This window comes from Erythrolamprus reginae, chromosome 7 (assembly GCF_031021105.1).
Source record: "Erythrolamprus reginae isolate rEryReg1 chromosome 7, rEryReg1.hap1, whole genome shotgun sequence".
Classification (NCBI taxonomy): Eukaryota; Metazoa; Chordata; class Lepidosauria; order Squamata; family Dipsadidae; genus Erythrolamprus; species Erythrolamprus reginae.
The window spans coordinates 74,748,551-74,892,729 of record NC_091956.1 but is presented as its reverse complement, the minus strand read 5'-3'; the positions used below and the strand labels follow the sequence as shown (position 1 = coordinate 74,892,729).

Genomic DNA, 144,179 nt, shown 5'->3' with positions numbered 1-144,179 from the left:
TTTAACCCTTTAACATATTTAAATGTTTCAATCATGTCCCCCCTTTTCCTTCTGTCCTCCAGACTATACAGATTGAGTTCATGAAGTCTTTCCTGATACGTTTTATGCGTAAGACCTTCCACCATTCTTGTAGCCCATCTTTGGACCCGTTCAATTTTGTCAATATCTTTTTGTAGGTGAGGCCTTCATAACTGGGCACAGTCTTCCAAATGTGGTCAGAGCTAGTTAATTACATCAAAAATATTTCATATTATTACCCTTTAAGGAAAAAAACTTTTTTTGCCATACAAGGTTGCATTTTTAAAAGCAGGAATAATATCGCATGGCTTTGTTGATATAGATTAGTAATCTATCCTCTTTTCATTCTAGGTCCTACAAGCAGAAAAGGAAAATAATACAGAATCAATTACTGATGACTATAAAAAGATGGGAACTCTCTTTGGTGAACTCAATAAAAGCCTTATAAGAATAGGATTCACAAGGATGTATTTTGGAGAAAGAATTGTAGAACCTGTAATAATACTGTTCTTCTGGGTTATGCTCTGGTTTCTTGGACTACAAGCCCTTGGATTGGTGGCTGTCCTGTGCCTTGTTATTATATATGTTCAGCAGTAAAATACACTGGATAAGACTATTTTATATCTTTACATATTAAGCTGAACAAGAGTGGTATTACTACAAACCATTGTGCTGAATATTATGTAGCCGTTAAATGTTTGCATGGATTTTCTTTTTCTTCCAATCTTTGTAATTTTACAAGAAAAAAATCATCTTTATCTGTCATGAATAGATGAGTAAAAGATTTTCAGTATGAGGCAGTGTAGTCAAATCCTTCACTTAGTAAATCCTATTTACTAAGTGGAAGAATTCAAATTTTAAGCAGTTTGGAGGTTCAAACACTTTTCATTGTATGGATGGTGCTTTTATATTCATGTCATGAATATGTACCAACTGTATGTATGTACCAAATATGTACCAAATGTAACAACTGTTTTCAAAAAAATACCTTTTATATTAAAATTAAATGTTAAAAAGCCAATTTTATGAGCTCTGGTGTTACATGATTTTTTTTTTAGCACCATGTAAATCTCCCTGCAAATTTCTTTACTTATGTGAATGCATAGGAAGTCATCTTAAACAAATCAGTTTTTGTATAACTAGTGCCATTAATGATTTTTAAGTGTATTAGAAAAATGTTTCTGGAAATAAATTAGGATTCTTCCTTTCCTAATTTATCTCAGTTTAATTATTTTATTGCAGTCTCAGTAGACAGATTATAAGAGCAAGCTACATAAAGTATTTGTGCTGAAATTGCCAATGTTTTAAATGAGTATTTTGAGGAGAAGAAATAAATACATATCAAGGACTGATATGTATTGAGCCAAAATATTATTATCATTCTTTATTAAATTTGCTTTACAATTTACAATGTAAATATTTACGACAGATACAAAACCATGAAGAACATAGTTGACAAAAACAGCTTGCGGTTCCTCCTCAAAGCCACGTGTCCTGTTACTTTTTAAAGTATCTATTGTGCAGCTCTAGAACCCCACTGATTTTTTTAGTGAAACTTTTTGTGTCTCTTGAAAGGATGATGGTTATGATTACACTGATTTACCAAGTGAAAATTGGGATAATAGGTTTATCCATGATAACTATAGAAATACACTGCCAAACAAATTCAATCCACAAATGAGAAGTCCTTTCTGCCATGTTCAAGAATCCAATGCAGAAGTAAAATTTGGAGATTCCTTTTTATCTGCAAGACTATTGTGTCATTCTTATATTGTTCCAAGTATGGTACAGATTTCTGAAGAAATACGTAAAAAAATATCGGCTTAACAATCTCCTATACTAGATCAATGGTTTGTAGACAAAAGGAAGATCATGGCTAGATTAAAAACTAGCTTTCATGAAATTTGTTATTTATGGTAATATAAATTTATCTTTATTCTTTAGCTGTTCTAGGTAGGACATTTTAAAAATTTGTAGCTGAAATTGGTTTTTGTTATTTAAATTTAAGAGAAATTCCAGCATCTATTTTAATAGTTAATTTTTATTTTGAGTCACCAGTTTTTATTTTTTACTCATCTAGTTCATGCAAAGATTTTTTTTAATTAAAATTTGCTAATTTATTTTGTTGTAAACTTTAAAAAATATCACTGTTCTGTTGATGTGACCTTATCTAAATCTACAAAATCAAGATTATTGATTCTGTAATAAAGAATACTGAATTGTTATGTATGTTGGGTGGATGTCACTGCTCTCTAATGGACATCAAACGGTTCTCATTTTGTGAGCCGAAGCAGGCTTATGTGTTTCAATAAAATGTTGGAATATATACAAAAAACCAACAACTTCTCTTTGCAATCAGTATAGCTGGGTATTAAATTCTACACCCTTTTTTGGGGACAAGAGTAGACTCGAATTTAGAACCTGAAAAATGCCTTTATAGGTATTCGGAAGACTAATTTTTTTAAAAGCGTATTGCTGGTGAATTAAGCGCAAGTACCCTAAGAATGATTTTCAAATTATTTTCAAACCTGTACTGTGTGTATATAATATATACTGTAGGTGTGTGATTAATTAATTGTTTTTAAGGCCCATCATTTTGTCCTTTACAATGATTTTGAAATGATTTTTCAAAATATATGACTGCATTTTGGGGGATGTTTTGATCTTAAATGAAACTTCTAACATTTTGATATTTAATTATTAACCATTGTACTATTTATAACTCTAACATGTCTTGGAAAGGAATGGAGCAAATATGGACTTCTTTTATATGAACTCTTGACTACTTGACGGACTAAAGAGCCACGCACTATGGTTTAATTGATAATGTTCCTTGCCGAAACTCTTCACATCTGAAAATATGCTACTAGATTCGGGAGAGGGAAATCAGTATTATACTGTTCAGAGTGATGCAATCAGACACGGAAACTAACCTCACAAATTCTTTTGAAGGTATTTTCTGATCACATATAAGGATTTGCTCTGAAAAATGTAACACCCAGAATGGTTTTAATATTCAATTATTTCCTCAGAAATGTTTGTATGAAATTATGCTTCTACAAATTGAGATTTTGTTTTCAATAAAATTTCTTTTGGTTTAAAAATTGCTTTTGCCTGATTTTTTAAAATAAATTAATGGAAACTTATTTCATTAATTTACAGTGAAATGCCTTTAAATAAAACAGGAGCTTCAAAATCCATAGTGGTATTCTGAAGGGTTTTTTTAATGTTTGTTTGTTTATTTATTCAATTTTTATGCCGCCCTTCTTCTTAGACTCAAGGTGGCTTACAACATGTTAGCAGTAGCACTTTTTAACAGAGCCAGCATATTGCCCCCACAATCTGGGTCCTCATTTTACCCACCTCATAAGGATGGAAGGCTGAGTCAACCTTGAGCCGGTGATGAGATTTGAACCACTGACCTACAGATCTACAGTCAGCTTCAGTGGCCTGCAGTATAGCACTCTACCTGCTGCACCACCCCGGCTGTTATCTCCAATAATGAATCCTCATGAATCCCAGCGACCAGTTAGGTCTCACAGAGTTGGCCTTCTCCAGGTCTCATAAACTAGACTATGTCAGTTGGCAGGGCCTAGAGGAAGAACCTTCTCTGTGGAGGCCCCGGCCCTCTGGAATCAGCTCCCCCTGGAGATTCGTACTGCCCCCACCCTCCTTGCATTCCGCAAGAGTCTTAAGACTCATTTAAGCCACCAGGCTTGGGGCCGTTAGATTCTTGCCCCCCGGCCGATGAATGGGCTGAGGAAAAGCTGATTGAATGGGAATTTATTTATTTATTTATTTATTTATTTATTTATTTATTTATTTATTTATTTATTTATTTATTTATTTATTTATTTATTTATTTATTAGATTTGTATGCCGCCCCTCTCTGAAGACTCGGAGCGGCTAACAACAATATAAAAAGACAATGTAAACAAATCTAATATTTAAAACAATCTAAAAAACCCCAATTTAAAGAACCACTCATACATACAAGCATACCATGTATAAATTCTATAAGCCTAGGGGGAAGGGAAATTTCAATTCCCCCATGCCTGATGACAGAGGTGGGTTTTAAGGAGCTTGCGAAAGGCAAGGAGGGTGGGGGCAACTCTGATATCTGGGGGGAGCTGGTTCCAGAGGTTCGGGGCCGCCACAGAGAAGGCTCTTCTCCTGGGTCCCGCCAAACGACATTGCTTAGTCGATGGGACCCGGAGAAGGCCAACTCTGTGGGACCTAACCGATCGCTGGGATTCGTGCGGAATGACTGTTTTTTTTAAATGAATTTTAGTTTTTAGATTTTATATTTAATTGGACCTAAAGTATTATATATTGTTTTATTATATGTATTATATGTTGTGAACCATCCCGAGTCCATTTAATATATAAATAAATTAGAAATTACAGGTTCATTTAATGATTTTTAAAAGTGTCAATGGCAACAAAAATGGGTTTTATGGTTGTTTTTCACACTTAACAGCTGCTGTAGCATCCTCATGATATGTGATTAAAATTTGAATGTTTGGCCATTGATTCATATTTATGACATTTGCAGTGTCCAAGGGTCACCTTTTGTAACTTGTCATGCAAACTCAAAGTCAGATTCACTCTACAACTAAGTTAACAATCGCTACACGGCAAATTCTATAATGAAATGAATAATAAAGCTCTGCTTGTGTACAGGTAGTCCTCTGTTAGCGATTGCCTCATTTAGTGACTATTTGTGCTTATGACAGTGATGAAAAAGTAACTGATCAATCCTAGCATGACTATAAAGTCTATAAAGCAAAGGTAAACTGATGTAAAATCAAAGAACAGATTAGATTAGATTAGATTAGATTTATTGGATTTATATGCCGCCCCTCTCCGCAGACTCAGGGCGGCTCACAACAATGGTTAAAACAGTACATAGTAACAAATCTAATATTTAGCAATCTAAATTACAGTTTTGGGTTAAAAAGTGCAAAAAAGAACCCCCAATATATAAAAAACAAGCACACAATCAATCATACACCCAAACTACATGGGCAAGGGGGAGATATTTCAATTCCCCCATGCCTGACGGCAGAGGTGGGTTTTAAGGAGTTTACGAAAGGCAAGGAGGGTGGGGGCAATCCTAATCTCTGGGGGGAGCTGGTTCCAGAGGGTCGGAGCCACCACAGAGAAGGCTCTTCCCCTTGTTTAGTCGACGGGACCCAGAGAAGGCCAACTCTGTGGGACCTAACCGGTCGCTGGGATTCGTTCGAGTTCTACTTAGCAACCACTTCACTTAACAAACTAAATTGCCTGTCACAATGTGGTTGCTAAATGAGGACTAGATGTAGAAATATTTCAATGTATATCTTCTCAATATGTTATCAAATGGTCACACTGGAAAATCAGGTATACAGTGTTTGTAGTCCTATGCACTTTTCATCCCATTAAGTGCAGTGGAATAGTAGAATTTCCAGTATGTGATTAATATGACACATTTTTAATTTTTATTATTTGAGTGACTATGTGCAGCTTCACTCAATCTGTTGAGCTGTTGAAACCTAATTTCTCTGAATAAAATGCACAATCAGCAAATTCCTTAAATTCATATCCTGCCCAAAGACAATTTATATACCAAGTTGAAAGATATTGCTATAATCATATATTACACACTCAAAATATTTTGCTTCCCAAGTCCAGTATATGAATATTTTAAACTCCTAAATCAAAAAACACCCAAGAAGCATTCAAGACAGCCAAGATGATTTTACCTATTCAAGGCATTTATAGTTGTTTTAACTGGACATTTGTAAAAATTGATAAGTGGTTCAGTGGGTTTTTTTTAAGAAAGTTTATTTCAAAATGAGTTTTTGTCCTAGTAACTTCATGACAATATTCATATACTTTTCTTGGGAACAATACAGTAATGACTTATCATTTTTTCCTTTTTCCTGGAGGATTTTTTCCACTTCCTGACTACAGTTAGATAAAGTATCTATTTAACCAATCTCATGGCTACGACATTCTAATATTTTTCAATAATTTTATGAGAGCTTACAAAAACAAAGATAAAAATATATAAAAAGTGAAGAAAAAAGAAGTACAAAGAGAGAGAGAAAAAATAAAAAAAAATATATAAAGATGATTTCCTCCTACTTCCAGAAATGTAAAAACAACCAGTATTTTAACACCTTCTCTAATTTTAACCATAACTCATCCTATATTAGTATCAACGTATAAAGACATTATTCATTTCTAATCAGCAAAAGTCTATTAAGAGATGCCAGAAATAATAAAATATTATATTTTAACCCTAATTTAATAAATCCATTTTTATTCCAATTTATCACTTTTTGTAAGAAACAGAGCAAAAGGAATCTCTCCTTATAACTAGTTCTTTGATGCTTCATTGTTATTCTGGTCAAAAATAATCCCCTAATAGCTATCAAAAACCACTAACCCTGATCAAATAAGTCTACTTCAAATTCAGTTTACTTGTCTTGGTCTTTAATCCTGCCAAATAATATTCCACAAGCTATCATTATCATGTTCTCTTTCTCTCCTCTCGGGAAGGCAATATAAATACAGTGATCCCTCGATTATCGCGAGGGTTCCGTTCCAAGACCCTTCGCGATAATCGATTTTTCGCGATGTAGGGTTGCGGAAGTAAAAACACCATCTGCGCATGCGCGCCCTTTTTTTCATGGCCGCGCATGCGCAGATGGTGGAGTTTGCGTGGGCGGCAGGGAACACCCAGGGAAGGTTCCTTCGGCCGCCCAGCAGCTGATCTGCTCGGTAGCGCAGCAGCAGCGAGCAGACGAAGATCGGGGTTTCCCCTTTGCGTGGGCGGCGGGGAAACCCCGATCTTCGTCTGCTCGCTGCTGCTGCGGCCGCCCAGCAGCTGATCTGCTCGGTAGCGCAGCAGCAGCGAGCAGACGAAGATCGGGGTTTCCCCGCCGCCCACGCAAAGGGGAAAACCCGATTCGGCTCCTCGCTGCTGCTGCGCTACCGAGCAGATCAGCTGCTGGGCGGCCGAAGGAACCTTCCCTGGGTCTTCCTCGCTGATGCCCCCGCTCGCCCGCCCGCCGCCCGCCGCCCGCCAGCAAGAGGGGGAGAGATAGAGAAAGAGAGAGAAGGAAAGAAAGAGATGAGAGAGGGAGGAAGAGAGTGTGAGAGAGGAAGAAGCAAGATAGAGAAAGAGAGAGAGAAAGAAAGATGAGAAAGGAAGGAAGAGAGTGACGTCATCGGGTGGGAAAAATCGCGATATAGCGTTTCGCGAAGAACGAGATCGTGAAAATCGAGGGATCACTGTATTTAACTTAATTTCCACAATGTATAATTTTTAATTAGATATATGGACAAAAAAGGGGAAAGATGTCCGGACGAGGAACAATGGTTGGAAGCTGACCAAGGAGAGATTCAACCTGGAAATAAGGAAGAACTTCCTGACGGTCAGAGCGATCAACCAATGGAACTGCCTGCCAGGGGAGGTGGTGAACTCCCCAACTCTGGACACCTTCAAGAGGAGATTGGACTTCCATTTGGCTGGGGTGCTGTAGGGTTTCCTGCTCAGGCAGGGGGTTGGACTGGATGACCTAACGGTCCCTTTCAACTCTATTAATAAATAAAAATAAATAAAATAAAATGTAACATTAATTGAAGAAAAATTCCAAAATCTATATCGGAGCACAATTTAAGTCAATTTAAGGCTAGAAATAATAAGAGAAAACAAGAACAAGCCATGAGTCTGCAACTTGTGACAGTGAAAAACAGCTATAAATGGTAAAATTTGATTTGATTGGATTGGATTGGATTTGTATGCCGCCCCTCTCCATAGAATCGGGGCAGCTAACAACAGTAGTAAACAGCATATGACAATCCAATATAAACAGTTAAAAACCCCTATTGTAAAACCAACATACATACAGACATACCATGCATAAAATTGTAAAGGCCTGGGGGGAAAGAGTATCTCAAAAATGGTTATAGTGAAGAACTATAAATGTTGATCATATTTCATATTTCCACAAACATTTTTGCATTCACTTTCCATGAGGACAGTTTGATTCTAGTCAATTTTAAGCCCAGTTATTTTAGTCCCTTCAACTATTTTTCCATTTGGGGATGCACATTTCAAGTTCATATATTTTCACATCCAAAACTAACAAATATTTTTACAAGAAAAACAGATTTAGGTAAAGTAGCCTCTGGCAATGATCAGCATTAAAAGAAACTATTGTCCAAAAATAAAATAAGGTTTATAAGGTTTAATTTCTCCTGTCAATGTGCATGAAATGGTTCTGCTAGTCTGGTGAGGATTGATTCTAGATAGAGATGCACAGCTTAAGTGCTTTCTCCAAAGATCCCAAAAGTTACCAAATTGTCACATTTATCGCACTCATGATGGCAGAATACTAACATTTTTATAATTAAGTAGCAGCATGAAATAGAATCTAATTTGTGTCCTAAGGCAAAAAGTGTATGCCATCTTAAGCAGAATATGATTCGAGGAGGAGGAAATTGAATTTATTTAGTCCAGTCTTAACAATTGCATTGTCTGGATTATTCAATCTTATGTCATCGCCAAATTTTTGTCCGCCTTTAATAAAAAAAAATTTTTATTAAACTTTAATAAATCAACATGGTGAGTGATAATCTAAATGGTTGCTAAGGGAATGAGAAATTGCAATTTAGGGGTTTAAAGTGTTAAGGGAAGGCTTGTGATACTGTTCATAGCCAAAAATAGTGTATTTACTTCTGCATCTCTACTTCGCGGAAATTCGACTTTCGCGGGCGGTCTCAGAACGCATCCCCCATGAAAGTCGAGGGAACACTGTGTATATATATATATATATATATATATATATATATATATATATATATATATATATATATATGTTAAATGTTTATAGCTGGAATTTTAAAATTAAGGGAGACCAGGATAGATCTATTTCGGCCTTATTAGGCCTCATCAGCTGGCCACACCCATTCTTTTACTGGGATTCGATCTGGGAAGCTTCTGCATTGTAAAGCAGAGAGCTAGCAATTAGACCCATCCGATCTGAATCCATCCAGCTTTGTACCAGGGAGGGGTATATGTTTTTTCTTATGTCGGATGACCCTGGTATATTTTTAAGGAACGTCACAGCTCCTCTTTTTTTGCCTATAGGCCCAGCCTAGGGCCACTGCAAGGCAGTAATATATTTATAGCCGACAAACTATATTTTGTATGTGTTAAATGTTTATAGCTGGAATTTTAAAATTAAGGGAGACCAGGATAGATCTATTTCGGCCTTATTAGGCCTCATCAGCTGGCCACACCCATTCTTTTACTGGGATTCGATCTGGGAAGCTTCTGCATTGTAAAGCAGAGAGCTAGCAATTAGACCCATCCGATCTGAATCCATCCAGCTTTGTACCAGGGAGGGGTATATGTTTTTTTTTTTTTTTTTTTTTATGTCGGATGACCCTGGTATATTTTTAAGGAACGTCACAGCTCCTCTTTTTTTGCCTATAGGCCCAGCCTAGGGCCACTGCAAGGCAGTAATATATTTATAGCCGACAAACTATATTTTGTATGTGTTAAATGTTTATAGCTGGAATTTTAAAATTAAGGGAGACCAGGATAGATCTATTTCGGCCTTATTAGGCCTCATCAGCTGGCCACACCCATTCTTTTACTGGGATTCGATCTGGGAAGCTTCTGCATTGTAAAGCAGAGAGCTAGCAATTAGACCCATCCGATCTGAATCCATCCAGCTTTGTACCAGGGAGGGGTATATGTTTTTTCTTATGTCGGATGACCCTGGTATATTTTTAAGGAACGTCACAGCTCCTCTTTTTTTGCCTATAGGCCCAGCCTAGGGCCACTGCAAGGCAGTAATATATTTATAGCCGACAAACTATATTTTGTATGTGTTAAATGTTTATAGCTGGAATTTTAAAATTAAGGGAGACCAGGATAGATCTATTTCGGCCTTATTAGGCCTCATCAGCTGGCCACACCCATTCTTTTACTGGGATTCGATCTGGGAAGCTTCTGCATTGTAAAGCAGAGAGCTAGCAATTAGACCCATCCGATCTGAATCCATCCAGCTTTGTACCAGGGAGGGGTATATGTTTTTTCTTATGTCCGCCTTTAATAAAAAAATTTTTTTATTAAACTTTAATAAATCAACATGGTGAGTGATAATCTAAATGGTTGCTAAGGGAATGAGAAATTGCAATTTAGGGGTTTAAAGTGTTAAGGGAAGGCTTGTGATACTGTTCATAGCCAAAAATAGTGTATTTACTTCTGCATCTCTACTTCGCGGAAATTCGACTTTCGCGGGCGGTCTCAGAACGCATCCCCCATGAAAGTCGAGGGAACACTGTATATATATATATATATATATATATATATATATATATATATATATATATATATATATACAGTATATATATATATATATGTAGATTGTTCTGAGTTCGGGTTTTGCCCTGTGTAATGTTTTGCATGTCTATGCGACGTTTCGGTGAAATCACATTCACCATCTTCAGGCTGGAGTTCCAATCTTTGTGTTGTTGTATATATATATATATATATATATATATATGTTTTCGTAGATTTTCATGGGTACAGGTATGACGGTCTTGGTATATCTCGAGATAGAAAAACATCCCCAAAATATGAACAAGCGGGATGATACCTCCCGCCTAGCAGACATCTGGAAACCAGCCCTCAAATGTAACCCAGCCATAAAATCTGAAACCAAACTCAGAACACACATTACAAAACAATCAAGTAGCCTGCAAGCTCCAACTACTCAGGATATCACGCCTAATGAGCAACCATTAATTAATCAGCATACCTCAGCTACATCAATGACCCCAGGTGTTACCCCACTGACTCACCAGGAAGTTTCTACACAGCAGGCAATTGCTGAACCATCAAACCACACCCAGCCACCAGTATTTATAGAAGGAAGGCAGCTCAGGTCTCGCTGTGTTCGCCCTAGAACAAGGACAGAAACACCAGCCTGAAGATGACGAGTGGGACCTCGTTGAAACGTTGCCAAAAATTTCCAAATCCTACACTGGAAGAAACCCGAATATACCAAGACCGTCATATATATATATATGTGTGTGTGTGTGTGTGTGTGTGTGTGTGTGTGTGTGTGTAGATTGTTCTGAGTTCGGGTTTTGCCCCATGTAATATTTTGAGTGTCTATGCGACGTTTCGGTGAAATCACATTCACCATCATCAGGCTGAAGTTTTAAGCTTCGTGTTGCTGTAAATATGAAATGTTTGTAACTGCCATTTCTTCCATATATATAGTGTTGGGGGTGGAGATTTGGTTTGAATGTAGCAAATAGATTATATACCCACTAAAACTCTCATTATGTATTGGACAAAATAAATAAATAAACAAAAAGATGCACAAAACTGATGGGAGGTTACAAAATCCCATCATGAATTTTGCTGCAGCAAGTTCTCTTATACTTTTGTGGTGAGCAAGCTTTTCGTATTGTTCCTCCATGTTATGAAGGCAACTCCCTTTATTTCTTGCAGCATTTATTGTGCATATAACATAAAATGAAAAGGGATAAGTTCAAATAGGTACTCACAGAATTAAATGTTTTTACTGCATTTCATTTGAAAGTATAGCCTAACAATATTATCCACATTGAGAGCAGCCCTAAACGTAGAATTCATTTATTTTCTGATTGTCATTTTAAAACAAAAATGGATGTTTTTTGTCTGCAGCTCCTTGTAATTATGAACTCCTTGCATTAGCTTTCCTGTAAAATGCATTAGAGTGTCCCTGTGGAAAATAAAACATTATGTGCTTAGGGGTTGTAAAGCTACTAGTGGAAACCTGGACCGTGAATTACTCTCATTATCCCTGGACAATTTTGGTTTATAGGTTTTATTATGGCTGGAGATTTACTGAAAGAAAAATAAAGTTGGTACATGAAGAATCTTATAAAGCTGGAAAATGCTTCTGCTGTCCACGCATATTTTTATATATTCTTTGTTTGAGGTTTATATATATATATATTACATTTTTTATTTTGTAAAAATATAAAAAGGAAAAGTAAAAAATAGGGCAAAAATAAAATAAAAATGATAGGAAACAATATAAGTAGGAAGAGATAAAGAAGCAACTTGCTAGCTTCCCTCTGGCAATTATGAACTTAATATCCCTCCCTCTCTCTTTAAGATTACATTTTCCTTTTTTCCATATTTAATATTTTTTAACCAGCAAAGCCATGAAACACTAAATCACTTCTCCATTTTTTTGCAAAAGCCCATAGGAGTTTTTCAGTTCTGTGGGTGTGGCTTGGTGGGCGTGGCAAGGGAAAGATACTGCAAATTCTGGTTTATTTGTTTTTTTAAAAAATATATTTTTATTGTTTTTTGCACATACATAATACAATACAAACAACATACAACGGTGGACATGCAAAGAGCACCGTTGTACCATTGTAAGATACTGCAAATTCTAAATTTGCACCCCACTCCATTTCCATCCCACTCCAGCGCCAGCCATTTGCTGGTGCTCCAAACTACTCAAAATTTCCACCGGTTCTCCAGAACCTTTCAGAACCTGCTGAATTCTTGGTCAATTTTTCTGTCTATGCAAATTCTGCTATATTTACAATCTACTCCTCTATTATGATATTTCAGGTTTTCTCCATCTTTGTGAACATAATAACCTCCTGCATTTACCATACACAAAACTAAATTTCCATAAGTCTTTTTTTTAAATTGGCTATTGTTCTGTCTGGGTCACTCCAGAAGCCAATACCAACCCAAAAAGAGAAGCAGACACACTGGTAAAAGGCAAAGGCAGTTTTATAAAATTCAAGAAAAACACAAGTAACAGAAAATGTCCTGACAAACAGGAAAATGCTGTATCTTCAGATATATCCACGAAGACAAAAGTCCATGCAGCAATACAGGATTCTTGCTGCCAAGCCGAGGCTGTAGATAACAGACCTACACCTCCCACGGATCTTCCAAAGCTGCTGGGCCACAAGCCAGGAACAGAGACGCCGAGAAACAAGACAGGATAACACAACTCCAAACTGATAACACTCCACATGGCTTCAAGGGCTTGCCTGCCTTTTAAACACTGCTAAGGAGGACCACACCCAAACCCAGCTGTTCCTAATTCAGTGCTGATAATACTTCTTTAATTGCTCCTTTCTTTGATCTGACCGTCTCTGTCGCATGTCAATGACAGCTTGAGCTTCATCACCTAATGACTCCAAGCTACTGGCTGGGGAGAGGGCCCCCCCGGGGGCTGTCATGCTGTTCTCCTTCATCCCATTCCTGATTTTCCTCTCCCCCGTCCAACTGTTCAGCCCCCTCCTCTTCGCTGTCATCCTCCTCCGGGCATTGAGCCAGCAGAGACACAGCCGGTCCCTGAGCAGCCTCAGGCTGAACCACAACAGCTATCAATTTAAAAGTTCAGATTTCATCAGAATATGATTTTTTCAAAAATGATTTACAGCACCATGTGCGTTTACATCCAGGTTGTGTTTTGTTTGAGATGTTTTTTGCTTCCGCTCCACCCCCATTTCTACCAGGCGTGGTAAAATGTCGCCTTTGTGTCTTTCACATTTTGAACATTGATTAGAAATACTTTTATACATCTTAGATAATCTCTGGGTCCCGTCGACTAAACAATGTCGTCTGGCGGGACCCAGGGGAAGAGCCTTCTCTGTGGTGGCCCCAACCCTCTGGAACCAGCTCCCCCCAGAGATTAGGATTGCCCCCACCCTCCTTGCCTTTCGTAAACTCCTTAAAACCCACCTCTGCCGTCAGGCATGGGGGAACTGAGATAGCTCCCCTTGCCTATGCAGTTTTATGTATGGTATGTTATATGTATGGTTTTTAAACAATGGGATTTTTTAGACTTTTAACGTTAGATTTATTATTATAGACTTTTAATATTAAATTTGTCATTGTATACTGTTTTTATCACTGTTGTGAGCCACCCCGAGTCTGAGGAGAGGGGCGGCATACAAATCTAATAAATAATAATAATAATAATATTAATAATAATAATAATAATAATAATAATAATAATAATAATAATAATCATCATCATCATCATCATCATCATCATCATCTGTCTGGTAGCAACAGCACATCTATGTGCTGCTAAATCTTTCATGTCTGTTTGCAACCTTCAATTGGGGCGAATTGTTTGTAACTTTCAGTTAGGGCTAAATGCTGCATTATATGACAAATGTTTGTCAACAAGATACCTCAAATGAGGTAAATTACAACTACCAGGCTCCATTATTCCTGAGGTGATGACATTTGGGGATTTTCCCCCCTACTTCAACTCCGTTGTTCTGCTGCTGTTCAATACCATTGCACTGACCCGGTGACCCGCAATTACATGGTCTTCATTTTCAATATTTCCTGACAGCTTCCCATAAGTTGATGGTGAAACCAGAAGGAACTGATATTCTATTTATTTTATTTATTCATTTGTCCAATACTCAAATACATAGGAAGAAAAATAGACATGTGATAATATAAGACATGTGCAGTCAGGCGGTAGGGAAAGCAAGTAGGATGCTTGGCTGCATAGCTAGAGGTATAACAAGCAGGAAGAGGGAGATTATGATCCCACTATATAGAATGCTGGTGAGACCACATTTGGAATACTGTGTTCAGTTCTGGAGACCTCACCTACAAAAAGATATTGACAAAATTGAACGGGTCCAAAGACGGGCTACAAGAATGGTGGAAGGTCTTAAGCATAAAACGTATCAGGAAAGACTTCATGAACTCAATCTGTATAGCCTGGAGGACAGAAGGAAAAGGGGGGACATGATCGAAACATTTAAATATATTAAAGGGTTAAATAAGGTCCAGGAGGGAAGTGTTTTTAATAGGAAAGTGAACACAAGAACAAGGGGACACAATCTGAAGTTAGTTGGGGGAAAGATCAAAAGCAACATGAGAAAATATTATTTTACTGAAAGAGTAGTAGATCCTTGGAACAAACTTCCAGCAGACGTGGTAGATAAATCCACAGTAACTGAATTTAAACATGCCTGGGATAAACATATATCCATCCTAAGATAAAATACAGAAAATAGTATAAGGGCAGACTAGATGGACCATGAGGTCTTTTTCTGCCGTCAGACTTCTATGTTTCTATGTTTCTATGTTTCTATAAAAGAGGGTGAAAGTGAACTTAGAGGAGAGGATATATGAAAGGAAGAGAATATATATGATAGGTGAAAGAAAGGAAAGACAATTGGATAGGGGACGAAAGGCACACCAGTGCACTTATGTACGCCCCTTACTGGCCTCTTAGGAACCTGGAGAGGTCAATCGTGGAGAGTCTAAGGGAGAAGTGTTGGGGGTTAGGGGTTGACACAATTGAGTCCGGCAATGAGTTCATGACATGATTGACAACATCCTTTGCTTCCCCCTTCCTTATGGAAAGTTGTAAGGCAGGGCAATGGAGAAATGATGTACCCTCCACAAGTCCCTCTGCACTCGTATCTTTATTTATTTTATTTTTTATTTTATTTATTTGTCAAACAATTATAGGGTGATAATTTGTACAAATTAAACATTAGATAAGTAGTGAAAAAAAGTAACAAAAGAAGACAATAGGACAGGGACGGTAGGCACAATGGTGCGCTTATGCATGCCCCTTACAGACCTCTTAGAAAGGGGGAGAGATCAATTGTAGATTGTTTAAGGCTAAAGGTTTTTGGGTTAGGAGTAGAAACCACAGAATCAGGTAGTGCATTCCAGGCGTTGCTGAAGTCATATTTTTTGCAGTCAAGTTTGGAGCGGTTGACATTTAGTTTAAATCGATTTTGTGCTGTGTGTTGTTGCGGTTGAAGGTGAAGTAGTCGTTAGCAGGTAGGACATTTTGTGTATGATTTTATGAGCTATAAGTCGGAACGGAGACGACGGAGTTGTAAGTTGTCTAAACCAAGAATTTCAAGTCTGCAGGAGTAAGTTATTTTGTTGTGAGAAGAGGAATGAAGGACTCTTGTGAAATATTTCTGGACTCTCTCAATTGTGTTGATGTCAGATAGGCAGTGTGGGTTCCATACAGGCGAGCTGTATTCTAGGATTGGTCTGACAAATGTTTTGTAAGCGCTTGTTAGCAGTTCAAAATTACCAGAGAAGAAGCTGCGAAAGATTAGGTTAACAACTGTTAAAGCCTTTTTGGCAATGTTGTTGCAGTGGGCTCTAGGACTTAGGTCATTGGATATGAGTATGCCAAGGTCTTTGACAGATGGAGGGTTATCAATAAGTTCAATTCCTCCAAGTTCATATTTAGTATTATGATTCTTTTTACCAATGTGTAAGACAGAGCATTTAGTGGTGGAGATTTGAAATTGCCAGGTTTTAGACCATTCTGCTACATGGTCAAGGTCTTTTTGAAGGGTAGCAGCATTGTCGGTGGTATTCAATAGTTTGACATCATCTGCAAAGAGAACGCAATGGCTAGATCATTGGGTCCTAAAACACTACCTTGAGGGACGCCACTGTTAACAGGAGCAGGAAGAGAAGTGGCACTTCCTATTTTGACCACTTGTTGTGTGTTAGATAGGAATTCCTGAGCTAGCATGATTGCCTCAGGAATTCTGGGAGTTGAAGTCCACAAGTCATAGAAGACCCAACTTTGCCTACCCCGGCATTAGATGTCAAGGTTGTTTACATTGTCTTTTTTATTGTTGTTAGCTGCCCCGAGTCTGCGAAGAGGGGCGGCATACAAATCTAATAAATGAATGAATGAATGAATGAATGAATGAATGAATGAATGAATGAATGAATGAATGAATGAATGAATAGTGGGCCTTCTCCGGGTCCCGTCAATTAAACAATGTCGGTTGGCGGGCCCCAGGGGAAGAGCCTTCTCTGTGGTGGCCCCGGCCCTCTGGAACCAACTCCCCCCGGAGATTAGAACTGCCCCTACTCTCCTTGCCTTTCGTAAGCTCATTAAGACCCACCTGTGTCGTCAGGCATGGGGGAACTGAGACATCTCCCCCGGGCATATACAATTTATGAATGGTATGTGTGTATGTATGTGTGTTTAGAAAATGGGGTTTTTTAAATGTTTTTAGTAGAAATTTAGATTTGTTGTAAACTGTTTTTTTTTTCACTTTGTTGTGAGCCGGCCCGAGTCTGCGGAGAGGGGCAGCATACAAATCTAAATAAACATAAACATAAACAAACAAACAAACAAATATGAGTACTCCAAGGTTTTTGACAGATTGGGGGTTATCAATAAGTTCAATTCCTCCAAGTTTATGTTTTATATTCTGATTCTTTTTATCGTACCCACCACTCTCACACATCCTCCCTGCCTCTCTCCCCCACTAGCAGCAACGACTTAGCTACTTGCTGGAAAAGGAAAGTTTCTGATGCTCACAGCGAGCTTCCCACAAAGGGGAAACTGACAGGAAGTCAGAAGCCACTTCCCTCCCACTGATATATACGGTTATATATTGTATATTATAAGAGATAACTGTTATGAAATGCCCTGACAACTCAAAACAATAAAGGGAACACTCAAAGAACACATCCTAGATCTGAATGAATGAAATATTCTCATTGAATACAAAGTTGGATGTGCACAACAGCATGTGAAATGGATTGTCAATCAGTGTTGCTACTGATACTGGTACTGGTACTGGTATTGGTATATGGTGGACCACATCCACTTCGAAATTATGGAAATAAGATTAAATAACTTTGATGAAAAAAAATTGGAGAAGCTGATGGCACGATCGAATAAGGTGAAAAATTATATCTTAAGTAGAATTTATGACGACAATGTGAAAAATAAACTCCAATCACTTTTTGTATGTAAAGAAATGTAAACCGGAGCTAAGGAAGAAATTGAAACTTATTGCAAATAATTTAACCCCCTAAATGGTGGTGGGGTTTTATTGGTGTTGGGCACTTTTTCTTTAAGTCTTTTTTTTGTTTGTTGTAATAAAATTTAATAAATATTTTTTTTTAAAAAAAAATCAGTGTTGCTTCCTAAGTGGACAGTTTGATTTCACAGAAGTATATTGTGTTGTTTAAGTGTTAGCAGTGTAGTTTCTCTATTTCGATAAGAAAATACCTCTGGAGCAGGGGTCTCCAACCTTGGCAAGTTTAAGACTTCTGGACTTCAACTCATAAGTGTGCTAGTGTTCGCCCTAGCACAAGGACAAAAGAACCAGCCAGAAGGTGACAAGTAGGACCTCGTCAAAACGTCGCCAGAAATCTTTGAAACTTACACAGGAAGAAACCCGAATATGCCAAGACCTTCATACCTATACCCGTGAAAATTTACGAAAACATATATATATGTATCACAGGTTTTTGCTGAATTTTTAAAGTTAAGGGAGACTAGGATAGCACTATTTCGGCCTTGCTTTGGCCTCATCAGCTAAACATACGCTTACTGGGATTTGATCCTGCAGCTTCTGCCTTGCAAGGCAGAGAATTAACCTCTAGGCCACAGGATCTGATCCCTTCAGCTTTGTACCAGGGACGGACTATATGTTTTTTTCTGTCAGATCACTTGACAGAAAAAAATACATAAGTCACAGAATATGTACAGCATATATATATAGGCCGAAATAGACCTATCCTAGTCTCCCTTAATTTTCAAATTCAGCAAAAAAAACCATGTGAGATATATATATATATATATATATATATATATATATATATATATATATATATATATATATATATATATATGTAGATTGTTCTGAGTTCGGGTTTTGCCCTGTGTAATGTTTTGCATGTCTATGCGACGTTTCGGCGAAATCACATTCCCCATCTTCAGGCTGAGGTTCCAATCTTTGTGTTGTTGTAATAAACGTCGCATAGATATGCAAAACATTACACAGGGCAAAACCCGAACTCAGAACAATCTACATACATATACCCGTGAAAATTTACGAATATATATATATATATATATATATATATATATATATATATATATATATATATATATATATATATATATATATATAGGCTACAGTATCCAATCCCTTCAGCTCTGTACAAGGGAAGGGTTACATATTTTTGTGTCGAATCACCCTGGTGTATTGAAGGAACATCACAGCTCCTTATTTGCCTCTCGGCCCAACCCAGGGCCATTTCCAAGGCAGTTAATTTTATTGATAGTCTACAATTCTATATATATATGTGTCACATGTTTTTTTGCTGAATTTGAAAATTAAGGGAGACTAGGATAGATCTATTTTGGCTTTATTTTGGCCTCATCAGCTAGCCATACCCACTGGGACTTGAACCTGCAACCTTTGCCTTGTAAGGCATATATATATATAATATAATTGAGTTAATAAACAAATCAAGAAGTACACAAAGTAAATGCAATGGTTAAAAACAACTGATTAACCAAATACATTTTTTAGAAAAATTGGGCTATTCTTTATATGATAGACTGTTTATACAATGATACTGATCATTTCAAATTCCAGTCCCGATATTAATTAAACTGTAACAGTTGGGACCGATGACTGATAGCATTCAGACTGCTGACTAATATTTATATGAAATTATTTCAAATTGTCTCTACAGTCCATTGCTTCTGGGGAATGTCTGCACCCAAACGAGGTCAAAAAACTGGTACAAGTAACACATCATTAATTTGGTGTCTTTATGTATACCACAAGGAAACCTTCCAGTTACTTTTAGCATTCCATTGCTTTGATAGTTACATGATTTCGCTATTAATTTTTCTTGCTTCTGGTTTCAAATATGGCCATGGTTAATGAGGCAACAGCATTTCAAAAAGAACAGAAAAATGGATGTGTTATATTTAAATTGCATCAACCTTCTGTAAAAGATTGTTATTTTACGTAAAAATTAATATTCTGAAATGCAGACACTTGAAAGATCAAGTTTTTAACTTTTGGATCAAATAAGTACAAGGTGTACTAACAAAGCCTGTAATAAAGGCAGGGTAGATAAAATAAATAAAATAGCTGTTCCACATTATATTATACACCAAACACCATCATTTATAATCCAAAATGTCTGATTTTGTACAACACATTTGGCTTATGCTTAATTTGATGTATGAAACTAGTCATTATTTTTTTCTCCTTAAATGTATTTTCAGTGGGTTAAAAGTACTTTTGGGAGGGAGTCACATAATCTGACATGTGTGAATTCTGTAAATAAAAGATAGAATGTTGGGAAATTAAATCTATCACCAACTCACTTTCATTTGTTGTGACAATGTCTCCCTAGGATTTATTTATGTAAAGTTATCATTTAATATTGTTTAGCCAAAAATGCTCCTACTGTGCATTCTATCAGCAAAATCTGCTTTCATGTTTATATTCTGAAAAACTACCACCAAATGGCGAAAGGAGATGGAGTCAACGAGGAAATAAGCACAAGATATTAAATTTAAATAGCAATTCTGATGACCATTGGAAGCAGAAAAGTCACAAGAGAATAGAATAGAATAGAATAGAATTTTTATTGGCCAAGTGTGATTGGACACACAAGGAATTTGTCTTGGTGTATATGCTCTCAGCATACATAAAATAAAATATACATTTGTCAAGAATCATGTGGTACAACACTTAATGATTGTCATAGGGGTCAAATAAGCAATGAAGAAGCAATATTAATAAAAATCTTAGAATATAAGCAACAAGTTACAGTCATACAGTCAACATGGGAGGAAATGGGTGAAAGGAATGATGAGAAAAACTAGTAGAATAGAAGTGAAGATTTAGTAAAAAGTCTGACAGTGTTGAGGGAATTATTTGTTTAGCAGAGTAATGGCGTTCGGAAAAAAACTGTTCTTGTGTCTAGTTGTCTTGGTGTGCAGTGCTCTGTAGCGACGTTTTGAGGGTAGGAGTTGAAACAATTTGTGTCCAGGATGTGAGGGGTCAGTAAATATTTTCCACGCCCTCTTTTTGACTCGTGCAGTGTACAGGTCCTAAATGGAAGGCAGGTTGGCAGCAATTGTTTTTTCTGCAGTTCTGATTATCCTCTGAAGTCTGTGTCGGTCCTGTTGGGTTGCAGCACCAAACCAGACAGTTATAGAGGTGCAGATGACAGGCAGTGGAATGAGCCAATTTTCCAATTCTCCTTTGGTTGCAGTTAACAGAATGAGATTTAACACTGCGTCCTGATAGGCAGCAACTGAACTCTCAAGTTTCTTTCAAACAGTAATTTCTCCAGGTATCAGAATTCTCTGTATTTTGAGCCTTCCGGTGGTGATGTCATTGTGTAGAGAAATGAGGGAACAGGGCTCTGTTCCTGTTGTATTTCCTAATCAGGGGGCCTGATCCGGCACGTTCGGTCTCGGAGGGATCGACCGGAGGAGAGGGGAAGATCCAGAGGGGAACTTGCAATTGCCTCCAAAATGATAGAAACAATATATTCAAAACAAAAGGCTAGAGTTATAGTGAATGGGGACTGTACTGAAAAAATTGATATTGAAAAGGATGTAAGACAGGGATGTCCACTATCTAATAATTTTGATGTAATTTGTGAGCTCTAAAATCATTGCTAAGATGCACTGGTGGAAGAAATGAGATCATCCTCATGTTCATATTTATAAACACCTCGATGCATCTTGGTGTCTACTTTGGAATAGAATACGGAAAAGTGAATTTGATGGGTCAACGGCTAAACCAACAGGGCTCTTCATATCTTCTTAGAAGGGACTGCTTGGTTTTATTTTATTTTATTTTTGTGCCTATGTTCTGCTGTTCTTTTGTTCCCTCTGTTGTTATTTTGTTCCCTCTGTTTCTGTTAGTACTGCATCATTTGGCAGACAATAAACTTTCTCTGTATTGTTTTGGTGCCATCCAGGGGACGTTTATGATTTGCAGGGAAATAAAGTGAGAATCTTTTTTTAATTTTTTTTATAAAGTTTATTTGACATACCAACATACAAACAACATACAAACAACGTTAAGCATTAACCATTCCCTATATGCATGGGGAATTACGAGAATTTAAAGAAATCAAAACAGCAGCTTTGGAAAGCGCTCAAGCAGTAGTGGTACTAGGGTGGACGGATAGTAATAAATGGACAATCCAGAATTGATACTGGTATATGGTGGGCCACATCCACTTCGAAATTATGGAAATAAGATTAAATAACTTTGATGAAAATATATTGGAGAAGCTGATGGCATGATGGAACAAGGTGAAAAATTATATCTTAAGTAGAATTTATGACGACAATGTGAAAAATAAATTCCAATCACTTTTTGTATGTAAAGAAATGTAAACCGGAGCTAAGGAAGAAATTGAAATTTATTGTAAATAATTTAACCCCCTAAATGGTGGTGGGGTTTATTGATGTTGGGCACTTTTTCTTTAAGATTTTTTGTTTGTTTGTTTGTTGTAATAAAAATTTTATAAAAATATTTTTAAAAAAACACCATTCCCTATATGCATGAAAATTAATCTTTTACAATTCTATTTACTCTACATTATATTCCTTTACTGCTAGTTTCCCTTTTTTCCCCCCAATCCAATTGTACAATTTCTCCCACACTCTGTAGTAGTCCTTATTTTGTTGATTTTGTATTTCATACGTTAATTTACTTAATTTGGCGCAGTCTAACATTTTTTTAATCACCATCTCTTCATTTGGAGTCTTTTTTTGCTTCCATACTTGTGCGAATGCCAATCTTGCTGATGTTTATTAAATAATAGTTTTCTTTACTGTGTTGGCCTCTAATTATTCCTAATAAATACATTTCTGGTTTCGTCTCTAATTTGTAATCCAATATTTCTTCCAGCCAGGTCTGAATTTGGATCCAAAATTTTCTTGCTTCCGTACATAGCCACCAAATATGATAATATGTTCCTACGTCTTTTTTGCCCTTCGAGCATTTGTTACTTACATTCCCATTTATTTTAGCTAAACGTGCTGGAGCGTAGTGCCATTGGAAAAATATTTTATATAGATTTTCTTTGTAGGGTATTGATAGTGTCATCTTATAATTTACTGAGGATCTTTGTCATGCATAGAACAAGAGAAAACAAGTGCTAGAAACAACAACACGACAGTAAAAAATATTGCTAGGCCATGTTTATGTCATGAGTGCATACATCTATAATGTATATACTATAATGTCTATCATGCCTCTGAACACTATTATTTCATTATTATACTGTTGCTTTTAGCAATATGTGAAGTGAGTAAGAAGCAACTAAACTGATTCCAGCTGGAAGAGGCCTGGAAATAATTTGTTCTGTTATTATTATTAAAATATAAAGTGGAATGTCTACAGAAAGCTACAGTGGTACCTCGGTACTCGAACGCTTTGGTTCTCGTACATTTCGGATAACGAACAAAATTTTCGGCAAAAATTTGCTTCGGTATCTGAACAAAAATTCGGATACCGAACAGCCAGAGAAAATTTTGTTCATTATCAGAAATGTTACCGCCGGGGGCTGCTGCAATCCCAGCAGCTTCAGGGGGCTGAGGAGTTCTATAAGAGCTCCAAGCTGCAGGAAGGGTGGGGGCTGCTGCAATCCCAGAAGCTTCAGGGGGCTCCTTTCCTCATTGCTTCCTCTTATTACCTGTAAGCAGCTGCAAAAACTTTCTCCTTCCAGGCGGCGGCAACGGCGGCGGCTTCCCTTCGAGTAGCAACAGCGCCGGGAACGTCACGTGATGAAGGGAAGCTGCCGGAGCCATCTCAGCAGTTGCCGCCGCTCCAGCAGCTTCCCTTCATTACGTGACGTTCCCGGCGCTGTTGCTCCTCGACGGGAAGCCGCCGCCGTTGCAGCCGCTGGGAAGGAGAAAGTTTTTGCAGCTGCTTACAGGTAATAAGAGGAAGCAATGAGGAAAGGAGCCCCCCGAAGCTGCCGGGATTGCAGCAGCCGCCACCCTTCCTGCAGCTTGGAGTAGCGAATTTATTTATCCCATTGGAATAAAGAAAATAGATTTAATTGGTTCCCAGCGAGTTAACAGGGGCTGGGAACCAATTAAATCCATTTCCATTATTTCCTATGAGATAGATAAATTCGGTACTCGACCAAATCGGTTCTCGACCACACTTCTGGAACGAATTGTGGTCGAGTACCGAGGTACCACTGTGTTAGCAAAGAAGTTACCACCATATAGGGTCCTTAAGAATTCTAAAAACACACTTTTATCCATCGTCCCAAGCAGTGATGAAATCCATTTTTTTTTTCATTATTGTTTGGTGGGCGTGGCAGTGTAAGGATATTGCAAAATCTCCATTCCCACCCCACTCTATGGTCAGCCAGAGCTGGTATTTGCCGGCTCTCTCAACTACTCAAAATTTCTGCTACCGGTTCTCCAGAACCTTTCAGAAACTACTGGATTTCACCCCTGATCACGAGCTCCTTTTTGCATTAATTAATCCCAGAGTTATACTCGCACTTAACAATGAACTAAAGGGTCACCATCAGTGAGCTGTTGGACAGTATTACTTGGTCTGTTGTGTAGATGTTTGGGTAGTTCAGGGGAATTTGTGGTGGGTGGGGCATTTTTGTATTTTTTATTTTGGGATTGTTCTGTGTGTTGCTATTGGTCTCTGGGCATCACATGACTGGTTGTCAACGACAATGTCGTTGTATTGACAGTGACAATAAAATACAGTGATACTTCATCTTACAAACGCCTCGTCATACAAACTTTTCAAGATACAAACCCGTAGTTTAAGATTTTTTTTGCCTCTTCTTACAAACTATTTTCACCTTACAAACCCACCGCTGCCACTGGGATGCCCCGCCTCCAGACTTCCGTTGCCAGCGAAGCACCTATTTTTGCGATGCTGGGATTCCCCTGCAGCATCGCAAAAACACAGAAGTCCAGAGGTGGGGCTTCCCATGGAGGGGAGCCTTAGGGAAATCCTAGCAGCGCAAAAACGAGCGCTTCGGCTGGCAAAAGGGGTGAATTTGGGGCTTGCACGCATTAATCGCTTTTCCATTGATTCCTATGGGAAACATTGTTTCATCTTACAAACTTTTCACCTTAAGAACCTCATCCCAGAACCAATTAAGTTTATAAGACAAGGTATCACTGTATTTATATAATTTCTGCCATTCTACAATGCTTATTCCTCCTTCGCTCATTACTACATTGTGGATTGCATTGTGGTTTAAACAACATTGTTCCAAACTTAGTTTCAAAGAAGGAGAGAGAAAGCTGAGCTATTAAAATAAGTCTTTTGAATCTAATAAGTACTTGTCAATCTTTTGTTACTCGCTTCATTTTTATTTTATTTTTATTTATTTATTTTGTCAAGTGTGAATTGGTAATATACAAAGATATAACAATGTTTATATATATGATACTAGTTAGGAGAGAAACATTAGCATAGGGGATGTATTACGTGCTTTTGTTGTTGAAGGTGAAGTAGAAACTAACATTTATTTTATTTTATTTATTTTATTGATTGATTTTGTCCAATACGCAATGAGGGTTTTAGTGGGTATAAACATAGTAAAATACATATATGAAGGTTATAGAGGAGATACTCATAATAAAATATATCTAAGAAAGAAGAGAAGAGAAGTTATAGGAATAGAACATATCAATGAAAGAATAGAAGAAGAGATATGGGAATAGAAGAAAGGTATAGAAGATATAGGAGAGCAATAGGACAGGGGATGGAAGGCATTCTAGTGCACTTGTACTCGCCCCTTACTGACCTCTTAGAATCTGGATAGGTCAACTGTGGATAATCCAAGGGTAAAGTGTTGGGGGCTTGGGGATGACACTATGAAGTCCTGTAATGAGTTCCATGCTTCGACAACTCGGTTACTAAAGTCATATTTTTTACAGTCAAGTGTGGAGCGGTTAATATTAAGTTTAAATCTGGTGTTTGCTCTTGTGTTGTTCTGGTTGAATGAAGGACGTTATGGTGTATGATCTTATGAACAACAGTTGAATGAGTTCAGAGGCAACGTAGTTGTAGATTGTCTAACCATAGTACTTGAAGTATGGAGGAGTAAGGTAGTTTGTTTTTTGAGAGGAGGAGTGAAGGACTCTTCTTGTGAAGTATTTCTGGACTCTCTCAATTGTGTCAATGTCACTTATACAACGTGGGTTCCATACAGGCAAACTGTATTCGAGTATTGAGCTGATGAATGTTTTGTAAGCTCTGGTTAGTAGATCAGTGTTTCGGGAGAAGAAGCTATGTAAAATTAGGTTTGTAACTCTTAGTGCTTTTTTAGCAATGTTGATACAGTGAGCTCTGGCACTTGGGTCATTGGATATGAGTACTCCACGGTCTTTGACAGGGTGAGGGTTAGCTATTATTGTGTTGTGAGCCGCCCCGAGTCTACGGAGAGGGGCGGCATACAAATCTAATAAATAAATAAATGAATGAATGAATGAATGAATAAAACATAAATACATAAATACACAAATAAATAAATAAATAAATAAATAAATAAATAAATAAATAAACAAACAAATAAATAAATAAATAAATAAATAAATATGAGTTCATTATGCCAAACGAACTAGGAATTTGGGAGAAAGCAGCGAAAACAAACAAAACTAAGCCACAGCAACAGTCAAGATTAAACTTGGGCGGCTTATAAACTTAATAAATTAAATTAACTGCATCATCAATAAACCATTTCAAGTCTGAAACCAAAAGACAAGAGGGCAGAACTTGCCTCAAAATATACCCAGCTGTAAAAAAGCAGATCAGCAAACTTTCTTTAAGGCTCCTGAGAATATCCTGAGCAGTACAGTAGATCTATTGACCGCTCCCCGTATATGATCAACAAATGGAAGAGGATTTTTAGATTTAAAAGCAATCAATATGGATTGAATGTATTGTAGAGTCTCGGAAGCAGAACAAGTTTTTGGGACTCCGCCAAGGGAATCCTGGCATCCTCTGTGGCTATTTGGAGCAATTATTTTATTCAACCAATTCCCGGTATCTGATAGCCGCTGACCCCCTTCACCACAAAAACACACAGAATACCATTAACTGAAAGACTTTGCCCTTGCAGTTCTTCCCCTTGTAAATTTCAGAAATTTCTGGTGATTCTTGCAGGGGGGTGGAGGCCCAAGTGTGCCAAGACCTTCATACTTGTACCTGTGAAAATCTACGAAAATAAATATGTATATATGTGTATGCATGTATGTCTATATATGTATGTGTATATGTGTGTGTGTGTATACCATTTGTGGCCAGCTTTTAAGTGCCTAATATACGTTAGCTAATTTATACGACAAATGTGGCAACCTTGTGTTTATTCCTTTCCCTAATAGTATCAAACTAAATATAGAATATATGAATATATGAATCCAGGTTCCTAAGAGGTCAGTAAGAGACGTACATAAGTGCACTAGTGTGCCTTCCGTCCCGTCCAATTGTCTCTCCTTTATCTCATATATCTTTTCTTCCTTTCATATATCTTCTCCCCTATTTTTATATCTTTTCTTCTATCCTTTTCTTTATTTATATATATATATATATTATTACTTGTCTATTCTCTTCAATGTGTATTGTGTATTGGACAAAATAAATAAACAAATAAACAAACAAATAAACAAACAAACAAACCTCAGTTTATGGATTGTAATTTTAGTAATACTGTATTGAAGTGTTTCCAAACCTTGGCAACTTGAAGAAATTTGGACTTCAACTCCCAGAATTCCCCAGCCAGCGAGCTGGATGGAGAATTCTGGGAGTTGAAGTCCAAATTTCTTCAAGTTGCCAAGGTTGGGAAACACTGCAATGTGTAATTGACAGACTAGATTTTATCATGGATTTTATCTGCTATTTGGATTGTTTATTTACTAAGTGTTTTCATTTGTTTTGGCTGTAACAATAAATTTGATTTGATTTGAAAAACACACCTACAAATCCACCAGCCTTCACACTCTTGCCATCGGGTAGGTAGATCACACACTCGAATCTAATCTAAAAGTTAAGGGAGGAGCCAGAACGTCTCGATCCACGCATGCGCTTCCCTGCCATCTCGGGCCCAGCCCAGGGCGATGAATGAGGCGAGGGCGTGGCCGACGGCCGCACGCGACTGCCGAGCTCGCCGTCACAACGTGAGGGGGGAGGGCCTATTGGTGGGTGGAGGAGGAGCGGAGCCGCCGTAACGGCCGCTCGTCGCCGCGTGTCCCTTTTCTCCTCCATGCCCGGGAGCCGCAGCTGTCGCCCCGCCGTCTCTTTCTTCCGCTCCGCCGCCGTCGAGGGACCGTGGTGGGAATCGATTCCGGCGGGTGACAGAGCGCCCCCCGGCCGCCCCTCTCCCAGCATGCCATTATGGGCAACAGCTGGGCGGCGCAGTGGTGTTGCTGGGTCTTCCCGAGACGGGAAGCGGGACGCCTCCAACGAGGAGGAGGGTAAGCGCGGTAGGACGGTTTGACTTCCATTCCCCGGAGGGGGGGGGGGAGAATTCAGGACAGGCCGGCCTGGGACTAGAAAGGCGGAGATCCCTTCGCCTCTGCTTTGGTGGGGCCTCGGCGGATTCCGCTAGAAAGTCCAGCCCGCGCTGTGTTAAACCGGAAGGGTGGAATAAAGCCTCCACGTTCACCGGCAGTCTACCTGGATCCGAGTGAACAGCGGGGGCAGGCGTGTCTCCAGGCGCTGGCCTTGGAGCCATGCTTCCGGAAGTAGCAGCTTGGCCTCTGCGGTGTACAGTTAAGTGACCTCAGCCTGGTGGAGCTGCAATGGGCTGCCAGTCAGGTGCGGATCGAAGGTTTACCCCACCCATTCCCAAGAGCCAGCCAGCATCTATCTATCTATCTATCTATCTATCTATCTATCTATCTATCTATCTATCTATCTATCTATCTATCTCCCTATCTATCTAATTTATTTTATGTGCAAAGGTTTCCCCCACCCCACCCTAAGAGCCATCTATCTATCTATCTATCTATCTATCTATCTATCTATCTATCTATCTATCTATCTATCTCCCTATCTATCTAATTTATTTTATTTGCGAAGGTTTCCCCCACCCCACCCCAAGAGCCATCTATCTATCTATCTATCTATCTATCTATCTATCTATCTATCTATCTATCTATCTATCTCCCTATCTATCTAATTTATTTTATTTGCGAAGGTTCCCCCCCCACCACTCCAAGAGCCAGCCAGCCACCATCTATCTATCTATCTATCTATCTATCTATCTATCTATCTATCTATCTATCTATCTATCTATCTATCTATCTATCTATCTATCTAATTTATTTTATTTGCAAAGGTTTCCCCCACCCCAACAGCCAGCCAACCACCAGCTATCTATCTATCTATCTATCTATCTATCTATCTATCTATCTATCTATCTATCTATCTATTTTATTTTACTTGTCCAACATGTATAGGATAGTAGTAGTTTGTATAAACATAAGTAAAAAAATAACAATAAAAGAGGACAGTAGGACATGGAGGGTAGGCACAGTGGTGCACTTATGCCATCATTTCTTAACGAAACAATGGGGATCCAGGAGAGGCTCTCATGACTTGCCCCTGGGGCTTTCTAATAAAGTCTGGTGGTGGTGTAGGGTGAATAAATGATTTTAGTCTCATTTGCTATACTTACAGGCCAATAATTGTGTTCACAGCAAACGAATCATCGATAATGCATAAGTGCACTGTTGTGCCTAACGTCCCTGTCTTACTGTCCTATTTTCCAAATTGACCTGTACCTACTTCGCTTTTGTTTATGTTTATGCCAATACCTTCCATCACATGCAAATATACCTTATATGCAAATATACTTTATATTAATAATAACAATTTCATTTTATATTTTTATCAGTTATTCCAAAGATCCATATCTATTCTATCCAAACATCAGTCTACTCCTCTTTTGCCTTGTTCCTTACACTCTACTCCCTCTTACTCTATCTCCTTCTCCTACCTACTTGCACCCTCACTCCCCCTCTTACTCTCTCTCCTTCTTTTCCTCCCCCTCCTACTTCCTCTACCACCATCTATATCTCTCCTTGAGTATTATCCTAACTCACCTCAAGTTTGGCAGACCGGTAGCATGCTTTCCAATTTAACAGTATCTCTTCCAAGAGCATACTTATTTATTGTAATGTTTACTTATATACCTGCTATCTTGTACATGTTTTGACCAATAAATAAATAAAACAAAACAAATGTGACAGCCTTTCCTATTTGCCTCTGCTAGAATAGAATAAATAGAACAGAACAGAACAATAACTTTATTGTCACTTTGAATTCATTGGCACACATTAAAATGAAATTTCATTGCATACAGCTTTCAAAGGCTGCAGTGTTATTTGAGAATAGCTTCTTTGAGAAGAATGAAGGGATTGGGGAGGTATAAAGCATGTTTTTACTTATTTCCACATTTTTGCAGGCCTCGTTTGGATAAATAATTCAGACTATAGCCCTGCTGACAATTGCTGTTAACTTTTTTTTAAAAACATGCAATTTAGGTTGTCTTCAGCCTCCCAATATACTTTCACTTTACATTTGTTTGTAAGATTATTTTTTAAAAACACCCTCTCATAGTACATGAGGCTGGAATGGTGCCACGTAACCTCAGTACTTTATAAGAGAGCAGATGGGTGGCTCTCTTCTTCTTGGAGGCAATCGCCATCTGTATTATATTAATCACTATATAGTCTCACTATACAACATTCTCCCCTTGATTAGTTTCCACCCATTGCTTCTTGTTCTATTCTCAGGTGCTGTGGAGAATAGCTTGACTCCCCTCTTCTTTGTGGCAACCCCTGAGATATTGGAACACTGCTATCATGTCTCTCCTAGTCCTTCTTTTTATTAAACTAGACACATCATCATTTGTTGTGATTCAGCCTGAGGCTGCTCAGGGACCAGCTGTGTCTCTGCTGGCTCCATGCCCGGAGGAGGATGACACGCAGAGGAGGGGGCTGAACAGTCGGACGGGGGAGAGGAGAGTCAGGAATGGGATGAAGGAGAACAGCATGAGAGCCCCTGGGGGGGGGGGCTCTCCCCAGCCAGTAGCTTGGAGTCATTAGGTGATGACGCACAAGCTGTCATTGACATGAGACAGAGACGTTAGACGTTCACAGCAACCAAAGGAGCAGTTAAAGAAATATTTTCACCATTGAATTAGAAACAGCTGGGTTTGGGTGTGGTCCTCATCAGCAGGGTTTAAAAGGCCGGCAAGGCCTTGAAGCCATGTGGAGTGTTATCAATTGGAGTTGCGGTGACCTGTTTTGATTCTCAGCGTCTCTGATCTTGGCTTGTGGCCTCGCAGTCTGGAAGACTCGTGGGAGGCGTCTGTTTGCTATCTACAGCTTCGTCTTGGCAGCAAGAATCTGGTATTGCTTCATGGACTATTCCCTTTGTGTATATATTTGAAGTTCCAGCGTTTTTCCTGTTTGTAAGGACATTTTCTGTTACCTGTGTTTTCCTTGAATTATATAAACTGCCTTTGCCTTTTACCAGTGTGTCTGGCTTCTCTTTTTGGGTTGGTATTGGCTTCTGGAGTGACCCAGACAGAACAACATTATTGCTTTTTGTTTAAAAAAATTTGGTTTAATATATTTCTGTATATAGATTATATTAATGTACTACCATGAGGTATCAAAATACATTTTAAGGAGAAAAGTACCTTAAAAATATTGGAGGGGATATAGAATTATTATTATTATTATTATTATTATTATTATTATTATTATTATTATTTCATTGCTTTCATGTCGCTCATTGTGACTGCCAGGATGAAAGAGACTGGCCCCAAATCATCCATCTCCATTTTCTAGTCTGATGCTTTAACACTACTGTAGTTCTCTTAAATATCTCGAAAGGTTTCACACAGAACATGGGTGTCAAACTCGACGCCTTCACATGACGTTTCTCCACATTTTTCCCTTTCATGCAGCTGGAATGAGGGTGGGCTTTGCATGGCACTTTCAGCCCATGGGCTGCCAGTTTAGCACCCCTGAAGAAGCCTGTTATCCTTGGTTCCAGGTAACAGAACACTGGAAAATATAGATAAATTGCAGGAAGACGGGTTCTTGAGTGGTGTTAAAAAAATTGTAAATTTTGGAACAATTTAGCAATGGAACAAATTACACCAGTTTCAAAAATATTTTAATTTGGATTCTAGCACAGAACAAGTGATTGGATTTATTGGTTTAATAGATACCTTCTATTATAAAGCCAAGATGAATAGTTTATTTAGCAGTAAAGATATATCGAAAATTTATATGAGACCAAACTGTTGCATTTTTTGTATCAACATATGATCCTTTGTGCCTGAATATTTTCCAGTATTCTGTATATTAATCTAAACTGAAATACACCCATAGGAATCTGGAAGCTGTGAGAACTATAAAACAAATCTGGTAGGCTATAGTTTAAAAAAAATATAAATAGCTTTCTTTGACTGTCTATTGCTCCCAGGATCTTTTTGTTTTCCAAAGTTGATGATTAATTTTTCTAGTGCCAAAGGGTTCACAAGTTTCTTTTGAAACTTTCACTCTACTTATTTCATGATTAATGCTATAGAAAACAAATCTCGCCTTGCTGTTTATTTTGAACATACAACATTTGAAATACAAATAGCTTCTCAAGATAAGCCCTGTTTAATCATAGATGTCTTCAAGGGTATAAATGACAACTTGTACACCATGATGTCCATAAGTAAATACTTTGGATCTCATAACATATGTCCTTTGTATATTATCATGACATGTATTTCATTTTGACATAATTGTGGCTTACACAGCTGCCTTTGGCTTAAATTGTTTGTTGTAAAGGAGTCTTCTTTATGCTGCAGATGTAATTAGAAACTCAATTGTGTGTAATTTCAGCTTCTTCATTGTCAACTTTCAATTTACTCCTAGAGGAATCGCAACATTATTCTTTAAGTGCTTATGGGAATAAATATAATTAGAGCTTTGGGATTACTTTTATTATCCTATTTGGAGAATGATTAAATTTATAATACAGTACTCCTTTATTTTGTAGAAAGTAATAGGCATCATGCACTTTCTTTAAAACAATCTAGGATCTCATTTTACTGACTTCGTAAGAATGGAAGGCTGAGTCAACCTTGAGCCTGACAGGATCGAACTCAGCTTGTGGTCAGTGTTAGCCAGCAGTACTGCATTGTAAACACTGGTTCACCGGGGCTCCCAGTAGAACTTCCTTTGAAAGGAGAGTGGCTTTTTCAATTCACCAATCACCCTACCCGTTCCAGATGATCATTTTTTTTCCAGGAAGGAGTAAGAGATAAAAGAATACTTACCTTTTTCATAGCTGATACATATTTTTACTGTCTTTAATAATTTATTTCATAGTATAATATTGAATGCATCCAAAATAGAAACATAGAAGTCTGACGGCAGAAAAAGACCTCATGGTCCATCTAGTCTGCCCTTATACTATTTCCTGTATTTTATCTTACAATGGATATATGTTTATCCCAGGCATGTTTAAATTCAGTTACTGTAGATTTACCAACCACGTCTGCTGGAAGTTTGTTCCAAGGATCTACTACTCTTTCAGTAAAATAATATTTTCTCATGTTGCCTTTGATCATTCCCCCAACTAACTTCAAATTGTGTCCCCTTGTTCTTGTGTTCACTTTCCTATTAAAAACACTTCCCTCCTGAACCTTATTTAACCCTTTAACATATTTAAATGTTTCGATCATGTCCCCCCTTTTCCTTCTGTCCTCCAGACTATACAGATTGAGTCCATTAAGTCTTTCCTGATACGTTTTACGCTTGAGACCTTCCACCATTCTTGTAGCCCGTCTTTGGACCCGTTCAATTTTGTCAATATCTTTTTGTAGGTGAGGTCTCCAGAACTGAACACAGTACTCCAAATGTGGTCTCACCAGCGCTCTATATAATGGGATCACAATCTCCCTCTTCCTGCTTGTTATACCTCTAGCTATGCAGCCAAGCATCCTACCCCTAAATCCTAGTACACACATTGGAATTCAGCTGTGTTCAGTACATGGGCCAACCCCTTATTTACAGGGTCTTATTCACTTGAGAACATAGCATTTAGAAGGCTAGATGGATAAATGAATGTTTTGCAGAATAACAGGGCTAGGTGTTTCTTTCCAATTATTCAGATAATTAGGTTTGTGTATGGTTGTTTGGCTCATCCTTTGCTTTACACTGCCACGAGGTCCAAATGGTTTTGTAATAAATTATGAAACAGTCATTTTACTTCCAAACTTTGATGCTAGCAACTCAGATAGGTTCTACCGTATTTTTCTAAGATGCACCTTTTTCCTCCCTAAAACAGGCTGAAAATTTGGGTGTGTTATATAATATGAGTGTAGCTTTTTTGAAGCTTTTTTTCCAGCCCTAACATGGTGCTAACAATCTTCCCGGCTCTTACCTTGCAGGCTTTTTCATTGTTACTCTCGCAGAAGAATGTTTTTCCAGCCCTAAATCTCTGCAGACTTTTTTTTCATTGCTCTACTCCTCCAAATAAGTTTCTTTCTAGCCCTAATGAGGTGCTAACGTCTTTCCAGCTTGCTGGCTCTTTCATTGTTACTCTCTTCAAATAAGGTTTTTTTAAGCCCTAATCAGGGGATAAAATAATGACCAGACTAAGGACGCTAGCCAGATGAATATCTGATAGGCAGATTTTTCCCCTTATTTTCCTCCCCAAAACCTAAGGTGTTGCAGTATAGCAAATTATGTTAGGATAGGAAATACAGTAATTTCATGCCTGTCTTTGCTAAATATGGTCAAGACTGTGATCAAGCTTTTATTAAAAGAGTATTGTTTTAAAATGGCATGTAACTATGTGCAGTCTTCTTATGACAAAGTTTTGAAAAGCACAGGATAGAATATTATACCTGGATGTTATTAAACAGATTCTAATGAGGGGGAAATTCTGATATTTTTGAAATATAGCAGTAATTCTGCTATGATACTGTTTATATTCTAGATCAAAGTACTTCAGGACATGCTCAACAGGAGAACATTTCACTATAGAGGTAAGTAAAGGTTTTAAATACTCCTATTGTCACATTATAAAACTTAGCACAATGTTTTTCTTATTGCATATTTGCTGGCTGAAACATTATGCAATAAATAAATAATTTTGAATTATTAAAATTATTTGTTGTTAATTTCAATCACACCAATTTGGAAGAGTCTTTTCTTAATAATAGAAATCTAATTAAAACCACTAAATGCTATGTTTTTTCTTTGTTAAAATGCAAATAAGACATAAAAATACTGTAATCTTGGGATAAAATAAATTTAATAAGGTTAATGCAGTAATGAACTGTTTATATTCAATTATGTGACTTGGTAAAAGTTATGACTTCTTTGAGCTCTTTAGTTCCTTAATATTTGTGTCCTACTTTTGCTCATAAACAACATTTTCCTAGGATTGCCCTAGGAACAGTGATGGGCTCCTACCGGAATGGCCAGAAACGCAGTTCCGGTAGCAAAATTTGGAGCTCCACCCCAGAGCACCCAATTTGCACTGAAAGATGTTGAAACAAAATGCACAAGCCACGCCCACATCATATGGTGGTCTAATATAAAATTTGAAAGGTTTTGGCAAATAGTTTGTATTCAAATAAAGAAAATAAATAAGCGAAAGAATGTCCTAGATCAGGGTTGTCAAACTCAAGGCCCGTGGGTAGGATCTGATCTGCAAGGTGTTTAGATCTGGCCCACAGTGCTGGCCTGGAAGCAGTGAAGGACCAGCCCGCGGTGCCTCTGTCAGCAAAAACGGACCTTGAGAGGGCTGCATGTGATCCTCCCAAACTCCATTTTCACTGGCAGAGGGTTGCATAAGACCGTTGCAGCCGAAAATGGAGTTCAGGAGATCATTTTGGCTGATTGAGCATTCGGGCTACCACAAACGCCCTTACACGAATGACATCGAGCTGGCCAGGCCCATTGGTCATGCCCATCCTGACCCTCCAAGGTCAAACAACTGTGATGCAGCCCCCAATGAAATCAAAAACACCCCTGCCCTAGATCCTATATTAGTCTTATTACCTTTATTTAAATTCAAAGTGTTGGTAATGACCTTTAAAGCCCTACATGGCATTGGACCAGAATACGTTCCACCGCATGAATCCCAGCGGCCGATAAGGTCCCACAGAATTGGCCTTCTCTGGGTCCCGTTGACCAAACAATGTTGTTTGGCGGGCCCCAGGGGAAGAGCCTTCTCTGTGGAGGCCCTGGCCCTGTGGAATCAACTCCCCCCGGAGATTAGAACGGCCCCCATCCTCCTTGTCTTTCGCAAATTACTCAAGACCCACCTACATCGCCAGGCATGGGGGAACTGAGACACCTTCCCCAGGCTTTTATATTTTATGTTTGGTATGTATGTGTTGTATGGTTTTAATTACTGGGGTTTTATATATCTTTTTCTTTTAATATTAGATTTATTCACTGTTATATTGGTTTTTTTTAAAATTGTTGTGAGCCACCCCGAGTCTTCAGAGAGGGGCGGCATACAAATCTAATATATTATTATTATTATTATTATTATTATTATTATTATTATTAATGAAGAAAATGAAAACTCTTTGATATACATTTATTATCTGTATACAAAGTGGAATCAATTTATATACTCCTAATACATATACTAATGCATACTCAGATATTCATTCATTTAAAGGTAAAACTGAGCAATATATTCTTCCCCATTGTTTATACTGTATCTAAATTATATATAATATATATTAAGAAAATTATATATTTGTACCATATACTTTAAAATGATAATTTACGGTTTTATTTAAAAAATAGCTACTAAGCTCTACTACACATGGCAGTTTATTTTGTCTGAAATAGATATGTATTTGGTATTTCATTAAACAGATTACTTATGCTTGATTAATTGAAATATTCTATCTATTTTCAGTTTGAAAACCTAGTGGAAAGTGATGAAGTAAGTTCTTCATACTGACCTTATTACGCTCAATAGATGTATTATATATACAAATTAGATGATAAGGTATTTGAAATTAGAGCAACGAAGCATGTAGTGAATTGAAAAACTGTTTAGAAGAGGTGGCACTTAAGATTTATTTAACTCTTAGAATTTATGTATTGTACTACTACCTTTAATTTCCAGCATCTGTGCAAAATGATGGGGAAATGTTATATGCCATGCTTTGAGAATAATCAAAATTCTGTGTCATTTAAATTACGTTCTCTTTAGACAAATTATATAATGGTCATAGTATTATGTAATAATTATTTGGGGCTAATTTAGCTCTTTGATTAGGGAAAATAATAATGTTGGCTTTTTCAAAAGGATGCTAATAGAGATCCAATCCTTTTATATACTTCAGTGTATACAGTACATATACAGTGATCCCTCGAGTTTCGCGAGGGTTCCGTTCCAAGACCCCTCGCGAAACTCGATTTTTCGCGATATAGCGGTGCGGAAGTAAAAACACCATCTGCGCATGTGCGGCCATTTTTTCATGGCCGCACATGCGCAGATGGTGAAGTTTGCGTGTGGGCGGTGGGGAAGACCAAGGGAAGGTTACTTCAGCCGCCCAACAGCTGATCTGCTCGGTAGCGCGGCAGCAGCGAGGAGCCGAAGATGGGGTTTCCCCTTTGCCTGGGCAACGGGGAAACCTCATCTTCGGCTCCTCGCTGCTGCCGCGCTACCGAGCAGATCAGCTGTTGGGCGGCCGAAGGAACGTTCCCTGGGTCTTCCCCGCCGCCTCGGATCCTCGCTGATGCCCGCCCGCCGTTTGCCGCTCGCCCCGTTCGGCGGCCGCACATCCCGTTCGCCCGCCGCTCGCCCCGTTCGCCCGCCGCTCGCCCCGTTCGCCCGCCGCTCCCCTCGTTCTCCCCCCATTCCCCTCGTTCGCCCCGCCGCTCCCCTCGTTCGCCCCCCACTCCCCTCGTTCGCCCGCCGCTCGCCTCGTTCGCCCGCCGCTATCGAACTTGCTATCGAGCCTGCTAATGAAATCCAACCCGCAGCGGCCCTTTCCCTCTCCAGGCTGCGGGAGGGGTCCGGAGAACAATGCCTGGCGCCGCGCTCCCGGCTGGGCTTTTTTCCCCCATTTCCCCTCGGGTGGAATTTCAGACCCTCCGCCGGTTGGATTTCATTAGCAGGCTCGATAGCAAGTTCTTCCTCCCTTTAGAAAGCCCCGCAGCCTCCTCCGCCCGGCGAGGCCGCCAGCGAGGACCCGCAAAGCCGCCGCCGCCGCAGCGAGGCCAAGCCGCCCGCTCCCACGGCACGGGCTCCCAACACAGCGCCGCTCAGCCCGCCCTCGGCGATGCCTCCGCGGATCTGCAAACCCAGCCGAGCGATGCCTCTGGTCTGGGCGAAGGCAGTGGGCAGTCCCCGCCGCAGCAGTCCCCGCGGGCACCGCGCGCCAAGGGCCGGCCAGGCCGCCGGCCAACAAAGGGGCTCCCTCGCCTCCCTCGGGCAGGTTTACAAAGGCAGCGCGGCAACTTGGAGCCCGGCACGCCCCGCAGCCCTCGCCTCGCCCGCCCCCGCCTGGCCGGCGCTCCGGCTACCCCCGGCTGAGGAAGAACCGAGTAGCCCCCGCCCTCCCCCGCCTGGCTCCCTTCAGCCCCCCGGGGCCAAGCGGGCGGGGGGCGGGCGGGACTTCGCCTGTCTCCGCCGCCAGCATCGCCCCTCCGGCGGGCCGGCCTCCCCCGCCCGCCTCTGCTGCAGCCGCCGCCGCCTCCCCGACTGGCACAAAAGGGCCCCGCCCGCCCCGCCCCGAACCTTACCTTGCGAGTTTTTGGCTGCGGGGGGAGAAGTAGGATTTTCCTAACTCCCTCCCCCTGCAGCCAAAAACTCAAAGCCTGTATCCTGCCGCCCGGTTTACCCAGGACACGAGCGGCGAAGTGACTTGGAGGAATGGAAAGTCCAAACCGCCCGGTTTCAGTGGGGTTTCCCCGTTGCCCAGGGATTCCTTCGCCCGAACGGAGGTGGCTGTGGTGTGTTCAGGAATCCCTGGGCAACGGGGAAACCCCACTGAAACCGGGCGGGTTAAGCCTCCTTCGGCGACTGCGGAACTGCTTGCTGTCAACTTTGCACTGGGCAAAGAACTCTTCACCTCCCGCCAGGCACGGACGAAAGGCGTGGAAGTCTATTGTAGCAGCTGCTACAGCGGAGACATTTGGGGGGGGGGGGGAGGCAGGAGGCAGGAGATCCGGCCCTTCACTTGCCCTCCCAGCAAAAGGCAAAGCCGCGCAGCTCCCCAGCCGCCAAAGGAGGCTTAACCCCACCCCTCTGTCCCACTCATCGCCCGTGGTCGGCATAACCTCCTCCTGCCTATCCCCGCTTTTCTGCCGGCCACGGGCGATGGGTGGGACAGAGGGGTGGGGTTAAGCCTCCTTTGGCGGCTGGGGAGCTGCGCGGCTTTGCCTTTTGCTGGGAGGGCAAGTGAAGGGCCAGATCTCCTGCCTCCTGCCTCCCCCCCAAAATGTCTCCGCTGTAGCAGCTGCTACAATAGACTTCCACGCCTTTCGTCCGTGCCTGGCGGGAGGTGAAGAGTTCTTTGCCCAGTGCAAAGTTGACAGCAAGCAGTTCCGCAGTCGCCGAAGGAGGCTTAACCCGCCCGGTTTCAGTGGGGTTTCCCCGTTGCCCAGGGATTCTTTCGCCCGAACGGAGGTGGCTGTGGTGTGTTCAGGAATCCCTGGGCAACGGGGAAACCCCACTGAAACCGGGCGGGTTAAGCCTCCTTCGGCGACTGCGGAACTGCTTGCTGTCAACTTTGCACTGGGCAAAGAACTCTTCACCTCCCGCCAGGCACGGACGAAAGGCGTGGAAGTCTATTGTAGCAGCTGCTACAGCGGAGACATTGGGGGGGGGAGGCAGGAGGCAGGAGATCTGGCCCTTCACTTGCCCTCCCAGCAAAAGGCAAAGCCGCGCAGCTCCCCAGCCGCCAAAGGAGGCTTTACCCCACCCCTCTGTCCCACTCATCGCCCGTGGTCGGCATAACCTCCTCCTGCCTATCCCCGCTTTTCTGCCGGCCACGGGCGATGGGTGGGACAGAGGGGTGGGGTTAAGCCTCCTTTGGCGGCTGGGGAGCTGCGCGGCTTTGCCTTTTGCTGGGAGGGCAAGTGAAGGGCCAGATCTCCTGCCTCCTGCCTCCCCCCCAAAATGTCTCCGCTGTAGCAGCTGCTACAATAGACTTCCACGCCTTTCGTCCGTGCCTGGCGGGAGGTGAAGAGTTCTTTGCCCAGTGCAAAGTTGACAGCAAGCAGTTCCGCAGTCGCCGAAGGAGGCTTAACCCGCCCGGTTTCAGTGGGGTTTCCCCGTTGCCCAGGGATTCCTTCGCCCGAACGGAGGTGGCTGTGGTGTGTTCAGGAATCCCTGGGCAACGGGGAAACCCCACTGAAACCGGGCGGGTTAAGCCTCCTTCGGCGACTGCGGAACTGCTTGCTGTCAACTTTGCACTGGGCAAAGAACTCTTCACCTCCCGCCAGGCACGGACGAAAGGCGTGGAAGTCTATTGTAGCAGCTGCTACAGCGGAGACATTGGGGGGGGGAGGCAGGAGGCAGGAGATCTGGCCCTTCACTTGCCCTCCCAGCAAAAGGCAAAGCCGCGCAGCTCCCCAGCCGCCAAAGGAGGCTTTACCCCACCCCTCTGTCCCACTCATCGCCCGTGGTCGGCATAACCTCCTCCTGCCTATCCCCGCTTTTCTGCCGGCCACGGGCGATGGGTGGGACAGAGGGGTGGGGTTAAGCCTCCTTTGGCGGCTGGGGAGCTGCGCGGCTTTGCCTTTTGCTGGGAGGGCAAGTGAAGGGCCAGATCTCCTGCCTCCTGCCTCCCCCCCAAAATGTCTCCGCTGTAGCAGCTGCTACAATAGACTTCCACGCCTTTCGTCCGTGCCTGGCGGGAGGTGAAGAGTTCTTTGCCCAGTGCAAAGTTGACAGCAAGCAGTTCCGCAGTCGCCGAAGGAGGCTTAACCCGCCCGGTTTCAGTGGGGTTTCCCCGTTGCCCAGGGATTCCTTCGCCCGAACGGAGGTGGCTGTGGTGTGTTCAGGAATCCCTGGGCAACGGGGAAACCCCACTGAAACTGCAGAGCCGAAGGGTGGCCTTTTTGTCTGGGAGGGAAGATGACGCGCGGGCGGCACAGGGGGGGGGGAGGCAAAGCTCTGCGGCTCCAGCCACTTTCAGCCAAGCCTCCCCGGCCACGCAGCCAGGGAAGCCGAGCCGGGCGTGGCGGCGGCGGCGCTGCTGCTCCGGTCGCCCGATCGTCTCCTGCCTCCCGCGCCGATGTTCCACGCCCGGCTCGGCTTCCCTGGCTGCTTGGCGGGGGGGGGAGGCTTGGCCGAAAGGGGCTGTACCCGCAGAGCTTTGCCTCCCACCCCTCGCCCCTGTGCTGCCGGCGCGTCATCTTCCCTCCCAGACTCCCCCGGCAAAGTGACGTGGAGGAATGGAAAGCTGAAACCGGGCGGTTTGAGTTTCCCATTCCTTCAAGTCACTTCGCCGCTGCTCTCCTGGCTAAACTGTGTGGCAGGAGACAGGCTTTGAGTTTTTGGCTGGGGGGGAGAAGTAGAACCTTCCTAACTCCCCCCCCCCCACCAGCCAGAAGGAGCGGCGAAGTGACGTGGAGGAATGGAAAGCTGAAACTGGGCGGTTTGAGTTTCCCATTCCTCCAAGTCACTTTGCCGCTCCTCTCCTGGCTAAACCGGCGGCAGGAGACAGGGTTGGGGGGGGGTACTGGGAAGCCCCCCAGGCCGACTGCCACCTTTTCAAACAGCCGCGCCCTTCCCAGCTGAGTCCTGAAGCCAAGCGCCAAAGGCGAACTTCTGCGCTTGGCTTCAGGACTCAGCTGGGAAGCGGCACGGGTGTTTTAAAAGGTCTCCCCCGGCATGGGGGGCTTCCTAGCACCCCCCCAAACCCGGGTTGGGGGTTCGGGGGGTGCTAGGAAGCCCCCCATGCCGGCGGGAAGACCCAGGGAAGGTTCCTTTGGCCGCCTAGCAGCTGATCTGCCCGGCGGTAATGCAAACTCCACCATCTACGCATGCGTGCAGATGGTGGTGTTACTTCCGGGTAGAAAACTCGCGATATAGCGTTTCGCGAAACTCGAGATCGCGAAACTCGAGGGATCACTGTATAGAGATACTAGGGGAGCATTCCGTTTTAGAAGCCTTTATTTGCTTGCTAAATATGCCACTGACATACTTTAAAAGAAAATTTCGTAAGCCCGCTTAAATATAAATTAATCATAAGATACACGTATAATATATTTAATATAGAAATAGGTATTCTATAAGACATCAGCACAGTATCCAAGATTTTCTTGGTAAAGCAGATCTTTGTTTTATAATAATAAATTCTCTCCTTTGGTAATGGGAGGTAATTTCATATCTTGTTTATGATCTTTCTCATCCTCTAAGAAGCGCTAACAGCTGTCTTTACAGCTGAGAAAATCTGAGTGAAATGTGAATATCCAGTTTCTCACTAATCACGAGAAGCCAGTCTTGTGATTAAGCAGATTTGCTTCTGGGACATTTAATGTAACCCTAAGTGGTAAAAGATATAATTTTAAATAAAATAAAAATAAACACATCTGTTGATCAGTTGATAAGCCCATTAAAGAATTGATATTTACTTGGAAAAGTACATTCCTTAGACTTGCTGCTCAATCTCATTTTAAAATTCAGATAGTTCAGGGAAGAATAGAAGATATTAGATATTATTGCCTGAAAATACGTCAAGAGGTGTTTTTCTTTTTAAAAAAAATCTAAAAAATGTAATTTGACAGTTTTATAGTGATTTGATATTTTAAAAGATTTAAAGTCATGTATTTCAAGTCTATTTTGAAAGTAGCGTGATAATGTGATACCTTTTTTTAAAAAAAACAGGGTGAAAGTCCAGGAAGCAACCAAAGGTATGAGTTTCTATTTACAGCATGTATTGATTTGCATTCTTTTCTTCTTCTCACTCATATATGCTGCTTGCTTCGTTCTTTTTAATCATCTACTTTTTAAATTTAATTCATTTCAGCAAATTCACATTTTTGAAATTGAAAATACTGGTTTGATTATAATGTTGTCACTTCTTTTAAGAAGATATATTTCATAGAAAATTATTTTTAATCATGGGCAATCATGGGCTTCCCCAAATATGCCCATGTTACACCAACACTCCGCAGTCTGCATTGGTTGCCGATCAGTTTCAGGTCACAATTCAAAGTGTTGGTTATGACCTATAAAGCATTCTGGACTTGGTTTATGCATATTGACCAGAACACATAGTGATTTGTGGTGCTGGATACAGTGCAATCCTCAACACTCCATTTTAATAAGATGTAGAACTGAAATATAAGCAGAAATATATGCAACTTCACTTCTCAATTGGATGTGAGGTTGAATTTGACTGTTGTTGGGATTTTGTTTTGTTTTTTAATTGACTTCAGCAATAGCAATTATATATTATTATTATTATTATTATTATTATTATTATTATTTATTAGATTTGTATGCCACCCCTCTCCGAAGACTCGGGGCGGCTCACAACAGTAATAAAAACAGTATAACAATGAAGCAAATCTAATAATAATAATTATATAAAAACCCCCCAACTGTTAAAAGCCATACAGCACATACACACCAAACATAAAATATAAGAAAGTCTGGGGGGGATGTCTTAGTTCCCCCATGCCTGGCGATATAGGTGGGTCTTGAGTAACTTGCGAAAGACAAGGAGGGTGGGGGCCATTCTAATCTCTGGGGGGAGTTGATTCCAGAGGGCTGGGGCTGCCACAGAGAAGGCTCTTCCCCTGGGGCCCGCCAATGTTATACCAACACTCCGCAGTCTGCATTGGTTGCCGATCAATTTCCGGTCACAATTCAAAGTGTTGGTTCTGACCTATAAAGCCCTTCATGGCATCGGACCAGAATATCTCCAGGACCGCCTTCTGCCGCACGAATCCCAACGACCAGTTAGGTCTCACAGTGTTGGCCTTCTCCAGGTCCCGTCAACTAAACAATGTCATTTGGCGGGACCTAGGGGAAGAGCCTTCTCTGTGGCGGCCCCGACCCTCTGGAACCAGCTCCCCCCAGATATCAGAGTTGCCCCCACCCTCCTTGCCTTTCACAAGCTCCTTAAAACCCGCCTCTGTCGTCAGGCATGGGGGAACTGAAATTTTTTCCCTTCTCCCTAGGCTTATAGAATTTATACATGGTATGCTTGTTTGTATGATTGGTCTCTTAAATTGGGGTTTTTTAGATTAGTTTTTAATATTAGATTTGTTACATTGTCTTTTTTATTGTTGTTAGCCGCCCCGAGTCTTCGGAGAGGGGCGGCATACAAATCTAATAAAATAAATAAATAATGACTACTTGTCTCGGTGCTCAAAAATGACACCTCAGTACCCATTTGTATGCCAACAATTTCTTAGCCTTCTAAACATTGAAATTGGCATTCCTACTCTAAAGAGATCAAAATGACAGGCATGTCACCCTTCCTTCTTTTTCTTCAGACCTCTGACAGATGAAGAGATTTCTGCTCTTCAGGAAAGGCAGTATAATTCCATTGCTGACAAACAGAAAACTTTAGATGACAAGCTTCAATCAGAGGTAAGCATAGTAACTCTTTGTGCATGAACGGATAATTTTTATTAGCATACAAATAAATGTGTTTTCATTATTGGCTGATAGGAGATGAATGAAGCGATCAGATACTGTAATATCGAAATTAAGGAGACTGAGTGAGGGGGGGGAAATACCAAGCAGAAATGTTGTCATGAATGAAAGTAAATTCATTGAGAAATGGTTTAGATAACTGTTACTAAAATTTAGTATAAAAGGATCAGTTAGGTGTTCTGTCGGGCTCTCTGGTGGAATCCTCCCAAAAATTCACAGGTACAAATTTCAGACACACACACGTTTGAAAATTCAAAACAATGTTCTTTATAATGAAAATTCACTTAAACCAAGCCCTCTTTTGGTACAGCCAAGAGCACTCGTCTCCAAACAAACTGGTAATTTGTACAAGTCCCTTATCAGTTCTGTGATACTTATCTTGCAGCTGTGAGGCAATTCACAGTCCTTTCACAAAGTGAAACACACTTTGTTCTGGTTTAATTTCAAAGCGGGGAAAAATCAGCACACGAAAAGTCAAAGTCAGTAAAGCAGTCATGAAACACAACGATCAGATAATCCTCCACAATGGCCAAACCCACAGGCTGCTCTTTATAGCAGCCTCGCTAATTACCACAGCCCCACCCAACCACAGGTGGCCTCATTTTCTTTGATAATAATCTCTCAGTTGTTGTTGCCTATGCACCGCTCTCCGCATGCGTGGCTGTATCATTAACTCTTGTTCTGAATCCAAGGAGGAGCTAGATAATTGATCTCCTTCTGAGCTGTCTGCCACACTCTCCTCCTCCCTGACACTCATGTCTTCTTGCTCAGAGGAGCCTTCATCAGCAGATTCCACCGGGGGCAAAACAGGCCTGCAGCAGGTGGATGTCTCTCCCACATCCACAGTCCTTGGGGCAGGAACTGGGCCAGAGCTAACCACAACATTAGGTATTAGCTTGAAGTACTAAATAAATGTTAGCTCAGAGAGGACAAATTATTTGTGATGTCATTTCTTATTCAAAGGCCCAGTAGACAAAATCATTCCAAACTTCCCAAAACTTTAATGGCTATGATTTGGCTCCTGAATATTTTGTGTGACCCTCTCCTCATGCACCACTTACTCTGCATTAAAAGCTGCAAACCTTAGGCCCAGATTTATAGTCAGTGCTTTATGAAGTCTGGAATAATTGTCTAAATTGGGTAGTAACGTTGTATTTTTTTTCTGTGAAGAGAAACATTATTATTATTATTTGTTAGATTTATATGCCGCCCTCTCTCCGAGGACTCGGGACGGCATAGAAATCTGATAAATAATAATAATAGAAAGATTGTAAAGTTGTCTTCTATGGCAGTGTTTTTCAACCAGTGTGCCGTGGCACACTAGTGTGGCGTGAGACATGGTCAGGTGTGCCGCGAAGCTCAGAGAGAGAAAGGAAACAAGAGAGAGAGAAAGAAGGAAAGAGAGAGAGAGAGAAAGAAAGAGAGAGAGAGAAAGAAAGAGAGAAAGAAAGAGAAAGAGCGAGAGAGAGAGAGAAAGAAAACAGAGAAAGCAAGAGAGAGAGAAATAAAGCAAGAGAGAGAGAAAGCAAGAGAGGGAAAAAGAAAGAACGAGAGGGAAAAAGAAAGAACAAGAGAGAGAAAGAAAGAACAAGAGAGAAAGAGAAAGAAAGAAACAGAGAGAGAGAAATAGAGGGAGGGAAGGTGGGAGAGAGAAAGACATAGAGGGAGGTAGGGGAGAGAGAAAGCAAAAAAGAGGAAGGAAGGAAGAGAGAAAGAAAGAGGGAGAGAGAGAGAAAAAAGAAAAAGAGAGAGAAAGAGGGAGGGAGGGAGAGAGAAATAGAGCGAAAGGGAGGAAGAGAGAGAGAGAGAATTTTTTTGTCCAAACTTTTTTTAGCCCCATGGTTTTGTAAATGTAAAAAATGTGCCGCGGCTCAAAAAAGGTTGAAAATCACTGTTCTTTGGAGATATATCAGGAACCTGCCTTAATATTGTTTTCTCATTCTGTAACATATTTGTTGTTATTTTCAGCTAATTTCCTGTCAATAAATTTTATTTGTATCAAATATTTTATTGATCGTTGCTACTTTGTTTGTTTTAAGCTACTGTAATGTACCCAGAAAAAATTTAGTTAGTGGATTATTTAGAAGTGTATTAAGAAAACATGGAGAAAATTTTAATAGCACATGCCACCATGAAAAAGATTGTACATGTCCATTTCAGTACCACTGAAAGATAGAAATAAAATCAATAATTAGTTGTATATCCTGTATTATAAATTTGTTTGCTATGGGAAAATAGTTAATAGAAGACCCCTTGCTGCTATTCTGCTTTACAGTAATAGTATTATAAACACAGAGAAAAATGCAAAAATTTGTCCTTTAGGTAGTTGAAGTACTGAAAACATGTTGTGTAACAAAAATATTTCTCATTATTTGTTTTTTACATGCTGTGTAATTTAATCTGATTTCTTCCCATATGTTGCAGTTAGAACTCTACATCTATGAATGTAGATAGAAGCATAAAACATGTCTAAATAGGTAACTCCAACAGTAAATAACTCTGCTTTCTGTTGATTAAATGCATGTGAAGGCACTCAGATTTGAAAATAGTTGCCTTAGGCTCAGAGCAATCATTTCAATTTAAATCAAGCAACTGTTGTTTGTTTAATGGATGAATCCAAGTTTGCTTCAAATGTTTGTTCCCGCCTGAACATGGGCTCAAATCAGTGTTACTTTTAGAATGGAGGTAAAGAATTGCTTCGTTCTTTATCAGCATTGAAGGACAATTTTTGGTCTTCCCCTTTTACCTTACATAAGTTAATACCGGTAAATTAAATTATTATTATTATTATTATTATTATTATTATTATTATTATTATTATTATTATTTATTAGATTTGTATGCCACCCCTCTCCGTAGACTCGGGGCGGCTCACAACACAATAAAAACAGTTTATAACAAATCTAATAATTTACAATATAAAATATTTAAAAACCCCATTATTAGACAGACATACACACAAGCATACCATACATAAATTGCATAGGCCCGGGGGAGATATCTCAGTTCCCCCATGCCTGACGACAAAGGTGGGTTTTAAGGAGTTTGCGAAAGGCGAGGAGCGTAGGGGCAGTTCTAATCTCTGCGGGGAGCTGGTTCCAGAGAGTCGGGGCCGCCACAGAGAAGGCTCTTCCCCTGGGGCCCGCCAACTGACATTGTTTAAATGCTTTAAATGTCTGTCTCACAGCTCACATAATAAGGTGTAATAGAGAAAAGTTAACTAAACTAAAAAAAAAATTAAAGGAATTTTAAAATAGTATGCATAGTACAATTGAAAGTTGTGTTAAAAAATGAAAATACTTTATTTTAAAATCTTAGTATATTTTATGTTTCAGATTTTTCGTAAGTACCTTTACTTTAAATTCAGTGCACTTATTTTCGTAGGAGAGATAGCTAGGTTTTCTTTTGTTAACCATTATTATTTTGTTCATATACAGTTAGCCATACAAGAGGAGAAATTAAGAATAGAAGAGGAGACTTTATATGCTGCGCAGCGTGAAAGAGCCAGGGCAGCAAAACAAAGAAAGTTCTTGGAGGTGAGGGGAAAAAACCCCAAAATACATGTATTAGAGTGTCTATTTATATCTTCCTCTTAGTTTCATGTGCTTTTTAAAACAACATTCAGCATTAACACTGGTTTGTAGCAGGTTTTTCCCCCTAGTCCAGTGATGGCGAACCTATGACACGCGTGTCAGCACTGACACGCGGAGCCATTTTAGGTGACACGCCGGAGAAACAGGGAGCTTAGAGTGGTGAAGATGCAAATCTCCCCGCTTTCCAATTTCCCACCGACTGCAAGTACAGCAACTGCAATTATTATTATTATTTTTCCTCTCCCCTTAATTTTGTTTTGCACCAATTTTTTAAAAAATTGCGCCGGTTGCAATTTTAATTTTACTCCCAGGGCTATTTACCCGGGGTCCTACTTTGCTTACACATTAAACTGCTCATCCCATATCGCTCCGCCAGGATAGAAAGGATAGAGAGAAAGGGAATGAGAGAAAGGAAAGAGAGAGAAAGGGAGGGAGAGAAGGAAAGAGATAGAAAGGATAGAGAGAATGAGGGAATGAGAGAAAGGAAAGAGAGAAAGGGAGGGAGAGAAGGAAAGAGTGAGAGATAGAAAGGATAGAGAGAAAGGGAATGAGAGAAAGGAAAGAGAGAGAAAGGGAGGGAGAGAAGGAAAGAGAGAGAGAAAGGATAGAGAGAAAGAGGGAATGAGGGAAAGGAAAGAGAGAGAAAGGGAGGGAGAGAAGGAAAGAGTGAGAGATAGAAAGGAGAGAGAGAAAGAGGGAATGAGAGAAAAGAAAGAGAGAAAGGGAGGGAGAGAAGGAAAGAGTGAGAGATAGAAAGGATAGAGAGAAAGGGAATGAGAGAAAGGGAAGAGAGATGAGAGAGGAAGGAGGAGAGAGAAAGAGAGAGAGGAGGGGTAGCGAATTATGGATGTCAGAACTCACGCATGCGTAGTAGCGTGCGCCCACACTTTTTAAAAAATTTTAAAAGAACAAGAGAAAGCATGAGAGAGAAAGAACAAGAGAGAGAGAGAAAGAAAATAAGAGAACAAGAGAGAGAGAGAAGGAAAGCAAGAGAGAAAAAAGATAGCAAGAGAAAGCAAGACAGATAGGGAGAGGAAAGGAGAGCGACAGAAATGAGAACAAAAAGGGGAGAAAAAAGGAGAAATGAGAAAATGATTGAGGCAGAGAATGAGAGGAGAGAGAAACAAAAGAGAGAGAGAGGTGATTTTTGAAGCATATGGTAAAAAGCATCCAAATAATAAGAACCCACCCCCAGCCCACACCTGTTTTTGAAAAGAATTTAATGATAAAAAAAACCCAGCCCTCAACTGGTTTTGGAAATGGTTCGAGTGTATACACACACACACATAAGGGGGGGAAAGAGACAGGGATGGAAAAAGAGGAGAAGTGAGAGGGAGAAGGAATGAGGGGAAAAGGGAGGAAGAGAGAGAAATGAGAAACATGAGAGAAAAGGGGGAAAGACAGGAGAAATACCCAGAAATGAGACAGTGGTATAAATTTGAGGAGGGATGATTGATGATTGACTGTACAGTGGAACCCCGACATAAGAGCTGCTCTACTTAAGAGCAACTCGAGATAAGAGCTGGGAGGGGAGAGATATTTTTGTTCTACTTACAAGCCCAAATTCGAGATACAAGCGCCAAGGAGCTGTCTCCTGAAGCCAAACGCTAACTTCCGCGTTCGGCTTCAAGAGACAGCTGCGAAGCGGCGCACGTGTTTTAAAAGGTTGCAGCCGGCCTGGGGGGCTCGGGGGGGTGCTTGCAGCTTTCTTTCTTGCTCTTTTTCTTTCTCTCTTTTACCTTCCCTTCCTCTATTTCTTCTTTTCTTTCTCCTTCCCACCTTCTTCCCTCCCTCCCTCCCTTCACTCATTCCTCTCTTACTCTCCCCTTTCATAAGTTTCCTTGCTTCCTTCCTCTGTTCCTGTCCCTTCCCTCTTTCCTTCCTTCCTTCCCACCCTCCGTCCATTCATTCACCCATTCCTCTCTTGATCGCTTAAAGCCGGTCCCTGGTGCAAAAAGGGTTGGGGACCTCTTTCCTACAGGATTGGGTGGCAGAGAAGTTGAACATATGTAAATTTAAAAGTTTAAGAAAGTTTACAAGTTAAATGAAAGAAACTTCATTATTCATTTATATGTACATGTACATTTCTTCATTAAAAACATGTCTTTCTGCATAATTTAGACTAACTTTGTGAGTTTTTTGAGGGCTGGAACCAATTAAAATTATTTACATTAATTCCTATGGGGAAAAGTCGTTCGAGATAAGAGCTGCTCGACTTAAGAGCCCAGGTCCGGAACGAATTAAACTCGTATCTCGAGGTACCACTGTATTTATAAGGGGATGTTACATGGGATTGTATATATGAGGGGGTTATTTATGTATGTATGTATGTATGTATGTATGTATGTATGTATGTATGTATGTATGTATTTATTTATTTATTTATTTATTTATTTATTAGATTTGTGTCATTTTGGTTGGTGGTGTGCCCCAGGATTTTGTAAATGTAAAAAATGTGCCGCGGCTCAAAAAAGGTTGAAAATCACTGATTTAAAGCATATGGTAAAAGCACTTAAATAATAACAGAGAAAGAAAACCCCCAACCCTCACCTGTTTTTATTAATAGTTATGTTTTTGAATTTGCTGGTTGTTTTAGTTTTAATAGTAATAGAGTTTGGTTTGGTTTTATTATTAATTTCTTTTAATAAAAAAGAAGGGATTTATTATTTATTTATATTTATATTTATTTTTTGTTTGTTTATCTGTCTATCTACCTACCTACCTACCTATCTACCTATATATCTACCTACCTACCTATATATATATATATATATATATATATATATATATATATATATATATATATATATATATACTTCTATGCCGCCCAGTTTTTTTCTCAAGGTGACACACCACCCGAGTTATGCTCAGTTTTTTGGCGAATTTTGACACACCAAGCTCAAAAGGTTGCCCATCACTGCCCTAGTCTCTCACTAGATACTGGCTGTAATACTAAGACAATTTTTTTACAATTATAATTCATACTATGTAGACTTAATGCTCTCTGATTTGCAATTTCCTAAACAGACAAAGAATTGGCTTGTCTAATACAGTGTTTTTCAACCAGTGTGCCGCGGCACACTAGTGTGCCGTGAGACATGGTCAGGTGTGCCGCGAAGCTCAGAGAGAGAAAGAAAACAAGAGAGAGAGAAAGAAAGAGAGAGAGAAAGAAAGAGGGAGAGAGAGAAAGAAAGAGAGAGAAAGAGAGAGAGAAAAAGAAAAAAGCAAGAGAGAGGGAAAGAAAACAAGAGAGAGAAAGAAAGAGAGAGAGAAAGCAAGAGAGAGAGAAAGAAAGCAAGAGAGAGAAAGAGAACAAGAGAGAGAAAGAAAGAGAGAGAGGAAGGGATAGTGAGAGAGAGAAAGACATAGAGGGAGGGCGGGAGGGAGAAAGAGCAAAAAAGAGGAAGGAAGAAAGAAAGAGGGATGGAGAGAGAGAAAAAAGAAGGGAGAGAAAGAAGGAGGGAGAGAGAAATAGAGCAAAAGGGAGGAAGAGAGAGAGAGAAAAATTTTGTCCAAACTTTTTTTAGCCGCCCCCCCTCAATGTGCCCCAGGGTTTTGTAAATGTAAAAAATGTGCCATGGCTCAAAAAAAAGTTGAAAATCACTGGTCTAATATAACATGTATGTTCCTTGCTTTCTTCCTATTTTAAACTACAGTATTTATTAGCTTTAACTGGTGGATAAATTATAATATTTCAGTATCTATATTTTCACACAAAGCTCTTCTGCAGAATTGTTAATTTCCAAAAATAGGCTGAAATGCTTAATTCTGCATTAGCAGTTTAGTGTAAAATCTTACAATTTATGAATGTACTTTTATGATGATTATGATCATGATTTATCACTTGTTGCTTGTATAATATAATCCATAAAAGTAAATCTGAAAACCAACAGGAAATAGTCATTGGCATTTCATATTAGAGGCTACATAGAATGATATCTCAATTATTTATGAAATGTACTGTCTCTAATATTAATATATTTCAGCTATATTTCCCCCAGAGTGTTGCGGTGAATAACCATGTATGTTCTTACTTCTCTTTGAAATATTAATAGAATCATTGTCATTACAATCATCCATAAATAAATGTTAGTTTTAATTCTTAAACAATTTGTAACTCAATGTCTTTCCATTCTGTTAACTTCACTAGTATTTTTTATGCTCAACCTTTTAAAATTCCATTTTACCTATTTGTTGTTCTCTGCTCCTCCTTTGAGATAGGCTTCTAGCACAAATGTCAAAATTGAGATCTTAACACACTATAGAAGCTATAAACTCATATAATGTCTGATCTCACACTATAAAACTGCTTCTTCAGTAATGGATGCATGAACAAATGAGGAGCTTGAGTTCTTGTATCTCTGTTTGAGAGATTTTCTGCCTCCTTAACCGATTGCCTAACAAGGCTAATATTATTTAACGCTCCTACAAAATAACATTATACTTTAGCTGATTTTAAAAGTCCTGCAAGGCAGTTTAATTATGAATTGATACAGTGGTCCCCAAACTACGGGCCGCGGGCCGCATGCAGCCCGCTGAGGTCATTTATCCGGCCCATGGGTGAGTGACAGAACACAGTGTTCCATCAAATTTTCTATGAATAAAATGCAGTATTTTGTTAGTAACTAATATCAGTCATCAAAAAAGTTGCAGAAGGTTTTTTTTTTCTAATTTTGTCATCCAGTTACATTCATTTTCTTTTAATTAAATTCCCTCCTTAATGTTCCTTCAAAAAGTACACCAATTATATTTCTAACTTATTAACCATTATGCCAAAGTGCTTCCTTCTTTCTTTATACATTTTTCTATAAACCAAGAAAACCTACAATCAGATGTTAACAAAAGAAAATTAAAAACAAAACATAAACATATATGAATTTCAGACTTCTTCCCCCCCCCCAAAAAAAATAGTACATTCCCATTTTGTTTTTTACTTTAAAATAAGGTGTGTGCAATGTGCATAGGGCTTTGTTCATAGTTTTTTTTAATAGTCTGGCCCTTTAACAGTCCGAGGGACAGTGAACTGGCCCCCGGTGTAAAAAGTTTGGGGACCCCTGAATTGATAGCTACAAGAAAGTAACAAATTAGGAATGTTCCTCTCAAGCCAGGTATATCAGGAGAAGAGAGATTGTTAGAAATCTTTGTTGTTTGCCCAGGCTTTGCCCAACAAAACTCTGGGAATTTGTTTGTTTGTTTGTTTGTTGAAAAGGATTCCAAACCAAAGGTGAGTGGAATACCAGGGCTATGTAAGAATATAATGTGGGGCTGAACTTAAAAAGTATCCAAAGCGCCAATTGGTTCAAAATACAGCAGTCCTCATGATTTTGTGCAGGCCCAGGTGGGCATACATGTCACCTCTTCTGTGGGAGCTGCATTGCCTATTTGCTTCCAAGTTCAATTCAAGGTGCTGATTGCCATCTTTAAATCCCTGCATGGCTTGGGACCAGTTTATCTGAAGGACAGTTTCTTCAGTTATATCCACCCAACCCATCAGAGCAGGGAAGTAAGGAATGCTGGTCATCCCCTCTCCTAAAGAGGTACAGCTGGCAGGGCCCAGAAGAAGGACCTTCTCAGTAATACAGAGTTCCCTCGATTTCCGCGGGGGATGCGTTCCGAGACCGCCCGCGAAAGTCGAATTTCCGCGAAGTAGAGATGCGGAAGTAAATACATTATTTTTGGCTATGGACAAATCACAAGCCTTCCCTTAACACTTTAAACCCCTAAATTACCATTTCCCATTCCCTTAACAACCATTTACTCACCATTATTACTGGTACTCACCATTGAATAAGACACTTAGTGATCCTGATATTTATAAACATATTTATTTATTAACAATAATTATTTTTGTTGTTATTTATTTGCAAAAATTATTAGTTTTGCGATGACATATGATGTCATTGTGTGGGAAAAACCGTGGTATAGGAAAAAAACCGCAAAGTATTTTTTAATTAATATTTTTTTAAAAACCGTGGTATAGGCTATTCGCGAAGTTCGAAGCCACAAAAATCGAGGGAACATTGTAGTCCTCCCTTTGGAATGTCATCCCTGCAGAGATTTGATTTATCTCCACTAACACTCTTTCACAAGTCCCTGAAGATATGGTTTTGCCCCTGGGGAAAGCGCCCATTTTCGCGCTGGTGGGATTCCCCTGCAGCATTGCAAAATCCGGAGGTGGGGTTTCTCATGGAGGGGAACCTCAGGGGGAATCCCACCAGCGCAAAAATGGGCGCTTCGGCTGGCAACGGAAGTCCAGAGGCGGGGCATCCCAGCGGCAGCAGCGGGTTCGTAAGGTGAAAATAGTTCGGAAGAAGAGGCAAAAAAATCTTAAACCCCGGGTTCTATCTCGAAAAGTTCGTATGACAAGGGGTTCGTAAGACAAGGTATCACTGTATATATTTGCTATGTGAAAGGCTACAGAATAAATAACAATGGAAGGTGCACATATATGTAAAAAAAAAATACTATGCTCAGGTATCTGAAATAGCTTCTTGGATTGTGCCCTATAGAAAAAAGTGAGAGATGTTTCATTGTTTTGAAGGCTCCTTTACTGAAGATACTAACAGCCCATTCCTAAAAGTGAATTGAATGATTACTTGCTACAACAGTTCCACATATTAAGCTGCTTTTACTTAATTAAAGAAATGTTGTGTTTAAATATCCAAATACATTTTTTCAAGTAAAGAAATGTCTTAATATTCTTTTTTCTACACTTTCAAAAGCAGGCATTTATTTTGCCCTCATCGTACAGTATTTTCAAAAATGCGTTGATGTATGATCTCAGCATCAGGTTAACTGTCTTGGATTAAATTCTCTAATTCTTAATTTGTTATAAGGTAGAATTGTCAGAGATATGAAAATTATTTTTGTTTATTTACAAGTGAAATTAAAACAATGGATATTTTTATCTCACCCTCATATTTGAATTGTCCGATATGATAACTTTTGACAGTCTATATTACTTTTATTCACATAACATAAATGCATTCCAGTGTTAATGAGGAACAATATTCAATAGAACCTATGGTCTCGACCACAATCCATTCCATGATTTCATGATTCCATGGTCACAACTGGAAGCGAGACCAAGTGCACATGCAGATAGGAAAAAAATTGTGCAAAAGGGGAAATCATCGCAGTGTGTATGATTGCCAACCAAATATTTGTTGGTGGACAGATGCAAACATTTTGCAAAATTTGTGGTCATCATCTGATTTGGTCGTGGTCAGAAGCATTCGTGACTAGAGGTTCTACTGAATCAGACATGGAGTGCAAACAGACATGTTATTTTGTTGAGTACTGACCCTAGAAATTGATATGCTATGATAATATTGTTTATGCTCTTAACTTGGAGGATCTCATCATTAAGTGGTTGTTTCTTTTTTTTCTTATTTTTGTTAGCAACAAAAGTTGCAGAGAATAATTGAGAAAGCAAATCCTGGAGATGCCCAAAGGTAAGAGGAACAACTAATGTGGAAGAACTTTAAATAAGCAGTAGAGTCGAAAACTATTTAAAACTTGAATTTCAAATAGTAGAATTATGTACCTTACATGTTTCACCGAAAATAGCTAATGCCATCTTTTTTAGAAATCCAATTGTATTAGATAAACTTTTCAGTTCTACTTATGATCATCCATAAATGAATTTTTGGCAGTCATTTATGCAGCATAAAAGTTAATACATGTATATATGTAAATAAAAATTATTATTTTTTTAAAAAGTTAATACATTTTGTCACCATAGTAGACCTGTTTCCATTTCGAAAATATTTCTCTGAACTTAGGCCTACTTGTTATTTTTACAGTTCTATGGTAGAAGAAGACTTGGATTCTTATTTGAGAAATGTAAAACAGCCATATGAAGCTTTCCGCACTAGTAGTAAGTTTCCTATATATATATTTCTATAATGTCTCCGTTTGTAATTTGCTATTTTTACCAACATGTCAGTGAACATAAAACAGCCTATGATGTCTTATATGACTACGAATTGCAACCATTCCATTCCTTTTGAAACAACTAATGCCTCCTTACTTCCGAAAGACATCATTATTTTCCTTATTTAGGAGTCTTTATGTACTGTATCTGCTTATTTTACAAAGAATAAAATGATAGAGAGATAATGTATGTTTTCAGATTCCATTGTAGTTCCTATATCGTCTCCGAGGGGGTTACCTAGCCCCATGATATGGAAGAGCAACAGACAGAGCTTGTCAGGATCAAGAGAGGACTCATCCTATAATAGTACAGTAGTGCCCCTAGGTACGAGCATAATTCGTTCCATAAGGGAGCTTGTATCTCGAGGTAACTCATATCTGGAACAAGTTGTTTTTCCCCTCTGAGATAACCAAAAGCAAGGATTCTTGCGCCACCTAGTGGACGCTCGGCTCGTATCCCGAATTTGAGCTCGGAACTAGAACAGAAATGTCTCTCCCTTTGTGGCTCGTATCTTGAAATACTCGCATGTAGAGCAGCTCGTATCTAGAGGTACTACTGTACATTCTCATGAGTGGTCCAAGTCTAGCCCACTCTTAATTTCCATTAACTGTTGTCTACCACCAATTTAGTGCTGATCATTAGTTGACTAGATTCTGAACCATGGTGGCGCTGTGGTTAGAATGCAGTATTGATTCTGCCCACTGCCAGGAGTTTGATCCTGACCATTTCAAGGTTGACTCAGCCTTCCCTCCTTTCAGGATTGCTACAATTGGGGACCCAGATTGTTGGGGTGATATGCTGATTTTATAAACTGCTTAGAGAGTGCTATAAAGCAATATGAAGTGGTATATAAATCTAAGTGCTATAGACATGAGTAATAAATCAGCTGAACTAGAACTTAACGTGATCCAACACATCCATAGTTAATTTTTGGAAACTATAAATGGCTTTAGCGAGTAAAGATTGTTTTCCTTTGTCAGACGTTCCTGTGGAACCAAGTTTTGTTTTCAGGCATTCCAGTCCATTTGTTGACTAAACATTAATATGCCTAAAATGTTTATTTAACTGTTTATTATGATTGAAAAAAATGAAAAATAATGTTGTAAATAATTTATTTTACTAAAAATCCCATTACTTTCTAAAATAAATTCTTAAAAAATGAGATTTTTTTCTGTGCAAATGAGGAATTATTTCTCCTTTCCCTTCTATTCTCTCTTCTTCTGTTCAAGTACGTTTAATTTTTTTTTTAATTGCAGGACTTTCATCAGATGCCACTGTTCTTACACCAAATACAGAAAGCAGTTGTGATTTAATGACCAAAACCAAATCTACAAGTGGAAACGATGATAGTAATTCCTTAGATTTAGAATGGGAAGATGAAGAAGGTATATGTTCTATCCTATAATAATTGTTTAATTGATCTAATGTGATCCAAAACTAATTCAACACAGTGGACACTGTTGGGTTTTCAAAATCAAAACTGCATTATTGCTTTTGAAATTTCATAAGCTGTCTAGATTTCCAATCCATCTGAGGGAAGCATGAATAAAGGAGAAATTGCAATAGGTAAACTTAAACTGGATTGAGGATTTGCATGTACATAAGCATTGGGCAAGTGATATACATTTTGAAATACCTGAGTTAATTTAATCAGGCAAAAATTGAGTTTCCCAAACTCTTGTGATGAACGTTCTATGGATCTTGAGAACTACAAGTATTTTTGGGATAGTTGCTTATATATAATCACACAAGAAAAAATGAATGCATTGAAGGTAAGGGAAAGTAGAATAGAATAGAATTTTTATTGGCCAAGTGTGATTGGACACACAAGGAATTTGTCTTGGTGCATATGCTCTCAACGTACATAAAATAAAATATACATTTGTCAAGAATCATGTGATACAACACTTAATGATTGTCATAGGGGTCAAATAAGCAATGAAGAAGCAATATTAATAAAAATATTAATAAAAGTAGACTTGTGTAATAAAGTTAATGTTAAAATTAATACAAAATAGTTTTCAAATGTCTTTTTATAGGCTGGTTAAGACAACAGCTGCAGAAAAATAAACTAGGTGGGATTTTAAAAGACTGAGATGAAGTTAGTTGGGGGAAAGATCAAAAGCAACATGAGAAAATATTATTTTACTGAAAGAGTAGTAGATCCTTGGAACAAACTTCCAGCAGATGTGGTAGGTAAATCCACAGTAACTGAATTTAAACATGCCTGGGATAAACATCCATCCATCCTAAGATAAAATACAGAAAATAGTATAAGGGCAGACTAGATGGACCATGAGGTCTTTTTCTGCCGTCAGACTTCTATGTTTCTATGTTTGTCATAGCAAAATCGCAGCATCGCAAAAACACCAAAGTCCGGAGGTGGGGTTTCAAGGGCTTCGGTGTTTTTGCGATGCTGCGATTTCGCTGAGGCTTCCCTCGCTGGGAAACGCCACCTCCGGACTTCAGTTGCCAGTGAAGCGCCCATTTTTGCGATGCTGGGATTCCCCTGCTGGGATTCCCCTGCTGGGATTCCCCTGCAGCATCGCAAAAACATGGAAGTCCGGAATTGGGGTTTCCCATGGAGGGGTACCTGAGGAGAATCCCAGCAGTGCAAAAACGGATGCTTCGGCTGGCAAAAGGGGAATTTTGGGCTTGCACGCATTAATCGCTTTTCCATTGATTCCTATGGGGAAACATTGTTTCGTCTTACGAACTTTCCACCTTACAAACCTCTTCGTGGAACCAATTAAGTTCGTAAGACAAGGTATCACTGTATATCAATTTAGATTGAGTTTGTAACTTACTCATTTGGCTTTTTGGCTGTAAATAAAATGGATTGATTGATGGATTTTCTTAAAATATTCCTCATCACAAGTTTTGTCTAAAGCTTGTTTGAAAGCTGAATTTTGAAACCACAATAAACTTGGCTATTGGTGAAGTGGATTCTGTTCCATAAACATTTCTGCAATACTGATGTATTAAATGTTTGAAGTACTATATTATTTCCTGACTGCTACACGGATTTTTCTCCCAATATTAGATATTTTGCAAAATAAATTGTAGTTATTTGATTCAGGATGTATCTAAATAAAACCTAAGAATCATGAAAAGACAACTTTTAAGGATTCCAAGATTAAGGTTAGGGTCAAGGAGTCTTATTAAAGTGTGGTCGGGCAGTAGGAAAAGCAAGTAGGATGCTTGGCTGCAGAGCTAGAGGTATAACAAGCAGGAAGAGGGAGATAGTGATCCCCTTATATAGAGCGCTGGTGAGACCACATTTGGAATACTGTGGTTCAGTTCTGGAGACCTCACCTACAAAAAGATATTGACAAAATTGAACGGGGTCCAAAGACAGGCTACAAGAATGGTGGAAGGTCTTAAGCATAAAACGTATCAGGAAAGACAATGAACTCAATCTGTATAGTCTGGAGGACAGAAGGAAAAGGGGGGACATGATCAAAACATTTAAATATGTTAAAGGGTTAAATAAGGTTCAGGAGGGAAGTGTTTTTAATAGGAAAGTGAACACAAGAACAAGGGGACACAATCTGAAGTTAGTTGGGGGAAAGATCAAAGGCAACATGAGAAAATATTATTTTACTGAAAGAGTAGTAGATCCTTGGAACAAACTTCCAGCAGACGTGGTTGGTAAATCCACAGTAACTGAATTTAAACATGCCTGGGATAAACATATATTCATCGTAAGATAAAACACAGGAAATAGTATAAGGGCAGACTAGATGGATCATGAGATCTTTTTCTGCCGTCAGTCTTCTATGTTTCTAAAAACATTTTTTTTCAATGGCAGGTATAAACAGAATGATCCCTTTGAGAGAACGTTCAAAAACTGAAGAAGATATTCTCCGGGCAGCCTTGAAATTCAATGGCAAAAAAACTGGAAGCAACCCAACATCTACATCTGATGATTCTACTGGTTTGGAATGGGAGAATGACTTCGTTAGTGCAGAAATGGATGATAACGGCAATTCGGAGTATGCTGGATTTGTAAATCCCGTTTTAGAACTTCCTGCAACAGACCAAAAAACTTCTGATGTGGATCAACAAGTGAGATAATGAAATTGGCCAGTGGGTGCCTAGCAAAACGGTTGAAGTTGGAAAACCTACAAACCTGTATTGTGCACAATCTTGTTATCTGCTGCTGCTGCTGCTGCAAAGCTTCCTTTTACAATAAGGAAATGATACCATGACTGCTCTTGGTGACTGAGCTCCAAATTTCTATTTAAAAAAAAGGAAACTACATTATTTTATGTTCATTAAACAATATGGTTTGCTAACAATGTGGTTTGCTATCTGAACTGAATTGTTAAGTGCAATTTTTATAATCTACCTTTTAAATGTTTATACTTGAATGATTCTATTATCTCTATTTTTAGGTTTAAGCATACAGCACTTACATTAAATATAGTGTTACAGCTTAAATGTTTTAATCAATTGTCCTATTTCAGTCTTTTTTGGGTTTTTTTCCTTCTTTAAATACAGTGATACTTACCATGAATTGATTCTGGGAGGTGTTATGAGTACCAGATTGATTTTTCCCATTAGGAATAATATAGTGAGACACAAAGCAGCCAACACAGACAAGTTCTAGCTTGTGCGTGGAGTACCAAATTATGAGTACCAGGACAAATTTTTCACATCAAAATGCATTGAGTACCAAATTTAATATTTCAAAGCAGTTGAGTACCAAAGTACCACTATACCTTCACTAGCATAATTTTAGCAGGAAATCTGATCAGCACTTTTGTACTTCAAGTATGAAACTAGGAATAGGAATTCGGCTATGGCTTCCCAAGAAACATTGAATGTTGCATTACATTGAGTCTGTTGATCCATATAGCCCAATGCTCCAAGCATTGGCACTACTTTCCCAGTCCTCTGGTATTTCAAGCAATTCCTAGATTTATCTGGAAATCTTGAGGATTGGACATGGTGAAAGCAAACTTCATTTTCTGCTATTCAGCTAAAGCATCCCTAACAGTTTTACTTTTTTTTCAGTTCAATTTGTTTTTAAAATTAAATAAACTTTGGGATGTATTTTTTTTCCCTTTATTCCTCCTGATGTTTTACCGAGATTAAATCTCAAGCACAATGTCTTACATTTGAAAGCATTTTATTTAAAAAGCTAAAGCATTATGAATAAAAATGATCATGGCAGTAATGACCCATGTAACTACAGAAATTTGGAAGCATTGAAGACATCTTTCATTTAAAATGTTGGATACCAAAACGCAGGTTTGTGTTTTTAAGGTTCCCCTGTTCTTCCAAATTTAAATTTTCTAATACAAATTAGTTACGGTACTTAATTTTTAAATTGTGTAAAATTAATATTGCCTAATTATTGGAATTTAGTGGTCTTCTCATTTGTAAAATAGAGATTGCATGGATACTGTGGCTGAATCAATGCACATTCCAATCAAAGTATATCTGAAGTAGGTGAAACATTCCATTGTTGTCATTTAATTAAATTAAGTTTATCAGATTTAATAGCTTCTGAAAATGATAGTGATAACACCATCATTCCAAAATGTTATCAGTATGCTTTAATCCGCACCTTTACCCCCAGAAATCTTTGTACGTAATTGGTTCTAACCATGGAAAATCTAATTTTTAAATATTAGATTTGTTACTATGTATTGTTCTTCACCATTGTTGTGAGCCGCCCCTCTCCGCAGACTCGGATAAATCCAATAAATCTAATCTAAATCTAATTGAGACTAGAAAACTCTTCTCATAAAGCTGTTTTTCTGATGAGACAAAAACTGCTTTGGAATGATGGTTTACATTTGTATGATAAAGCAGACATGTCTCTTTCACAAGTACAGTACCATGATTCATAATCATTTTCAGAGTGTAGCAATACAGTACTGTAAATCAGGGAGCAGAAGTATTTACTTCCACACCTCTTTGAGTTGTTGGACTTCATTTTGTTCTACTAGTCATGCTCTTAAGTTTCCTAACAAGAGTATTCTTGCAATGCATTAACAATGAAATCCCATAGACACACATAGACGATGCGATGGCTTATAGCAGCTGCTGCTACAGTAGAAAGGAAAACCAGAACTGCAATACTGAAAAATTATTTATTTTGTTTTAAAAATTTCCTTCAAGTCAAAATTGACCCAAAAACAAACCAATCTTGATGGATATGGAAAAAAAAAACCCAAGAGTTACTTTATCCCACTCACCCACGTTTTTGATTTTGCAACACTATAGAAGTTGCATGAGTTTTCTTCCAATATATTTTCCCACTTCTCAGTTTAGACCAGTGATTTTAAACCTTTTTTGAGCCGGGGCACATTTTTTACATTTACAAAACCATGGGGCACATTGAGTGGGGATGGGGGGGGGCAGCTAAAAAAAGTTTGGACAAAAAAATTCTCTCTCTCTTCCTCCCTTTCGCTCTATTTCTCTCCCTCCCTCTTTCTCTTTCTCTTTTTTGTCTCTCCTTCCCTCTTTCTTTCTCTCTTCCTTCCTCTTTTTTGCTCTTTCTCTCTCCCTACCTCTCTCTATGTCTTTCTCTCTCCCACCTTCCCTCCCTCTTTCTTTCTTTCTTTCTCTCTTGTTCTTTCTTTCTCTCTCTCGTTCTTTCTTTTTCCCTCTTGCTTTATTTCTCTCTCTCTTTCTGTTTTCTTTCTCTCTTGTTTGCTTTCTCTCTCTCTTGTTCTTTCTCTCTCTTCTTTCTCTGTTTTCTTTCTCTCTCTCTTGCTCTCTCTCATTTTCTTTCTCTCTCTGAGCTTCACAGCACACCTGACCATGTCTCACGGCACACTAGTGTGCCGCGGCACACTGGTTGAAAAACACTGGTTTAGACTATAGCTATGATACTGACTGGAATGTTTGTCCCAAGTACTACTCAAATCTGATCTTAATGGGTTTCCAAGGACTGACAAAATTAACTAGAGCTGCCAGCTGCTGATTAAAAGCTGAACATCTCTCGCCTCTTTGCTAGCAAAGCAATAGTGGTTTCTAAAACCACTAAAATACATACACTAATAAAAACATATATTCTACTTGGTAGGCTTGTGCTTGGCACTTGTGTCCTTGCTGTTCTGTAACAAATTTTATTGCTGCCACGTTGATTCATTAACTCTTTTATAGATTAATTTATAGGTTATGATTCTTTGATGCAGAATATTTATCGTTTACTCATTCACATCTCCAGTTATGGGTTTGAAGAGGTCAGCCACAGTAAAGTTATGTATATATGTAAAAAAATTAACTAATGCATACCAAGATCATCGTTCGATTTCTTTTTCTGCGCATTTTATGTTTATACTAAAAAACAGATTTTACCATTCATAATACTTTACAGATTTTTTTTCTTCATACATTGCATTTGTTGCTGAAAAAAATTGAGTTCCGTATTTTCAGTTCTTGTAATATGCTTTATTATAAGATATTTGTACACTGCAGATATATATATATATATGTATATATGGTTTAATATGATTTCTGTCACTTCATAAATGCTACAATCCTTAAAAGTTTAGATTTCTCAAGCTGTGAATAAATTTTTTACACACTTCATAACTAGCCTTAATTTTTTGAGTCTTATTGTCCCGTTATAAAGGGAGCCTGCAATTTAACAAGTTTGCTTAGTGACCGTTCAAATTTGCATCAGTGAAAAAAATTGATTTGTGATTGTTTTGCATCTAACTCCATGATCACGTGATCAAAATTCTGATTCTTCTTCTGGATTCGTTGTCCTGGATCACGTGATCTCCTTGATAAGCAAACTCAATGAGGAAGTCAGATTCATTTAATAACATGTTACTTGTTTAACAATTGTGGCAAGAAAGGTCGTAAAATGGAACAAAATTCACTTAACAAATGACTCACTTATAGCAACAAATTTTGTGCTGTTATGGCCTAAGTCAAAAACTAACTGCACTTGGTTTAGGAAGAACAAGGGCCTGTTCATTTTTTACTATGCCTTTTACTGATTGGTTTATATAGATGTCCAATTATCTTTTGATTTTAAAATCTAAGTCTTTAAAATTAGGAATCCTGTTTAACCCTGCTGTTCTGTTCGCATTTACTATACACTTGCACATAGAAACATAGAAGACTGACGGCAGAAAAAGACCTCATGATCCATCTAGTCTGCCCTTATACTATTTTCTGTATTTTATCTTAGGATGGATATATGTTTATCCCAGGCATGTTTAAATTCAGTTACTGTGGATTTATCTACCACGTCTGCTGGAAGTTTGTTCCAAGGATCTACTACTCTTTCAGTAAAATAATATTTTCTCATGTTGCTTTTGATCTTTCCCCCAACTAACTTCAGATTGTGTCCCCTTGTTCTTGTGTTCACTTTCCTATTAAAAACACTTCCTTCCTGGACCTTATTTAACCCTTTAACATATTTAAATGTTTCGATCATGATAATCAAATAAGATTCCAGTGTATAAAAACAAGGATGTAATTTGGAACTTGCAGCCTAGTCTATATATAAAGGGAACATAATAGCAAACAGCTGGGGAGGGGGGTCTTTTCTAAGCAAAATAAATAAAAATTAATTTTTCATTTTATTTTTCATTTGTTTATGATCAAGCATGTTCACATACAGTATACTAATGCAATAGGTATTCAAAAAACCCACAGTAGCGAAAATCAACCTTTTTCAAATAGACCCGGGAACAGTTCAAGTGTATAGTCATTGCAGCCAGCAAAAACAAAGCAACAATTTTAAAAAAGCACTCATAGAAAGAACCCCTCAAATGAGGCAAAGTCATGTAATTTCAAGTTTCAGATGTGCAGGGAAAATTTTTTACAGGGTCTCAAACTTCATTTCGGGTCAAATAGACCCGAACAGAACAGCAGTTAAGTTTCCATTTATCAACACCAACACTCCGCAGTCTGCATTGGCTGCCGATCAATTTCCGGTCACAATTCAAAGTGTTGGTTATGACCTATAAAGCCCTTCATGGCATCGGACCAGAATATCTCCGGGACCGCCTTCTGCCGCACAAATCCCAGCGACCGGTTAGGTCCCACAGAGTTGGCCTTCTCCGGGTCCCGTCGACTAAGCAATGTCGTTTGGTGGGACCCAGGAGAAGAGCCTTCTCTGTGGCGGCCCCGTCCCTCTGGAACCAGCTCCCCCCCAGATATCAGGGTTGCCCCCACCCTCGTCTTTCGCAAGCTCCTTAAAACCCACCTCTTGTTGTCAGTCTGCGGAGAGGGGCGGCATACAAATCTAAATAATAAATAGAATAAAATAAATAAATTGAAATTTCTCTTCCCCCTAGGCTTATAGAATTTATACATGGTATGCTTGTATGTATGAGTGGTTCTTTAAATTGGGGTTTTTTAGATTGTCTTTTAATATTAAATTTGTTTACATTGTCTTTTTATATTGTTGTTAGCCGCCCCGAGTCTTCGGAGAGGAGCGGCATACAAATCTAATAAATAAATAAATAATAATAATAATAATAATAATAATAATAATAATAATAATAATTTTAAAGCCCAAACTAATTCATACTAAATAAGCAATCTCTCACACCATTCAGGACTTTAAATGTTTTTTAAAAAATTAAATTTGTTTCCAAGTGTTAACCTTATCATTGGCCAAAATGTTTCTTAGAGGTACTTATAAAAACTTGTGTTCATCAATTTCGAACATTGAATTATCAAATTCTGTCGTAAGTGAGAGACATAGAAGAAAATGTTGGGAGAGGAGAAAAATGGTTCCTCGAACACACATCAGTACAACTTGGATTTAAATACAGAGAAATGGCTGCCGTGACTGGTTGATGGAAGGAAGTTTTCAAAGACACCAAAAAGTAGCAATGTTAAACAATGACCATTCAAGTGCCTCTGAAAGATGCTAATCTATTGGCAATGCAGGTAACGATATGCATCAGGGGTGCTCAGACTTTGGCCTACAGGCCAGATACAGCTCATTAATCCAACCTGCACAAGACCATGAGGTTGCTCCTCCGTCGCCCCACCCCCTGCCATCCCCTACCCTTCAGCCGAGTGCAGGGCCTTACCTTTGTGAGCCCCTTGGGCTGGAACTGGAAGGCAAGGCCAACATTTTTGACTGGCAGTACTTCTGGAGGCCAGGGAAGCCAAAAACGGGCCAGGCAGAGGCCTCCTGGGGGCCCCGCATGGCCAGGAGACTGCTGGAGGACTGGATTGGAAAAGGGGGGCCACCTGCTTGAACACCTGCCAGCCAGAGTAGCCCAGTCATGGGCTGGATGTGGAGCTTCGGGCGGTCGGGAAGGAGAGCGGGCGGCTCTTGGGAGAGTGCCGTGCCTGGGGCATTGTGTGCTCTTGGACATCTGACCCGTCTTTGCTTCTGCGAGCAAGAAAGCCATAAAAATCTTTGCCCACTCCAGACATCAGATTCCCACCATCCAGCACCATTTCATGGGTTCCCCCCCCCCAGGGGACAGAGAGAGAGAGAGAGAGAGAGATAGGGAGAGAGTGGGAGAGAAGTAGGTAGGTAGGTAGTGATAGGTTAGATTACATTAGATTAGATTTATTGGATTTATATGCCGCCCCTCTCCGTAGACTTGGGGCGGCTCACAACAACGGTAAACAATACATACTAACAAATCTAATATTTAGCAACCTAAATTACAGTTTTAGGTTAAAAAATCCAAAAGAAACCCCAATATATAAAAAACAAGCACACAATCGAATCATACACAGAAACTACATGGGCAAGGGGGAGATGTTTCAATTCCCCCATGCCTGACGGCAGAGGTGGGTTTTAAGGAGTTTCCGAAAGGCAAGGAGGGTGGGGGCAATCCTAATCTCTGGAGAGAGCTGGCTCCGGAGGGTCAGAGCCACCACAGAGAAGGCTCTTCCCCTGGGTCCCGCCAGACGACATTGTTTAGTCGATGGGACCCGGAGAAGGCCCACTCTGTGGGACCTAACTGGTCGCTGGGATTCATGTGGCAGAAGGTGGTCTCGGAGATATTCTGGTCCGATGCCATGTAGGGCTTTATAGGTCATAACCAACACTTTGAATTGTGACCGGAAACTGATCGGCAACCAGTGCAGACTGCGGAGTGTTGATGGAACATGGGCATACTTAGAGAAGCTCATGATTGCTCTCGCAGCTGCATTTTGCACAATCTGGAGTTTTCGAACATTCTTCAAAGGTAGCCCCATGTAGAGAGCATTACAGCAGATAGATAGATAGATAGATAGATAGATAGATAGATAGATAGATAGATAGATAGATAGATAGATAGATAGATAGATAGATAGATGATAGATAAGATAGATGATAGGTAGGTAGGTAGATATATAGATAGATGATAGATAGAGAGAGAGAGAGAGAGAGAGAGAGAGATGATAGATAAATGATAGATAGATGATAGATAGATGATAGATAGATGATAGATAGATAGATAGATAGATAGATAGATAGATAGATAGATAGATAGATAGATAGATAGATAGATAGATAGATAGATTTGCTTGCAAAACTGAGTTTCCTGAAGTGGACCACTAGACTTCTAAACAACTTAAAAACAATCTAGTAAAAAGAGTCAACCAAAATAGCAACATGAAAACAAATGCAAATAAAACCTGCCACCCCTGGCGAAACAAAATAAAATTTAATTTGTGTGCATTGTTTAATGGACTGCTAAATTGGCTATGCCCATCCAGTCCCATTTAATCACTCCTATCTAATCAGTCTAGCCCCCTAACTGTGAATTGGCCCCGTTTAAAAAGTTTGAGGACCCCTGACATAAGTGTACAGATATCATTTCAACTACCATAGCATACAAAGTAAAGATGACCACTGAATACACAAATTGTTTTTTCGTGGGATTTTCCAATTTATTCATTATTCCTTGTATCGACCAGGATGAGTTGCTCTAGTCCCATAGCTCTATGGACCGAGTTACATTACTGAAGGTCCATCTTCCTGGTGATGTTCCCAGCCGTTCAACTCGTGGATGCTTCTTTTTAGCTCCCGAGAGCTTTGGACTGTGGTCTTTCTTGCAGCTGTTGCTGGACTTCTTCTGAATTTCCCTAATTTTCCAATTTATTCGTCCTCATCCATCTCTGTTGGAAACTGGGTGTATGAACTGCTGCTTTCACACACTGGTTTTTTTAAAAATAGGTTATTTTCTTGTAACAGTGGCGTTCTGGCCAATTCAAAGCAGATGTTAAAGTAGTCTCCACATTGTCCTTCTTGTTTTTTCAACTGCATCTGGTACTCACCAAAGCAAACCATACATTGATCAGGTAGATCGACTTTATTTAGATAGGCCAGTTCAACGCCGTCCACATATAACGTGACCCTTTTGCTCAGGTTCTTAATCTCAAAACCGAACTCAGAACGGTGGAAGTGCCTGAAAAAGTGAAGGCCAAACTGAACGCGCGAAACCCGCGAATCTACAAAGTGGAAACGGCAGATGTTCGAATCTCTTCCAAACTTCACTACGTCATCTGCTTTCAGCTGTAGTTCGTGACAGAACTCTAAAGCCTGGAAGACTTTTTTTTCGTCATGTTTTGGGTGATAAATAGTGATCTGCAGACAAGTTACAGTCTCTTCAGTATTTCTCGATTCAAAATCAGACCGGGAAACATCATACATGGCAAGCAGATCCTAAAAGAACAAGGCATATATTAAAATCATTTTAAAATCAAATTGCTTGACACTTACTGGAATTTGTTTTCATAAAGAACCCCCCAAAAAACCCCCAAAACTCTCCCATCAGAAATGGAATCAAATGGGAATCATAAACATTTGACAAGGATGAAGGCTGCAAGGTTTAGTCTCAGTAAACTTAAAAAATGAAGGGGAAAAAATCTTCAGATTATATTTTAATTTACTGGGTTTTTCTTTATTTTTACATAGGAAGTATTGATCTAACTAATTGTTCAAATAGTGACATTTATGGAGAGATCCAAATTGACTCTTATGGCTTTTAAGTCCCCCTATCTATCATCATTATTATAAAGTCATGGCAGCACATAAAGGTAAAAACGTACAGGCAGAAAATATATAATTTGTTTTTGTTATTTTTAAATCTCTATTGTTTTCAAAAATATTTCTCACATGTTTTGTTTAAGTTTTACAGATCTTATTCCATCTCTGTTACCTTTTGTATATATCATTCATTTCTTTATATCCTTAATTTAATAGTCTACATTCAATTATATATATCATTGGTATAATACATCTTTGAGATATGAGGAAAGAGGTAAAATGCTTTTCGTTTCTATTGATGTTCGTAAGGTATTTGTTAATCTTTCTATATATACTGATACTTTGTATTGTAACATTTTTAATTTTTCTTATGAATCCATTCATGCCATTTGTACCATAATCGTTTTGATTCTTTAATTTTAGTTCCCTTAATTGAATTTGTAATTTCATCCATCTCTACACACTTACATATTTTGTCAATAATTAGGCTTTCTGGTGGGATCTGTTCATTTTTCCACATTTGCGCTAGTGATATTCTAGCTGCGGTATTTATATGGGTCACAAGGATGAGAGTTTGCTTTGAGTATAATTTGATAGACTAGACTAGACTAGACTAGACTAGAATAGAATAGAATAGAATAGAATAGAATTCTTTATTGGCCAAGTATGATTGGATGCACAAGAAATCTGTCTTTGGTGCATATGCTCATAATTGGATAGAGACTAGAAAATATGATGGAGAAGTTCTAAATCAATTGAAACTGAAACATATTAGAAAATTAAGAGGGGGAGGGAAAGGAAATAATCAATATACTGAATGGACCATCATGTGCCTTTCTTTTGGTTACCATCTGTATTGTGTTACACATTGTTATGTACACTATATGTTATATTTTTTAAATGTTTTATAAATTTTAAAAAACCTTTTTAAATTTAAAAAAAAACTAAAATAAGCAGGCAGGGCAATTGATGTACAGTGTTCCCTCGATTTTCACAGGTTCGAACTTTGCGAAAAGTCTATACCACGGTTTTTCAAAAATATTAATTAAAATATACTTTGCGGGTTTTTTCCTATACCACGTTTTTCCCCGCCCGATGATGTCATATGTCATCACCAAACTTTCATCCACCTTTAATAAATATTTTTTAAATAAACTTTAATAAATGAACATGGTGAGTAATAATCTAAATGGTTGCTAAGGGAATGGTAAATTGTAATTTAGGGGTTTAAAGTGTTAAGGGAAGGCTTGAGATACTGTTCGTAGCCAAAAATAGTGTACAGTGATCCCCCGGGTATCGCGACCCCGATCATTGCGAAACGGCTATATCGCGAGTTTTCAACCCGGAAGTAACACCATCTGCACGCATGCGTAGATGGTGGAGTTTGCGTTCCGGCAGATCAGCTGCTGGGCGGCCGAAGGAACGTTCCCTGGGTCTTCCCGCCGGCATGGGGGGCTTCCTAGCACCCCCCAAACCCGGGTTGGGGGCTGGGGGGGGTGCTAGGAAGCTCCCCATGATGGCGGAGACCTGTTAAAACACTTGCGCGGCTTCCAAACTGAGTCCTGAAGCCAAGCGCAGAAGTTCGCCTTTGGCGCTTGGCTTCAGGACTCAGTTTGGAAGCCGCGCGAGTGTTTTAAAAGGTCTCCGCCAACAATGGGAGCTTCCTAGCACCCCCCAAACCCGGGTTGGGGGCTCGGGGGTGTGCTAGCGAGCCTCCCATGTCGGCGGGGATGTTTTAAAACACCCGCGCGACTTTCCAATGAGTCCCGAAGACAACGCGTTTGTCTTCGGGACTCATTGGAAAGTCGCGCGAGTGTTTTAAAAGGTCTCCGCCAACAATGGGAGCTTCCTAGCACCCCCCAAACCCGGGTTGGGGGCTCGGGGGGGGGTGCTAGGAAGCTCCCCATGATGGCGGAGACCTGTTAAAACACTCGCGCGGCTTCCAAACCGAGTCCTGAAGCCAAGCGCCAAAGGCGAACTTCTGCGCTTGGCTTCAGGACTCGGTTTGTAAGCCGCGCGAGTGTTTTAAAAGGTCTCCGCCAACAATGGGAGCTTCCTAGCACCCCCCAAACCCGGGTTGGGGGCTCGGGGGGGGTGCTAGGAAGCTCCCCATGATGGCGGAGACCTGTTAAAACACTCGCGCGGCTTCCAAACCGAGTCCTGAAGCCAAGCGCAGAAGTTCGCCTTTGGCGCTTGGCTTCAGGACTCGGTTTGGAAGCCGCACGAGTGTTTTAACAGGTCTCCGCCATCATGGGGAGCTTCCTAGCACCCCCCCGAGCCCCCAACCCGGGTTTGGGGGGTGCTAGGAAGCTCCCATTGTTGGCGGAGACCTTTTAAAACACTCGCGCGGCTTCCAAACCGAGTCCTGAAGCCAAGCGCCAAAGGCGAACTTCTGCGCTTGGCTTCAGGACTCGGTTTGGAAGCCGCGCGAGTGTTTTAAAAGGTCTCCGCCAACAATGGGAGCTTCCTAGCACCCCCCAAACCCGGGTTGGGGGCTCGGGGGTGTGCTAGCGAGCCTCCCATGTCGGCGGGGATGTTTTAAAACACCCGCGCGACTTTCCAATGAGTCCCGAAGACAACGCGTTTGTCTTCGGGACTCATTGGAAAGTCGCGCGGGTGTTTTAAAACATCCCCGCCGACATGGGAGGCTCGCTAGCACACCCCCGAACCCCCAACCCGGGTTTGGGGGTGTGCTAGCGAGCCCCTCATGTCGGCGGGGATGTTTTAAAACACCCGCGCCGCCCCCAATCTTAGGCTCCTCGCTAGCGCTGCGGAAGTAAAAACACCCTCTGCACATGCGCAGATGGTGTTTTTACTTCCGCAGCGCTACTTCGCGAAAACCCGCTCGTTGCGGGGGGTCCTGGAACGGAACCCTCGCAAAGAGCGGGGGATCACTGTATTTACTTCAGCATCTCTACTTCGCGGAAATTCAACTTTCACGGGAGGTCTCGGAACGCATCCCCCACGAAAGTCGAGGGAACACTGTAGTTACTACTTAACTTGTATTGTTTTTAAAAAATATATTTTTATTAAATATTAAAATATAAATATTTAAAAAGACATTACATAGTATATCGGGTGTTTACATATGTTATATGTATTCATGTCTCAAACTACAAAACAACACACAACAACAAAACATATCCCTAACACTCCCCCCAACTGTAATTCAAAATCAGTTTTTTCTTTGTATGTTTGTATGGCCTATAACAGCAGCGGCTACGTTATATTTCTATATACTGTATAAGCAATATAATAACAGTTCAAGTTGTAATCAGCTCTATATCTTAATTTTGTATGACTTCTAAGCTCTAGTAGTATAATATTCATTATTTACAGCTATTATTTCTCCTATTATCGTATTGTATTGTTCATATCATCCCCTATTTAATAAAACCATTTCTCTAAAAAAACCAACAAACATACAGGCAGCACCAAAACTATTGTACCTTTAGCTTAAAAGCAAAAACAGAAACCTTTGATGCTTACACCAAGCATCCTCAGCCCTTACTCGTGGATATACTACTTCAGCTTCAACCACAACAACACAAGAGCACACAACAGATTTAAACTTAATATTAACCGCTCCAAACTTGACTGTAAAAAATATGACTTCAGTAACCGAGTCGAAGTGTGGAATTCATTACCGGACTCCATAGTGTCATGCCCAAACCCCCAACACTTTACCCTTAGATTATCTACAGTTGACCTAAGAGGTCAGTAAGGGGCGTGCATAAATGCACTAGAGTGCCTTCTGTCCCCTGTCCTATTGCTCTCCTATATCTCCTATACCATTCTTCTTTTCCTATATTTCTTCTATTCTTCCATTGATATGTTTTATTCCTATTTCTTCTCTTCTCTTCTTTCTTAGATATATTTTTCAATGAGTATATCCTCTATAGCCTTCATTATGTATTTACTATATGTATACCCAATATAACCCTCATGGTGTAATGGACAAAATCAATCAATCAATCAATCTACATGGGACCCGGGGCATCTAGTGACATTGCTTCTCCACCACGCCTTAAACAAGATCTAACTATTGCCCACAAGATCATATGCTGCAACGTTCTGCCTGTCAGCGACTACTTCAGCTTCAACCACAACAACACAAGAGCACACAACAGATTTAAACTTAATATTAACCGCTCCAAACTTGACTGTAAAAAATATGACTTCAGTAACCGAGTTGTCGAAGCGTGGAACTCATTACCGGACTCTATAGTGTCATCCCCAAACCCCCCAACAGATTAGATTATCTATGGTCGACCTATCCAGATTCCTAAGAGGCCAGTAAGGGGCGAGTACAAGTGCACTAGAGTGCCTTCCGTTCCCTGTCCTATTGCTCTCCTATATCTCCTATACCTTTCTTCTATTCCTATATCTCTTCTTCTATTCTTTCATTGATATGTTCTATTACTATACCTTCTTTTCTATTCTTTCACAGATATATTTTGCTATGAGTATCTCCTCTATAACCTTCATCATGTATTTTACTATGTGTATATATTTTCTCTAAAAAAAACTAACAAACATACAGGCAGCCCCAAAACTATTGTAAGTGTAGCTTAAAAGCAAAAACAGAAACCTTGTTTCCTTTGAGGCTTACACCAAGCATCCTCAGCCCTTACTCGGGGACATACTACTTCAGCTTCAACCACAACAACACAAGAGCACACAACAGATTTAAACTTAATATTAACCGCTCCAAACTTGACTGTAAAAAATACGACTTAAAATAAAACTCTCATTGTGTATTGGACTAACTAACTAACTAACTAACTAACTAACTAAAATGAATGAATGAATAAATAAATAAATAAAGGGGGGGGGGGGAGAGAGTTGCTATAGTGAAAGAACTTTGACGTTCTTTTTAGCCAAGGCGTCTTTGCAAACACTACTCACTGCGCTCACTACTCACTGCGTTCCTCCCAGATGGCGGAGTCTTTGCACGCCGAATGGAGGCCCTTCCCTATGCGAAGGCTTGCACTTTCGCTTCTATTTCCGGAGGGGGGGGGGGTTAAGTGGAAGTCTGACTCTACGGGAAGGTCCCACGAGACATCGAGTCAGGCGGTTACAAACCTGAAAGTAAGCGGGGCTAAAGATTCCCTTGGCTGAGCTCCCACGCCGCCCGCTTCTCGCCTGAACTTTGCCCCCCCCCCAAAAAAGGAAATAAAAAAAGCCCAGGTAAGAAATCCGCCTTGCTTGAATCCGTGGTTTCTGCCTGCCGTTTGCTATCAGCGTTGCTGGTTTTGAGTTTTCGTGTCAAAAGCTTTCTGCACAATTCTTATGTATTAGAATAGGAAATGCTACAGTCTCTCCTATATCAGTGTTTCCCAACCGTGGCAACTTGAAGATATTTGGACTTCAACTCCCAGAATTCCCCAGCCAGCGTTAGCTGGCTGGGGAATTCTGGGAGTTGAAGTCCAAATATCTTCAAGTGGCCAAAGTTGGGAAACACTGTCCTATATCTTCTCTTCTATCCATTACAGTATAGCTCTTTTATGTCTTATGTTTTCTGCTATTCTCTCTAGTTATATTTTACTCCTCTATTTTCTCTTCTAGACTCTCTTTGATACATTCTACTCGTATGTATCCTCCATAACCTTCCTTGTGTATTATTGTGTATCGGACAAAACAAATAAATAAAACAAAATAAATAAACCAATGATCCAAGCCTGCAGTATTGGCTTGGAAATACGACTTGGTTTGGCTTTCCTCCTGGGAAACTCACCTCAAGAGCAGCCGCCGTGAAAGAAGGGGGGTCTTTGGAAGAAATGGGTCCAGCACCACCACACCAGGCTCCTCGGGAGGAATAGAGGATGTGGCGCTGCAGCTTCAGAAAAACAATATCCTCTGCTTTCTTTTTCCCGCCCAGCAACAGGGGGAGGCGGTCACGTTAGGGGAAGGGGGTGAGCCTCGCTCAGGGTGCTCAACCGAAGTCCCTCCTTTCCTTCGACTGCGAAGATGGAAGGGTGGGGTGTGTGAGTTGGTAAACAAGACTGTAAAAGACTTACTGACAATGGGGCAGAACAGAATACAGTATCTCCCCTTATCAGCGGTACCGAGAGATGCGCTGTCCAGTTGTCTCTCCTATATCTCCTATTTCTTTTCTTCCACTCATAGATCTCTTCCTCTATCCTCCATTGATGTATTGTATTTTATTCTTATATCTTCACTCCTATCCTTTCTTTCTTTCTTTCTTTCTTTCTTTCCTCTATCCTCCATTAATGTATTGCATTTTATTCTTATATCTTCACTCCTATCCTTTCTTTCTTTCTTTCTTTCTGTCTTTCTTTCCTCTATCCTCCATTAATGTATTGCATTTTATTCTTATATCTTCACTCCTATCCTTTCTTTCTTTCTTTCCTTCCTCTATCCTCCATTAATGTATTGCATTTTATTCTTATATCTTCACTCCTATCCTTTCTTTCTTTCTTTCTTTCTGTCTTTCTTTCCTCTATCCTCCATTAATGTATTGCATTTTATTCTTATATCTTCACTCCTTTCTTTCTTTCTTTCTTTCTTTCTTTCTTTCTTTCTTTCTTTCTTTCTTTATTTCTTTCCTCTATCCTCCATTAATGTATTGCATTTTATTCTTATATCTTCACTCCTTTCTTTCTTTCTTTCTTTCTTTCCTCTATCCTCCATTGATGTATTGCATTTTATTCTTATATCTTCACTCCTTTCTTTCTTTCTTTCTTTCTTTATTTCTTTCCTCTATCCTCCATTGATGTATTGCATTTTATTCTTATATCTTCACTCCTTTCTTTCTTTCTTTCTTTCTTTCTTTCTTTCTTTCTTTCCTCTATCCTCCATTAATGTATTGCATTTTATTCTTATATCTTCACTCCTTTCTTTCTTTCTTTCTTTCTTTCCTCTATCCTCCATTGATGTATTGCATTTTATTCTTATATCTTCACTCCTTTCTTTCTTTCTTTCTTTCCTCTATCCTCCATTGATGTATTGCATTTTATTCTTATATCTTCACTCCTATCCTTTCTTTCTTTCCTTTCTTTGATAAATATTCTACATGGTTAATCTCATTAACCTTCATTATGTATTGGACAAAATAAATAAATATAAATAAATAAATAAATAAAAACCTAGAAAGATAGAAGACAGACTGCAGAAAAAGACCTCATGGTCCATCTAGTCTGCCCTTATACTGTTTTTGTATTTTATCTTAGGATGGATCTATGTTTATCCCAGGCATGTTTAAATTCAGTTACTGTGGATTTATCTACCACATCTGCTGGAAGTTTGTTCCAAGCATCTACTACTCTTTCAGGAAAGTAATATTTTCTCAGGTTGCTTCTGATTTGCTTCTGAAGAGAAAAGAGGACACCCTGCATTTCCTTTCAATATCTTTCAGTGCAAATTGGGTTGCAGTGAGTTATGCCCCATTTTAGGTCTTTTTATGTCACATAGAAACATAGAAACATAGAAGACTGACGGCAGAAAAAGACCTCATGGTCCATCTAGTCTGCCCTTATACTATTTCCTGTGTTTTATCTTAGGATGGATATATGTTTATCCCAGGCATGTTTAAATTCAGTTACTGTGGATTTACCAACCACGTCTGCTGGAAGTTTGTTCCAAGGATCTACTACTCTTTCAGTGAAATAATATTTTCTCACGTTGCTTTTGATCTTTCCCCCAACTAACTTCAGATTGTGTCCCCTTGTTCTTGTGTTCACTTTCCTATTAAAAACACTTCCCTCCTGAACCTTATTTAACCCTTTAACATATTTAAATGTTTCGATCATGTCCCCCCCTTTTCCTTCTGTCCTCCAGACTATACAGATTGAGTTCATTAAGTCTTTCCTGATACGTTTTATGCTTAAGACCTTCCACCATTCTTGTAGCCCGTCTTTGGACCCGTTCAATTTTGTCAATATCTTTTTGTAGGTGAGGTCTCCAGAACTGAACACAGTATTCCAAATGTGGTCTCACCAGCGCTCTATATAAGGGGATCACAATCTCCCTCTTCCTGCTTGTTATACCTCTAGCTATGCAGCCAACCATCCTACTTGCTTTTCCTACTGCCCGACCACACTGCTCACCCATTTTGAGGCTGTCAGAAATCACTACCCCTAAATCCTTCTCTTCTGAAGTTTTTGCTAACACAGAACTGCCAATGCAATACTCAGATTGAGGATTCCTTTTCCCCAAGTGCATTATTTTATATTTGGAAACATTAAACTGCAGTTTCCATTGCTTTGACCATTTATCTAGTAAAGCTAAATCATTTACCATATTACAGACCCCTCCAGGAATATCAACCCTATTGCACACTTTAGAGTCATCGGCAAATAGACAAACCTTCCCTACCAAACCTTCCCCTATGTCACTCACAAACATATTAAAAAGAATAGGACCCAGAACAGACCCTTGTGGCACACCGCTTGTAACCTGTCTCTGCTCAGAATACTCACCATTAACAATAACTCTCTGATGTCTATGCTTCAGCCAGCTTGAAATCCACTGAACTATCTAGGGATTAAGTCCAATCTTCACTAATTTATCTATCACAATTATTAAGCAAATCCCTGCAGTTGTTAAATGAATCATGTAGTTGCTCATGATTGTCAGAAGCTATCTCAGTGCAAATTGGGTGCCCAAGGGTGGAGCTTCATTTTCGCTACCCCACTGCGTTTCCCCTGCATCTGGGCAGGAGCCCACCCCTGCCTGCATCCCTGCATTTTCTCCGGTGAAGCTGCCATTTTGATCGCTTCTGCTCTGCCGGTTCCCGTAGGTGAGAGAAGTATTTTAACTTCGCCTTCTCTCTCTTTGATCTTCCTTTCCTGAATCTCAGGTGATAATCTTTATGGCTCTTTATAAACAGCACTGGGAAGTTCAAAGAGCAAAGTGGCCACAGTTAGAGGAGGACTAGCTCAGGAATGGGAGTTGCCATGTTGGAAGAACCCTGGGTTAGGGATTAGGTGTGCAAGGGTCTTCTAACCTGGCAACTTTAAGCCTTATTTATTTATTTATTTTGTTTGTTTGTTTGTTTGTTTATTTATTTAGTCCAATACGTAATACACATTGAAGAGAAAGATATGTAATAATATAAGTAAAGAAAAGAATAGAAGAAAAGATATAAAAGTATAGGTGAACATATTTGAAAGGAAGAAAAGATAAATGAGATAAGGAGAGACAATTGGACAGGGGACGGAAGGCACACTGGTGCACTTATGCACGCCCCTTACTGACCTCTAAGGAACCTGGAGAGGTCAATTGTGGATAGTCTAAGGGAAAAATATTTGGGGTTAGGGGTTGACACTACTGAGTCAGGTAATGAGTTCCATTAATGGACTTCAATTGGGATTCCTGAGCTAGCATGACTGGAGGAGGAATTCTGGGAGTTGAAGTCCTCAAGTCTTAAAGCTCTCAAGTTTGAAGTTTGTAAAAAGTGTACATGGTTGCAAAAAGTATACATGGTTGTAAAAAGTATTCTGTTATACTGGTATTTTATGTTGTTGTTGTTGTTGTTGTTGTTGTTGTTGTTGTTGTTGTTATTATTATTATTATTATTATTATTATTATTATTATTATTATTATATTGGGTTCAGAATACTGTACTTCTTTCCTTCTTTTCCACTTCTAAAATCTAGTTCAGGGGTTCTCAACCTTTCTAATGCCGCGACTCCTTAATATAGTTCCTCATGTTGTGGTGACCCCCAACCATAAGTCTAGTGCCAATTCTCCCAAAAGAGTTTTAAGCTGATTGGTAGGAAGGTCATAGGGACACTCCCACTGTAAATGCCTGATGGGTTGGATTGTAAAAATGTGTTCCAAGGCGCCAGAATAGAAGCTTTAGATCCTAACACCATGGGAAATTTTTATGTGTACATGTATTCCTTGACTTATGCCTACAATGAAACCCCAAATTTCTGTTACTCAGCATGATAGCTGTTTAGTGAGTTATGCTCCATTTTAGGTCTTTTTGTGTCACAATTATTAAGCAAATCCCTGCAATTGTGGTCATAAGTCAATGACTATCTCTGCCTTCCTCTGCATGGCAGCCTTGTCTTAGTAAATGTCTCATTTCTGGAAAATTTCCTCTCTGTTAGAGGCACCAAAATAATCCAGACCAGGTAGGTTTCTTGCTACAGCACGAGGTTGGACTATTTATTTTTTTATTTTTATTTATTTATTCTTTGTCCAATATACAATACATATGGAAGAGAATAGACATTAAGTAATATATATAACGATAGAAAGTAAAAAGAAGAGAAGTAGATGGGAGGGAGAGAATATATATGATATAAGAGATAAGGAGAGAATATATATGATATATATATAGATAAGGAGAATATATATGAGATAAGGAAAGACAATTGGACAGGGGACGATAGGCACACCAGTGCACTTATATACGCCCCTTACTGGCCTCTTAGGAACCTGGAGAGGTCAATCGTGGAGAGTCTAAGGGAGAAGTGTTGGGGGTTGGGAGTTGACACTATTGAGTCCGGTAATGAGTTCCACGCTTCGACAACTCGATTGTTAAAGTCATATTTTTTACAGTCAAGTTTGGAGCGGTTAATATTAAGTTTGAATCTGTTGTGTGCTCTTGTGTTGTTGCGGTTGAAGCTGAAGTAGTCGTTGACCGGAAGGACGTCGCAGCATATGATCTTGTGGGCAATACTCAAATCGTGTTTTAGGCACCGCATTTCTAAGCTTTCAAGACCCAGGATAGATAGTCTATTTTCGTAGGGTATTCTCTGATAACCTCCGAGACATATTCCTAAATTGCTGTGTTGTTTCAAAGTGTCTTCTGAAGCCACATCTAGTGGCAGGGTTTGTGATGCTTCCTTCCTTTTCCTTTCTCTCTCTACCCTCCCTTCCTTCCTTCCTGTTTCTTGTTGGTTATTATCTTTAAAGCCTCAGGGCCAGGTTATCTTCGAGACCGCCTTCTACCTCATAGTTCCCAGCGACCGGTAAGATCCCACAGAGTTGGTCTTCTCCAGGTCCCGTCAGCTAAACAGTGTCAGCTGGCGGGCCTGTGGGTAAGGGCCTTCTCTGTGGTTGCCCCGGCTCTCTGAAACCAATTACCCCTTGCCCCCACTCTATTGGCCTTTTGAAAGCATTGAAGACCTGGCTTTTGCAGCAGGTTTGGGGCTGTTGATCTCAATTGCAAGGTCTGGCCTGAATGATATGTATGTGCAGTATGTGGGTTTTTTAACTGTTTTTTAAAATCTTTTATGATGTTTTAAAATGTATTTTATACATCCCAGAGTCCTTCGGGAGGTGGGCGGCATAGAAATACAATAAATTTAATTAATTAAACTATTTTTCAATTTTTTCCTTTTATGTACGTTTTTAAAGAATGGGTTAGAAGGCATTGATGCAAATACTGTGGATTTGTCCCACTATTGTCCCATTGTAATTCACTAACTACAATTTTGTTAATATGGTTTTGTGAAAAGTAATATGGTAAATTCACACAATTGCGATACACTTCATAACATTTGTGTGGTGACATCATGAACCATGTGGTGTCATCCAGTCACAAATCCCCAAGGGGAACTTACTCTTCATAAAATATTTCTTAAACAGGAAAGTACTGTACATAGTGTTGACCTAAAGTTGGTCAATTTAACTGATAGGCAAAAATATCAATATTTCTCTATCGTTGAAAGTCAGCTTAGTGCTTCTTCTGCAGATGAATAACAAATGTTATTGTTATTATTCATTACTCGTGTTTTATATGTGCTGTTGTATACTGTTTCTGGCTAAGCTCATTTAAAACAGTTTGTTTTAAAAGAAAATATTCTCACTTCTAAATATAGTAGCTGCAAGACTGATTTTTTCATTTGCAGTTTGGAAAAGTGTTTGTATTAGCCAAACAATACCTTATTAGTCTATGTCTAACAAGGACGTGATGTCACTTGGCATGACATTTCTGGAAATCCCCTTTTGAGCATTGTTTGAGAGCAATTTCTTAGTGTGAATTTCCCACAAATCTCTCTTCCTCAATGTCTTCAACTTACAAGAAACATAAGCTTTTCAAATAAGAACGAAACAACTTCCTCCTGAATAATATTGACAATATCCTTATTGCTATCTCTAAATCCAGAAAAGGTTCCAGTGAAGTAGTATCCTTCAAAGAGTTATTGATTTATTACATAAAGAAGGTTGTTTTATTATAGCGCATTCTCTCTCTCTCTCTCTCTCTCTTAGAGATGACTACTGATAATTACAAGTGTGTGCTTAAAAGAGAGTAAGAAAATGGTGCATATTATACTGTTGTGATTCAACCTGAGGCTCCTCAGGGACCGGCTGGATCTCTGCCAGATCCATGCCCAGAGGAGGAGGACAGTGAACAGGAGGGGGAGGACCAGGCAGACGGGGGAGAGGAACGTCAGGAAGAGGAGGAGGGAGAGCAGCCTGAGACTCCGGGGGGGGGGGGGCTCTCCCCAGCTAGTAGCCTGGATTCATTGGATGAAGACGCACAGGCTATAATAGATGAGGCAGCGACGTGCAGCTCAAAGAAGCGACCCATTAGAACGGTATTTACATTCCTGAATTGGCAACAGCTGGGTTTGGGTGTGGTTCTCCTCAGCAGGGTTGAAAAGGCAGGCCCGCCCTCACAGTCTTGTGGAGAGTTATCAACTGGGAGTCCTGTGACCTTGCTTTGATTCTCGGCGTCTCTGATCTTGGCTTGTGGCCTAGAAGTCTGGAAGACTTGGGGGAGGCGTGGGTTTTATTATCTCCAGTGTTGTTTTTGCCAGCAAGAATCCTGTTTTATTGCCTGGCCTTCGTGAAACCTCTGTGAAGCTTCATAGTGTTCCTGTCTGTAAGAACAGTCTTCGTTACCTGTTTTTGCTTTGAATTATATAAACTGCCTTTGCTTTTTACCAGTGTGTCTGGATACTCTTTTTGGTTGGTGTTGGCGTCTGGGGGGACCCAGACAGAACACTATACAAATACAGTAATGCATATCACAGAAAGGGCCAAAATGACAAGCTAGTGAACCTGCTCTGTAAATGAAGATCAGCGAATTATTATTATTATTATTAATAATAATAATAATAATAATAATAATAATAATAATAATTTATTAGATTTGTATGCCACCCCTCTCCGAAGACTCGGGGCGGCAATAATACTCTAGTTTTCTTGTTTGAATCTAACAGCAAGGCATAGCTTGCTTTGAAGTAGAAAAAATAGGTTAAGCTATAGAGTTGCATGGGAAAACCCCAATGGTTTCATCTAAAATGGCAAATATTTTTAGAAAAAATGTGGAACAAATTTGCAGTAAAGAAAATATTTTTGAAGAAAATGGAGCAATTGTCCTGAGTAGTCTGTAGAAACATAGAAACATAGAAGACTGACGGCAGAAAAAGACCTCATGGTCCATCTAGTCTGCCCTTATACTATTTCCTGTATTTTATCTTACAATGGATATATGTTTATCCCAGGCATGTTTAAATTCACTTACTGTGGATTTACCAACCACGTCTGCTGGAAGTTTGTTCCAAGGATCTACTGCTCTTTCAGTGAAATAATATTTTCTCATGTTGCTTTTGATCTTTCCCCCAACTAACTTCAGATTGTGTCCCCTTGTTCTTGTGTTCACTTTCCTATTAAGAACACTTCCCTCCTGAACCTTATTTAACCCTTTAACATATTTAAATGTTTTGATCATGTCCCCCCTTTTCCTTCTGTCCTCCAGACTATACAGATTGAGTTCATGAAGTCTTTCCTGATACGTTTTATGCGTAAGATCTTCCACCATTCTTGTAGCCCATCTTTGGACCCGTTCAATTTTGTCAATATCTTTTTGTAGGTGAGGTCTCCAGAACTGAACACAGTATTCCAAATGTGGTCTCACCAGCGTATTTGTTGTCTATACTCCTGTTCAGTTTGAGGATTTTGAAAATTCTGATTCAGATAGTGTTTATGAATTAGTGACAGGTCCTGATTTACAGGCAGCAGAACCTGCGGGAGACCAACCACAGGATGTTTCTATGAGTCCAGACTCCAGTGAGGGAGAGACAGATAATAGATGGTTAAATCCTCATTTCAGACGATTACAAAGGCGAAGGGAACAAGTGTCAGGGAAGAAATATTAATTAATGAATTAAGTAATTAATTTGTCACGTCCCGGTGTCAGCGGAGAAGAAGGGCGGAGTTTTCAATGTTGCTATAAATCAATATTGAGGTGCCGATTTGCGGCTGTGGAGTAAGCTATGCTTTTTGTGCCTTTTAACTGTTGTTTTTATTACTCTGGGCTAATGCTGCCAAGCCATAAATCTTAAGATAAGGGAGGAGCGCTTGGAGAATGTTTTTTTATGGTTTTTTACCGCTAAAGAATGAGATAAAAGTGTTTGCCTGCAAACGACGTAGTTTTGTAACAGAAGGGAGAAGGAATAAAGATGATGTGTTTTGCTTTATACATCTCTGCATTCAGTAAGCCTTATTTCCAATTAATCAAGGCTTTAGCTGGGAACCACAACAGTATTTATTCTTTTTAATAAGTTTTACTAGTTGAGAAATGCAATACCAGATTCCTTCTGATTTTTTTACAACCGCTCTACTGTATATAGGAAGTCCTTGACCTGCAACTATAATTGAGACCCAAATTTCTAGTGAGACATTTGTTAAATGAGTTTTGTATTTGTATTTATTAGATTTGTATGCCACCCCTCTCCGAAGTGAATCACTGCAGTTGTCCAGTTAGTAACAAGGTTGTTAAATGAATCTGATTTTTGGCTGATTTTGCCTATCAGAAAGTTACAAAAAGCAAGGATACAAGGTGATTTTAGGACATTCATAATAAATATGTCAGTTGCCAAGCATCTGAATTTTGATCACGTGACCCTGCAATAGTCGTAGGTGTGAAAAACATTCATAAGTCACTTTTTGCAGAGCTATTGTAACTTCGAACGGTCATTAAATTAACTTGTTGTAAGTCAAGGATTACCTATAGTATAGTGTGGGGTTCAGAGAAAACTGTTGCATTTTCTTTCCTATCCCTAGAGGGCAGTGTTGTATCGGACATATTTTATTAGCTCATAATGTCCATTAATGTCTGAATGTCTGCCCATGCTTCCTTTTACATACCAGTCTTTTCCCTGAATTTGACATTACTTCTACTTCAGGCACCGAGGCAAAATTGCAGAAGCATCACAACTTTCTCTTCCTAATTCTGTGGTTTCCAAGAGTAAGATTGCGGCTGTCACAGTTTTCAAAAATAGGAAATAGCTAGAATTCAGGAGTCATAGATAAAAGTCCAAGTTAAGATTAATGAGTGAAACATGCGCAGAAGCAAAAAAAAAAATGCTGAAAATTGGCAAAATAATAATAACAATAACAGAGTTGAAAGGGATCTGGTTTGGTGCTGCAACCCAACAGGACCAACACAGACTTCAGAGGACAATCAGAACTGCAGAAAAAACAATTGCTGCCAACCTGACTTCCATTGAGGACCTGTATACTGCACGAGTCAAAAAGAGGGCGGGGAAAATATTTACTGACCCCTCACATCCTGGACACAAATTGTTTCAACTCCTACCCTCAAAACGTCGCTACAGAGCACTGCACACCAAGACAACTAGACACAAGAACAGTTTTTTTCCGAACGCCATCACTCTACTAAACAAATAATTCCCTCAACACTGTCAGACTGTCTACTAAATCTGCACTTCTATTCTACTAGTTTTTCTCATCATTCCTTTCACCCATTTCCTCCCATGTTGACTGTATGACTGTAACTTGTTGCTTATATCCTAAGATTTTTATTAATATTGCTTCTTCATTGCTTATTTGACCCCTATGACAATCATTGTTGTACCACATGATTCTTGACAAATGTATATTTTATTTTATGTACGCTGAGAGCATATGCACCAAGACAAATCCCTTGTGTGTCCAATCACACTTGGCCAATAAAAATTCTATTCTATTCTATTCTATTCTATCTTGGAGGTCTTCTAGTCCAACTCCCTGCTTAGGCAGGAATATTTCAGACAGGCAGGAACTATTTCAGACAGATGGTTATCCAACATCTGCTTTAAAACTTCCAGTGTTGGGGCATTAACAACTTCTGGAGGCAAGCTGTTTCACTGGTCAACCGTTCTGACTGTCAGGAAATTTCTCCTTAGTTCTAAGTTACTTCTCTCCTTGTTTAGTTTCCACCCATTGCTTCTTGTTCTATCCTCAGGTGCTCTGGAGAATAGTTTGACTCCCTCTTCTTTGTGGCAACCCCTGAGATACTGGAAGACTGCTATCGTGACTCCCCTAGTCCTTCTTTTCATTAAACTAGCCATGCCCAGTTCCTGCAACCGTTCTTCATATGTTTTAGCCTCCAGTCCCCTAATCATCTTTACTGCTCTTCTCTGCACTTTTTCTAGAGTCTCAAATTGCCCCAAGCCTGGCAACATAAGTGAGTCTTAAGAGTCTTACGGAAGGCGGGGAGGGTGAGGGCAGTGCAAATCTCTGGGGGGAGCTGATTCCAGAGGGCCGGGGCCTCCACAGAGAAGGCTCTTCCCCTTGGCCCCGCCAAGCGACATTGTCTGGTTGACGGGACCTGGAGAAGGCCAACCTTGAATCGCAGCCGATCGCTGGGATTCATTATCCAGTTGCTATCAGTTTAAATTCTGAAGTTAGTGATACCTAGAGAAAGTATTTTGGAAGACAACAATTAGCTTACCACAAAAGTACTTAAAAATAAAATAAATAAAATAATATTACAAGCATTACTGAGATACTTCCTGTAAAATACTTCACATCTGCTAAACTAATTTGTTTGTACAAATTACAATTCACACAAAAAAATTGGCAGTTTATTCAGGAAGAGGGGAAAGACAAGTTTCACATGTAAAATGTCCTACATTCAATCCATTGCATTGTCAGAGACTAGAGAGCTGGTGCTCAACTCACATAAATAAGATTATGCACATAATTCCATTAGCCATAGTCAGCATAGCCAAGGGCAATGGATTATGAGAGTTATACTCTAAAATACGTAGAGGTCCCCAGGTGTCTACCACTATGGTAATCAATACTCAACACCAGGGGTCCCCAAACGTTTTACACAGGGGGCCAGTTCACTGTCCCTCAGACTGTTGGAGGGCCGGACTATAAAAAAAACCTATGAACAAATCCCTATGCACACTGCACATACCTTATTTAAAGTAAAAAACAAAATGGGAACAAATACAATATTTAAAATAAAGAAGAAGTAATAAGTAATTAAGTAATTAATAATTAAGTAATTAAGTAATTTATACTTCTTTATTAACAAGTAAATTTAAACTTAAATCAACAAACTCCATTTCTCCTTCCTTCCTTCCTTCCTTCCCTCCCTCCTTCCTCTCCACTTCTCTCTTCCCTCTTCCTTTTCTCTCATTTGTTTCATTTTCCTCTCCCTCGTTCTTTCTCTCCATCATTTTCTCATTTTTCTCTTTCTCTCTCTCTCTCTTTCCATCTCTCCCTTTTCCTTTCTCTCTCCCACTCCCTCTCTATATCTCCCTCTTTCTCTTTCTTTTTTTCTCTCTGTCCCTCTCTCTCTCTCTCTTCTCTCTTCTCTCTTTCACTCACTCTCTTTCTAACTCTCCCTCTTTGTATCTCTCACACTTTCTCTCTCTCCCCCTCTCTCTATTTCTCCCTTTCTCTCTCTCCCTTTCTATCTCTCCTCTTCATTTCTCTCTCCCTCTCTATTTCTCCCTCTTTCTCTCTCTTATTATATCGATCGGTAAAATCTCGTGTGCTGCTGCGGGCCGGTTAAAAGACCTCAGCGGGCCGCATCTGGCCCGCGGGCCGTAGTTTGGGGGGCGCTGCTCAACACAATAGATAAAAGGTTGCCCTCTATAAATAGCAATAGTAATTAGATTTATATACAGCTTCATAGCATTTTAAGTGGTTTACAGAGTCAGCATATTTCCCCCAACAATCTGGGTCCTCATTTTACCCACCTCAGAAGGATGGAAAGCTGAGTTAACCTTGAGCCTGGAGGGATTTGAACTGTCAAATTGCAGGTAGCCAGCAGTCAGAAGAAGTAGCCTGCAGTACTGCCCTCTGACCACTGCGCCACTGTGGCTCCTAAATGCCAGCACTGTGTATAGAAATAAGGTACAATGTCATCTGTGGTAGAAAACCATCATTTTGAATTCAAAAGGTGCTTTTATTATGATTTTAAAATGTACTGCACTTTGACAGCCATTATTCAAATTTTACAAATGACGTACATTCAACATGAAATTGCCACTTACAATTATATCCCAAGTGGAATCAATAATTGAATTGATATATGGCAAATCAGTGTACTGATGTTTGAAGAAAATCAATCTGTTGGAGGTAGACAGAGCTGTGGTTATTTATGGTCCATCTCGTAATATAGATATATAGACAGACTAAAATTCAACCCTGATAAGACGGAGTGGCTGTGGGTTTTGCCTCCCAAGGACAATTCCATCTGTCCGTCCATCACCCTGGGGGGGGGAATTATTGACCCCCTCGGAGAGGGTCCGCAACTTGGGCGTCCTCCTTGATCCACAGCTCACATTAGAGAAACATCTTTCAACTGTGGCGAGGGGGGCGTTTGCCCAGATTCGCCTGGTGCACCAGTTGCGGCCCTATTTGGACCGGGACTCACTGCTCACTGTCACTCATGCCCTCATCACCTCGAGGTTCAACTACTGTAACGCTCTCTACATGGCGCTACCTTTGAAGAGTGTTCGGAAACTTCAGAGCGTGCAGAATGCAGCTGCGAGAGCAATCATGGGCTTTCCCAAATATGCCCATGTTACTCCAACACTCCGCAGTCTGCATTGGTTGCCGATCAGTTTCCAGTCACAATTCAAAGTGTTGGTCATCACCTATAAAGCCCTTCATGGCATCGGACCAGGGTATCTATGAGACCGCCTTCTGCCGCATGAATCCCAGCGACCGGTTAGGTGCCACAGAGTTGGTCTTCTCCAGGTCCCGTCGACTAAATAATGTCGTCTGGCGGGACCCAGGGGAAGAGCCTTCTCTGTGGCGGCTCCGACCCTCTGGAATCAGCTCCCTCCAGAGATTAGAACTGCCCCCACCCTCCTTGCCTTTTGTAAACTCCTTAAAACCCACCTCTGTCGTCAAGCGTGGGGGAACTGAGACATCTCCCCATGCCTATGTAGTTTTTGTGCATGATAGGACTGTATGTATGTTTTTATATATTGGGGTTCCTTGTTTTTTAGACTTTTTAAATGTACCATTGTTATTTTAGATTCTAACTATTAGATTTGTCATTGTGAGCCACCCCAAGTCTACAGAGAGGTAAGGCATACAAATCTAATAAATAATAATAATAATAATAATAATAATAATAATAATAATAATAATAATAAAATAATAATAATAATAATAATAATAATAATAATAATAATATTAGACATAGTACATAGACAGTAACTTCGCTGCAGAAAGGAAAGAGCACACACACACAAATCTCAAAATCACCATGGCATTATCTGACTATGACAAAGAGAACAGAAATAAGGAAAGAAATATATTTGTGGTTTCTTCTGTCATAAAAAATGCTAATAAAAATGAAACCACAAGCAATAAACCTTACTTTAAGATTCAGAGGTATATTTCATGAGCAATTTGGAATATGAATAGCCATTATAACATTCACCTGCCTTTTCCGGCCCTGTTTCCTCCCAGAGGATTCCTAGAGAGGCCCCACGAAGGCTTCTCCCCGCCTTTTCCGGTCCTGTTTTCTCCCAGGAGATTCCTAGAGAGGCCCCACGGAGGCTTCTTAGGTAGAGGTACCACTGTATATGTATCCTTGTTCATTGCAGTGTGAGGCTACCAATGAGTTTGAGTCTCATCGTCTGCTAACTGATGGTAAGCTTATTCCCTATCTGTCCTACATAGTCACAGGGTCAATCCATGCAGGAGATCGAGTAGATTACATTAGAAATATCTCCCACCTCCGAGCGATCTTTACAATTTACTTTATATGAAACTCTTTGTCACATTCTACAGGCTGAAAGTGTTGCATATTATACATGGGTCTAACTAGTACTCCAAATTTTGTCTATGCATGGCAAGATATGTTACACTTTGTTTTATTTCTCCTATTTATTGTAGAAATTTAAAGTGGTGTTACTTCTGGATAAATGCTGTAATTATATCTTTGTATATCTCTGTTTTCTTTTTTTAATGCAGGGAGTCAATATTTTAAAAGGCCTGTAAGGTTTTGAAACGTATTAGTGTCACTTATAAAAGTGCATTATATAAACATTTAGTCTCATAAATTTAGGTTTAAATTATATTAGAAACATAGAAACATAGAAGACTGATGGCAGAAAAAGACATCATGGTCCATCTAGTCTGCCCTTATACTATTTCCTGTATTTTATCTTACAATGGATATATGTTTATCCCAGGCATGTTTAAATTCAGTTACTGTGGATTTACCAACCACGTCTGCTGGAAGTTTGTTCCAAGGATCTACTACTCTTTCAGTAAAATAATATTTTCTCATGTTGCTTTTGATCTTTCCCACAACTAACTTCAGATTGTGTCCCCTTGTTCTTATGTTCACTTTCCTATTAAAAACACTTCCCTCCTGAACCTTATTTAACCCTTTAACATATTTAAATGTTTTGATCATGTCCCCCCTTTTCCTTCTGTCCTCCAGACTATACAGATTGAGTTCATTAAGTCTTTCCTGATACGTTTTATGCTTAAGACCTTCCACCATTCTTGTAGCCCGTCTTTGGACCCGTTCAATTTTGTCAATATCTTTTTTTAGGTGAGGTCTCCAGAACTGAACACAGCATTCCAAATGTGGTTTCACCAGCGCTCTATATAAGGGGATGACAATCTCCCTCTTCCTGCTTGTTATACCTCTAGCTATGCAGCCAAGCATCCTACTTGCTTTTCCTACCGCCCGACCACACTGCTCACCCATTTTGAGACTGTCAGAAATCACTACCCCCAAATATTATTTATCAAATACGAAAGCATAATCAACACTTTAACTTCTTTATGTTTGAATCTCAAACACGATAAACATTTTGAAATCATTAAGCCAAATATTATCTTAAAGAATGCTTTCACAACTCATGATCATATTCAAGTAGACATGAATCAAGAGTCTTTTGTCTCATAAAAAAATTCTCCAGATTTGTTTTGCAGAAATGGCAATGTTTGTTTCTTGCCACTTTAAAACTAAGGCCCCATCAATTTTAGACATATAGTGGTCCCTCGATTTTCGCGGTTTCGAACTTCGCGAAACGGCTATACCACGGTTTTTCCAAAATATTAATTAAAAAGTACTTTGCGGTTTTTTTCCCCTATACCAGTTTTTCCTGCCCGATGACATCATACGTCATCGCCAAACTTTCGTCCGCCTTTAATAAATATTTTTTTTAATAAACTTTAATAAATAAACATGGTGAGTAATAATCTAACTGGTTGCTAAGGGAATGAGAAATTGCAGTTTAGGGGTTTAAAGTGTTAAGGGAAGGCTTGTGATACTGTTCATAGCCAAAAATAGTGTATTTACTTCCGCATCTCTACTTCGCGGAAATTCGACTTTCGCGGACGGTCTCGGAACGCATCCCCCGCGAAAATCGAGGGAACACTGTAGATGTAAATATATGACCCTTGCACGGTGCATCTGGAAACCCATTTGAAATACATAAAAGGAAGTAGAACCCTAAAATGCGTAATTGTTTCTATTCCCCCGAGAGACTGTGAAGGTTTTACACATTTGCACATGAAGAAATATTGCACAAACCTCATAAAGCTCTAAAAGAAAGGTTTAAAACAGAGAGTTCCTCTGGTTAATTTCAAAAGCGTGAGCTCACATTACTCTCTCGCATTTCAGCCCAATAGCTTAGGGTTTTAGTGGCTGGTTGGCTGATGAAGAGTTGTGGGTTGTTGTTTTTTTTAATTGCAGTTTTGAAGGGTTTGTTTCTGTAGACCTCTGGGCTGATGATACATATTCATGAATGAGAAAGTCTTTCCCGACCCTGTTAACAACTGACAAAGACTAGGTTGATTTCATACAGCAAGTGGATGGGAGTTGTGGGTGACAACAGTTGAATGACAAGATTAGCTGGGAAGGGGGGGGGATTCCTTGCATCACTTGGCCTGCCCTTCCAAATGATTTTGCCAATTGTTGTCGGGGACAAGGCTGTCATTCAGTGATGACTTCTTCTGACCATATTCAGATAATGTCAATTTCCTTAACTTCTGTTTTATTGGACGCCACCAAGCAAGATCAGAACAAAAAAGAATTAGTTTCAGTTGTTCACGGATTGGAGTTTGGTCACTTCAAAGGTACCTTTGATCTAGAAATATGTAGTATACCAAATTCATTATGTCTTTTTAATGGGGCTTCTTAAATTTATGGCTCTTAACGCTGATCCTCTCTTCAACGTGTAGTATGGTTTTCGAGATGGCCGTATTTAGAGAGGAACAGTCCCAAACTTGTACTTTTAAGGACATTGGTGATGGAAAACAACAGGTGCTTTTGTTCCTAAATGTGACTCCTTTCAGATTCTGCCTTTGGCCACAGGATCTTGCTGCCTGAATGGAGTTGCATACAGAGGATAGTTAGAATGTAGGGCTCATGAATAGAATAATTCATCCCATAAGAGAAGTGGGTAGGTTTTAAATTTGCCACCCAGGCCTAAATATATCCCATGCAAGGCCTAGGAACCCAAGTGGACTTGCTAAATAGCAGATGGATACTTGACCTGGATATGTCAACATATAACAACTGTGTCTGCAAAAAGGGAGATCGTAAGTCTTTCGAGGCAGAGAACTGTGCTTCCAACAAGAAGAAAAAGGCAGACCGAGGAAGTAGGAAGGTCCGATGTAAAAGTGGGGATGGCATATGTTCTGTCGGGCTCTCTGGTAGAATCCTCCCAAAAATTCACAGGTACAAATTTCAGACACACACACGTTTGAAAATTCAAAACAATGTTCTTTATAATGAAAATTCACTTCAACCAAGCCCTCTTTTGGTATAGCAAAGAGCACTTGTCTCCAAACAAACTGGTAATTTCTACAAGTCCCTTATCAGTTCTGTGATACTTAGCTTGCAGCTGTGAGGCAATTCACAGTCCTTCTTTCACAAATGAAACACACTTTGCCCTGGTTTAGTTTCAAAGCGGGGGAAAATCAGCACACAAAGGTCAAAGTCAGTAAAGCAGTCAGGAAACACAACAATCAGATAATCCTCCGCAATGGCCAAACCCACAGGCTGCTCTTTATAGCAGCCTCACTAATTACCACAGCCCCACCCAACCACAGGTGGCCTCATTTTCTTTGATAATAATCTCTCAGTTGTTGCTGCCTATGCATCGCTCTCCGCATGCATGGCTGTATCATTAACTCTTGTTCTGAATCCAAGGAGGAGCTAGATAATTGATCTCCTTCTGAGCTATCTGCCACACTCTCCTCCTCCCTGTCACTCATGTCTTCTTGGTCAGAGGAGCCTTCATCAGCAGATTCCACGGGGGGGGGGGGGCAAAACAGGCCTGCAGCATGTGGATGTCTCCCCCACATCCCAGTCCTTGGGGCAGGAGCTGAGCCAGAGCTAACCACAACAACATATAGGCAGGAGGGTGACATATAGATTATTCTTCGTGTATTTCATATTTTCTTCTTTGTTGTGTTTAAAGATTATGATTTGAAAGAAGCTTTTGAAGTGCCTCTAAAATGACTAAACTCTAGATTTAGAGGGTGGTTCCTTGAGGCAACACCTTCTGCATCCCGCAAGGAGATCAAAATAACAATCACAGCACTGCATTGAAACCCTGTCTCTTTGGCAAATGCTTGCATCGCAAATACCCAAAAGGGAATTAAACCACAGGGAGGGTGGAGACGCTGTTTCCTCCCAGGAGATTCCTAGAGAGGCCCCATGGAAGCTTCTCCCTGCCTTTTCTGGCCCTACTTCCTCCCAGGAGATTCCTAGAGAGACTTCTTCCTGCCTTTTCCAATTACAGTTTCGGAGGCTCGGGTTTGTAAGTGGAGTCTACGGAGAGGGGCAGCATACAAATGTAATAAATAAATAAATAAACAAACAAACAAACAAACAGGTTCTTGAGAAGAGGCAAAAAAATCTTGAACACCCGGTTCTTATCTAGAAAAGTTTGTAAGTAGAGGCGTTCTTACGTAGAGGTACCACTGTATGTGTAGTTGAACATACAGTAGTACCTCGTGATATGAACCCTTTGTCTTACGAATCTTTCGAGATACGAACCCGGGGTTCGGGATTTTTGTGCCTCTTCATACGAACTTTTTTCGCCTTATGAACCCGCCGCCGTGAACGCTGAACCCGGAAGTTGGGCAAAAGTTCAGGTTTGGCGTTCGGGTTCAGCCGATAAGCGCCGCCGCCCGGCTGTCACCTTTTGAGACAGCCGGGGGGGCTTCAGGACTCCAGGAAGGATGTCTTCATGACGTCAAAGCTCCACCCATGGAATTCCCTATTGGGATTCCCCACCTCCATTTGAGCCGCCCAACCGGCTGACAACTCCGCGGCTCTTCTGCAAAGGTGACAGCTGGGCGGCAGCGCTTCTCGGCAGCCTCCCAAACCTGAACACTGAACCTGAACCTCCGGGTTCGGCGTTCAAGAGAACGCCGAGAAGCCACCGGGCTGTTTCAAAAGGTGACAGCCGGACAGCGCTGCTTCTCAGCGGCCTCCCGAACCTGAACTTTTGCCGAACTTTTCAGGTTCGGCATTCGGGAGAACGCTGAGAAGCGCCCGGCTGTTTCAAAAGGTGACAGCCAGGCAGCAGCGCCCAGCGGAGCACCGTTTTTGCAATTTTTTTTCCTTCCACGCATTAATCCATTTTACATTGTTTCCTATGGGAAACATTGTTTCGTCTTACGAACTTTTCGCCTTACGAACCTCCTCCTGGAACCAATTAAGTTCATAAGATGAGGTATCGCTGTACTTGTGTGTATATAATAATAAAGTTTTACATCCAAGCTATATGGGTTATTTTTTGGCCCGAAGATAAATGGTGATAGATAGAGCCATGATATAGTAATTCCCTCTCATATGAAAAATGTTCTAAAATTGACCACTTGCTTGTTTTGGGTCTGGATGCATATACAGATATCAGATGACTTAATAAAACTGAACATGAATAAATGATTACTTATCTTCCACTATAGACGACTTAATAAATAATAATTGTGGATAAGTAGGAGGAAAGATCATATTTTAATGCTAGAATCATAATTTTGACTGGTAGTACATATATTGTTGGCTGTTGAATGTTATGCCAGAGACCATGTACCAGAATGTTTTGTGAGACCACCACAAAAAATTTGGTGGATCAAGGAACCAACTTTAACTTACTATAACTGGAGCAAAATTCAAATTAAATTATTCAAGTGCATTTATCTGTCTGACTATCTCCGCCTTCTGTCCTTTTGAAAAAGGCCTTTTAGTGGCAAATTTTGCAGGGATTTCAAGAGGCCACCCACCAAGTTTTTGATTGACCATGTAGCTTTGGGACCATAGGATGGACACCTCTGTCAAATCAGTTTCCACAACAGCTGGATCCAATTTCTGGAAACATGCTAGATGCATATAGGAATGCAGGAAATCTGAAAAATTTAGAACAATTGGAGAATCAATGTATTTGCTGTGTTTTGAACTACCAAGCTAAATTCTGTATCTTTCCACATTTTTATAAATTTACAGTTATCTGGGGAGATTTGTTTTAGAAAGGGACCTTAGTCCTGAGCTAACATCTAATAAAACATATTCATCTCCCCATTCCAAGCTTATCTATATTATTTCTGCAAATGATTTCTACAGACTATTGTTGATCTCCTTTCTAAACACAAGCATTTCTGCTGCGGCTTTTGCTGAGGAAAGGGGGTGGGACCCTCCCCTCTTGGTCCCCCTCCCCTCTTGGTCCCCCTCCCCTTTCCCTCATTTTGCCTGTTAATTGGCCGAGACCACCAGAATTTGGGGGACACAGATGTCACTGATAGTTTGCCTAGAGAGCGCATTCATGCCCATCTGTTGCAGTCTCGAAGGCTGTTCATATAGTCACAAGGCCTTCATTTAATTCTTGTCAGAAAGTAATGTAAATCCCGTTTACCTCAGAGGTCGCAGCCAAGATTTATGCCAATGAGCCCCCTGCAATTTACACACACACACACACACAAACATACAATGATGGTTGTATAGGAGAAGAGAAAGCCTTTCATGTAGCTGCATATTAACAAGTACGCTTGTCTTCGAAGAGGCTTTTCTTAGCCAGGGTTTTCCTTATTTTAATACTGCTGGGGTCATTTGGTGTACTGAGCAATGCACCAGGAAGGAAGGAGTCCCAAATTAGATGGAAATAGGAATATGAGCAAATTGGCTGGTTCATCACACATCAGATCATTGTGTTACACTGATTCCGTGCTGTGTGGAATATTATGTCTGTTGCGAGAGTGGAAAGTAAAAAAAATTTCCTAGAGGAAAAGAAGAGAGGAGGATAGTAGATATTTTATTTATTTATTTATTTATTTATTTTATTTTGTCCAATACACAATGAGGGTTTTAGTGGGTATATATATATATACACACATAGTAAAACACATGATGAAGGTTATAGAGGAGATACTCATAGTAAAATATATCTATGAAAGAATAGAAAAGAAGATATAGTAATAGAACATATCAATGAAAGAATAGAAGAAGAGATATAGGAATAGAAGAAAGGAATAGGAGATATAGGAGAGCAATAGGACAGGGGATGGAAGGCACTCTAGTGCACTTGTACTCGCCCCTTACTGACCTCTTAGGAATCTGGATAGGTCAACCGTAGATAATCTAAGGGTAAAGTGTTGGGGGTTTGGGGATGACACTATGGAGTCCAGTAATGAGTTCCATGCTTTGACAACTCGGTTACTGAAATCATATTTTTTACAGTCAAGTTTGGAGCGGTTAATATTAAGTTTAAATCTGTTGTGTGCTCTTGTGTTGTTGTGGTTGAAGGTGAAGTAGTCACCGACAGGCAGGACGTTGCAGCATATGATCTTGTGAGCAATACTTAGATCTTGTTTAAGGCGTCTTAGTTCTAAACTTTCTAGGGCCAGGATTGAAAGTCTAGTCTCGTAGGATATTCTATTTCGAGTGGAGGAGTGAAGGGCTCTTCTGGTGTAGTATCTTTGGACATTTTCAAGGGTGTTAATGTCTGAGATGTGATATGGGTTCCAAACAGATGAGCTGTATTCGAGGATGGGTCTGGCAAAAGTTTTGTAAGCTCTGGTAAGTAGTGTGAGATTGCCAGAGCAGAAGCTACGTAGGATTAGGTTTACAACTCTTGAAGCCTTCTTGGCTATATTGTTGCAGTGGTCTTTGGCACTTAAGTCTTTTGTTATTAGTATACCAAGGTCTTTAACCGAATGGGGATTATCTGTGATAATTTGATTATTCAGTTCGTATTTGGAGTTCAGATTCTTCTTCCCAATGTGTAGGACAGAGCATTTGCTAGTTGAGATTTGGAGTTGCCATGTGTTAGACCACTCAGAAACAGCGTCAAGGTCTTTTTGGAGAGTAGTTGTGTTATCGGTGGTGTTGAAGAGTTTTACATCGTCGGCGAAGAGGACACAGTTGCTTGTGATGTAATCTTCTACTGTTATAACTGTGAGCTCAAAGAGTGGCTTGGAGTACTGTATTTATTTCACAAAACTCTGCACAGTAAACCAAAGCAAAAATACAAAATGCAATAAATGAGGAAAGGCCAACAATGCTAATTTTTTACTTTGTCTCAATAAAGCTCCCAAAAATAAACAGCTGGTAGCTCCGTTCCCCCTACGTCCTCGACTTTAAACGTAATTTCAAATTACAAGTGAAGAAAATGCAAATAAAATTCAGTTTTCCTGATTTGAAAATAGGGAGAAGGCTCATTATCGTGAAAATAAAAAAAATTAAATCTGACCTTTGGAAAGGCCATGTGTTTGGGACTCAGTACTTCTCCCCTTGGCAGAACCACAGGATTTTTTGCTATTCAATTCCAAAGAGAGCAAAGCCCACCCTTTTAAAAGAATAGAGGCAAAATGCACTGTAGCGTAATGACACAGGTTCAAAGTAGCTTTAATAAGCACGCAGTTCAAAGTGCAGTAGCAAAGGGAAGATAATTTGCAGTCAGACTGAACGCTGGATGCCTTAGTTTATAATTCCCTAAAAATGGTTTTTCAACTAAATATCAGAGGAGAGAGAGATGGTTGCAACCCCCACTCCATTATTGTTACAACAAATTGGGCTCTGTATTTGCTACAGCACTGGCTGCCATTCCCTGATGAAAGACTTCCATCTCCTGCAGTTATGTTTACAAGCTTTTATAACATTGTTCCAATCTATTCCACTGCTCTATAACTGAAATAACATTGCTGTTCGTGGAATTGTAAAATTGTCATCTGGGGTCTCCCCATTGCAAGGGAAACTAAAGCATTGGACCAAATCAGTGATCTAAATTGATAGAATGATTATCTTATGGAGATTCTCAATCATCCAACTCATAGTTGTCTCAAAGGTGCTTTTTCAAAAGGCAACTGGACTTACTTAGTTACTTACTTACTTTCTTACTTTCTTACTTTCTTTCCTTCTTTCCTTCTTTCCTTCTTTCCTTCTTTCCTTCTTTCCTTCTTTCCTTCTTTCCTTCTTTCCTTCTTTCCTTCTTTCCTTCTTTCTTTCTTTCTTTCTTTCTTTTGCTTGAAGACATTTTACTTTTCATTCAAGAAGTTCTTGGGTAAGAAGCAAAATATCTGATAGACTGATAGTCTATAGTCTCCTCTGACCAAGAAGACATGAGTGACAGGGGGGAGGAGAGTGTGGCAGACAGCTCAGAAGGAGATCAATTATGTAGCTCCTACTTGGATTCAGAATAAGAGTTAATGATACATCCACGCATGCGGAGAGCGATGCATAGGCAACAACAACTGCGAGAGTATTATCAAAGAAAATGAGGCCACCTGTGGTTGGGTGGGGCTGTGGTCATTAGTGAGGCTGCTATAAATAGCAGCCTGTAGTTTTGGCCATTGTGGAGGATTATCTGATCGTTGTGTTTCGTGACTGCTTTACTGACTTGGACCTTTTGTGTGCTGATTTTTCCCCGCTTTGAAACTAAACCAGAGCAAAGTGTGTTTCACTTTGTGAAAGCAGAAGGACTGTGAATTGCCTCACAGCTGCAAGCTAAGTATCTCAGAACTGATAAAGGACTTGTATAAATTACCAGTTTGTTTGGAGACGAGTGCTCTTTGCTATACCAAAAGAGGGCTTAGTTTAAGTGAATTTTCATTATAAAGAACATTGTTTTGAATTTTCAAACATGTGTGTGTCTGAAATTTATATCTGTGAATTTTTGGGAGGATTGTACTAGAGAACCCGACAGAACACCCCCTAGGCTTACAAAATTTATGCATGGTATGTTTGTATGTATGATTGGTTTCTTAAATTGGGGTTTTTAAACTACTTTTAATATTAGATTTGTTTATATTGTTTTTTATTGTTGTTAGCCGCCCCGAGTCTACAGAGAGGGGCGGCATACAAATCTAATTAATATAAATAAATGAATGAATGAATGAATGAATGAATGAATGAATGAATGAATGAATGAATGAATGAATAATTGTTGAAGAAAAAAATTGGCGCATTACTTTCTGGGCAACCCTCGTACATGAAGCACTAAAGAAACCAGCTTAAAAAGCAGGATAACGAACTATGCTATTTTGGAATGGTTTTACAACAGTGTTACCTTCCACACTGGCCTGCATTATCCTTCAAGATACTCCTGATGGAGACTAGGAGCCAAAGCTCACCGCACGTAAGGAAAGCCTGTGTCTCTCCATGTTTGAATAATTAATTTTCTGATGCTTGAAAGCCAGAGACTTTTTTTAAAAAAACCTTTAGTTCAATGCTTTAAAGAATAAGAAGAGAAGCCTACCTTCCCCAAAGGGAAATAACGGAATTCCTAATGGTAATAATGAGCTTTGTGCTTCGTACAGCTGCCAGATCCCCTAATAATTCAAGCATCACTCGTTCCCCATTTGGCTCTGCAAATGAATCCTAACAACAAAAAAGATGTGTATAATTACAGCCGCATCTATTTCAGGGCCACCACAGATCTCCATTCAAAGAACAAGGAATTTTTGGTGCGGCATTTAAAATAATTAAAATATTTATTTGAAAGTCAAAACACCAGTAGCCATAAATAACAATTGCTTTTTCTCAGTTGACTGTGCTAAGTCCCAATGAAGGCGCCTGCAAGGGGCTTTACTTGTTCCCTGTTGGGACTTAATCCATAAATGCAGCCTCCCCTCAAGTCTTTGTTCCCCATTTATTTGTCTCTGGAATTAAATAGTGTAACCTGAGACCAAAATTAGAGTAATGGGTAATAAAAATAAAGAATAAAGGGGCTCGGGTAATCTAATGGGCTTTTCAGAATGTGAAATTTAATTTCTTAACAATATAAAATGTAGTATTTTTCTGCGTTGACGTACTGCAAGAGAAAATCAGTTTTGCTGCATTGTTTTGCTTGTAGAGAAATCAATTATGGCGCAAGCATTTATGAACTATTTATGATCTACTTTGAAGTTCATAAGCTTTTTAATATAGTCTCAGAAACTTGTACAGAGACTGTTTTAGAAAACTTGGCTGAGTGGGGCGGCAGCTTCATAAACTGTTTAAAAACTTTTAAAATTATATGAACTACCTTGAATTTAGAGATGAAAAATTAACAAATAAAGACAAATTAGAAACTGTATTGAGGGAAACTTCCATCTCAGGAATACTTTGGTTTCTATCAAAATCATATGCTTTTTCATGATATATTCCTTTCCCACTACTCTTAGGTGGAGGTCTTTCCTTGTCTCCCACCATAGTCACCTTGAAGCCAAGCACTATATATGCTTCGTCATATTTCCTTATCTTAGCTTTCGGGAGACTTACATTTGTCTCATTATCTCCGTCTCTCTCCTCCTTTCTTTTCATCCCTGTTAAATATTTTTCCATGGTGTCTCTTAAGGGTTTGTTATCTGCACTTCATGTCTCCTACACTGTGCTGTGTGCTATTGTTCGGTGCAAAAAAAACCCTACTCCCTGCACAGCGAAGGGCTACCAAACTTTTTACTATCACACTGTGGGCGTGGCTTATGCAGGATGCCCTGCATTTTCTTTCAACATCTTTCAGTGCAAATTGGATGCTCTGGGTTGGAGGTCCATTTTCTCATTTCCCCTCCATCCGGGCAGTAGCCCACCCCTGTCCCTGCAGCAAAAAAGCATGTTCTCTGTGGTCACATGCCCGCCCTGGGATTGCTCCACGCTCCTCCAGGGGGGCCCGCCTGCTCCACTATTTTATAAACACTGGCACAGGGCCATGAAGGTGAACCTATAACACATGGTCCATCTAGTCTGCCCTTATACTATTTCCTGTATTTTATCTTACAATGGATATATGTTTATCCCAGGCATATTTAAATTCAGTTACTGTGGATTTACCAACCACGTCTGCTGGAAGTTTGTTCCAAGGATCTACTACTCTTTCAGTGAAATAATATTTTCTCACGTTGTTCAGGAAAGACTTAATGAACTCAATCTGTATAGTCTGGAGGATAGAAGGAAAAGGGGGGACATGATCGAAACATTTAAATATGTTAAAGGGTTAAATAAGGTCCAGGAGGGAAGTGTTTTTAATAGGAAAGTGAACACAAGAACAAGGGGGCACAATCTGAAGTTAGTTGGGGGAAAGATCAAAAGCAACATGAGAAAATATTATTTTACTGAAAGAGTAGTAGATCCTTGGAACAAACTTCCAGCAGACCTGGTTGGTAAATCCACAGTAACTGAATTTAAACATGCCTGGGATAAACATATATCCATCTTAAGATAAAATAGTATAAGGGCAGACTAGATGGACCATGAGGTCTTTTTCTGCCGTCAGTTGTCTATGTTTCTATGTTTTCTTCTACATGGGCCAGCCGTGGCAAACAGAGCCCTCTCTGTGGGCACAGCTGCTGTTCTTCCATGTTCCATCTTTGCACAAAGACCATCTGACTTCTGTGTGCCTGCGCAACAGCCAGTTGCTCTCTTCCATGTTCTGGTGCTCCGGTGCACGCACACACACTCCAGTTTCAGCACTCAATGCCAAAAAGGTTAGCCATCGTACAGTATAGGGTTTCCTGCTTGAACTAGAAGACTCTAAGATCCCTTACAGCTCCATTCTGATTGATTGACTATATGATAGAACTCAATTATTGTATCTGATATTCTGTCTCTTTCCTCTAATTTAAAGCTAGAATGCTTTCTTGCTCTCTCTCTCCCCCCCCCCCCAGTTTAAAGCACTTAAGCCCAAGAAGTTGTATATATGTAAAGTGATTCTCTTATTCACAGGTCAGCTGGCCATTTCACTGTTTGGGTTTTAAAACACTGTGGATTTCAAATTCTTTGTGCTCCCTTTGCAAGGAGATGTTTGTTGTACTTCAGTCTGTCCTGTGGACCCTGGAGTAATTTCATCCCTTCTCTAATAAAGCCCTTGGAGGCTATAATATACGTATCCTATTATCCTACCGTATTTGAGCGTTGCAGATAATTGATGATGTTTTAGTTAATCATCTCCCCCACTACTTCTTTTGTTCACCAGGTATGTCCGCCTGAAAGGGATTCTTTTCATGTAGGATGTGTGTCTTCTCCTAGGTAATTGATCACTCTGCAACCAGAACACCCCCTTCTCTTGAGTCCAGCAGTGCGGGAGTGTGCAACATGAATAATCAAAAAATGGCGAACTGTCTGTTGCAAGAATGCAAACAAATGCTGGATCAGCCCTCACTTATGGTGGAAGACCATCCCAAGGAAAGCAAGAATCAAGTCTTCGGAGGTGAGATTATTATGTTAAGTGTCAGATACAAGAAAACTGACCACCCATGCTTGTATTTATTTATTTATTTATTTATTTTGTCCAATACATAATACACATTGAAGAGAATAGATATGTAATAATATAAGTAAAGAAAAGAATAGAAGAAAAGATATAAAAGTATAGGTGAACATATTTGAAAGGAAGAAAAGATAAATGAGATAAGGAGACAGGGGACGGAAGGCACACCGGTGCACTTATGTACGCCCCTTACTGACCTCTAAGGAACCTGGAGAGGTCAATCGTGGATAGTCTAAGGGAGAAATGTTGGGGGTTAGGGGTTGACACTACTGAGTCCGGTAATGAGTTCCACGCTTCGACAGCTCGGTTGCTGAAGTCATATTTTTTACAGTCAAGTTTGGAGCGGTTAATATTAAGTTTGAATCTGTTGCGTGCTCTTGTGTTGTTGCATGTGTGGTATGGTCACCAATACGCTCAGTTCTCTAGCAGTGAAATTTCTAGAACCAAAACCGGATGTGGGTGTAGGGGCAGGCAGAGTAGAAGGCCACGTTATACCGTTGAATTGCTGTCAGTTTCCATTTAAAGCTTCAGTAAACGTAGGTTGTAAGGAGCAGTTTTCACTTGAGAAAAACTATGTTTCCAAAAATTGGTGGTGCACATACATTTAAATTATTGAAAAAATAATGATGAATTTTCTGAATGCTGCCTATCACTTTTTTCCATTTGCTGAAAATTATTCTCTGTTACAAACATATTTTACAAATTTCCCTATTTGTTTAATTGCTTTTTCATTATGTAGGTAATTGTTGAATATAGAGCAAGATGCTTTTTTAGAACACTAGGGTATTTTTATACTTTGAGCAAAGGCTTAGAAATCCTAATGATATGAAATGTATTTTCTATATTTTTATATACAATTTCTGTTTACATTAGAAAATTATATACAGTGGAACCCCGACATACGAGCTGCTCTACTTACGAGCAACTCGAGATAAGAGCTGGGAGGGGAGAGATATTTTTGTTCTACTTACAAGCCCAAATTCGGGATACAAGCGCCAAGGAGCTGTCTCCTGAAGCCAAACGCTAACTTCCGCGTTCAGCTTCAGGAGACAGCTGCGAAGCGGCGTGCGTGTTTTAAAAGGTTGCAGCCGGCCTGGGGGGCTCGGGGGGGCTTGCAGCCGGCCTGGGGGGCTTGCCAGCACCCCCCCGAGCCCCCCAGGCCGGCTGCAACCTTTTAAAACACGCGCGCGGCTTCGCAGCTGTCTCCTGAAGCTGAACGCGGAAGTTAGCTCTTTTTCTTTCTCTCTTTTACCTTCCCTTCCTCTATTTCTTCTTTTCTTTCTCCTTCCCACCTTCTTCCCTCCCTCCCTTCACTCATTCCTCTCTTACTCTCCCCTTTCATAAGTTTCCTTGCTTCCTTCCTCTGTTCCTGTCCCTTCCCTCTTTCCTTCCTTCCTTCCCACGCTCCGTCCATTCATTTATCCCATTCCTCTCTTGATCGCTTAAAGCCGGTCCCTGGTGCAAAAAGGGTTGGGGACCTCTGTCCTACAGGATTGGGTGGCAGAGAAGTTGAACATATGTAAATTTAAAAGTTTAAGAAAGTTTACAAGTTAAGTGAAAGAAACTTCATTATTCATTTATATGTACATGTACATTTCTTCATTAAAAACTTGTCTTTCTGCATAATTTAGACTAACTTTGTGAGTTTTTTGAGGGCTGGAACCAATTAAAATTATTTACATTAATTCCTATGGGGAAAAGTCGTTCGAGATAAGAGCTGCTCGACTTAAGAGCCCAGGTCCGGAACGAATTAAACTCGTATCTCGAGGTACCACTGTAATGGGCTATATGACAAAGCAAGACCTTCCTTAGGAGAAGTCATGGTATAATAAGTTTATCGATCATAAAAATGCAACAAAATTCTATTGTTCTTCACTTTCTAAAGAAAGCTAGCATTTTTAGTCTTTTGGAATAGATTATTCCAGATAGCTATCCCAATATATACATAGAAACATTAAATCATTTTACACTGCAAATTTATGCACTTGATCAAATGTATATCTATTTGAACTCAATGAACCTAAGGCAGAGAAAGTTGCAAATTATTTATTTATTTATTTATTTATTTATTTATTTATTTATTTATTTATTTATTTATTTATTTATTTATTTATTTATTTATTTATTTATTTATTTATTTATTTATTTATTTATTTATTTATTTATTTATTTATTTATTTATTTATTTATTTATTTATTTATTAGATTTGTATGCCGCCCCTCTCCGTAGACTCGGGGTGGCTAACAACAGTAAAAAGACAATATGAAAAAATCTAATATTAAAAGTAATGTAAAAACCCCAATTTAAGAAACCAATCATACATACAGACATACCATGAATAAATTTTATAAGCCTAGGGGGAAGGGAATATCTCAATTCCCCCATGCCTGATGACAGAGGTGGGTTTTAAGGAGCTTATGAAAGGCAAGGAGGGTGGGGGCAACTCTGATATCTGGGGGGAGTTGGTTCCAGAGGGTCGGGGACGCCATAGAGAAGGCTCTTCCCCTGGGTCCTGCCAAACGACATTGTTTAGTCGACGGGACCCGGAGAAGGCCAACTCTCATACTTGCAAGGTTTTCCAAACTCCATGTATAATTTCAAATGACTAACAATGCATTGGATTATAAAGTAATCACCTAAGTTTTCTACCATATTCACTGCCATCATACCCTTTAGAAGAATAACTTTGTTCAAATCATTTCATATCAAATAATTATACTTCTTTGCTTATTCATTAAAAGTCTTAAACAATCACTATCTGTACCATAGCTTTTCTGTTTTGTAACAATCTTTTATGACACACGGGTCAGAGGTTTCTCTCCACCTAGATTTAGGCATCAGTAATACTTGCTATTTTGTAATAACTCATCCAAGATAATTTAATTTACACTTGATACATTATTTTAATATGATTGCTCCTACGTGCAGGTAGTTCCTCCTTTTGTAACCACAAGTGGGACCAGAATTTCCCTTGCTAAGCACGGCAGTTATTGTGCAATTTACAATCTTTTTTTTTTTTACCATGATTGTTAAGTAAACTTGTTAAATGAATCATGCGGTTGTTAAAGAAATTGTTAAGCAAATCTAGTTTCTCCCGTTGACTTTACTTATTGCAAGCCAGCTAGAAAGGTTGCAAATGGCAATCAAAAAACCCCAGGGTGTCAGTACCATCATAACCACCTAAATCTTTTTAATCATATGACCATAGGGATGCTTCACCAATAGCAAGTGCAAGGACTAGCTGCAAGCCACTTTTTTCAATACCATTGTAACTTTGAACAGTGGCTAAATGTAAGTTGAGGACTACCTGTATCCAGTGGTGGGCAGCACCCGGTAAGTCCAGGTGCATGGCTCCGGCAGGTCGGCTGCGCCCAGGTGCGCGGCTCCGATAGGTCGGCTGCGCCCAGGTGCATGGCTCTGGTAGTCTTCTGCACATGCAAAGAGGGTCATATCCAGGTGTTTTGTGCACTTCTATTGTGATGCAAACCAGTAGGAAAGGTAAGTAGAACCCATCCCTGATCTGTATCTAATATATTTTGCTTTGCTGACAATAGAAGTGCTGTGGACTGCATTCTGTGGGAGGGTTGATAGCCTCTTGAACTACATTTTGCAAATTACTGATGTATAGTTTTATTATACAATACAGTGGTACCTCTATTTACGAACTTATTTCATTCTGTGACCAGGTTCTTAAGTAGAAAAGTTTGTAAGAAGAAGCCATTTTTCCCATAGGAATCAATGTAAAAGCAAATAATGTGTGCGATTGGGGAAACCACAGGGAGGGTGGAGGCTCTGTTTCCTCCCAGGAGATTCCTAGAGTGGCCCCACGGATGCTTCTCCCCACCTTTTCCAGCCCTGTTTCCTCCCAGGAGATTCCTAGAGAGGACCCACAGAGGCTTCTCCCCGCCTTTTCTGGTCCTGTTTCCTCCCAGGAGATTCCTTGAGAGGCCTCACGGAGGCTTCTCCCCGCCTTTTGTAGTCCTGTTTCCTCTCAGAAGATTCCTAGAGAGGCCTCATGGAGGCTTCTCCCCACCTTTTGTGGTCTTGTTTCCTCTCAGAAGATTCCTAGAGAGGCCCCACAGAGGCTTCTCCCTGCCTTTTCCAGTTTCGGAGACTCGGGTTTGTAAGTGGAAGATGTTCCTTGAGAAGAGGCAAAAAAATCTTGAACACCCGGTTCTTATCTAGAAAAGTTCGTAAGTAGAGGCGTTCTTAGGTAGAGGTACCACTGAATTGTGCACATTCATTTAAGAATATAGTTTAACAGGCCGTAAATATTTTTATGCCGTAAGGGGTAATTTTGCTTCCTTGTCACTATTTCCTCTCTGCTGTACTACTTCTCTTCAGATGGGCTGGGCAGCTTCTACTCAGGTGGTTTCCTCTTTGCTTCTCCCTCTGTGAAAGGCTGCAGATCTTGGTGTACAATCGCTTTAGTTCCAGATCTGCTGCATCAATGCCTTTATAATCACCTCATTAGACGTGGCCCTCCAGGTGAACTGCTTCAGGAAGTGAAGTATCTGAGACTCGGAGCTTCCTAGGATCGATTATCCTCAGCTGAGGATAAAAATCAGCCTGAACCAGTGAAATGGGACATATTAATAAACGTCACAAATGTGTGGCAGAGATGATTGCTTTAGATTCTTCAGTGATTGAAGTTGTAGAAAGGCTAGGCTTAAAATGCAGTTAGTTGGGTCATGGCCTAATGGGATTTTCTGTATGATTAATTTGAATCCATTGTAGGTGTCCATTTCTATCCCTGGTGATAAAAGGTGCACTATGACACCACAATGCCGTTCAGTACTTGTGTAAACTTCACACAGAGTAGTTAAGAAGCAAAATCTACATCACAAAGCTATAACATGAATTTTTGGCAACTAATTAATAAAGCGTGCACCATGGTTGTAAGATAACAGCAATGGTGCAACATATGGTGGTTACTGAATTCAAAACAAGGAGATGTTACTATTTTCTGTGATGCTCAGTTGAGGCAGAATTTAGGAGACGAAAGGGAACAGAATCCCTAAACCATTAAATAACTGTTACAATTATTAACATTCAAATTCACGCTGAGCATCAATTGTTGAAATGAAATGCAAATACTCATTAGAAGTGAAATTAGAATTAGAAATGCCCAGAAGTTGTGAATGCCCCAACACTGGAAGTTTTTAAGCAGATGTTGGATAAACATCTGTCTGAAATAGTGTAGGATTTCCTGCCTAAGCAGGGGATTGGACTAGAAGACCTCCAAGGCCCCTTCCAACTCTGTTATTATTGTTATTGTACATATTAAAACCAGGATAAATAAATTTTTGATCATCTATATCTATCTCTATCTCTATCTATCTATCTATCTATCTATCTATCTATCTATCTATCTATCTATCTATCTATCTATATATATATATCCTAGTCTCCCTTAATTTTCAAATTCAGCAAAAAAACATGTGACACATAAAGATAGAATTGTCGGCTATCAATAAAATTAACTGCCTTGGAAATGGTCATGAGTTGGGCCAAGAGGCAAATAAGGAACTGTGATGTTCCTTCAATACACCAGGGTGATTCGACACAAAAATATTTAACCCTTCCCTGGTGCAGAGCTGAAGGGATTGGATACTGTAGCCTAGAGAATAATTCTCTGCCTTACAAGGTAAAGGTTGCAGGTTTAAGTCCCAGTGGGTATGGCTAGCTGATGAGGCCAAAATAAGGCCGAAATAGATCTACCCTAGTCTCCCTTAATTTTCAAATTCAGCAAAAAAACATGTGACACACACACACACATACACACACACACACACACACACATATATATGTCTTGCCTTGAAGCAGCATTGTCTTCCTTATCTTTCATGTTAGTTCCTGTTCTATAACTTTTTCATACACCTTTCATATTTTCGCATTGCATACACTGATCAACAAAGAATTCTAGTGAAGATTTTTTTTTTTAAAAAAAAGGATTCATTGATTAAGAAATAACATGGTCGAGGATGGATCTAAGACTGGATTTTCTCTAGTTCAGTATTCTTACTAGTATACATCACTGGCTTCCCTTGAGATTCTATTGATCTATCACATATAATAATTGCAGACACCTCTTATCCTAATTTAATATCAGAATAGTGTCTCACGAAAAGCTGCTTTTCATCCAGAGAACTTGGATTCATTAGATAATTGGGCTGATAATTTTTCACAATATCTCTCACTTCTTTCTAAACAACTTTTTAGCAGGATAAAAAACACAATACTATTTGCACTAACCCCACTTATAGACCTAGAATGTTCAAACCTGGATTTATTTGATTTATTTATTTATTACTTAGATTTGTATGCCGCCCCTCTCCGAAGACTCGGGGCGGCTCCCAACACGTGGAAACAAATCATAAATAATCTGACAATTTAAAATATTTAAAGATTTAAGAAAGACCCCATATACTAACAGACATACACACAAGCATACCATATATAAATTAACATGCCCAGGGGGAGATGTTTCAATTCCCCCATGCCTGACGGCAAAGGTGGGTTTTAAGGAGTTTACGGAAGGCAGGAAGAGTAGGGGCAGTTCTAATCTCCGGGGGGAGTTGGTTCCAGAGGGCCGGTGCCGCCACAGAGAAGGCTCTTCCCCTGGGGCCCGCCAACCGACATTGTTTAGTTGACGGGACCCGGAGAAGGCCCACTCTGTGGGACCTAATCGGTCGCTGGGATTCGTGCGGCAGGAGGCGGTCTCGGAGATATTCAATCATTATGACACTTGCCTGAGTTCTTAGCTTGGGATGCAAAATGATGAACATAGTTAACAATTTTGTTGAGAACCAGTGTGGCATAAAGGTTCAAGAAGACTTTTAACCGTGAAAATACACTGAGTGACTGAATCAACCCAACCTACCTTATATAAAAAAACCTTCATGTATAAACTAAGTCGAACATCATATTTAAGTCATAACCATACTTCTACATTTCTCACATAAGTTTTACTTTTACTTCTTCTTCTTATCTATCCATATATACACTTTATTCCAAATCACATAAAATTCTGATTCCTCTTGGTCTTTTAACCGTCTTGTCATCATATCCATTTCAGAGCAATCTAATATTTTCTTGATAACCTCTTCCTCTTTGGGAATATTTTCCCCTTTCCAATTTTGCGCATATACTATCCTGGCCGCTGTCAAAATATGAATGACTAAAAGCATATAAATATATGATTGGACATAAAAATATAGACTTGACCTTAAAGGACAATATGATAAGCTGGTGTAAAAACATAGGTAGAGAAATTGATATAGATACATGGGAAAATGTCTGGATCTCAAATTGGAAAATGACAAAGTCGGTTGCGTTAAGAGAAAATCAAATTAAGATGTTCTATAGGTGGCATCTCCCACCGAGTAGAATAGCAAAAATGTTCCCTAAGACGTCTCCATTATGTTGGAAATGTAAGAAAGAAATAGGTTCCTATTATCATCAATGGTGGATGTGTAGTAAGGTTAAGCTTTACTGGAAAATGATAGAAAGAATAATAAAAGAAATAGTAATGCAAGAGATAGAAAAAACCCTGGAATTTTACTTATTGGGTATAACCAAACAGAAATATAAAAAAGAAATTCTACATTTAGCCAAATTCATGAATTTTCCATGAGCATCCTATATCTTCCACTCCTTTCCAACTTACATTCTATGCTGATACCTTTCAAATAACCCAGTCTTTCTCTTCCTGCTAAATTTCTTTCTATAATGGCAGAAAGCTCCAGTTTAGCTGCAGGGCGAAGGATGAGAGGTCACCTGCTGACAGGTAGCCCCTCTCCCTGTTGGTCTGTTGCTGGAAGAAGTGGCAGCTTGTGGTTCCTTGGAGGCAATCTGGGGAAGGGAATGCTTTCAGCAAGAAAGGTATCACCTTGTAACCTTTGTGGCTGACTCACTTACCTGCCCTTTGACCCTTTCAGCTTCACTCCCTGAGGATTTGAGGACCCTCATCGAAGAGGCCAAGGAAATGAAGTGGCCCTTTGTGCCAGAAAGGTGGCAATACAAACAAGCCATAGACCTTGAAGACAAAACAAATTTGCAAGATCTGATCAATGCAAGGCTGCATGAGTTACTGGTATGACGCCAAAGACACCTGTCCTTGAAACCTGCACTAGTTCTTAAATTTACAGTGACCCAACAGATGGTAGCTTCCTTGTTACACCGGTGGTGACCCCGCCACATACACCCCCCATTTTTCACTGTTGCTTCTACCCCATGACATTTGCTAGCCTGCCTCTATTCAAGTCAATAGTTAAATTGGTTCCTATTGTCATCAGAAGACGTGGGGTCAGTGGTTTGATTTTGTTCACATATTGCACGTTATGTAACCTGATCTGTAGTTTAGTATGCATTTTCATGTAAGCACGAAGTTCACGCAAAAGAGGACTTCTTGCAGTGAAGAGATGAAAGAAGCTACTCAAGTGCATCAGGTATATTTTGGAGTGTGCAAATGAAAAACACAAATTTTATCTACTAGCCTGATAAAGAATAGGTTATCTTATTTAGCGAGCATAAAATGATTTTTAAAAATCAACTACAGTGATACCTTGTCTTACAAACTTAATTGGTTCCGGGATGAGGTTCTTAAGGTGAAAAGTTTGTAAGACAAAACAATGTTTCCCATAGGAATCAATGGAAAAGTGATTAATGTGTGCAAGCCCAAAATTTACCCCTTTTGCCAGCCGAAGTGCCCGTTTTTGCGCTGCTGAGATTCCCCTGAGGCTCCCCTCCATGGGAAACCCCACCTCCGGACTTCTGTATTTTTGCAATGCTGCAGGGGAATCCCAGCAGCACAAAAACGGGCACTTCGGCTGGCAATGGAAGTCCGGAGGTGGGGTTTCCCATCGAAGGGAGCATCAGTGAAATCGCAGAATTGCAAAAACACCAAAGTCCTCAAAACCCCAGCTCCGGACCTCTGTGTTTTTGCGATGCTGCAATTTCACTGAGGCTCCCCTCGCTGGGAAACCCCCACCTCCAGACTTCCGTTGCCAGCGAAGCACCCGTTTTTGCGCTGCTGGGATTCATCAAAAACCACGGAAGTCCAGAGGTGGGATTTCCCATGGAGGGGAGCCTCAGGGGAATCCCAGCAGCACAAAAATGAGTGCTTCACTGGCAATGGAAGTCCGGAGGCGGGGCATCCCAGCGACAGCGGTGGGTTTGCAAGGTGAAAATAATTTGTAAGAAGAGGCAAAAAAATCTTAGACCCCGGGTTTGTATCTCGAAACATTTGTATGACGAGGCGTTTGTAAGATGAGGTATCACTGTATGTGCCATTATGATTCTAGTTATCAAAGCAAAGATTCTGCTGCACGAATCCCAGCGACCAGTTAGGTCCCACAGAGTGGGCCTTCTCCGGGACCCGTCAACTAAACAATGTCATTTGGCGGGACCCAGGGGAAGAGCCTTCTCTGTGGCGGCCCCGGCCCTTTGGAACCAACTCCCCCCAGAGATTAGAATTGCCCCCACCCTCCTCGCCTTTTGTAAGCTTCTTAAAACCCACCTCTGCCATCAGGCATGGGGGAACTGAGATATTCTTTCCCCCTAGGCCTTTACAATTTACGCATGGTATGTCTGTATGTATGTTTGGTTTTATAATAAGGGTTTTTTTTTAGTTGTTTTAGTATTGGATTGTTACATGCTGTTTTTTATCACTGTTGTTAGCCACCCCGAGTCTACGGAGAGGGGCGGCATACAAATCCAATAAATAGATAGATAGATAGATAGATAGATAGATAGATAGATAGATAGATAGATAGATAGATAGATAGATAGATAGATAGCAAGTAGATAGATCTCTTTTGAAGTAATAGTTCCATGATAATTGCTTATGGCAGTGATTAACATTTTTAACATTTTTCCCCTTGAGGCAAAAAATTTCATTCTAAATTTTACCTGTTAGATAAAGATTAACATTAGTAGGGCTTGCCTAGTTCTATGCTGAGGACCAGCAGACTTGTTTTATTTGTTACATTATGATTATAATTTTGAAAAGGGTATTTCCATTAGAAAACTTTTGAGATTCTTCCTTTCTTCTCAAAGCTACTAGGTGATGGGTAGCTGGTTTTGAGTATTTGGGAAAACAAATTTGTATATTTCCTTATTTATTATTTATTTATTTATTCAATTTTTATGCTGCCCTCCTTAGACTCAGGGCAGCTTACAACATGTTAGCAATAGCACTTTTTAACAGAGCCAGCCTATTGCCCCCACAATCCGGGTCCTCATTTTACCCACCTCAGAAGGATGGAAGGCTGAGTCAACCTTGAGCCGGTGATGACATTTGAACCGCTGACCTTCAGATCTACAGTCAGCTTCAGTGGCCTGCAGTACAGCACTCTACCTGCTGCGCCAGCCCGGCTCCGTAATCATTAAATTATAATAATGGACCCGCCATTATTAGATGGTAACTTATGCGACACACCATGACCAGATCCATTTTATAACCTTTTTGTGGCAGTTAAGTGAACACATTGTTCATGGGGCATTTCTGCTGAAAATCAGAAGAAAATATGATTTCCAAAAACATCATAAATTGTATTCATGTGACTGACTAAAGGACTGTAAATGGGCATAAATGTGGGTTAGTTGCCAAGTGCCCAAAATGCAGTCATATGACAGCAGGGGTGTGAGCAGTTGATGGATATTTAAAAAAAACACATCCAGGAAGCTCCACTGGAGAAGGATGCAGTAGGCTGTATAAAAGAGTTGCTTTACATTTGCTAAGGTTAAAAGTGTTCTATGAACAACTTGTAGTTTAAAATACTTATGCTAAGCAAGAATATCCAATCTTTCGTGTTTATAATGGAATGTATGATGAGGGAGCTGCGGTATTTCATAGTTCACTGCAGCTGAATTCAAATAAGCTTCAAAGTCACAGATATTGTTATTGCATTTTTAATCCCAGTATGCTTTTGAGTTACAAATCTAATAAATAATAATAATATATAATAATAATAATAATAATATATTATTATTATTATTATTATTATTATTATTATTATTATTATTATTATTGTGCTAGGGCTTGAGGATCAGATTTTAGGATGCCGACAAGTCAGCATGGAAAGAAGTCTCATATTTTTTTTGCCTTACCCAAATTGGCTCTGAAAGATGAATTAAGCCTCTCTTATAGAGGAAACATCTCATGCTGAAGAATGAAATCAAATCTATTCATAGGACAACTGTGACTTAAAGTTATCTGAGTGTGCAATTAGCACCTGTTAGGACCATTAGCCATACACCTTTTCCTGCAATGCGACCGATAACGGTCCACAGAGTTTTCCTGGTCCTGTGAGCCAAACAATGTCAACTGGCAGGGTTGTGGGGAAGGGCCTTCTCTGTGGAGGCTCCGGCTCTCTGGAACTAGCTGCCTCTGGAGATTCCTGCCATCCTTACCCTACTAGCCTTCTGGAAAGATGTAAAGACCTGGCTTTTTCGGAAGGCCTGGGGCCTCTGATTGAATGAGGTACCATCTAGATCCAGCCATGAGAAATAGTGAGAGATATGTATGGTTTTATTAGGAGTTTTTAAAATAATTTTAAATCGTTCTTTTAAATGTTGTTTCCCTTTGTTGTTAGCCACACAAATCCTTGGAGAGTTGGGTGGCATATAAATTTAATTAATTAATTAATTAATTAATGGGAAAACAGCCACAATAAAAAATCCAAACAAGGAGGAAGTTGCTTTAAGGTGACCCCGATAAGGTCCCACAGAGTTGGCGTTCTCCTGGTCCTGTCGACCAAACAATGTCGTCTGGCGGGCCCCAGGGGAAGAGCCTTCTCTGTGGCGGCCCTGGCCCTCTGGAATCAACTCCCCCCAGAGATTAGAACAGCCCCCTCCCTCTTTGTCTTTCGCAAATTACTCAAGACCCACCTATATCACCAGGCATGGGGGAACTGAGACACCTCCCCCAGGCTTTTATATTTTATGTTTGGTATGTATGTGTTATATGGTTTTTTTAATTGTTGGGGTTTTATATATCTTTTTCTTTTAATATTAGATTTGTCTTACTGTTATATTGTCTTTTAATATTGTTGTGAGCCACCCCAAATCTTCGGAGAGGGGCAGCATACAAATCTAATAAATTATTATTATTATTATTATTATTATTATTATTATTATTATTAATTATTATTATTTCCTATACACCCAGACAGGGTCCAAATGATGCTTTATCTTTGAATCTCAATCACTTGAACAGTCCTAATATCCAAAATTCATCGGGCACCACAAATTGCCTGGACCAATTCTCTAATGAAACAATTCCACCTTTTGTTCACTTGTATCTTTACTCCATATTATATACATGGACAGAGATGGGAGATTCCTATTAGCTATGCTCCGTTGGATTCCAGAATCCTTTATTTGGACCGTTCCCATCCAAGGAAACCAACTTCCTAGTGGCAGCTTTTTCTGATAAAAATTGCCTTTAAAGTGTTTCTAAAAAGTATTTGCACGGATATGAATTTCCAATCTTTATCCATGGGATTGTGGAGATAAAAAAAGTTAAATGTAAGACTCCAAGCAGATTCAAATAATACACTGAATGTTGACATCATGCAATGCTTGCCTGAGAGTTGTAATATTTAAAATTCTATTGAATCAGTACTAAGTCATTCTTCTTCCCCCCACTCCATAAGCGAATGGGTTTAATTTGCGTGCGTGATGTAACTTACACGCCTTGACAGAGGAGGAGGGCTCGGTTGCTGTTTTACAAATTCCTGGCACTAAGTGGAGTTTTATTGTGATTCTGAATTTGTTTTGGCTATTTTCTACCTCTTCCCCCTCTCTCCTACCCCTTACCCCTCCCTCCCCGCTCCTTTATTTCTTTTTCTTTCAACTTTTCTTTTCCTTTCTGGTGTGTGGCCTTAGACAGAAATTTATGGTGGAGGCTGACCCTTTGACAATGCCCACAAAGCCCCTAGACTCAAAAGCATTTGTCTGCTCCCTCCTAGAAAAAGAACACCTGCAGTAAAAACTCCCTGAGAAACCTGGATAGATAGGAGATTAATGTGGCTGTAATAGCAAAGCCCTGTTTGCATACATTATATTCTCACCCCAGGTAGACGAACCATTTCTGGGATGATACCAATTATTTATTGTGGAAACATCTGTTGATAACTGCAGCTGCCCCAGCAAAACAAAGCAGATCTTGGGGTTACGGGCTATAGGTCTCTTGGCCCCAGGTCATGCTAGTTTGAAACTATTCACTCAAGTGTCCCAAAGTTTGTGGGCTACCCATCATTTTCGTAGTTTCGTCCTACCGTAAGAAGTTATTTCCAAATACTGTGTTCCTCGCCCTCTGGGCTTTGAAGTATTATTTCAGTTTCATTGGTAATTTATATTCCAGCACCATTGTACCACAGGAGAAAGGAGACACTTCTTTTTTTGTTTTCCTTTTAATCGTACTTTGACTGACATTTTGACCCATATTATTAGAATTAGTCAAAAAAGCCTTTTTCCTTTCCTGCTTTGCTTCCCCTCCCCACCCCCGGTTTTAAATAAAATCAAACATTCTCCCCAGATATCTATATCTATTCCAGGTAGCTCCGATCTAATTAAACAAGCCATTCTTTGAACAATTACACAAACTAATTAGGAAATTCATTTGGACCAAAAAAAAGGCAAGAATAAAATTTAAAAATCTGCAAGATCACAGATCAAGGGGAGGCTTTGGCCTCCCCGACTTCTATCTTTACTATCAAGCGACTATTTTAACTAAGCTTAAAGATTGGATAACACTACAAAATACAAGATTACTTTCCCTAGAAGGATTTAATCTACAATCAGGATGGCTTACATTCTTAATGGTAGAACCAAATAAAATACCAAAATACTTTAAAAATCATCATATTAGAAATACATTAATATCGACATGGCAACAGATTTAAAAAACCCTATTATCTAGTAACTCCAAAATGGCTATCCCCAAATGAATCTTTTATGTACCAGACCCCTCTTTCAGTACCAAAAATAATAACCTACTCTAAATTACTAGATGCTAATGATAACATTTTCACCAGACAACAACTACAAGACAATGGAGTAGCCATAGACTGGTTCACATACATACAAATAAACACAAAATATAAACAACACAAAAGTACATTTGGCTTTCAAAATACAAACCCTCTCGATTTAATAATATTTGGACCCAATATAAAAATGATTTCTAAACTTAAATAATCGAGGCATTATCAGATTTTCAGTGGAATTCTATGTATTTTTTTTTTCAGAATTACAGCTTGACAGCTAAAAATGAATTTTTTATTATTTTCGTATGATTTGAGGAATTATTTTAATTCTCCCAGAAACACCCTTTGTTGGAATTGTTGAGAAAAAACAGTTAACATGTTATGTCTGGGTTTATTCTAAAGTGGTGAGTTTAGAATAAGCTCTGAACCAGTGTTTGCAAATGCTCTGGGATCCTTGAATGAAGTGTTTATTGTTCTGCAAGGCCAGATTTTGTAGTCCTTATTCACAGCATGCAGCATCTTACATCTTGAGTAGCTTCCCTGATCTCAAAGTATCTCTGTGAGAGCACTTGGGGCTCCTGTCTGAAAATTTTGACTTAGCCTTGCATTGTTACAAGCCAAGCTTTGTTTGCAGACCACTGTTTGGTTGGGTATGCAAAGTAATCGGGGCTGCTTACATCAGCCTTTTAAACAGTTCAGCTTGGTATTGGCTGCAGAATCCTATTGTATAAAACTAGCAGAATGAGAACGGTCATAAAAGATGCTGAAGAGCTGGCAGGGAGTGGACAGAATACCCATATTGTTGTCAACCAACTTAGCATTTAAACCCGAACTTTACCTTCTCGGTATATTCAGGCAAAACTTTACAAAAGCACAAAAATATCTTATTTTACAAATCCTAACAGCAGCAAGGATATCATTCGCCCTCTTTTGGAAACGAGACCAAACACCTTCATTACTGGTAGTTATCACAAAAATCATAGAGTGTGTGCCAAAATGTCAAAAACAGCAATGGAAACACAAAACAAAAAAGACTCAGAATATTATGAAATATGGGAAAATTGGTACAAATGGGTTTCACAAAAAAAATATCAAACTTTTATATTATAAAACCACTAATTTATGAAACCATTAACCCTGTCTTACCCTTGAACATTCCAACCCAACTCAAATTAATTTAAAGACAGCTCCAAAAACAAATCAATTTGCAACAAAGCTTATACCATATCTCTTTTTATCCGTCTTTAAACTAATGCAATGCATATCACATAACACATTACTACTAATACCTACTAACATATACAGTACTCTCTTTTTTCCCCTTTTTTTCTTTTACATATAAAATACATTTACTATATTACGCATATACTTCTCCTATTACTTTTTCACAAAAAGTCGTCCCTGAAAACGTCTGCGTCGCACGCAGATCTTTTCATTATTTTCACTGTTGAACTTTTAGCTAGGAATTTGAAATGAAAAGAAGATATGATAAACCTTAGCACAATTTTTATGAATAATTTAAGTAGTTTGGATGTAACTCTCATTCTTTAATTTCAATTCAGATTAATGTAGCTGATAATAAATGTTTAATTGATTCAATAAAATGCAGAAAATGTGATCTCTATGAACACTAAGAACACTTAATAGCTATTAAGATTATTTAAATGGTTATTCCCAAAAAAAGGTCCAAACATTTTGAATTTTAACGACCAACTTAGAATTTTTACTCTTATTATTTATTTCAATTGTTATTTTTGAGCTCTTTTGAACTCCCTATTTTTTTCCACTTCAGGAGATCGTATCCACCAGGATTAGCACAATCACATTTTTATTTATTTGTTAGGTTTCTCGTATTGCCTTTATCTCATGATCTTAAAATTATGCAAATGTGGTTCTTTCTTCCTATAACAGGTCTGTTGTGTAGCTAGAGTGCTTTGAAAAAACATTATTTTCATCCCCAATCTGCACACATATCCAGATGTAAACAATTTAATTACGTATAGAATTCTGCAAATCTAATTCCATTTTCACCTTCTTCAGTTCTTTAGCCACGAAGTTCCTTTTGTGCCCTAAATTCAATTACATACACACATTGAACAGATGTTCAAGCAGAGTGCATACTTATTCCTCTCTGTAGCCATGAGGAATACAAAAACTTTTCTCTCCATCCACCCTCTTTACATTGTATTTTTTAAAAAGTTGGGCTGTTTGAATTTACTGAATCAATTACTTCTACACTTTATTTTGACAAAAATCTATCTATCTATCTATCTATCTATCTATCTATCTATCTATCTATCTATCTATCTATCTATCTATCTATTTATTAGATTTGTATGCCGCCCCTCTACGTAGACTCGGGGCGGCATACAAAAAAAATACTACAATTACAATTTTAAATTGATTTATTGGAAATTACAGTGGTCCCTCGATTTTCGCGGGTTCGAACTTTGCGAAACGGCTATACCACGGTTTTTCAAAAATATTAATTAAAAAATACTTTGAGGTTTTTTACCTTATACCATGGTTTTTCCCACCCGATGACATCATACGTCATCGCCAAACTTTCGTCCGCCTTTAATAATTTTTTTAAAATAAACTTTAATAAATAAACATGGTGAGTAATAATCTAAATGGTTGCTAAGGGAATGAGAAATTGCAGTTTAGGGATTTAAAGTGTTAAGGGAAGGCTTGTGGTACTGTTCATAGCCAAAAATAGTGTATTTACTTCCGCATCTCTACTTCGCGGAAATTTGACTTTCGCGGGCGGTCTCAGAACACATCCCCCGCGAAAATCGAGGGAACACTGTATACTAATTTAGTAGAGGTACATTATATGCATCTTTACGTATCAGTCACTCTTTTGTGGGGAGGTGGGACATGTGTGTGGAATTGGAAACAAAACCAGCAGTAAGATCAAACCTAGTTTTGCTTCAAAACTGGTGAAGAAATTACTGAGATATAGTGAATGGAAGCATTCAAACATAGAAGCATTAGTACAACTATGTGCTCTGGACAATACCATTGTAAAGGACCACGGTTTGGTATCATTAACAGTACCAACTTATTTTGCCACAGCAGGGGGCAGCACCTGCTTGAACTTGGCAAAGCTGAACAGAGTCAGACCTGATTTATATTTAGATCAGAGACTATAAGAAATATGAAGGCTGTAAACTAGACTGGGGATTTGAAAAATCACGGAAGAAGCCAATACGAAACCACTTCTGTACTACTGCAAAGAAAATTTATGAGCATGGGCTCCAGGAGTTGAGCATAAATTGTAAGATATTATCTTAATGGGTTTTGAAAATCCTGTATTAGATCATTGCATGGTGGTTTCAAAAATGATAATAATTCTATGTGAAAGTCATATAGAAACAAGCTATTCTTAGCATACATATTATGCATAAATGGAAGGAATACTATAAACCACTTATTTGATTATACTGATATAATGTATAAACATATACCATACATAGAAACATAGAAGACTGGCGGCAGAAAAAGACCTCATGGTCCATCTAGTCTGCCCTTATACTATTTTCTGTATTTTATCTTAGGATGGATATATGTTTATCCCAGGCATGTTTATATTCAGTTACTGTGGATTTATCTACCACGTCTGCTGGAAGTTTGTTCCAAGGATCTACTACTCTTTCAGTAAAATAATATTTTCTCATGTTGCTTTTGATCTTTCCCCCAACTAACTTCAGATTATCATTTCCAAATGATAAGCATATTTCCCCCTTTTCCTATCAGTATATTTATATATAGTCATTATGTCATTGTAACACAAGAAAATATTTTTCTTTCAGTTACTGGTTTGCTTTCAAAATTATTAATTATAGCTAGTTTTATTGATAACTAGAGAAAGTGAAAAGGTGAAAAATAAGTTTACAAAGATGGGTTGTTTTTCCTAAATACGGTTCAATCCTATCCTAGTTTATTGACTAAATTATCTAAAAGGAAAGTTCAGATGGACACTTTTTAGAGTTTCTTGATCTGTGTGAATAGAAACATTTGAACTAGGGTACAATCCTTCCAGTTACATCATGTTTTGCATGATGATATAACTCAGTATCAATCTGTCAAAAAAAGAAGATTCCAGACCACATAGATTTTTTTTAAAAAAAATGATGGCAGACCAAAGGTTTTTATAGGGTTTGAATAAACAGAATTGAATTGGACAGAATTTAGTGTCTCCTGTGAAAAATAATTTTGTTAGATCTCTGCCAATGATTTTGAGAGGAAGGAATGAGTTGCTTTATTAGGCTTCAAGTATGAAATCATTGTTACACACTTCAATTGCTTCAAACCTTCCCACAATTTGCCTGATTTTTTTTTCCTGAATATTAAAATATTTTTTAGGGCGAAGAAGTCTGACATCTATAAGTTTTATAGTTTTCTTGCGGATTAAATACTGTTGGATTAAATACTGTTGTATAATTCAGTGCGCGAAGAACTAGTCAAATATTTTCTTAATGTATTGTTGAGAAAAACCAGAGAAATGTTTTATAATATCAATAGCTGATATCAAGCTAAATTTATCAGAGTGAAGGAAAGGAGAAATAAAATAGACAATATTCTTCCCCTGTCTTGACTTTGCCCTATTTCATGTCAACTTGATTTTGGAGAGGGTTACAAGAGCTTTTTAGCATTAAAGCAGAGAGTTAAATTATGCAGCTGCCCAGCCTCCCAGAATAGGAAAACTTGGTATAGATTTTTTTCACAATGCTATTGAAGTGCTTATTTTCCTCCTGAAGAGACACAAACAGATGCAAACTTCTGTAAACACTTTAGAAATGAATTCAGTGAGTTTGGCCTCTCAGTGGTGCTCAATAGCTGACAGAAAAATGTCTAATTAGTGCATGCAGAAATAATAGGGCCACTTGGATTCCTCCTACCCTTCTTCACATCTCCTTTTCCTAGGGACTCAAAGGACCTTTTGTCTGGCAGGTCAGCCTCTCCCATGCTTTTGTGTTTCAGTTTCTTAAAGGAAGGCAAGATGCAAAGGGGAAAAATATATTAGGCAATGAAAGCAATGCTTGCATACATGCTGGAGCACTGTGAAGAATTTATACCTAGGCAGCATCGATTTACAGGTGCTTCAAGATGGAGAATTCCTCCCATTGTGGAAAGTAGAAAGTAGTTCAGAAAAAGGGGAATCCTTTTCAATGGCCACATTTTATTTGACTTTCAAAAAATCCTCCAAAAGAATGAGTTTTTTAATTGCCTAAATCATCTGAAGAGCAAACTTCAAAGTAATTAATTAATTAATTTATTTTTTATTTACTCATTTGTCCAATACACAAATACATAGGAAGAAAAATAGACATGTAGTAATCATAGTTCCCTCTAAGCTGAGCAGTGAGCAATCGCTCACTTAAAAATCATCATCAACTCAGAGTTTTCCAAACCTGCCCAGAAGCCGAGAGGGAAAGAGTGAGAGGGAAGGAGAGAGAGAGGAAGAGAGAGAAACAGATAGAAAAAAGAGAGGAAGGAAAAGAGAAAGAAAAAGAATGGGAGTAAGGAAGAGAGAAAGAAAATCAAAATCTAGTTTGAAACTAGCTCAACTATTTAAGTGGCATTTTGATATTGATAGAGTTGCCCTATTATGAGCTCCCTGTTATAGACACACAGTACAGTATTTTATTTTGAAATTCTCTGAGGCAAAACAGGGTGGGTTTTTTGTTTGTTTGTTTGTTTGTTTGTTTGTTTGTTTATTTATTTAATATTTCTGTGCCGCCCAGTCCCAAAGGGACTGCCGCTTAGACACTATACTTTTCCACCCACCCCCCAAAAAAATTAGAGGGAACACTGGTAGTAATATATATAAGGGTAAAAGTGAACTTAGAGGAGAGGATATATGAAAGAAAGAAAATATATATGATAAGTAAGAGAAAGGAAAGACAATTGGATAGGGGACGAAAAGCACACCAGTGCCTTACTGGCCTCTTAGGAACCTGGAGAGGTCAATCGTGGAGAGTCTAAGGGAGAAATGTTGGGGGTTAGGGGTTGACACAATTGAGTCTGGTAATGAGTTCCATGCTTCGATAACTCGATTGTTGAAATCATATTTTTTACAGTCAAGTTTGGAGTGGTTCGTATTAAGTTTGAATCTGTTGCGTGCTCTTGTGTTGTTGCGGTTGACACCCTGACCTTGTGAGTAAACATATACTCTGCGTTCCTGCTAATACCATGCAGGAAAATTCCCCTCCCTATAGTGAAAGGGAATCTGCTTTCAACATTTATTTATAAGGAGGAGAGACATGTGGTTAAATTCTCATGACTGAAAGAGTATCTTCTTACAGAGATGCTGTGCACAGTTCTTAGTTCTGATTAAAATTTGTAAGATACATTCTCCACAATTTAAGCCCGGTTGATTTTTGCAAAAACCAAATTTAATTTTTTTATCTGTAGATTAATTTAATCTACAGCGTTCTTAAACTGTACGCTGGATTATCTTAGCCTATGGTGTTAATTCACTCTCTATAGTTTGTGAACCATATTTTATATTTGTCCATTATCTGCGAACTCAGCAACAGTGGTTTAATCAACAAACTAAACTGTTAGCGGCTTAGTACAAGCCATATATTTGTTTACAGGATTAAATTTCTCATTTGGTTAACAAGCTGAGTGAACCTGAAAAATGTCACTTCACACAAAGATAGAATATTACTCTGCTATACCAACAGTGTATACCATATTGTGTGAAGTCTTATTCACACAATCCCTTTCCACTTTTTTCTGTATTGGCTGAAATATGTTCCAACTTTGCCGTGGGAGTTTCTTAAGCTCAAGGGAAGCACGGCTCAAGGTTGACTCAGCCTTCCATCCTTCCGAGGAGAATAAAATGAGTACTGGGGGCAATAGGCTGGCTCTGTTAAAAAGTGCTATTGTTAACATGTTGTAAGCCGCCCTGAGTCTAAGGAGAAGGGCGGCATAAAAATTGAATAAATAAATAAATAAATAAAAATAAACATCTTTCAGAGAAATAAGTGAACAAATATTGCAGCTTGGTATCTTCTCTATCTCCTGGTGATTGATATATTTTATGGACCATCCTCTGCAAAGAGTTTCCTACGGCAGCTTGTTCCTATTCACATATTTTGGTCCTCTTTTTTTCAGATTTGCTTAAAATCCTCCATTGCCACCAGCGACTATCTGACAGCAACAGCTATTGCATTTCTGGTTGACCGGTTTTTATATTGGGTTGATGGTTCCAGCCAGATCCTTCAAATTGTCAAACGGCTGCATCAACTTGAGCCTACGGTACCGATTGCCCCTCAGCTGGTTATCCGTCAGGCTCGCATCTCTGTGAATTCAGGTAATGAAATGCTGTCTGCAAGCCCCTTGACCCTTTCTCCATTTTCTTAGCCCAGTTCCAATTAGAAGATACTTGACTTTCAAGAGGATACTTTGTCTCTTTCTAAAGGTGACATTTCTTTATGCCATGCACTTTGCAAACACAAAGTTTCTAATGGGGAAGAAAAACAGGAGAAAATTGGAAAAGAATGTGGAAAACACTAATTAGAGCTTTTGTTGCCTAAAGGCTGCTCCCTGCCAATCGTCCTCAACCTCCCTCAGGCTCACAAAGAAACTTTTACCTCAGAAAAATATTATTCACTTTTTGGGGGACTTCTGGGCCCATAACCTGTCAGAGAATTGCACAGCAGGTGTCCAAATGGAATCAGAAACACTGACAAAACTTGTTTTACATAAATAAATATTTTATATCTATATATAGATATAAATTAGATAGTCCAAATAAGATAGGCAAACAGGAGTATCATCAGGTAAATTGATACAGCAGGAGCATCATGAGGCAAATTGATACAGCAGGAGCATCATGAGGTAAATTACAGAACACACAGGGGGGAAAAGGTGGCAAACAAGGAAACTCCCCCTCCACACCCACAGCAACCAATCATAGCACAAGTTGCCTCCAGCAGGAGCTAGCAATCTAAGGTAGGTCCTGATCATTGTGCTATGATTAAAAACATTACAGCCCGAGTTAACAAGTAGATCCCATATGCCATTTTTTACTAAAGGGAAGCTATGTTTTTTTTTAAAAGAAAGCCTATAATTATGTCAAGCATGGTGAGAAATTATTATCACAAAGTTGATACATGTGTGTAATTGTATGTGGATAAATGCAGGTGTCTGTATTCACCTTGGTGATCCTTAGTTTAAACTAAAGGAATATTACTCATGCAGTAACATTCTCCTATCGTGTTGATTATAATTAAAACATTTAATATTTCTAGGTAAATTATTGAAGGCTGAATATATTCTTAGCAGTCTTATTATTGACAATGGGGCAACAGGTAAATAAATTATGTTTTTATACTACTTTCCATTTTAATTGATAAATTCCAGTTATTGCTACTTATGGTCTACACTGGGATATACAAATAATTTTGGATGCATTTTCCTTAAGTTATAAACTAATTCATTGGGAGAAAAACTTTGTTTTGGACTTTACTTATTCAGTTTTTCATGTTTAATCTTGTATACTACATCTATTGGGAACCAATTTTAATATATCCCCATTTTTTTTATAAAAAGGCTGTAGTTTGGCTCATTGAAGATGTGTGTATGAATGTGTGTGTTAAATGAGTCTTTGTAGAAAGATATAATATCAGTAAAATTGTAATTATATTGAATGATAAATATAAGTAATTAAATAAAATATAAAATAATCATGTGTATATGTCTTTGAATGTCCCCCAGAGCTTAAATTACTATCTGTAAAACAAGGACTGTTAATTTCAACCAAGTGTTAAATTCTAGTCTTGTTATTATTATCCCTCATCTTTAAAGCTATGAATATTATTTTACTGACCTTTTGCTTTTGTTTTTTAGGAGTATGGAAGTATTATAAAGAAAGTGATCGTATTCTTGTTCAATCTGTCTGTATACAGATCAGAGGACAGATTCTACAGAAACTGGGTAATAAATCCAAGAATCTCTATACTGTTCCAAGGCTACAAGTTTGGAATAGATTTCATAGTAACTGTTTTATGTGGACGAACTTGGTGGAAAACCCAATCTATAAAAATAAATAGTTAAGGAGATAAGAAGTTTATTTATTTTATTTATTTATTAGATTTGTATGCCGCCCCTCTCCGAAGACTCGGGGCGGCTAACAACAATATAAAAAGACAATGTAAACAAATCTAATATTAAAAATAATCTTTAAAACCCCAATTTAAAGAACCACTCATACATACAAGCATACCATGTATAAATTCTATAAGCCTAGGGGGAAGGGAAATTTCAATTCCCCCTTGCCTGACGACAGAGGTACGTTTTAAGGAGCTTGCGAAAGGCAAGGAGGATGGGGGCAACTCTGATATCTGTGGGGAGCTGGTTCCAGAGGGTCAGGGCCGCCACAGAGAAGGCTCTTTTCCTGGGTCCCGCCAAATGACATTGCTTAGTCGATGGGACCTGGAGAAGGCCAACTCTGTGGGACCTAACCAGTCGCTGGGATTCATTGCACATAATAACAAAACATCAGTGATCTCCTGAGTAGTGTTGGACGAACCAAGCTTGCAAAGTTTGGGCTCATGCCAAACTTTGCAAAGTTCGGCATGCCAAACCCAAACCCGAACTTTTTTAAAAGTTCGGGGTTTGGTGTTCAGCGCTCGCTCGAACACCGCCAAGCACCGCCACCCAGGAGGAGAGTGGGGAGTCCCATCGTGGGATTCCGGGGGCGGGGCTTTGACATCATGGAGACTCCTTCCTGGCCGGCTGAAACGGAAAGGAAGGAGTCTCCATGATGTCAAAGCCCCACTCCCGGAATCCCATCGTGGGATTCCCCACCTCCTTTTGCTTGCAGCGCTGCTGCGGCATCCTTTTCCATAAAAATAAAAGGAAGCAAAAGGAGGTGGGGAATTCCCCACCTCCTTGTTTATTTTTATGGAAAAGGATAACGTAGCGGCGCTGCTGCTGTTCGGGTTCAGGTTCAGCGAACTCACCAGAACTTCACGGCAAAGTTCGGGTGAGTTTGCCGAACTTCGTTGGGTTCGCCCAACACTACTCCTGAGAGCTAGCTAGTGTAATTATTAAAGATTAGTAGCTGGGAGAGTAGCGTTCTACTCTTGCCTTAGGTACCACAGTCAACTGGATGATTTGGGGCCTGTCATTCCTTATCAAGTGTAGGAAATAGGCAATTGCAAACCCTCTATAGCTGCCAGTAAAACTTCATGTATTCCATGTCATTGCCAAGTCTCAGGATTGACCTGAAGGCACTAATATGGATATTGATTCACGAACAAAATTATATTCCAGTATCAGGAAAAGGTTTTTCATACAAAGAAAATTTCTTAACAAAAATGTGAAGTTTTGGTATAGTTTCTAATGCACAGCCTGTTCTGCATATTGTTGACATGTAACTGCTGTATTTTAATATAGAGAGAAAAATAGATGTAGATATTTATATAAAAATAGGCTTTCTTAAAATGGTTACAAATAAATTATGAATAAATACTCATTGAAAGTCAAGAACATGAAATAATCCACCCCTGTCATTATCAGAATTTGTGAACTGGCCCCAATATTCATCACTAGTAAAATCTTTTTTGAAAAATGTAACAAATGTTTTAAAAATGAACATTTGTTTATGTGTGTTCTATTTTAGGGATGTGGTATGAAGCAGCAGAACTGGTTTGGGCCTCAATTTTGGGTTATTTTACACTTCCTCAGCCAGATAAGAAGGTAATAAATGTATTTTTTGATACCTTGAATATTTCCTATACTACCGTGTTTCCACGAAAATAAGACACTGTCTTATATTAATTTTTGCTCCAAAAGTTGTGCTACGTCTTATTTTCAAGGGGTGCCTTATATTTCTCAAATAAGACCAATTCAAAGGCAGAAAAGCTGACACCCCCCAAAGAAACTGTACCGTACGGTACACTGATTATGGTACGGTACCTGTCAGTATGGCACCCACACACACAAACGACGGCACTTATATGGTACAACAGTACAGTGATCCCCCGCTCGTTGCGAGGGTTCCGTTCCAGGACCCCCCGCAACGAGCGGGTTTTTGCGAAGTAGCGCTGCGGAAGTAAAAACACCATCTGCGCATGTGCAGATGGTGTTTTTACTCCCACGAGGAACCGAAGATTGGGGGCGGCGCGGCTGTTTGCCGCCGGCATGGGGGGCTTCCTAGCAGCCCCCCAAACCCGGGTTGGGGGTCTGGAGGGTGCTGGCAAGCCCCCCATGCCGGCGGTGACATTTTAAAATAGCCGCGCCGCCCCCAATCTTCGGCTCCTCCGCGCTGGCTATCGGCGCTTTCGAGCTGAGTCCGGGAGCGAATTCTCTTCCGGACTCAGCTCAAAAGCGCCGAGAGCCAGCGCTAGCGAACGGCTCCTCCGCGCTGGCTATCGGCGCTTTCGAGCTGAGTCCGGGAGCGAATTCTCTTCCGGACTCAGCTCAAAAGCGGCGAGAATGAACCGCGTGGGCGGGCGAAGGGCGGGCGGCAGCGAGGAGGGCGGTGGGGAAACTCCTCGCTGACGCCAGCAAGAGGGGGAAGACCCAGGGAAGCCGGTTGCCATCTACGCATGCGTGCCCATAGAAAAAACGGGCACGCATGCGTAGATGGTATTTTGACTTCCGGGTTGAAAAATAGCGAAGTACCCTGTTCGCAATGGTTGGGGACGCAATAAACGGGGGATCACTGTATACTCCCGCTATTGCAGCTTCCGGCCACCAGAGGAACTACACTCTACGCACTGTAGTGGAGACTGTAATGGTGGTGAGACAGCAGCAGACTGTGTCTGCTGTACTGGACGGTACAAAGCGATGGAAGGGGCCAGCAGGGGACGCCACACTATTACGGTACCGCTATGAACAGCTTTGAATGTTACCGTATGTTTCTCCACCGTACCGTATGTAAACTTGACTACGCCTTATTTTCGGGGGGTGTCTTATATTAGCAAATTCTGCAAAACCTCTGACATGCCTTACTTTCGGGGTATGTCTTATTTTCGGGGAAACAGGGTATCCCGCCCTAAGTTCAAGAATTTTCTGTGTGCTTATTAGATGCTCATATTAAAATTTACACAGATTGTATAAATTCAAATGACTACATAGAAACAGACCACTTCATTAAAAAAGGTATATTTTAAAGAAACAAAATCCCATGTTCTTTGAAGCGCTTGGTGCTTGAGCCATTGACATCTAAGGGACAGTTTTATCTCTCTTTTCTTATTTTGCAAAGTAAAATAGCTGTTGAAGTTTTGAGATTCTGGTTTATAGAGATGCATGTAACTAAGAAAAAAATAGAGTTCCTAGTAGAATGTGGACACTCTGTCCTTTCTCTCATGGATTCATGCACATATTTTTTTTAATTGATTTTTATAATATAAGAAAAACACACACACAACATGTATAACAAGTGCTCAGTGATTGTGCCCACCACCAGACAAACATTCATACCCCACTACCAATCGGGGGTGTTTCTTATATAAATTGTTTTAACCCAAGAGCGAAATATTTATTTACATATTATAAAGTGATTCCAATTGGTCCCACAGAGTTGGCCTTCTCCGGGTCCCGTCGACTAAACAATGTTGTCTGGCGGGACCCAGGGGAAGAGCCTTCTCTGTGGTGGGTCCGACCCTCTGGAGCCAACTCCCCCCAGAGATTAGGATTGCCCCCACCCTCCTTGCCTTTCATAAACTCCTTAAAACCCACTTCTGCCGTCAGGCATGGGGGAATTGAAACATCTCCCCCTTGCCCATGTTGTTTTGGTGTATGATTGATTGTGTGCTTGTTTTTTATATATATTGGGGTTGCTTTTATGAATTTTTTAACCTAAAACTGTAATTAGATTGGTAAATATTAGATTTGTCACTATGTATTGTTTTTGCCATTGTTGTGAGCCGCCCCAAGTCTGCAGAGAGGGGCGGCATCTAAATCCAATAAATCTAATCTAATCTAATCTTTTTATAGCTTGGTCTTGGATCCTACTCGCCATATATCATCTTACCTTGTCCCATCGCCCCATCAGTTGTCACAATTCAGTTTCATTAGTCAAATTCATCCTTTTGTCCATAATCTCAAATTCATGCACATAGGCACGTATATGCCACCATAACAAAAATATGACTATAGTTTATAGCTTAAAGCAATTTAGTTTAAGATGAAAGGGGTGATTAATCGTAGGCAAATTTAATTTTGAACAGAATCCATGTGGAAAATTAATTAGAGGTAAATTAACTGAAGAGCAATTACTGATTTGGAATAATTGAATTATGGCAGGTGATATGGATAGGGAATTAATTGTGAAATTTAAATATATTTCTTTATTCCTATATTTGCATCTGCGATATGAGTTAGTTTATTAGCATTGTTCAACACTCTACTAATCTGGAAAAAACTGATATATCTAATTAATCTTGAGTGGGTTCAGCGTGCATAAAACCTTTGACGTATCTATTATCACTGTTCTCTATTATTTACTGATGTCTACAGAGTTCATCTTGTTCAGCTACTTCATATTCTCTAGATACAGTGATACCTCGTCTTACAAACCCCTCGTCATACAAACTTTTTGAGATACAAACCCAGGGTTTAAGATTTTTTTGCCTCTTCTTCCAAACTATTTTCAACTTACAAACCCAAGCCGCCTGCCACTGGGATGCCCTGCCTCCGGACTTCTGTTGCCAGCGAAGCGCCCGTTTTTGTGCTGCTGGGATTCTCTTGAGGCTCCCCTCCATGGGAAACACCACCTCCGGACTTCCGTGTTTTTGCGATGCTGCAGGGGAATCCCAGCAGCACAAAAACAGGCACTTCTCTGGCAACAGAAGTCAGGAGGTGGGGTCTCCCAGCAAGGGGAGCCTCAGCGAAATCACAACATCACAAAAACACAGAAGACTGGAGGTGGGGTTTCCCATGGAGGGGAGTCCCAGGGGCATCCCAGCAGTGCAAAAACGGGCACTTCGGCAGGCAAAAGGGGTGAGTTTTGGGCTAGCACGCATTAATCGCTTTTACATTGATTCCTATGGGAAACATTGTTTGGTCTTACAAACTTTTCACTTTACAAACCTCGTCCCGGAACCAATTAAGTTTGTAAGACAAGATATCACTGTATATTGTAATCTCGGTGACCAGATCTGCTCACAAATGAAGAGTATAGATTGTTGCAAATCTGTTGAAGTATACAGTAGTCCCTCGCCTATCGCTGGTGTTACGTTTCAGACCTGGCCGCGATAGGTGAAATCCGCGATGGGGAATTTATCGACTGATAGTAATTATTTAAGTATTTATATTGTAATTGTTTGGTAAGTTTTCATTGTTTTAAGTGTTTATAAACCCTTCCCACACAGTATTTATTTTAGATACCGTATTTAAATACAGTATTTACAATTTTAGATTTATTTTTTTTTTGAAAAACCTGCCGATCGAGTTCGGCGGGCTGTTTAAATCTGCCAATCGGCTTCCTCAGAAACCCGCAATGAAGTGAAGCTGCAGTAGGTGAAGCGTGGTATAGCGAGGGACTACTGTATATCTTAATATTTCCTGAATGGTGAAAAAAAATCTGATTTTCCTTGTCCCACTAGAATTAGATGCATAAAGAGCCTTATATGGTGTTTTTTTATTTCTTTTGACATGTTTGAAGTAGCCTAAAATAGAAACAAACCCCAAATAAATAAATAGATAGTTGTTCATATGTGTTCTTTTTTTAGGGAATTGCAACCTCACTGGGTATTTTGGCAGACATCTTTATATCCATGAGTGAAGAGGATTACATCAGATTTAAAAACAATTCTCAGCTTGACCTGGTAACTATTTTTGTAGCAGAGATGAACCTGATTTAACTAAGTTTCATATATACATACTTTTTGGAGCAAGTACTATGCTGTGAGTACAGAAAAGAAATAAACAATATAAACCAAATGAATTTAAAAATAAAAAATAAAAATTTAAATATGTTAAAGGGTTAAATAAGGTCCAGGAGGGAAGTGTTTTTAATAGGAAAGTGAACACAAGAACAAGGGGACACAATCTGAAGTTAGTTGGGGGAATGATCAAAGGCAACATGAGAAAATATTATTTTACTGAAAGAGTAGTAGATCCTTGGAACAAACTTCCAGCAGACGTGGTAGATAAATCCACAGTAACTGAATTTAAACATGCCTGGGATAAACATATATCCATTGTAAGATAAAATACAGAAAAGGGCAGGCTAGATGGACCATGAGGTCTTTTTCTGCCGTCAGTCTTCTATGTTTCTAAATTTGGCTAAAACTAATATATATCAACATCGTTCATCATATTGCTGTCTTTCCTTGCTTATCATTCTTGTTTCTGCCACATCCATATAATTCACACATTCACATTCATCCTTTTGTTCTTTCTCATCTTTCTTTTCAAGACTTTCATTAACTCCATCCCACCTTCCTCTCAACCCATTCACCATTTGTTTCATATATTTGTTTAGTGTTTGAAGCTCATCATTTTCATTGTTTGACCCATCTTTTTTTACATCATTTATTGATCTTTGTATAAAAGCCACATTTGTGCATCACCCATTCATTCACAACCACGTGCTTGTTTCATCATACACACTTCCCTTTGCTCCTATGTCCAATTTCCTTTTAAGTTTATCTGCATGTACTCAATTCTTCCTTTTAGAAACATAGAAACATAGAAGACTGACGGCAGAAAAAGACCTCATGGTCTATCTAGTCTGCCCTTATACTATTTCCTGTATTTTATCTTACAATGGATATATGTTTATCCCAGGCATGTTTAAATTCAGTTACTGTGGATTTACCAACCCCGTCTGCTGGAGGTTTGTTCCAAGGATCTACTACTCTTTCAGTGAAATAATATTTTCTCACGTTGCTTTTGATCTTTTCCCCAACTAACTTCAGATTGTGTCCCCTTGTTCTTGTGTCTTTGTTTTGTAGAACAAAGTAGGCAGGCTATTATTTCAACCAACATTCTTTCCTTACAACCAGCCACACAATAATCTATTCCCTTTCTACAAACATTTTCATCATTCAAAACCCGTTCATTTTATTTACATTTTCATTTATTTTAAATGTTACGTTAAAAAAAACAAATACTCCCAGTTATTACCAGTCATGTACACATTGCAATGGATCCCTCCATTTTCTAATTCAAATGCAAGTACCATTAATAAATTAATTTTCAAACCCATATGTCTAATTGCATCAGACACATTTATATTACACTCACTACAAATTATTTGGACTGTCAGAAATTACATGTAATTATTACAGACACATTAGTGTCTCATCCCATACCACATACTATCAGCATTCCTTATCTTTTTGACCATTAAGAAAATAAGATGATATTACACACATTTGTATAATTCCAGTTCAATATTGAACCATTCTGTAAGAATTCCATTTATCATGTTTTATTGCTATCCTATACCTGCGTTTGGCACATTAAGTGTATGTTTGTATGTATGTCTGCTTAATAATGGGGTTTTTAAAATATTTTAAATTGTAAATTATTAGATTTGTTATGAACTGTTTATTGTGTTGTGAGCCGCCCCGAGTCTACGGAGAGGGGCAGCATACAAATCTAATAAATAATAATAATAATAATAATAATAATAATAATAATAATAATAATAATAAGTAATCTATAGTTTCTTATTTATACAAAGTAGTTTGCAATTCAAGCCTATTCTTTTTATCAAACACTGTCTCTGAATCAAGAGATGCAATTGAGTATATGTCATATAAAATATGCATTTAAAATGATCAAAACGAGTATCATTCAATGTCCAATTTCTTTTTCTTATTTTATTAGAACCTTCTTAAGGAATTTGATCATCGTTTACTTTCAGCTGCTGAAGCTTGTAAGCTGGCTGCCGTCTTGAGTCAGTTCACACCATTATTTGTGCTCACTGCAGTTGTAAGTACCTTGTTCAGCATCCCTATACCACTATGAGAATTCTTTGTCAACTACTGATATAATATGCTCCTGCCTAGCTAATTCTTGGGATTCAAATTATAATTCATTCATTCATTCATTCATTCATTCAATTTTTATGCCGCCCTTCTCCTTAGACTCAGGGCGGCTTACAACATGTTAGCAATAGCACTTTTTTAACAGAGCCAGCATTTTGCCCCCACAATCCGGGTCTTCATTTTACCCACCTCGGAAGGATGGAAGGCTGAGTCAACCTTGAGCCGGTGATGAGATTTGAACCGCTGACCTTCAGATCTACAGTCAGCTTTAGTGGCCTGCAGTACAGCACTCTACCTGATGCGCCACCCTGGCTCCATTTAATCTAAATGTCTAGTGCAGATGGAATGAATGAAACATAAAGCAGAAAGTTAAACTGCACCCAGGGATAAGCTTTTTACTCTAAACAGTTATGAGTTATTCCAAACAATTATTTGCTAATACCTGAATTAATATTACAGTTCAATTATTTAAAATGTTATTCTAAATAAACTTATGCTATAATAAAACTAATATTATTTCATTCAATGTAGAACTATAATCAACTGAAAATTAGTGAAAGCAATTCTGATTACATGCTGGAATAGATTTTTAAGTGATGTGAAACACACACACACACATACACATATATATATGTCACATGTTTTTGCTGAATTTGAAAATTAAGGGACACTAGCCTTATTTTGGCCTCATCAGCTAGCCATACCCTCACTGGGATTTGAACTTGCAACCTTTGCCTTGTAAGGCAGAGAATCAACTTTTAGGCTACAGTATCAAATCACTTCAGCTCTGTACCAGGGAAGGGTTACATGTTTTTTTTGTGTCAAATCACCCTGATATATTGAAGGAACATCACAGCTCCTTTTTTTGCCTCTCGGCCCAATCCAGGGCCATTTCCAAGGCAGTTAATTCATTCATAGCAGACAAACTATATTCTGTATGTATCATATGTTTTTGCTGAAGTTGAAAATTAAGCGAGACTAGGATAGATCTATTTCGGCCTTATTTTGGGCTCATCAGCTAGCCATACCCTCACTGGGAGTTGAACTTGCAACCTTTGCCTTGTAAGGCAGAGAATTAACCTCTAGGCTACAGTATCCAATCCCTTCAGCTCTGTTTTTTTGTTATTCATTTCCACTGTACTTACTTTTCAGAATATCCGGGGAATATGTTTGCTAACGTACAGCTGTTCAAGTGCATGTCCTCCGGAAAAGAGAGCATTTTATTTATCACAAGCAAAGGAATCCTTTGAGATTGGTTTATTGACCAAGAAGGACAAAGAACCAGTCACCAGCAAACAGGAGCTCCACAGTTTTATCAAAGCAGCTTTCTCCCTTGCCAAAGTACACCAGCGGCTGTATGGAGAAAGCAAGAACCTTAATCAGGTGACTCAGTTGTGCCAGGAAGCTTTGGAGAAACTTTATGTTTATAGTTATCCACTTCCAAATGAAGAGCAGGAAAAAGAATTGCTCGCTAAAGACATCATGTCCCTGGTCATGTCAGTTAAAGAACAATTGCAAGTGCAACATTTCCCAAATTCAGATGCCAAATCCTACATTCCAGATAGCTACAAAACGGACGTCAAAAAAGACGTTCTGGATTGCGATTTGAGCTTCGAGGAGGTTCTCAGAATGTATTTTCAGCACCATGAAACGGTCTGTGATGTTTTTGAAAGTACTTGCAGAAATCATAAAACGAGACCCGGAAATGGAAAGGCAAGAACCTGCATAACAACTCTGAAGACCGAAACCAGAAATAAGGATACCATATGTGCTACTGAAGCAAATTCTCACTATGAAAATCAGAGTGTTGCAATCCCAGCTTCGCAGAAAGCAGAAAAAAGACATGATGTCTTTAAAGACCAAATGGGAAAGAAAGTTCCTCACATGGTCACAAGGAGGGTTTCTCTTGAGGAGACAGAAACTGAAACTTCTGATGATCAAAAAAAAGCTGGTCAGATTTCAGTGGATTTCCAAAGTGGGAATAAAGTCTTTAGTGACCTGGGATCCTGGAGCAAATTGTCCAGGTCGAGCTCCAATACTAGTTGGGAAGAAATTGTCAATAATAAAAATGATCTACCCCGAGATAAGGTACAGAAGACAAGGAACGCTACAGAATTGCCTGAAGATATTAAAAAGGAAGTTCAAGAGAGTGGTCTTTGTTTATTAACTAATAAAATAAATAAAATCACACTTCAAGACTTTCAAAATGACACCGGTTATTTAAAGCATCCCTTTCCGAAAAGCATCCCTTTCACTAATACACCAAAAGAATTGGGCCCAAATTTAAGACAGAAAAATATGGAGACAGAGGTGGATGCTTCAGATAAGTCATCCAAAGGAACTAGTAGCAGCAACTCCAAACAAGATAAAGTAATGAGTTCTACATCTGAAAAAGATCCTCTTGGAATAAGTTCTTCAGGGAAGGTTTCCAGAACCATGGACAGTACCAACGTTACTATTTCTAGCATTGGAAAAGGAAGCATTGAAGACAATGCAAGCCCTACACAAGATTCAGGCCCAATAAGTAGGAATCATTGGCAAATGGTTGACTTAGAAGGAGAAACAGAAGATGGGACGGAAGATTTACTGATGAATCTAGATCTACTCAGTGAAAAGACAGCACCTGCTTCTATAAGAAACAATGAATTAAAAGATGAATGTGACCATTTCGTACAAACTTGGGTTAACCAATCTGCCAATATGATGTTAACAGGATGCTCCCCTAAAATATCTGAAGTTAAAACACAAGCAGAAGATGACTGGGAACTGGTTTCTGATGACGGAAGAGAGTTAACAGACCATTGTACCCAGGAAGGTATAATAAAAGATCCCCAAAATTGCAGGACTGAGGCCCCAAGCTGTTCATTAGGATGGGACAACAAGCAAGTTTCAAACCATGTTAGTGATTGTGCTACAACTGAAGAAGATGATGGTGAAAATGTGAGAGGCATTTTAAACAGCAGCCACAGCTCAAGCTCTCTGAAATCATGGTACAAAGGATCCAGTTTTTCCAGTAGTTTTTCTGACCTGGGAAGTTCTCCCTTAATCTATTCTAGCGGAAGCTCTTTTTCCTTTATTAGCATGGTCAAAGAACAAATGCAACAAGCTCGTATTCTGAGCAATGATGATTATAACCAGCTATTTACAGGTGTTGAACATGCTTGGCTTGCTGAGAGAATGAAGAATACAGGATCCTTTAAGCCAAACCTCCTGCATAAAACACACCGTAAGTCACATTTTTCTAAACTATTATCTTTGCTCCAGAAATTTTGATCTCAGTAAATCTATGCTGTTTTCAGAGACAGAAGTTGATTGCATCCTGGCATTTTCATACCAATTTATAAATTTGGACCGTTTGACTCACGGTGGAGCAAATAGCTGCATATTATGTAAAACCAATCACATAATCATTGAGGGTGGGGTAATGATGCAATTAATGCTATTCTCTCCATGCTACCACATACAATGCCAGTAGTTCCAGGGACTTCTCCGTTCTTTTTGCTGGTTCCCCTTCCTCAAAGCTGCAGCTGATCACACCTACAGAAGTTCAATAACTGCTGGTGTCAAATGATTGTATGGAATCTTGTAGCCTGTTTCTGGAAAGAGGGTAGTACAGTGAAGGACACGATACTCACCCTAGGGCTAGTTAGCCTAGGGCAGTGTTTTTCAACCAGTGTGCCGTGGCACACTGGTGTGCCGCGAGACATGGTCAGGTGTGCCACGAAGCTCAGAGAGAGAAAGAAAACAAGAGAGAAAGAAAGAAAGAAAGAGAAAGAGAGAGAAAGCAAGCAAGAGAGAAAGAAAACGAGAGAAAGAAAGCAAGAGAGAGAAAGATAATAAGAGAGAAAGAAAGCAAGAGAGAGAGAAAGATAATAAGAGAGAAAGAAAGCAAGAGAGAGAGAAAACAAGAGAGAGAGAAAGATAATAAGAGAGAAAGAAAGCAAGAGAGAGCTAGAGAGAGCAAGAAAGAAAGCAAGAGAGAGAGAGAGAAAGAGAGGGAGGGAAGGTGGGAGGGAGAAATAGAGCAAAAAAGAGTAAAGAAGGAAGACTTTTTTTAAACACCCCCCCCCCTCAATGTGCCCCATGGTTTTGTAAATGTAAAAAATGTGCCGCGGCTCAAAAAAGGTTGAAAATCACTGGCCTAGGGCTATGTTGAGGCTAATTAAACACACAAGCTTCATACCCTACCGATGCAAATCCCATCAAAATGTTGGTGCAAAATTGAATAAAAGTTATTTTTCATTCCAAAATAAAGGAAAAGGAATGAGGCTACAGAAGTTAGGAAAAGATCAAGACTTCTGAATTCTGATCTTGCTGTTATGTTTGATACCATTGTTTTTCTATGGTTTTTGTATCCTATTTATACTCTTAAAATGTAAGATGTAAATAAAGTGTTAATGATATAATGAGAGGCAGAATCTAAGTACTGATATCCACATATTTCAAATAAAATTCTGTATCTGCGGCAGAATCAATTGTTTTGGTGCTAGGGTTTTTGTAGTTATCATACAGAGGGCCATGGAGCTGCGTGCAATTAGCCGTTCCAGAAGCAGCCCACCTCCGATGTCATATACCAGTGTTTCCCAACCTTGGCAACTTGAAGATATCTGGACTTCAACTCCCAGAATTCCCCAGCCAGAGAATGCTGGCTGGGGAATTCTGGGAGTTGAAGTCCAGATATCTTCAAGTTGCCAAGGTTGGGAAACCCTGTCATATACAATACAATATACTAATTTCTTTAGGGGCGTGACCATACAGTGATACCTCTATTTATGAACTTAATTTGTTCCATGACCAGATTCTTAAGCAGAAAGGTTTGTAAGAAGAAGCCATTTTTCCCATAGGAATCAATGTAAAAGCAAATAATGTGTGCGATTGGGGAAACCACAGGGAGGGTGGTGGCCTTGTCTCCTCCCAGGAGATTCCTAGAGAGGCCCCACGGAGGCTTCTCCCCACCTTTTCCGGCCCTGTTTCCTTCCAGGAGATTCCTAGAGAGGCCCCCCAGAGGCTTCTCCCCACATTTCCCGGCCCTGTTTCCTCCCAGGAGATTCCTAGAGAGGCCCCACGGAGGCTTCTCCTTGCCTTTTCCAGTTACAGTTTCGGAGGCTCGGGTTTGTAAGTGGAAAATGGTTCTTGAGAAGAGGCAAAAAAAATCTTGAACAGCCGGTTCTTATCTAGAAAAGTTCTTAAGTAGAGGCGTTCGTAGGTAGAGGTACCACTGTAGTTGTTTTTACACCTGTAGTCATCAGCAAGATATAATTTGTTGAGAAATATCTTCTCAGTCCAAAGCAATTCATCTTGTTTTGCTTTATTTTTTGTGCACATAGAAGACTGATAGCACTAAGCTGCAGTTTTTACAGATCGGGTTGTGAAAGCACGTATGAGATAATGTAGTTCCATCACTTCATCTGTTTTTCTCTCTAGATGCTCTTCTCTTGAAATACTCTAAGGTCTCTGGGCTGTGGACAGCTCAGGAGACAGCTGCATACATTGGAGATAAGTTGTGTGTAGCCAAGAAAGGCAAGCAGAGGGATGCTTTTTGGATACACTTTCTGCACCAAGAAGAAACCCTGGGAAGGTAGGACTCAAGCGAACATACAATCTGGAAATGTTCACACAAGCTCCATATTTTGTTGCATTTGACTAAATGTAGGGTTCAGTGTTTGCAGAGCAAAGCCTTCTACCTGTTGAGGCTACATTTTAGCAGCCTAGGACAGTGACGGCGAACCTTTTTTAATAATAATTAAAAGGCAGAGGGGAAAATCACCATCATCAGGCTGAAGTTTCAAGCTTCGTGCTGTTCTATGCGACGTTTCGGTGAAATCACATTCACCATCATCAGGCTGAAGTTTTAAGCTTCGTGTTGCTGTAAATATGCTTAAAACTTCAGCCTGATGATGGTGAATGTGATTTCACCGTAACGTCGCATAGACACTCAAAACATTACATGGGGCAAAACCCGAACTCAGAACAATCTACATACATATACCTGTGAAAATCTACAAAAACAAATATATATATGTATGTATGTATGTATGTATGTATGTATGTATGTATGTATGTAGATTGTTCTGAGTTCGGGTTTTGCCCCGTGTAATATTTTGAGTGTCTATGCGACGTTTCGGTGAAATCACATTCACCATCATCAGGCTGAAGTTTTAAGCTTCGTGTTGCTGTAAATATGCTTAAAACTTCAGCCTGATGATGGTGAATGTGATTTCACCGTAACGTCGCATAGACACTCAAAACATTACACGGGGCAAAACCCGAACTCAGAGGTGAAATCACATTCACCATCATCAGGCTGAAGTTTTAAGCTTCGTGTTGCTTTAAATATGCTTAAAACTTCAGCCTGATGATGGTGAATGTGATTTCACCGAAACGTCGCATAGACACTCAATACATTACACGGGGCAAAACCCGAACTCAGAACAATCTACATACATATACCCGTGAAAATCTACGAATATATATATATATATTCGTAGATTTTCACGGGTACATGTATGTAGATTGTTCATGTCACATCTGAGCTGCTATTGAAGAAGAGCATCGAACACATTTCCTAAATAAACATGAGCTATTACTGTGGTATGTGTTATATTATTTACAGTAAATGGAGAATATTATTTGTGCTGTGTATTAATTATCCCTAGATATGTTGGCAAAGAATACAAAGAAGAAAAGGAGATTATGTACCATTTCAATGATGTGGAACGGCAAATGACAGCTCAGTACTACGTGACAGAGTTCAACAAAAGACTGTATGAGCAAAACATCTCTACACAAATCTTTTACATTCCATCGGTGGTGCTCTTGGTAAGGAAAAAACAAAAACTCAGCAAAAGACAAGAGAGAAATATTTTCATGAAAATAGTGGACAATATCTATATGGAAATAGTAGTCATACTGTAACTCTCTTATTTCTTTGTCAGATACTAGAAGGCAAGTCTATCCAAGGATGTGTAACTGTGGAACCCTACATTCTAGGAGAATTTGTGAAGTTATCCAACAACACCAATGTAGTAAAATTGGAGTACAAAGCCACAGAATATGGACTTGCATATGGTCATTTTTGCTACGAATTTTCCCAAGGCACAGATGTGGTCGTCGATTTACAAGGTTTGTAAACATGCAGTCACGATGTGTTGAAATCTAACACTTTATCAGTCCAATGGGTTATTCAAAACTGAGGTTTTATACTGGTAGAAATAATTTCTCATAAGTAGATTCCATAAATAATTTAGATGCCATTTGTCCTCATTTATGAAGACATATTTCTAATAAAGTTATTGTGGCGTCATAGCTGTTCAATCAAAGGAATTACTGTTAGGACTCACCGTTGATTAAAAGACCCTGATTATTTATTTGGTATGTTCAAATCAATATTGATTTCTGATACCTATATATTTTTCTTGGCAAAAATTACTTGCTGTTGCCGTCTTCCTTTTTCTGGGGAAGAGTGACTGGCCCAAGGTCATCCCATTGCCTTTGCGGTGAAATTTTTTATTTTAATTCATAAAATCCTAGTTTTTTCCCTTGAAGGTCCTCTGTGCTTTGATCCAATTGCAGTACCAATATTTACTGCTGAAAATAGAAACATAGAAGACTGACGGCAGAAAAAGACTTCATGATCCATCTAGTCTGCTCTTATACTATTTTCTGTATTTTATCTTAGGATGGATCTATGTTTATCCCAGGCATGTTTAAATTCAGTTACTGTGGATTTATCTACCACGTCTGCTGGAAGTTTGTTCCAAGGATCTACTACTCTTTCAGTAAAATAATATTTTCTCATGTTGCTTTTGATCTTTCCCCCAACTAACTTCAGATTGTGTCCCCTTGTTCTTGTGTTCACTTTCCTATTAAAAACATTTCCCTCCTGGACCTTATTTAACCCTTTAACATATTTAAATGTTTCAATCATGTCCCCCCTTTTCCTTCTGTCCCCCAGACTATACAGATTGAGTTCATTAAATCTTTCCTGATACATTTTATGCTTAAGCCCCTCCACCATTCTTGTAGCCCATTTTTGGACCCGTTCAATTTTGTCAATATCTTTTTGTAGGTGAGGTCTCCAGAACTGAACACAATATTCCAAATGTGGTCTCACCAGCACTCTATATAGCGGGATCATAATCTCCCTCTTCCTGCTTGTTATACCTCTAGCTATGCAGCCAAGCATCCTACTTGCTTTCCCTACCGCCTGACTGCACTGTTCACCCATTTTGAGACTGTCAGAAATCACTACCCCTAAATCCTTCTCTTCTGAAGTTTTTGTAACATTTTAGTATTTGAATACTATGAATACTATATATTCATAGTATTATGAATATTTTAGTAACATAGAATCAAAAGAGCATATAATTCTACTGCCTCTGTACTTCATACTTTGAAACTGTTTTTAATTGTTACTGTCAATAAATATGTCTTTAATATTAAGGGACTAAAATGGATTTAGATTCAAATTCATATTTAGCCATGGAAACTTGCTCAGTGATTACGCCAGTTATTCTTTCTCGGTACATCCTTCTTCACGAGGTTTGTTGCCAGAGAAAATTGGATAAGGAAGTGCTATGTATACTACCAAATGGAATATAAATCTAATAAATAAAATATTACAACTTTTAATCAGTGGAAACAATTCCAAAGTCACAAGTCACCATGTGTGAGTTGGGTGGTTATATAAGTTTGTTTAGTAAATATTTTTGTGCATTTTCACGATTATGTTTGTTTTGTTACTTTGTATATCTTTAGTTTTTATATGTAACTTTTAATTTTAATTAATTGGATTTCAATGTGTATTGTATTTTTTATGAGTTGTGAGCCGCCCCAAGTCTTCAGATTTATTACAAATCCAATTAATAGTAATGATGATGATGATGATGATGATGATAATAATAATAATAATAATAATAATAATAATAATAATAATAGTAATAATAATACAGAATTCTGAAGCATAACACACCAGACATCCTGATTGTGGAGAAAAAGAAAGTATGGATCATCGACATCGCAATCCCAGGGGACAGCAGAATTGAGGAGAAGCAGCTAGAGAAATTAGTGAAATACGAAGATATAAAAATTGAGCTGCAACGACTCTGGCATAAGCCAGTGAAAGTGGTCCCAGTGGTACTTGGCACGCTGGGCGCAGTGCCAAAGGATCTCGGCGGACATTTGAAAACCATTGGAATTGACAAAATCTCCATCTGTCAATTGCAAAAGGCCGCTTTACTGGGATTGGCAAACATAATTTGCCACTACATCACGCAGTCCCAGGTGCTTGGGAAGTGCCCGACTGGTGATGAAACACGAAATCCAGCATAGTGATCTGGTTTGCTGTGTTGTATTGACATAATAATAATAATAATAATAATAATAATAATAATATTAATGATAATGATAATGATAATGATAATGATAATGATAATGATAATAATAATGCTTACATTAAGAAAATGACTTTTTGTTTTTGTTTTGGACAGGGTGGGTGACTGATAATGGAAAAGGCCTCATTTATCTTACTGATCCTCAGATCCATTCTGTCTCTAAGAAAGAAACATCAGGACTCACAAACTTTGGAAAGAAAGGGATCTACTATTTCTTTAATCATCAGCATACAGAATGCAATGAAATCTGTTCCCATCTTTCATTGACAAGACCTACAATAGAGAAACCAAAGTGACATTAGATGTTCTTTTCCCCTTTACCCAAGAGTCCCTGCTGTGACTTTTCAACAAACATCTTTTCCTTTTAAAAAAAATATCGGCACCGTAATATCCAGTTAAATTGTGTTATGTACGTTCTCGTATCAAAAGCTCATTCTGTAATAAGGTAGGGATGTTACTCAAAAGGAGAGACCTTGCATTTAGTTGCTTCTTTTGTATCTTACTCTTTGTACAATTGCAGTGTTGCACGCACAGAAGTGTTGTTCTAAGTACAGAAATAGCAGTAGCTCGGTGGCTCAGCATCATAGACATTAGTCGTCGAAAGTCAGTACTGATACATTTTCTTTCAAAAAGCTGAATTTCTCTTTTCTTGTGTTAATACTACGACCCAAATAAATCACTGAGCACTGTTAAATTCATTAGTCAGCAGACTTCAACAACTGCTTAGATTTATATACACTGCTCAAAAAAATAAAGGGAACACTTAAACAACACAATATAAATCCTAGTAAATGAAACGTCTAAGGCCCAATTATAAAGGAAGATTTCCACCAGGATTAAAATAAGATACAGTGGTACCTCGGTTCTCGACCACAATCCGTTCCAGAAGTGTGGTTGAGAACCGATTTGGTTGAGAACCGAATTAATTTATCCCATAGGAAATAATGGAAATGGATTTAATTGGTTCCCAGCCCATTGACTTGCTGGGAACCAATTAAATCTACAGTATTTCCTCTATTTCCTATGGGATAAGGATCTGAGGGGACGGGGTGAGAGGGAATGGGAGTCGGAATCCCGACACGCCCCTCCTGGCCGCCCTCTTAACAGCCTCCCAGTCTCTACCTTGTAACTGCTCCAAGCTGCAGGAAGGGTAGGGCTGGCTGCAATACCGGCAGTTTTGGGGGGCTCCTTTCCTCAGCGGTTCAGTTCGGTACCTCCAGGCAGCTGCACCAACTTTTTCCTTCCCGGCAGCGACGGCTCCGGCGGCTTACCTTTATCACATGACGTTCCTGATGCTGCTCCTCCTCGTAGGGAAGCCGCCGGAGCCGCCGCCGCCGGGAAGGAAAAAGTTGGTGCAGCTGCCTGGAGGTACCAAACTGAACCGCTGAGGAAAGGAGCCCCCCGAAGCTGCCGGTATTGCAGCCAGCCCTACCCTTCCTGCAGCTTGGAGCAGTTACAAGGTAGAGACTGGGAGGCTGTTAAGAGGGCTGCCAGGAGGGGTGTGTTGGGATTCCGACTCCCATTCCCTCTGACCTCGTCCCCTCAGATCTTACATTTCGGATAGTAAACAAAATTTTCTGTTCAGTATCCGAATTTTTGTTTGGATACCGAAGCAAATTTTTGCAGAAAATTTTGTTTGAAATCCGAAATGTATGAAAACCGAGGCGTTTGAGAACCGAGGTACCACTGTATTTAGATGATGTAGTATATTTTTCTACCCAAGGAACATAAAGATATGAACTCTTTAAGTTCTAAGTCTAACTGAACAGCCAAGAATAAGGCAAAATATAGACTTAAAATGACACTGATAATAGAGAGTGGAAGCATATTGATTCTTTTCCCCATAGGTGAATGGAAGGAAAAAGTTAGAGAAATTAACGAGAAAGTAATATAGTTAATGAAATTTTAAAATTTGGGTGCGTCTTATACTCTG

At 39.4% G+C, this 144,179-nt stretch overlaps 4 protein-coding genes across 8 annotated transcripts in view; 3 read left to right on the top strand and 1 right to left on the bottom strand.

Annotated features, from left to right (window-relative positions):
• The window catches only part of FAM241A (family with sequence similarity 241 member A), a 12,523-nt gene extending 9,401 nt beyond the window's left edge, over positions 1-3,122 (top strand). Inside the window, exon 2 of the mRNA XM_070756666.1 lies at positions 370-3,122. Within this exon, the coding sequence (XP_070612767.1) occupies positions 370-615 (246 nt within the window). The 3' untranslated portion in view covers positions 616-3,122. The remainder of the gene's footprint in view (positions 1-369) is intronic.
• Positions 3,123-27,976: 24,854 nt separating this feature from the next.
• On the top strand, positions 27,977-63,615 carry AP1AR (adaptor related protein complex 1 associated regulatory protein). 2 transcript variants are annotated; one of them, XM_070757880.1, is made up of 10 exons: positions 27,977-28,331; positions 34,876-34,924; positions 36,823-36,849; positions 42,754-42,779; positions 44,373-44,469; positions 47,973-48,071; positions 55,530-55,582; positions 55,934-56,007; positions 57,321-57,449; positions 59,876-63,615. In XM_070757880.1, the coding sequence occupies exons 1-10, from the start codon at positions 28,252-28,254 to the stop codon at positions 60,139-60,141; spliced, it is 900 nt and encodes a 299-aa protein (XP_070613981.1). In that variant the 5' UTR covers positions 27,977-28,251; the 3' UTR covers positions 60,142-63,615. The 2 variants fall into 2 exon arrangements, with proteins under 2 accessions (XP_070613981.1, XP_070613982.1); XM_070757881.1 differs by lacking the exon at positions 47,973-48,071.
• Positions 63,616-68,012: 4,397 nt separating this feature from the next.
• Positions 68,013-74,878, bottom strand: TIFA (TRAF interacting protein with forkhead associated domain). 4 transcript variants are annotated; one of them, XM_070757878.1, is made up of 2 exons: positions 74,730-74,878; positions 68,013-68,668 (listed from the first exon to the last, which is right to left on the bottom strand). In XM_070757878.1, exon 2 carries the CDS (start codon positions 68,654-68,656, stop codon positions 68,102-68,104), a length of 555 nt encoding a protein of 184 aa, XP_070613979.1. In that variant the 5' UTR covers positions 68,657-68,668; positions 74,730-74,878; the 3' UTR covers positions 68,013-68,101. The 4 variants fall into 4 exon arrangements, with proteins under 4 accessions (XP_070613979.1, XP_070613978.1, XP_070613976.1 ...); XM_070757877.1 differs by lacking the exon at positions 74,730-74,878 and adding an exon at positions 74,078-74,142; XM_070757875.1 differs by lacking the exon at positions 74,730-74,878 and adding an exon at positions 73,917-74,003.
• On the top strand, positions 74,006-142,940 carry ALPK1 (alpha kinase 1). Its single transcript, XM_070757874.1, has 14 exons — positions 74,006-74,182; positions 101,652-101,832; positions 109,834-109,988; positions 123,016-123,214; positions 124,155-124,214; positions 124,753-124,839; positions 126,530-126,606; positions 130,587-130,682; positions 132,694-132,798; positions 134,007-136,080; positions 138,279-138,432; positions 139,511-139,673; positions 139,790-139,976; positions 142,343-142,940. The coding sequence occupies exons 2-14, from the start codon at positions 101,718-101,720 to the stop codon at positions 142,540-142,542; spliced, it is 3,672 nt and encodes a 1,223-aa protein (XP_070613975.1). The 5' UTR covers positions 74,006-74,182; positions 101,652-101,717; the 3' UTR covers positions 142,543-142,940.
• The last annotated feature ends 1,239 nt before the right edge of the window (positions 142,941-144,179 follow it).

Coding starts and splice junctions, on each gene's coding strand:
- ALPK1 (XM_070757874.1), top strand. CDS start 101,718: ATGAATAATCAAAAAATGGCGAACTGTCTGTTGCAAGAATGCAAACAA. Junction 101,833..109,833: donor CAAGAATCAAGTCTTCGGAG/GTGAGATTATTA, acceptor TGACCCTTTCAG/CTTCACTCCCTGAGGATTTG. Junction 123,215..124,154: donor TCGCATCTCTGTGAATTCAG/GTAATGAAATGC, acceptor TAATATTTCTAG/GTAAATTATTGAAGGCTGAA.
- AP1AR (XM_070757880.1), top strand. CDS start 28,252: ATGGGCAACAGCTGGGCGGCGCAGTGGTGTTGCTGGGTCTTCCCGAGA. Junction 36,850..42,753: donor ACCTAGTGGAAAGTGATGAA/GTAAGTTCTTCA, acceptor TAAAAAAAACAG/GGTGAAAGTCCAGGAAGCAA. Junction 48,072..55,529: donor AACAAAGAAAGTTCTTGGAG/GTGAGGGGAAAA, acceptor TATTTTTGTTAG/CAACAAAAGTTGCAGAGAAT.
- TIFA (XM_070757878.1), bottom strand. CDS start 68,656: ATGTATGATGTTTCCCGGTCTGATTTTGAATCGAGAAATACTGAAGAG.